The 144179-nt window shown below is 34.8% G+C and overlaps 2 long non-coding RNA genes and 1 pseudogene across 2 annotated transcripts; 1 reads left to right on the top strand and 2 right to left on the bottom strand.

Moving 5' to 3' along the window:
- Positions 1 to 17401: 17401 nt before the first annotated feature.
- Positions 17402 to 110021, bottom strand: LOC129923649 (dynein axonemal heavy chain 6-like; annotated as a pseudogene).
- On the bottom strand, positions 95003 to 95822 carry LOC129923659 (uncharacterized). The gene is made up of 2 exons (XR_008775657.1): positions 95627 to 95822; positions 95003 to 95036 (listed from the first exon to the last, which is right to left on the bottom strand). It is a non-coding gene; the product is annotated as an uncharacterized LOC129923659 (long non-coding RNA).
- Positions 110022 to 142507: 32486 nt separating the features above from the next.
- Positions 142508 to 143666, top strand: LOC129923653 (uncharacterized). Its single transcript, XR_008775646.1, has 4 exons — positions 142508 to 142932; positions 143029 to 143123; positions 143294 to 143435; positions 143530 to 143666. It is a non-coding gene; the product is annotated as an uncharacterized LOC129923653 (long non-coding RNA).
- Positions 143667 to 144179: the final 513 nt, after the last annotated feature.

Below are 144179 nucleotides of genomic sequence, written 5' to 3' on the forward strand. Positions count from 1 at the left end.
CAATCAATCTTCTGATCAACACAAACTCGACAGACCCAGATTAGACATATTATTGATCTAAATCAGACAATATAAATAATAATAACAATTGCTAGAGTTCTTAATGTCAAACGTGAAAAAGCTAATGAAAACATTGCTGCTTATGTAATGTGTCTAGAAGAAAGTGGACTCTTCTAATAAAAATAGTCAAAAAAGTTTGTGATACTCGCTATAGCTCTGCATCAGCAATCGTACACGAAATAAAACTAAATGAATCTGAACATTGACACAAAGAGATGCAGTGATAAAGGAACAGCAACATCAACAAAATACAGATGACATCATATGTAGCATCCTCTTGAGTGATAGTTAAAAAAAAAACAGATTAGATTTTGCTGTGTTATTAGAGATCACATTAATGTGAGACACTTGAGACTTATTTAAAGAGATAGGCAACTCATTTATTAAATGTTTTTGAGTTCAATTATTGTGCTTTGGAATATGTGCTTTGTAGCCTTGATATAGTTCTGTGTAATATGTAATATTCTGTTCTACAGAATCTAAAATATAGCCTAAAAATAGTGCTATAGTTTTTGATATATTATATTGAATTGAGTACTAGAAATACAGATGGATGCCTGCCTGTTCATATGGTAATCGATCAGGCTGACTGTGTATTTTACATGTTTCTGATATTCCTTCAGATTTGAATATTAAATGTATTTTATCCAACCCTGAGGATTGCAGGAGATGATGACAGGCTGAGTTTGAACCCAGGACCATTAAGACCAGCAACCAGGCAACCATCCTGTCATCTAGATGTTGTTCCAAGTTTTAACCAAGCTCATCCTCTGCCATCCAGCGAGAAGTTTGGGCTTGGTTGAAGAAATGGTTATTTCTGAAAGATGCGATAGGGTTAACTGTGTGTGATAACCTGACAAATGTGACCCAGGCCAGTAAAACAGTTCAGCGTACTGGGTTGGTGTACAAGGGACAGTACTGGTATGAATGTTACACATAAATATGACCCATGTGATTTTTTGGGGACCAAACTGTCAGTCTACCGTGAAGTCGGTCTAGGGACAGTGAATCCTTGAGTGAAGCAGTCACAAGTCCAGAATGAGATAGAGAGAGAGCTTAGTATGGCAATTTTGAGTTTATTAAGCATTTGTAGTCAGTGTATCCTATAGCCAATGGACCTCATTCACCAATCGTAAACAAACAACATTTAGTCACGTGATCTTATTGATAAAACTATGAAAAAAAACGTCACGTGACAACCATCATGAATTAAACATGAGATCGTAAATTATATAGAAGAGATAAGCATCACGTGGCTAAATGGTGTTTGTTTACGATTGGTGAATGAGGTCCATTGTGTAGTATTTGATGTTATTTGTTTGTTATTAAAGTACCACATTATTTTGGAACTCTTGTTGTCAAGTTCTTGAGTTAGATGTGTTCTGTTGAGCAGTGTTTACAGAAGGCCTGTTAGAGAGAATCAGAATTATTACAATATACAAAACCAAACAAATATTTTTTTTTTCCAATTAATATCGAGAGAGGATTCCCAGACAGAATAATTATTCTTTTGCCATTTCTTCACTAAACATTGTGTAGGTTGAAGCTATGTGTTCAAATTGATCCAAGTAATTTTCAAGAGTTTCCTCTTTGATGTTAAAGTTATGGAATTTGGAGATGTTTGTGGGTCGATATATTAGGGTTTACTTTGGTTGCTTCTACTTTTGCTAGTTCTATTCATTCCTCACTTTCTTTTTGTTTGAGTTCTAAGTCTTTTAATTCTTTTTGATGAGCTCGTTGAGCTGCTCTTTCTCTTATTCCCCAATATATGTTTCACGTTTATCCCTCTCTTTCTTTTCAGCTTTTTCTAATTCTAATTCAATAAATTGTGAGAAATTAGTGGAGGGATCCACAAAGGCTTCTATGGCACCTTACCTGAAAATAAAGGCAGCTATCCAGAGAGATGAAAGGGGCAGCCCTAACTACTTTGTCATATAAAAAACAAATACTGTTATGAAAGCTTCTACTCACAAGAAAACCTGGACAGATCTATAAGGAAAAAGGGCTCGGCCTGGAAAAGGACATGCAACATGCAAAGCCTTTATAGAGCAGGTGCGCTAGCCCAACTTACTGAAGTGTTAAAGAAATAAAGGATACCTCTTGAGGCCATACAGGAAACCAGGTGGAAAGACATTCTCAGAACTAAGGAGTATATACATACTATATTTTATAGTGGTGGAAGCATTAACTTAGGTACAGGTTTTGCTGTAAAAAGAAAATGGCAGATAATGTCATTGGATTTATACCTGTAAGTAATAGACTCTGCTCACTACGTTTGAGAGGAAAATTCTTCAACATATTATTCATCAATGTCCATACCCCTACTGAAGATGCAGATGGTAACACAAAAGAAGCCTTCTATGATGGACTGGAAAGAATTTATGATGAAGCACCAAAGCATGACATCAAAATAAATCCAAGGAGATTTTAATGCAAAAATTGGAAAAGAACCAGCATACAGACCAACAATTGGCAAAGAAAGCTTACATGAATAGTCCAACCAATAATGGCATAAGATTAGTGAATTTTGCATCAGGAAAAGGAATGTCTATCTGCAACACTAAATTTTAACATGAGAGTATTCACAAGGTAACCTGGATCTCACTCGATTTAACACCCAGAATCAAATAGATCATATACTCATAGATAAGAGACATGGATCAGATATACTAGATCAGAGGTGGGCAAATTACGGCCCACAGGCCACATGAGGCCCACCTAACTGTTTTATGCGACCCGCGCATACCTACAGAAATTAGGTGAGCTCATAGATTATACATATAAAGAATGCAAATATATAAAAAATAACTAATTTTAAATATCTATATAAATTATTGAAATTTCTGATTCTTATCAGTTACGATGAAGCGGTGAAAGAAATAGTCTCTACACATCATTCTAAAAAGCCTAAACTAAACGTAGCATAAATTCTTATTTGCAATATTTTAAAGATCCAGTTAAAGATTCAAACTCAGAGAAGTACTTGAAGATTTGGAAATAAAACATTCCAATGTTCGGTACCACAGTAGTGTCTGCTGGCTTAGCATGGACAAGATATTGAGAAGAATATAGGATTTCAAGGAAGAAATTGTTATGTTCCTTGAAGGACATTGACTATGACTTTGCTACTAATATTTCTAATGAAGAGTGGAAGACTCAAACTTTTTTTTTTCTTCGGAGGTAATGCACATGAAATGTATGTGAATGCTAAATCTTTTCAAACAAAACTTTCCCATTTTTCCAGGCAAGCAAGTGAAAACAGATTTTGACATTTTCCTTTGCTGAAAGGTAAAACTATTTCTAGTAAAACGGTTGAATTATTTAAATTCTTTGATTGTGGAATGGGCTGAATACTTTGAGGGGACAATGAAGTATATGAACTGTCACATTGGAGGACCAGATCCCTTAGAGAACCAACACTCATTGAAACATCAGAAATAATTAGGACCACGAAGAATCACAAAGCACCAGGAGAGGACCAAATTACAGCAGAACTAATTAAATATGGAGGAAAAGACTTAGATTCCCAAATACACAGACTAATATCCAGAATTTGGGAAGAAGAAGTAATACCAACAGAATGGGAAACAGCTCTTATAATCCCAATACACAAAAAAGGATCCAAGCTAAAGTGCTGCAATTACAGAGGAATCTCTCTACTAAATGTGACTTATAAGATCCTGTCTAGGCTTATAACTAAGAGGCTTGGAAAATACTCAGAAGAAATCTTAGGTGACTACTAATCTGATTTCAGATCAGATAGATCCACAACTGATCACATCTTCACACTAAGATTTATAATAGAAAAATGCCTTGAATACAGCATACCTATCCACCAACTCTATTTAGATTATAAAATGGCCTATGACAGTATCAAATGGAAATATCTATATGACACTCTACAAAATTTTTGAATACCTAACAAACTGACAAGACTTATACATATGACTTTAAATAACTCAAAAAGTAAAGTCATGATAGAAGGAGAACACTCACTGGAATTTAAAATTAAAAGAGGATTAAGACAAGGTGACTCACTTACTTGCATGCTTTTCAATTTGACACTGGAGAGTTATAAGAAATAAACACATAAACTTGAAAGGAAATATTACTAACTTTTTAAATACTTCAGGAGAGAAAATATGGTTCCACAACCAACAGGGACGATATATAGCTAACCTCTACAATACCTTGCTTATGCAGATGAATTGCCTTATTGGGTAAAGAAACCTCTGACATTGCTAGTTTTTTCACACAACTAGAAGCATCTCGACCAGCAGGACTTGAGGTCAATGACAGTAAACCCAAGTACATCGCAATGACAAGAAACAATCAAAAAGATAGGACCATATATTAAAATCATAAATCACAAATTTGAAAATGTCAAAGCATTCAAATATCTAGGAAGTACAATTGATTTAAAAAATGACCTACTAAACAGAAATAAAGGAAAGAAAAGCAGGAGGCAACAGGGCATTTTATAGCACCCACCATTTACTTAAGAACAAAACAATATGAAAAAACAAGAAAATAATATACAAAACCATAAGACCAGCTGCAGTGTATGCAAGTGAGACCTGAATGCTGACAAAGACAACCGAAAATATACTAAATACTTGGGAACGTAAAATTCTAAGGAAAATCTATGGTGCTATACAAGATGAAACAGGGTGGAGGACATGTACTAACCATGAGATATATCAATTGTATGAAGACCCACAGATAGTGACGGAGATAAAAGGCTAAGGAGAGATCTGAATGGAGGGATGTGTTGAAGCCAGCTAAAGCCCTCCATGGGTTGTAGTGCCATTGGGATGGATGGATGGACAGTGTTTCCTGCAAAATGACTGAAAAATAATGACATTAAAACAAAAAAAATATTTGCTCTATATCATCATTTTACGATGTCTTAAGTATTTCTTTCAAAATAACTATTTTGTATTAAATAGGTTAAATAAGATCTAGATGTAGTGATAAATCTCATCATCTTGACATCATATGTGATACATATACATGACTTGATCATCATATACATAAATCATACCGGAATGGACTGGATTTCTAGATGCACTAAGATTCTACATCATGCAACAATACAGGATTACAGGCAGCACTTTGGCTTTCTTACTGTCACTAATACCGTAGTCTAACTGTAATACTTGATCTAGATTCAGATCTAGACTCTAGTAGACTGTCACTTAGTTTACTCATAGTCATAGTCACCATATAGATCTAGATATCATAGTTTCGGTCAGACGTGAAGACCACCAGCAGGAGGACGGGGGATGGGAGTGGGCATGGTTCGATAAATTCAAACGACAGTCCAGTGCACAAACCGCACGACCAGGCAGCCATCCACAAATACTACATCTAGAGATATAAATATATATATAGAGAGAGATAGATCTAGAAACTAGAATCTATATATACTAATAATGTAATATAGATCTAATATAATTATATAGAGAGTAGTTTATTTAATCCGGACATTACATGAATTCGGACACTAGCTGTTTGTGTGGTCATTAAATCTTTATTTTGATATTTAATATGAAACTAGCATGTCCATTTCCAATGATTCTGACCCAATTTCCTTCCATTTAGTTGTCTTTTTATGTAAGAAAAAAGAATTTCAAATGTCTACATGAGGTTTTTGTTTTTCCCTATGTTACCCGGATGACTTTACCTCTTCCTAGGGTTAAGACTATATTTTTTGGTTTGCTAAGTCTATGCTAATGAGCCCGGCAATACTTATTCTGTTTTTTGGAGCTGTTTTATTTGATTCATAAGCCAAGTTGTTTGATTTTATACAACAAAAATAATAGGGTGTTGGAATTAAATTACGATTTTCTTTACCAAAATTTATTTCAGACAGCCAGTTTTGGACATCAATGTTAATGATCTTATATATTATATTTGTTTGTTTGTTTTTTTCATAGAGAATAAATGGGCAAATGTTTGTAGTGAGCTTGATACATTGAATGTAGTTAAATGCCTAGATCTAGACCTACTAGATAGATTTATGGAGAGAGTATATTGTTTGTTTTTTTCATAGAGAATAAATGGGCAAATGTTTGTAGTGAGCTTGGTACATTGAATGTAGTTAAATGCCTAGATCTAGACCTACTAGATAGATTTATAGAGAGAGAATATAGAGGATTCAGCTATTTTGGCAAGAATGGCTATCCTAACCTGTACTATACTACAAAAGATCATCTGTATTAGAAATTTATTAAATTAATTTAATAAACAAAAAACAAAAATTTAGTTAATGTTAATATAGAATTAAAATCAGAGTTTATTGATGCCTAAATATAGAGACTGTCTGAAATAAATTAAATGGTCTCCGGAATAAAATAATGTGGGTCAAATTTGTCTGCATTAAATATAATAACAAACATAGGTTAGGGGTACAAATATAAGTAGTCATCCTTATTCTCCTTAAACTTAAACTAAAGAAGATTTTGATACTTATTTCTTTTCTATGTCAAACCATTGTCAAATAACGCGCTGTCAAAGTCAAACAAAGTCAAATTTTGGCCTATAGGTGTCCAAATAGCATAAACTACTCTAGATCTAGTTTATAAAAGATCTATTATAATTTATTATTATTTATATAAAATATATTACTATAGATCTAGACAATCACAATAGTCATTATTATCATAATAATAATAATAATAATAATCTTTATTATCCATAAGGAAATTTGTCTTACAATTTGTGCATTACACAAAACAAAAAACATTATAACTATTAGAAACCAAAGTGTACATACACACCAGACTCACTCCTAATTTACATGTGACAAAGTTTATACCAGATTGTTCTTATTTAATGATTTGATTGCCAGGGGAACAAAAGAGTGTTTGTGTCTGTTTGTCTTTGCTATCGGTGTCTTGTATCTCTTTTGTGATGGTAAAATCACAAAATCCTGACACAAAGGGTGATTCTTTATTTCGAGGATCTTGTTAGCTTTTTTAGAGATGTTTGTCTCAAACAACTGCCCAAATGGGGTTTGTTTTTTGCCAATGATTTTGCCAGCAGCATTTAGGATTCTATAAAGTTTATTCCTATTTTTAATGCTCAGATTGCCATACCAGGCAGTGATATTGAAACTTAAAATATTGCAGATGTGAGCGTGATAAAACATAGCCAAGGCCTTTTCGCTAACATTAAACGAGGACACCTGACGCACCAGTAGTTAAACTGGGTGATTTTAATAAATGCACCTTGAAGGGTGACCTACCCACCTTCTATCAACACATTTCATGTCCGACAAGAGAGCACAGAACTCTGGACTTATGTTATTGTAACATCAAAGGAGCATTCACATCTCGTGAAAAGCCACCACTAGGATCATCGGACCACAAAACAATACAACTGCTGCCTATTTACCGTACAAAACTTAAAGAAGGAAAAATCATTCAAAAAAACGTACAAGAATGGAATCAAGACAATATTCTCAAACTACAGGGATGTCTAGACTGCACTGACTGGAATTTGTTTAAAGAGACCACTTCCAATCTGGAAGAATGGGTCGACACAGTGACAAATTACATCAAATTCTGCGAAAACATGTGTGTCAGCACTAAGAGCATCAAGATATACCCCAACAATAAACCATGGGACACTGCAAAAATAAAATGGGAAATAATAAAAAAGAAAAGAGCATTTATGAGTGGCGATGGACAGACAAGGAAAATTGCTCAACGAAATCTCAACGTCGTTCTTGAGGAAGGGAGGAGAAACTACCGCACCAAGCTGGAAGACTCAATTAATACAAGTGGCATGAGACAGGCGTGGGGCATCATGAGCAAAATGGCAGGAGCACAAGTCAAAATTAAAAATAATCTTGCTACAAGAGACGAAAAAACATTGGCCAACGAGTTAAATGATTTCTATTGTCGCTTCGACACGAAAGATTTTAATTATCTAAGACTCAAAGCCCTTGAGGATGTCAATGTTAACAACTATTTTGAATTATACTATGACTATCTCACACTATCTATCTATACTATTAGTCTGAGTATAGTCACTATAGACTAGTCACTAGACTATACTTAATTAAAATACTACTATTTTATACTATATTTTTTCATACTAAATAAAATTATAATATAGTTAATGGACCTTATTCACTAATTGTAAACAAACATTTAGCCATGTGATTATCTATATCCTCTATTACTATACAAAGTATGCCATCCGTAGTGGCTGTCACGTGATACATATTTTTTATTGTTTTATCAATATTACAATATTATGCCGTGGCTAAATGTGTTTATTTACGATTGGTGAATGAGGTCCATTAATATTATTTATACTATATTTTTATATTATATATATAGTACTTATAGAGTCTATACTTTATTACTTTATTAAATTATTATAGTATTAAATTATAGTTACACTACTAACTAGTTATAGATCTAGACAATGTAGTCATCTAGTCAGTAGATCTACTTATACACATTATAATAGTATTATACCATTTAGTCAGTTTAGTATAGATTTCTATAGATCTAGATCTAATCAATCTAATCTATCTCTAGAGATCTATATATTATTATATTTTAGATCTAGTCTATATTAACCCTTTCACCACTAAACAGTTGTCAGAAACTATCTATCACCGAAGACAGGCTTGGAGAAGGGATATATAACTATAACTCTGATGTATCAGAATTTTAAAAAATCAATTTTATGACTAATTTCACAGGAAAAAACTAATTAGATTAGATCTAATAAAACCTAACAAAAAAGTTAAAAACATTCTTTTTATAATAGAAAAAAATACAATAGACCTAGGGTTCACATTCAGCATCATTGAATGATTATAATGATATTATTATTAGATCTAATTATTATGATGATCATTCACTGGTGACTGATTCTTTCATCATATTTTAAGTCATAAATAGGCCTGCAGAGCTCAAAAACATTAAAATATCACGTCATATTTAGATCTAGATCTAGTTGCCTTCCAATCTCCCGTTTCACTTTCACTAGATCTAACATATTCAATACTGAATTCTAATCTAGCTGCCTAGCATCAATTTTTTTTATTCATTTTCACTACTAAAAAAAATCGTTCTGAACTCAAATTTGTCAAATGAGACAAATTCAACAAATTTATACAAATGGCTCTAGAAACTCTAGATTAGTCTAGATCTAGTCTAGACCCTGAGTAGTCCTAGCCTAGTCCTAAGTCAATACTTAGTAAAGTTAAAGTAGACTATAACACTATCTATTAGATCTAGATTCTCCTAGATCTAGATAATCTAGTAGTCGAGACCTAGAGTAGTTTATGCTATTCGGACACCTATAGGCCCAAATTTGAAAGTTTGACTTTGACAGCGCATTATTTTACAATGGTTTGACATAGAAAAGAAAATGACGTATCAAAATCTTCTTTAGTTAAAGGAGAATAAGGATGACTACTTATATTTGTTCCCCAAGCCTATATTTGTTATTATATTTAAGGTCAAAGAGGCTGTGTGTTTTCATTTAAATCGGACACATTTGACCCACATTATTTGATTCCGGACACCATAATTTATTTCGGACAGTCTCTATATTTAGGCATCAATAAACTCAGATTTTAATTCTATATTAACATTAACTAAATTTTAAGATCCCCAGGCATAGCCCCTCACATGAAATCATTACGATGTGTTCAAACTATGCATAAATACGAACACAAAAAATTAAAATATGAACACACTTATTCTACCAAAATTAGGTCACTGGAATAGTGATTTCTGCACCGACTTTTAGACTTATTTTATGTTTGTTTATTTTATGTGTGTTGAATGTTTGGGGTTTGCATGATTAGATGTGTGTTGAATGTTTGTGTTTTTTTTTTGTTTATTAATTTAATAAATTTCTAATACAGATGATCTTTTGTAGTATAGTAGGCCCCTATAGGTTACGATAGCCATTCTTGCCTAACTGAATCCTCTATATTCTCTCTATATAAATCTAGATCTATCTAGTAGGTCTAGATCTAAGCATTTATTTAACTTCATTCAATGTACCAAGCTCACTCCAAACATTTGCCCATTTATTCTCTATTGAAAAAAACAACAACAAACGAACAAATATAATATAAGATCATTTTTATTGATGTCCAAAACTGGCTGTCCGAAATAAATTTTGGTAAGAAAATCGTAATTTAATTCGGACACCGTATTAATTTTTTTTTTGGTATGGAATTAGAAAACTTGGCTTATGAATCAAATAAATTAGCTCCAAAAACAGAATAAATATTGCAAGGCTCATTAGTATAGACTTAGCCAATCAAAAAATATAGTCTTAACTCTAGGAAGAGGTAAAGTCATCCGGGTAACATAGGAAAAAACAACAACCTGACTAACAAATTTGAAATTCGTTTTTCTTACATAAAAAGACAGCTAAATCTCAAATGGAAGGAAATTGGGTCAGAATCATTGGAAAATGGACAAGCACATTATACAGCGCGCTAGTTTTATAATACATATTAAAATAATTATTTAATGACCACAAAAAACAGCGAATGTCCGAATTCATGTAATGTCCGAAATAAATAAACTACTATATAGATTCTAACTAAAACTAAAAGTAAAACTACTAAAACTAAAAAATTCAATTGAAATTCTAAATTAAGTAAATTACTTACCCCAATCATTGTTTATATCCATATAAACATTAATATTTCCATTAGAATCTTATTCTATTAAAGCCTACACATAAGCCTAAATATGTTCCATTTTAAAGGCTAGCAAAAAAAAATAATTTTCAAAAAATCTTAAAACTCCATGCTGTAGAGATATAGATCTAGATAAACATCTAAAAATAGCTTCACTATCGCTCTTCTAGGTCAGAGTTAGTAAAGGTATAAATTTTTATTTAAAAACTAGCAGTGCGTGCGTAAACGAAACAACCTAAAATCGGCGACTTTAGTCGGCGCCTTCGACATTGAGGTCACGCTCTAGTTGTCCAGAAGGGCGTCGGCGCCGTAGGCGCCATTATCCCATTGGTGGTTAAAAAGGCTTTTTTCTAACTACCAGGCCTGGAAGTGGGGCTCTTTACCCCTGTTCTGTCTGAGGGCTCCCAACGGTAGACGGCCATATCGATTGACTGGGCCAGACCGGACCGTGACGTGTAGGCTACACAGCGCACCGTTCCAGGGCCCCACTCGCTACAAGTGGCTGAGAGCAATGCTAACTGAGGGGAGCTTGTCTCATATTCCTATACTAATACTGTAACCGCCACTGTTCCGTACAAGGACCGCCACTCCAGCTAACGGGACACTGATGACGGCCCCCTTGTGGAACGGCTTGACGGACTTTTTGGACTGGGTTCCGGGCGTTTTTTCCATCCCAACCCCCGAGTGAGAGAAAAAAAACAAAACAAAAGCTCACCCAGGGAAGCCCGGCCGGGCCTGGTTCGCTACACGTAAGCTACTTAGACTATCTAGTTTCCACCACTAGACGTTTCCTCCGGAGGGCCACGCTGAGGCGACGTGTAGCTGGAATTTCCTCCGGCTAGTTGACTACCAGTAGCGGCGTATCCCGGCCACTCGTTGTCAAATGGTTAAATATTGACTCTATAACTTGCCATGTTTGTGTTTCAGACGTCAATAAGATAAACTTCTTGCAGAAGTAATCTTTTTTTGTAATTCGTATTTATAATTTTAAGTTCTCACTTTCTGGTCTTCGCTTTAAATGCTCTAAATTTTAAATTATCTCGAATTATGTAATTTGAGATCGATCTAAGTAAGAAGGAATACTAATAAAACAAATATTGATCAATAGTCTAGGCCAGGCCCTAGACTATGCTGACATAGTTTGAACGTAGAATTTGTGTACGCTATTAACTTACCCACATTTTAACATGTTCAGATGATTCGTTTAAAAATGATAGATAAATTTAGATACAGGAATTTAAGTTTGTAATGAACATATTGGTTTTCAGAATACGCACATAGATTACTTTGAGTGATCTTGCTCCTCGTCAGCAATGCAAATTACCTGGAACAAAAAGGTCTTTCAGAAGTACTGGATACACTATCTGGACAAGAATAGGAACATAAAAAAGGCAAAATATGAAAATACTTTTTAAAAAGCTTTTCTATGGTATGGGGAAGAACTCCACATTCGCAACTATAAATTTCAATATTGTAAAAGGAAATTTTCCCTTTCAGACCTTGCGATCTATGGGGCTGATGATGTTAAGGTCATCTGTTTCTATGGCCAACACTTAACGAGCAGGGTGTCATGAGGCCAGCACAATGACCAACCGCCTTTACTTTCCCAAATTAAGTCAGGTCACCATTAGATTTGGGTGGACCGAAATTCAACATCCCAGTCTTCACCAAGATTCGGACCCAGGACCCAAGGTTTGGAAGCCAAGCGCTTAGCCAATCAGCCACCACGCCCCAGTACAAATTTGTTAATTTTGTTGTTATTGATTCATGTATTTTCTTCGCCAAGGAATAATTGTGCAAAAGTTTCACTCAACTTGATCCAAGAATGAGAATGGGTGAAATGACATGTTCAAACTTTTTACAGACAAGAGTTGGTATACGCTTTGTAAAAAACAGGTCTATTGTGTAAGTGATGTGGGGTTTTTTTTAAAGTTTCGGACACTTCTTTTGAAATGAAGATCATTCATTCCAGGCCAAACCTCATGCGTGACGTCGGGGGGATGACGTCATTGACGACGAGCATTGAAGTGCATATCACTCGAACAGGCGGCCACCAGGGGCGTAGCTAGGAATTTTCCATCGTTGGGGGGCCCAGGGCTTGACCTCTTTTGAGGCCTCTGTATTTTGCGTAATATTTTTTTTATGTAAAAAACACACTAATTTGGGTGCTTTCTCAAATGGGGGGGGGGGGCCGTGGGGATTTTCAAATACTCCCCCCCCCCCATTTTTTTGTACAAAGCTTATATCAACTCTGTCTGTTTGGTCAAAAAGTTTTGTAGTTTTTTTGTTCAAAAAGTATTTTTTATGTGTTCTTGTTCATATATTAATTTTTAGGATGGGAATTTCAAGTCACTGTCCACTGAAGGAAAACCTAGATCAAAGTCAGCGCTATTGTGTCTCTAGTGCAGTGTTTCCCAAACACTTCGCACGTTCTGAGTATTTAGCGAAACTTTTCGCTTATTTGTTTTTCACTTGGTGGCCTTAATATGGATTGTGTGTGTGTGTATTTATATTGTTACGATCTTCTCTATCAGGCCTTCTGCAAACACTGCCAACAACACAACACATCTAAAACAACTTGACTACAAGAGCTTCAATAAACAAAGTGGCGGTTTAATGACAAATTACATCAACAACAGCCAATGAACACAATTGGCTACACTAACTGAAATGCTTTTCTTCACAACAGAACTGCCTAACTAATCCCTACAAGTGTCTCTAGCTCGTACAGCTACATCTTCGAGGACTCTCAAGGTACTGCACAGTTTTTCTCTTGCTGTCCTGGACTCAACTGTCCTTTCTTTACAGTTTAATAACACACTCTTACATAACACGCACAACAATAGGTTTCTTACCAAGGGAAAGAACTCTACATACAAACACATACACATCAACACAATGTCAACATCTCTAATTTTTTCTTTCTCTCTTTGTGTTTCTCTTCCTCTCTCTCGTCGTTTGGTTATGCTTTGATTCTAGTATCCTCTCTTTGTTTCTACAAAACTGTATTTAAAAAAAAAATGAAGATAGCATTAGGGGCACGAATATTTGTACCAGCTGTCTCTGCACCATTTGTCGTGGCGCCTTTATTGACCTCAACCTATCCCTTGGTTTGTTAGCCCGTTGGGGCACCACTCTCGATCGCTCAACCGTCTTCCTCCATCCCTGTCTATCCTTTCAGAGACAAGCCCCTCCCATTCTTTTATGTTTGTTTTCTAATCGCTTTCTCTGTCTGCCTCTTCTTTTTCCTGGTATTGTTCTCTGAATGAAGGACTTTGCAAGTACTGAGGACATAATTGTATTGCCATAATATTTTTTTTTTTACAGTGGTCAGCAGGCCTTCATTAACCTATTATAATGTCTTGAATTACTTTCCTTCGCTCTTGCGCACGCTCCATTGGCTTCCTGTGAAAGCGAGAATCGATTACAAGGTCGCCACACTTTGTCATCAGTGTATATATAACAATGAGATGCCCTTGTACCTTAGCGAACTGATTACTCCATATGTCCTCCAGAGAGCCCTGCGCTCAATAGACTCAACGCTTTTAGTGCCACGTTTCTCCCTCAAAAGCTACGGTCTGCGTGCTTTTTCAGTTCACGGCCTACATTTTGTTTGTTAACAGCGCTTTATAAATAAAATTATTATTATTATTTCCGACCCAGTGCAGTCTTGCCAATGTTGACATTATTTTGACGAGAAACTCGTGCGCTAATGGACACACGCGATGGCTGTGTAGAAGCACGGAGATACTTTTGGGCTGTATGACACGTTGCGGGTTTGACTGCAGACACTTGGTACTAGATTGACTAGATTGATATGACGTAATTATCTTCCTTTTTTGAAGTAACGTTTGTAATATGTAAGATAATTTTTATCGGCCCAATCAAATGAAAATTTTTTGTCTAGAACTGACCATCTCAAGTAACTACTGTAACAATAACAATATAGATGCACGATATAGATACACATACGAACAACATTCACACACGAAAAACACATACACACTCATAACCAGCGCTTTATAAATAGACTTCTATGAATTCTCGATGACAGAATGTTTATTTTAAATGAGGCCAAACATGGCGGGCTCCCTTTAATTATTGTTAACGAAAATCAAGTAAAAATAATTGGTATTTTGGTAATTTTCAGCTCTTATTATGAAAAGATGACCATTATTAAATGTATTTTTTACATATTAATTTTTTTTTTCAATGTTATCATTAAGTAAAATACGTACAAAACATGTTGAACTATTTGAAACATGTAAAAACTAAAAATCGATTTTTTTTCCCCAAAACTATCATTTTTGAGTGTTTCTCCTGCCCTTAAAGTGGCCAAGTAGACCCAGTTTTGCCACAAAAAAGCAGGTTCTCTGGGGTCTAAGTTCTTTTTTTTTTTTTTGCGTCGACTGCGCCTGTCTTATCTGATGAATTACAGACGTTACTTCAAAAGAAAATATAATTACGGCCTGTGAGAATACAGTTATGCTAGTTAATTAGTGATTTAGTATTTGCTAAGTCATAGCTTTTCCTGGCTGATTCAGACAACCCATTCCATGCTCTAGTAACACTATTGAAAAGGAGCACTAGTACACATTTGTCCTAGCATATGGAACAAGTAGTGTGCTTTACCCATCTGTCTTTCTGAGTATTTTATTCTGTTCTGTTTTCAGACAAGATAATTTTTATCGACCCAATCAAATGAAAATTGTTTGTCTAGAACTGACCACCTCAAGTAACTACTGTAACAATAACAATATAGATGCAAATACGAACAAGATTCACACACGGAACACATACATACTTACAACCAGCGCTCTATAAGTTAGACTTCTATGTACGTCTCGATGACGTCAGATGACCTTTCGTGTTCCTTTTTTTTTTTTTTACATTTTTATCATCACTGACATAGACTTTGCAGTGGAATAACATGATTGTAATAACCTTATTTAGAACACTATAATTTTTACATACGAATGACAAAACAGTTCATAACGATATAGTACACACACACACACACACGCTGACCTATTGTATGACTGTGCAGCTGGATGAGTCAACCTTGCCTGGTATTGGTAATGTAGCATTAATTTTTATTTTGGTCGCATGGGGCATATGGTCATTTTATTAGGATCAAGCTTCACTCCCCCCCCCCCCCCCTATATTATTTTCGAGCTCTGCCAAGCGCATTAAATTAGATCCATTGATTTCTATTTCCAATAGACTTTTAGGCTAAAATGTCTGTAAAAGCTAAGAAACTTTTAAAAGGTAGATTTAATTGAAAAAATTATTTTGGGTAAGGATGATATTGGTAACAGGATTTTCTATTGGCACCGATAAAGGCAAACAACTGAAGACAAGACCTCACTGAATGTAGCAGGCCTATATATAGCTGGATAGTCCATAAATTAATGAAATTAAATTAACCATTTAAAAAATGTTCCACTTAATAAACAAACATGCTCAAGCCAACATATGTGAAACACAAACATATATATGCAATAAATAATATATCACATTTATTATTGTGCATAGTGTGAGCTATGAAACTACGGATGGCTGCCTGGTCGTGGGATATTTTCTAGTGATATGTGGTCTCGAAAATCCCGGGTTCAAACCTTTCCTGGCATCCGTGGGAGTTTTGTTAATCCTCAATATAAAAATTAGGAAAGGTAAGATTTTTAACTGGAACCATGATACACCTTCTTTTATGCAAAGACCGGAGGCCAAGCCGGGACACTCCATATTTCTATTATATTTATAGTATACCAGCCTTTAAATACAATAAGTTATGAGTCATGAATGCATCAATTCAAGTCTCTATACAGTATCCTGTTCACCAAGGCTAACGAGCCCCATCTGCCTGAAGCTTACTAGTTTGTGCGGTCTATAATAATATTATCAGAGAGTCGACTTCTGTGTCATCTCCTTCAAGTTGAATATAAATAGATATAAATATTTATTTATTATACTTTAAATGACTCAAGTACAATAAATATTTATACTTTAAATGACCAGTACTCATTGCGCTATACATTTAGTATCACACCCATAATTCTTGCACAGTTGATTTTCTACAGTTGTGGGCATGGTATTATACCCCACTAAGAACCAAACCAACTTCCACCAAGAGCCACACATGAATTAGACTGGTTGTCAAAGGCTATTTGAGATGTATGCCATTAGGAAGCAGATATAGGTAGTGGATTGCTTATATCCATTACCACTTCCAACAATTACAACCTTGCGGACCTTGAGAATAATTTATTGCTTAACTATGCAATGTGATTCTAACTGAATGAGAGTGGATTTGAATGCCTGGATCATATAATTTCAACTGTATAGAAACATAGTCTCATATTATTTTCTTTCATGTGTCAAGAGAAGCTCAATGTATAAAAATTGTATTTTATTATGACTAAATAGAAATTTTTATAAAGTATTTTTTACTTCATTTTTATAGTGGTAAAAAATATAATTATCTTAAAGTAGTTAAAGACTTTATTTTAGTGATATGAACACAAGATGTTCTAGATAGTGATCAGAGAAGAAAGTTGCTCACTAACATATCTAACATTGTGTGAGCCTACAAACAAACAAACAGGAGAACAAACACAAAGTAATAACTAGAGAACCATTTGTAATGGACATTGTTTTTATTGTTAAATGCTTACAACTTATCTGTAAGCAAAATTAATCAGAAATTTGACATAAGAGTGCTGCACCTTTGGCTATCCAGTAATCTTGTGTGTTGCTTGAAGGAAGGTGGACAGTTACAACAAAGTTAGTAGAATGTCCTGCCAAAGAAACAAGGAAAGCAAAGTCAAAACAGTGGAGTACAAATATTTATAGATCATACTATACACCTAGGGTGCAGCAGCTAAAAAAAACTTTTATTTTTTAATTATCTCTAAAATGTGAATATAATAGACCAGGGCAGAGGCTCCTAACATCATTGCATAAAGAATGTTACTGCCTATTATTATAAAATTACATCTATAGGGTTATTAAATCAAAGCCTGAAGCTATGGTCTTGGTTAGGAGATCTTGTCAATCACAAAGAAGCCCCTCACCTGGCAGCTGCTAATTCCAAAGGAATGACAAAAACAAAAGGATATATAATATTATAATGACAGCTGTACCAAACTCTACAGGCCTTTCCACCTCATCCTGGATTGAACTGTTTCCTATTGCCTTCACAATGAATCGTGAGACACTCAATCATGAATCATCAAGATTGACACCTTTGTTCTTAATATAGGCTTCTCAAAGACCTTCTAGAACAGGGGTCTCAAACAGGTGGCCATGTGGCCCGCGGCCACGTCCGCGAATTAAAAAAAAAATTTGATAAAATTTACAATGACCACATATAAGCCGTGAAATGATTTACAACTGCACAAATCAGTAAATGAAGTGTCCGCCCACTGCAAGCGAAGATTCTGTGAAGACAAGCTTTGTTGTTAGCGAGATGATAGCAAATGCATCACGACCATTCACTGAAAGCCAGATTGTAAAAGAGTGTATGCTACAGGCGTGTGAAATTATCTGCCCCGAGAAAAAGAAACTCTTGGAAGGCATAAGTTTGTCTGCGAACACAGTTGCCAGCAGGATCACCGAGTCAGCGACAAATGTTCAACTGCAACTGATTGCCGCTGCAAAAGACTTTGTAGCATATTCCATTGCACTGGACGAGTCTACTGGTGTAACAGACACCGCATACTGTGCCGTATTCATTCGTGGGGTCGACGAAAACTTGAACATTGTTGAAGAGCTATTGGACTTACTAGTAATGAAAGGAACGACGACTGGACGCGACGTGTTTCAAGAACTGGAAGCTTGTATTGACAGGTGTGGGCTACCGTGGGAAAAAACTTTTTTCAGTGGCTACGGATGGTGCACCAGCAATGTGTTCAGAGAAGGTTATTGTTTCAGAGAAGGTTATTGTTGTTGGATTAATGGTAGAGAAACGGTATCAGCTCAGCTTGGCCGGACTTTTAGCAGCCATACACTGCATTCTGCACCAAGAAGCACTCTGTGGAAAAAGTCTACAAATGAAGAACGTGATGTATGTTGTCGTGAAGATGGTGAACTTCATACGTGCACGGGGTCTCAACCACAGACAGTTTGTGTCATTGCTAGCTGATTTAGAAACGGAATACGGAGAGTTGCTTTATCATACGGTCAGATGGTTGAGTCGTGGAAATGTGATTTTTTGAACTGAGACGGGAAATAGCATTGTTCATGGCAATGAAAGACGGAGACACACCTCAGTGCCCCAATGTTTTTGTCAGATCTTGCTTTTCTTACTGGCACAAAGCATCTGATTATCATGATGTTTGACCACATCAAATCATTCAGATACAAGCTGACTTTGTGGGCCACTCTTCTGGCAGATGGAAAACTGGCTCATTTCTCTTTTCAACAGAGCATTACGGTTGAACCACAGCGCCTGAAAGACTACGTAGACATCCTCTTCAGACTACTGGAAGATTTTGAACACCGCTTTCATCAATTCACAGTTTTTCCTTCTTGCCACTCCGTTCGCAGTTGAAATGAAAAACGTTCCAGAGGAAGTCCAGATGGAACTACTGGACCTGCAGTGTGACACTGTTCTGAAGCAAAAATACGCGTTGGCGTTCCAGATTTTCTACCAGTTTCTTCCCACAGAGAAGTTTCCAAACTTATTCTGCGCAGCTGCTAGAATTCTAGCGATGTTTGGGAGTACGTACGTTTGCGAACAGTTTTTCTCCAGAACGAAGATCAACAAAACAGCATTACGATCAAGACTGACTGATAAGCATCTGAGAGCAACCTTGCGGCTTGCCACTACACGCGACTTCAGGCCTAACGTCGTTGGTCTGGTCTCTGCCAAACGCTCTCAGCTGAGTGGACAGAAACATGAGTGACGAGCCATCTGCAGTAGTTTTTTTTTTTTTTTTTTTTTTTTTTTTTGGGGGGGGGGGGGGGGGGGGGGGGGGGAGGAACTACAGTTTCTGCTTTTTAATTAGTGACAGAGTCAACGTCAACTTATTTCAGCAAACTAAACTGCCTGTGCAAGTAATAAACTACACTAAATGTAATTAATAATTATAAAAACTTTATTTTAGCATTTAACTGCAGTGACAGTAGTGTTCGTAAAATTTAATGAAAAAACATTCTCTTTTTGTGGTGCGGCCCGCTGAATGGTTGTTACTTTCCACTGTGGCCCACATGCTGAAATGAGTTTGGGACCCCTGTTCTAGAAAGTGATTGATGATCATAAGACTATCATCATCAATTGCATATGTAGTATTCAGAATACAGATCATTCCTGAAGTGTCATCCCTCATCACAGTAGACCACTTACCTAGTTCTGGCCTGTGCTATCAGTGTCAGCTGATTGCACACACAATTACCCCAAAAGAATCAATAATAACAATATTCTAAAACACAAAAACACCCCTAGATGTCAGCCAATCCGTTTTGTATGCTGCAATGTTACACAAAAAAAACACTTTTTAAATCTACTTAATATTAAAAACCAATCTATTGAATGGTCAAAGGTAATCTTAGAAATGTCAATGTGAACACATTTCATCATTAACCCTAATAAATTATTGCCTATTTTAGCCTTCTATTATAATATATAAATATAACTTTATGCTTATTATTTAAAATCAGAAAAAAAAAGTTTAAAATAAAATTAATTATGATGAAATAAGAACATAAAAAAATAGACATTAAAAGCAAGCAATTAAAAAATAAATGCTCAAAGCAGGCACTGAAGCCTGATCATAATTTTAAATTCAGTAATTTCTACTACTAAATGGTTGATTTTTTTTTTAAGTTTCTTATTTTTAGCATTTTGTTAACATCATTTCTCAAAATAGTACATCTCTTGTTTCAGTCAACATATAGGAAAGAATAGGAAACATGTCTGGCTTTCTATAAAGTACAGTTGGTCCAATCCATACTACATCAAAGAAAGCTTCTAATCAAACTTAAACTTAAACAAACAAAGAAACCAGATAAGCCTACTATACCAGTATTGAAATACATAATCTGATTGGACAACCTGAAGTCATTTTCTGGGTAAACATGTCATCGGCCATTTTATAGAAGTAATGGCATATTGCTATTAGAAATACACTCAGCTCATAATCATAACATAGGAGGCACGGTGGATGACTGGGGTCCAGGGTTCGAAACCTGGTGAAGACAGATTTTAATTTTTTGGGATCTTCTGGTGCCTCTGAGTCCACCCAGCTCTAATGGGTACCTGACATTAGTTGGGGAAAAGTAAAGGCAGTTGGTTGTTGTGCTGGCCACATGACACCCATAGGCCACAGAAACAGATGACCTTTACATTATCTGACCACAAGGTCTGAAAGATGAACTTTACCTTACTTTATAATCATAACATATACACTTTTTCAGTTCCCTTGAATGTATCCCAAGCAGTGGCATCAAATAGATCTATACCTAACTATTGTCAGACAATCACAAAAACTATGTGCTGAGCTGAGATCTGGACATATATTAAAACTAAGCTGTAAAGAAAATGGACAGCTTCAGGAAACCAATCATGTTAAACCAATGGATGTACTAAAGCTAAAAAAAAAACAGAAAGCAAACAGGGACTTATCAAAAACCTCAAATACAATCTTTACACTGGAAAACCACTAGAAAGATCACATGCACTCTATATACTGTGACTAGCACAGCCAAAATGCAAACACCATTATTGATTTGATGAAACCAATGAATAAATCTGAGAGTTCCTGAAACACAAACAACATGACTAGAAGCCTTATAGTAATACTATGACATCTTATATCTCTCTGATGCAGGTCTATTCAACACACAGAGACTGAAGTAAAATAGGTCTGCATTAGAGATTTGCTATTGACTGATGCTTGCACCCTGAATGCCTCAAATGAAGCAGAACTTATCCTTGTACACATTTTGGCTTCACAAACACAGTAGGCATGGAACCAGAAATACTATGACAATAAACTGCCTGACGTCAGGTCATTGATCGATAGGTTGAGCAGTATGCACTTTGAATAGTCATCAACCTAGTCCCGATTTCAAAGCCTGCCAGCTGGCCGTCATGCAGGAGGAATGAGCTAAGGGGTAACAATCTCCATTTCTAAAGGAACACCCACAATGTATTAAAACAAAGAGTCAACATGCAATAATGTGTCCAGTTGGGGAGCACTGTAACAATATATGCTAATATAGATGATTAAACAAACTTGTGTTACACATGCTAGTGCAGCATTTGGTAGACTTCAAGAACAAGGAGGACCAAGGCGAGGACTCAGCATCAACAAAGCTGAAAGTCCACAGTTCTTCCCTCACTTTTATAAGCCATGGTCTCTATAGTCTTGACACATTCAATAGCTGAACTCTTTTTTGATCTGTGCCTCCTAAGAAAAATTTCACATGTAATAGTAAGATCCTTTACATCTCAAATCAACAGTGTCCATACTTTAAAAAAAAATGTCCAAACTCTGCTGGGCTGGGTATGTAGTAGGCATGACTTTAATCCATTTCCTAAATGAATTTTTGAATGAATAGCTGTGCAAATGAGGATGTTCTCAGCACAGAAATGATTGAGAAATTCAGGAATCCTCTTCTTATTCACAGAAAGACTAATTGTACTAGCTACAGAAACTATTGAACACAAAAATCTATCTTGATATTTAACCAATCTTGTTATGAACAGAAAAAAATGTTGTATATTGTTATGACATGATTAGGATTTAGTTATTTGTTTCGGGAATTAGGGGAAAGTTTTACTTAGTGACAAGTGACGTGACAGATCTTTAAAAAACAAGAACGCTCCAAGTGACGCTAAAAAGAAGATGCTTCGTGTAGAGCAGTAACATAGATATACGGATTTACGGACATAGCTGACATCGGACAATTCCCTTCTTGATTATTAAATATATTTGTAGAACAACATCAGCGTCGACTACATATTTTTATTGTTTCGGCCTTTCGCCGGTGTTACTGAAGTAGTTTGAGTTCAGTGTTACTTCCAGGCAGACGTAGATCTACACTAGTTATATTTCAAAGAATCAACACCGTGCGGAAGCCTTAACAATATCTATATACAGAGTAAATCAGTGAGAGATATACAAAGAAGAAACAAGTGAGAGCTAGATCTTAAAGTAAACAAGTTAGGTCTTGGAGAAAATAAACCTGTGAGAGCTGTAGCAAGACTTAACCAGACATGCCCATGAAAGCTATGGTAGGAGTTAACAAAAGATAGAAAGTGTTTTGTGAGAACATTGATCCCAGCTGTAAAGAAATTTGTTAACTTGTTACCTGTAGTGGAAAGTGTGCCAGCTCTTGCAGCTGTTTTGTAGAGTGGCGCTGGATAGAGAGATAAATCTGGTTCATAGTCTAGGCGAGGATCCATGTGCATTACAGGCAAACTGGATATCATTTAGAAACAAAGAATTAAATGACTCAATTTGTATAGAAATAATGAAAGCAGTCATTTCTTTTTTTCTGATTTGTTCCCCTCAATATGACTATCAAAACAGAAAGTTGTTTCTTTTTTTTATATTATGGTCAATTGATGGAGGTCATAAATAGTCCTACATGTTTCAAACTGCATAGTTCTTTTTACACTTTTATAAGGTTAGCTTGATACCAGTGTCTTATGAAGAAAAGCAGAGATCTGAACAACATTTTTTAGAACTATTCTACTTGGGTCTGTGTCGCTGGTTCAGATTTTCATCTTCCAGGGAATGCATTTCTAAATTACATTGTCCTATGTAGTTGAGTTAATTTTATTTTTTTTCTTCTTCAGGCTGAATTTTTTGTAGTGTGTATAAGAGTCATGTTCACATAAATTGTGACGAGACTAGGACACTCTTGGTTTCATTTCTGTCATCACTTTCTCTAAGTCTAACAATATTTGTTTGCATTATTTTGGATCTTCCATTTTGTCAGTCATTTTTTTTATAGTTGAAACATGTTTTTAAACTTGCTTTTTGAACTTCAACGAGCACTGAGAGATGACTTCACTTCAGTCAGTAGAAGACAAGACAAATTCTATTCAGTCAGTAGAAGACAGATGGCTTCTATTCAGTCAGTAGAAGTTAGATGGCTTCTATTCAGTCAGTAGAAGACAGATGACTTCTATTCAGTCAGTAAAAGTTAGATGGCTTCTATTCAGTCAGTAGAAGTTAGATGGCTTCTATTCAGTCAGTAGAAGACAGATGACTTCTATTCAGTCAGTAGAAGTAAGATGACTTCTATTCAGTTAATAGAAGACAGATGGCTTCTATTCAGTGAGTAGAAGTTATATGGCTTCTATTCAGTCAGTAGAAGTAAGATGACTTCAGTCAGTAGAAAACAGATGACTTTTATTCAGTCAGTAGAAGTTAGATGGCTTCTATTCAGTCAGTAGAAGTTAGATGGCTTGTATTCAGTCAGTAGAAGACAGATGACTTCTATTCAGTCAGTAGAAGACAGATGACTTCTATTCAGTCAGTAGAAGTTAGATGGCTTCTATTCAATCAGTAGAAGACAGATGGCTTCTATTCAGACAGTAGAAAGGAGGAAGGAGTTACAGTTAAATATTGAATACAATGAAAAAGTAGATATTAACTAAAATACATTTTGTTTGTTATATCCATTACAAGACACACACTGTAATACATGTTACAGGCTATTAGTTTGCCCCATGTTGTACTATCTAAGAGTATTTAAGTATTGGTTCATTTAGCTAGATGATATGTAGCTGAATGAAAGTTGTATACAATATTAATAAGATCGTGTTGCAAACATTAATGCCAATGTGGCCTTTTTTTATGAGCTCTTACTTTGCCTGCATCTGGCCTTTCAATTGGTCACCAACAGTCATGTGATCCCAGTCCCAGGCAAAACCATCCATATAGAGTCCATGTACAAGCACTCCATCATCAGGAACATCCAACTGAAAATAGATAGGATTGAAATATAAGTTTACTAGATATGCTGTGTTTTTTTTAAAATTAAACATGTTTGGGAAACATTTAAGTAAAGTAAAAATTTCCCCCTTTCCGACCATGTTTTCTACACTGGCAGATGATGTTAAGGTCATCTGTTTCTAAGCCAACGGTTAACGAGCAGGGTGTTATGTGGCCAGCACAACAACCAACGGCCTTTACTTTCCCCAGAGTTGGGTGTACCCAGGGGCGCCCTAAAAATCCTGAAATTCAAGATCCCAGCCTTCACTGACATTCGAACTCTGGCCCTCAGGTTCGGATGCCAAGCCCTTAACCATTTGACCACCTCACCCCCTGGGAAGCATTTAGGTTTCTCATTATGTTATGATAAAATTGAAATCTGACAGAGGACAAGGAGGAGAAAACCACAAAAGTTTAATTAAATTTCTCTAATTTTTTTTTAAAATTCCTATATTTCCATATCAAGTCTGATCATTTGTTAGTGTTTTTAATTTTGAAGTTCTATATTTTGATTTCGTAAACTGATTTAACCATTGATTTAAAAATAAATATTGATTTATTAGAGAAATAATTTGATTTTAACTAAGAGTTTACATTTTGATCCATAGGTATTGTTTCGCCCTTTTTAACTGTACGCAACTGCTCCATAACTAGTGCTTCTTCTCTAGAATATGGCAGGAGAATGAACTTGAATGAGAGATGATCAATAGGCTGGTTGTACTTTCTAGCAAAATTTTGAAGAGTTCCAGTCAAGAAACCTGTAAATAAATAGAAGATATAGTCTTTAATAAGTTTTGATTTTTTTTTTTACTGTTTTAAAAAAAAATGCTTGCCAACTAAGTGAGTGCAAGTGGAATCTTTTACACATTTTTCTTCCACTTCCCATTCTTAAACCAAATTGAAAATGAGCACATTTATTGATTGTTGATGACAACACATGAATCAATCACAAAATTAAGCAAATAGTTAATTACCAGACAGCAGGCTTATTGTGAACAAGACAGCAGTAGGTCTGTTACAAAGGCAGAAGGATACATAATTTGAGATCTGCAGGAAATCTACAGACGTAGACTACTGAAAGAGAACCTAAACGGATCACAGCAATGTCTACAACAATTTTGTCTGCATTGGATGTGGCAAAATATGTAGGTCACAGCTAGGACAGCCTAGCCAAGTGAAATGCTGCACTCCCCCTTGAGACTCAAATACAAGCCTTCTCATTATTAGTCCTAAATGTAATAAGCTAAGTGAGATAAGCCTTGTGTAGAGAATAAGGTGACACATTTTTTTTTAAGACTGTAAAACCTTCTATTTTTTTATCAGTACTTGATCAGCTCAGTGACTAGTACATTAGCCTTTCATCCTAGATACTTGAGACCTCCATTTCAAATACAGAATCAAGCAACTTTCTTACTTTTAAAAAAAAAAAAATTGGTTTTGAAAGGGCAGCACCAAAACTTTCTCCCAGATTCAACCCCTTCCCCAACAGAAACTTATTGGACCATAGTGCAATGAAGCATTAAAGTGGCAATAAACAAAAACAACTAATTAAAGTATTTCCAATTGCACAAGTTTATTATTATTAGTCTAGCTCTGTTAAAAATTAATTAGATTATTGATTCAAAATAAGTAATGCTATTTGTTTTTAGAAGTACTTTTTATATTTCACTTGTTCCTGACATGGTTTTGACACTTTAGCTTTAACAGCAATCACCTGCAGTTGCCTTAAATCAAGGTGATCATAAATGGGAAGATCAAAACTCATAGGGCAATAAAGTCATACCCAATCATGTTACGTTACAGCTTAAGAAACATAATACTCCGAAAAAACAGGTAGCACAGTAATTTATTTTCAAACACATTTTTATGATGTTTATAGGGCACATAAAACTTTGTGAAAAGATATTGTAAGTATCTGACATTTAGATCTACAACTTCCCAACAAAATTACAAATCTTGTGGAAAGAAGAAGCCAGACAACCAAAAAGACTTAGGAGGTCCATTATTGATCCAATTGTCAATAAAACAACACCTCATTATCAGGTCTTTAACCCAAGATGCTAAAGACTTTAACGAAGGATAAGCGTTTCTGGCCCATAATTCTGGGACCTGAAAATGTGTATCAAAATGTGTATCAAATATACTAAAGTGCTTCTTAACATATCGTTAAAACTATATGATTATTACTGTTACATAAAACACATTAGTGATTTGGAAAACTCTGGATTAGTTTAAACCATTAGTAAGCACAGTTGATTGAAGATATTCCATAATTTATTTTCATTGAAGTTCTAATAATTTATTTTCATTGAAGTTCTATTTTTCTTTTTTGTTATAATATGTGAGATGTGTGGCTGAGTAACAAGAATTCTGTGGCAACCCATCAAGAGGAAGGGGGGGGGGCTGAGTTTTATTCCAAACTTGACCAGACTTGTGTTTGCTGAGTGCCTGAAGGCAACCCATTGTCTCCCCCTGATCCACAAAAGGAATTGGACTATAATTCAAGAAGCTTGCTATAAAGCAAGAAACTTGTGCTTTACAAACAGAAAGAAATAACCCTAACCAAATTAAAAATCTATTGAAATTGAGTAAGTCATATAATTTACACAACAATGCTTTTGTTAGAAAAAACATATTGAATGGAAAGTTGATCCATACATGTGTCAGTTTGTATTTTAAAGCCTTGCCTTATCTGTCCTGGCCCCCTGACACAGTTAATCAATTATGTCAAACAAGAAACACCACTACAACAATTCATATATATTGACTTCATGAATGTTTAATCTTATGATACATTGAATGAAGAGTGAGGACTAGAAACTCAAAATACCTAAATAAATGAAAAGCTACCAGTGTCTTGGAATTCCCATATTGACATAATAAATCAAACAAAAGACTATAGTTTATCATAAATGTTTGCAAATCAGACAATAATATCACAACAAAATTCTATTTCACCTTAAACCACAATGCAAAATTGCATCTTAATTTGGGGGATCCTTCAACATGTGATAGATAAAGAATCTAAAAGATGTCATATAGAGCTATGAGGCATATCACAAATGGATACTTACATTAAACTAAATTAGCAACTTAGGATATCACTAAACATTTAGAGGAATTCCAAGACAAAACACTAGAAAAGAAACTACAGGTAGTAGTAATACCTAAAACACTAAATTGTAGCTTGCAAGTACAATAACATTACCTAATATAATAAATACTCAGAGACACAAGGCTAAAGACACATTTCTTATTCCATATGCTAGAACAAATTAATATAAATAATCTTTCTTTCCAAGAACAATTTGAGAATGAAAAGGAAGGAAGGAAAAGAAAAACAATGAGTTAAAAAAGAATTTTAAGCTCTTTTTCACATGAGGTATTTGAAGCTGCAAATACCTCGGAGCTATTGTCTCAGATGAGGGAACAAAACCCAAACTATTGGCCCGAATAGCACAGTCCACAGCAGCCCTTTCAAAACTTAAAATAATATGGAAAGATAAGGGCTTAGCCCTCGGCACCAAAATCAGACTGATGCGCTCTCTGGTCATGGCCACATTTTTATATGCTTGCGAGTCGTGGACGTTGAATGCAGAGCTTGAGAGGAGGATCCTAGCAATGGAATTGAGATGCTACAGAAAGATCCTAGGCATCACATTCAAAGACCGCATCACAAACCAAGAAATCAGAGACAGGGTTACAGTAGCGATTGGAGCCCATGACGACCTGCTAACTACTGTAAAAAGACGAAAGCTTAAAACCTTTGGCCACATTACAAGATCTACGGGACTCGCAAAGACCTTCCTTCAGGGAACAGTGCCAGGGAGAAGAAGAAGAGGCAGACAGAAAAAGCGATGGGAGGACAACATTAAAGAATGGACGGGCCTGCCATTGAGAGAGGTTCTAAACAAGACAAAAAAAGGGAGGAATGGAGAAAGACGGTCGACAAATCTTGCTTGGTGCCCCAACGGTCCAACAGACTAAGGGATAGGTAAAGGTAAAAGGTAAGGTTTCACATGAGCCAGTGGGTAACAGGATGAATTCAGGTTGGAATTATTATCTTCTTTTTGAACTAAATTTGTATAAGAGAAGCTGACATTAAGTTGAAGCTTCCAATAAAATGTGTGAAGTTTTTCAGGAAAAATAAAACTAAAATTTAACAGATAGATCTACGTTCATTCTAAATGTAAACAATAAATTACTTACATGGTTATTTAAAAAAGCATTGTATACATTCTCCAATTCCTCACTCATCACTACGAAACCTTTGATGGCTTTTTTCAGTTGTTCTAATGATGTCTAAAGGAGTAAAAATAAATTTGAAAAAACTTGACCAAATTATCTCTTAAAATGAAGCTCTGACTTACTATCATTTCACCATTATCACGAGAATTCCAACAGTTATTGCTGGGTATTTTCTATTCTGGTATCCATTGAATAACAGTTTTTTTGCTGTTGTTGTTGAGCTTTGTAAGTGCTGTTCTGAGGTTTTTAATACAAGAGGAATCAGAGTTTTGCAAGCTTTGGAGGGTTGTTTATGCATCAGTTAGAAAGACAATCTGACTGTGTGGGGAACTGTGTGGATGATTTGCTAGCATGGTAGCAGCTAGTGCTAGTGCTCCCCTTTCTGCTCTGTGACTGTCAGAGAGCTCTCCAGTGGCAATGGATTTTTCTAGTTTTCCTCCATCTGGCCATTCGATGAGTATTCCAGCTCCTCCATTTGTGGTGGCTTTATGGGATGAGCCGTCCCTGTAAACTCTGATCCACCGATTGCTAGGATAATTGGTTTGTAGAAAACAATTCACTATTTCCTTGAGCTCTGTTGGTCTGTAGTCAGATTTTCTTTTTATGTTTTCAATATGGTCCCTTATAGTAGGAAGAGGGCTTTCGTCCCAGGGTGGAGATTCATTATAGTGTATAGAGGATTCCAGAGTAATTTTTTCAAGTTGTTGAATGCATTGAAAGCCTAGAAAATTGAATGGAGCTACCAACTTGCTTTTACAAGAAACGGCCAGTTAAGAATTTTTGATTTCACTACATGAGATATTGAGGGCGCGGTGGCTGAGTGGTTAAGTGCTTGGCTTTGTGATTTTTAGGACGCCCCTGAGTCCACCAAATTCTAATTTTAATTTAATTCAAATTTTAATTCTAATCCAAATTCTGACTTTAGTTGGGGAAAGAAAAGGCGGTAGGTCATTGTGCTGGCCACATGATACCCTGCTCGTTAACCTTGGCCAGCAAAATAGATGACCTTGACATCATCTGCCATAAAGATTGCAAACTCTGAAAGGGGAACTTATTCTGTGTCAATATCATATCATAAGCAATCTTCTTGTAATTTGCCTCATGAACTATTCGTTAAATAAATCTAGACTTAAGATTTCGTTTACATTAAACCTTTTATAATAACAGTAAGGTCTTTGTATACAATAATATAAAACATTCTCATTAATTATTCTATATTTAAATCTTATTAACATGTACCTTGATTATTATAAGCAGTTTATTGAATCTTTCAGTTTCTTGCATCAATACTATGGTTAAAGAGTTTATGCGACCTTTGGCGTCAGGCTAGTGAATAAAGAAACAATATTTTATCTTATATAATACAGACATTACTTCAAAAAAGAAGATGATTACGTCCTACGCGTCATGCATTTAGTCATGCATATTAACCAATGACTTAAATTCTGCCAAGTCACTGGTTTTCCTGGCTAGCTCAGAATTTAGAATTCTAATCTTTTAAAATTATAATGGACAGAATGTTTTATTTCTATTAATGTGTTTTGATACAATTAAAATGGAAGGTTGATTACTTGAATAAAATCTGTACAACAAATGAAACTATTTGATTCTAATCAGTTCCTTAAAGCTTGAAGTCTTCTAGAAAGGTCATCTTCTTTGCTGGACTCTCCTGCAACTGAAGAGTGTATGGATGTGGAAGGGGCATGCAAGTCTTTCAATTGGTCCATAACTTCCAATCCATTTTCTTCTGCTACCTGCTGTATTAGAGCTTCCACCTGGTCTTGTGGCGTGGACAGTGTGGTAGCTGAACCCATTGCGTTCTCCAGAGTTGAGGTTCTGACATCCAAGTCTTCAAACTGCTTTTCAAATTTCTCCATCACCTGTTCAACCTTTTCTAGGTTCATGCTAGCCATTGCTTTGTCTAATGCTTTACACACTCCTGATATATCTTTGGTGATATTTTTCATTGCTAATCCAGTCTGCACTTTGGCTGACACAGCATCCACTCTAGCAGCGAACCTCAAGTAATTAAGCCCTTCATCAATTTGTCAATTACTACTAAGCGTATCTAATATTATTGAAAAAAACAACAACATGGTTTTTGATATTTTAAAAAATATTGTATGCACTATTATGTTGTTTTTCTTTAAATAAGAAGCTTTTAATAATGTAGTAGTTTCACATTCAGCATTCTATTATGTTAGGTATTATTGCATGCCAAGAGAGCATTCTATTATGTTAGGTATTATTGCATGCCAAGAGAGCATTCTATTATGTTAGGTATTATTGCATGCCAAGAGAGCATTCTGTTATGTTAGGTATTATTGCATGCTAAGAGAGCAATCTACTGTTAGGTATTATTGCATGCCAAGAGAGCAATCTACTGTTAGGTATTATTGCATGCTAAGAGAGCAATCTACTGTTAGGTATTATTGCATGCCAAGAGAGCAATCTATTATGTTAGGTATTATTGCATGCTAAGAGAGCAATCTACTGTTAGGTATTATTGCATGCTAAGAGAGCAATCTACTGTTAGGTATTATTGCATGCCAAGAGAGCAATCTATTATGTTAGGTATTGCATGATAAAAACTAAGACACTACTATATAAAGCTAGACACTAAAGCATCACAAGAACTAAAAGACTATCATGTAATACTAGGAACTATGGAATGATAGGATCACTAACAATATTAGAAACAGAAAGGCCTACTAAGAATTAAAAGGATGGCCCAATAAATGGGAATATGGAAATCCATTGCTGGTGGCCCATACTTAAATAGGGGTGATGGACTCTAAGTAAAGTAAGTACTAAGAATTAAAAACTACCATTTTTACTTGGAACTAATAATATTAGTACGTACTGTAAACATATTGGGATTCGCTCTTTCAATATCCAGTTTGTCAATCAATCGATCCAGGACAGCCTCAGCAAGTTCATAAGTAATATCATCATTAGACATCCCACCATCAGCTGCTACGATTCTCGGTTGAACATCAAGTATTGTAGCTAGATAAAAATTTGTTTTACTCCTTTAGTTCTGCATGAACAAAATTTTTGTTTTAAATTACAAACATCTCACCCTTTTTTTTTGTTGATTTATTTGAATAAGAAGAATCAATTGATTTATTAGTGCTGCTAACAAAACAGTAGGCTCAAGGTAATAGGTGAACAAAACAGATATATAAAGTAAGAGTTTCTAACTGGTTTGAATGTTCTTCTTGAACATAATCAAATGTGGTTCTCCTGAGATCAACAAAAAGAAAGTTCTAAACGACCCACAATCTGAATCTTTTTAGAGAGAAAAGTAGCAAAGGAGTCTGTCCATAGAGCATAAGACTCACTGATGGCTACAATGTTGTAAGCCATAATAAAGCAGTGTAAAAAAGATTATATGACAATTTATTATATGACAATGATTTATATTCTTAACTAAAGTATTTCAAAACAAAACCAGTGTAAGTGTATATAGCAGTAAATTGCGACTGTTACCAAAACAAACACAGACTTACCAAGTAAAGCATTGGTTTCATTCAACTGAAAGGCTATGTTTTTCTCATGGAGCCCAAAGATTTCTGGCTCATCTATAAGTGGTAGAGATTCAATGTAAGCCTTGACAGTAGCCAATGTCTTGACAAGAGGTGGATAGTAAATACCTTCAAAAATAGATTAAATTTAAACAATTACCTTCCATGGCCCATTGTATTTAATACAAAACAACATAACTTTTTTTTTCTCAAAGACATTATTTCTTATGAGGCTGATGACTTTTGGTAAGCAATTACTTTGCTATTAATTACTAATGAATACTACATTTTAAACAAAAGAATAATTCCCTCTCCCCCATACCTGAAATAAATCAAGGTTAAGGGCATGTATAAATCTAGTCAGAATATATAAAATTCTAGCTTGGTGATACAGATGCAGACATGGCAATATTTTAAAAAAGGGTAGCCTAGACTAGAATACTGGATCTAGATATTAATACAAGTAATAAAAGTTTCAAAGATGTAAAATGTTCTTGAAAAAGTTTATGTATTTATTGAACTCTTTGACCTCCAGACAAAATTTAATTGTAAGAAATTTATATTTTGAAAAATTATAATGGTCAAACAAGTTTCAAGTGCGGCCAATTAGCTAGTTATTCTTTTCCCAAAGTTATACTTAAACTGTTAAATTTGTTAGAGCTATTTTTGAGATCTGTGTCCATCCAAGTTTTTTTTTTTTTTTTTTTAACCCTTTTGCCAGCTGATAAGAGGAATAGTAAAATAAACAATGTATCACGAGCTAAAAAGTTCCTCACCCTGACAGACTAAAACAGTCTTAATCAAATCTACTTTCACTATGTTAAATCTTTGCTCAAGTTGCATAGGATTCTGAAGTCAGATTAGAATGGATTTATTCTAATTTGTTATATCAATTTTGATTAGGCTCATACTTCAATTCTGTAACTGGTTATAATTTATGTATGTTTTTTTGTTTGCCTATTTTGAAAAGGAATTTTGCTTTGATCACTTCATGCAACTATTTTAAAGTGCATGTTACACCCCTCTCTATGACATGCATCTTAATAGCAATACAAACTTTTTGATCAGTTGTCAATGCTTTTAAACCCTGCAGCTTCTCTACAATCAATAGAGATCTAAATAATGTTGATGTGCCATAAGCTATTGACTATACCAGCATCTTAATCTTTTACAAATTATTAGTAGAACATTATACAAACTTACTGATGAGAAATCAATTTTGAATATTTGTATTTTACATCAAAATATGTTGATAAGTGTTAAGGACAATGTGTGTATGTGTGTGTGTACTGAATGAAGTAATACTTGTACGAAGACGAAGATGCTACTTTCAAAGGTTAGATCACAGATATGGTGTATAAAAAGAAAAAAAGGAAACATACTCAATTTATTTTAGTTCTAGCTTGAAACCTGCTAATAAACATCAACATCTGCCGCAAATAAATAGGACTTCCCTTATAATGTACTTTATATTGAACATACATTACAATTACCTGATTCTGAGTATTTATATTTTGGTTTTAAGGTTTCAGGTCTGAAAAAAAACTTTAAAATTGTCCTTAGACATCTTTGATCTTGGGCATCTGTGACTCGACCACCATAGGTAATCTGTGGTGATAAAAGAAGTTTTTAATCATTCAACTAATTGTGTATTATACTGTACAAAAAAATAATCATTCATAAATGTTAACCTAAAATTTGAAAATTAACGAATATAGATTAATGTATGAAGTCTTTTATGGATGTATGTAGTTTGAAAATTGTGGTGGTATTTTATTTTAAAATGCACAATTGCATTTTAAGAAATGCGATAATAATTCAATGTGAGCCATCTGTGGTCTGATGACAAAATGATACTTTTCTCTCTTGACTCAATTTAGCCCACTTCTGTTACTCCTTTAATCCAGCTTGGTCTCAAAGCCTGATATTGCATGTCTAGCTGCTGAGCAAAATCCATATAGAATATATGATATAATGTGCACTGTTTTGTCATTTTCGCTCCACATGAAGTGGGTATACATGTCTGGTCAATTCCAATTACAAAATTATTAATTAAGTTGTCTCAAACTATTACAATAATTTCCTTTAAAATTTTTCTTTTTAATTACACGTTTATAACAAAGTCATGAAAAGTCAAGAGATAAATATTTTTGGCTTAGTGTTTTAGAAAGAAACTAAAATATTTATATCTCATGCGCAAATGACAATACACACAATACTCTACCTCTCCTGTTATATAGATCAGTGTCTCCCAAGGGATGTAACCATCTTTACAAAACATTTCCATGTTGAGCAATGCACACTCTCTATCACTATCACTAAAAGCGTACTAAAATAAAAATAGATATGACTTATTTATAAGAAAAACTGTATACATACATTTTTTTTTCTAAAAAGATAATATTTTGAAATGAATTACTTTAGGAAAGTGAAGAAATGATCATCCAGAGAGGACTAGTGACATTCAGAAACCCTATATAAAGAAAGAGAGAGAGTTGCAGAGTCAAGACAGTCTAGCACAGTGGAGTCCAGTACAAGATCAGAACAGTACAACAGTTATTCAATTAGAAATTTTGTGTTGCCAATAGTACACTATTTGGCATGTAATACATCAGACTCAATAAAGTACACTATTTGGCATGTAATACATCAGACTCAATAAAGTACACTATTTGGCATGTAATACATCAGACTTAATAAAGTACACTATTTGGCATGTAATACATCAGACTTAATAAAGTACACTATTTGGCATGTAATACATCAGACTTAATAAAGTACACTATTTGGCATGTAATACATCAGACTCAATAAAGTACACTATTTGGCATGTAATACATCAGACTCAATAAAGTACACTATTTGGCATGTAATACATTAGACTCAATAAAGTATCACCCTATTTGGAATCTGAGTTGCCACATTCTCGCAATTGGTGGTAGCTGTTTTGATTTCAATCAAGAAACAAAGGAGAGAGACACAACAATATCATTATTGTTAACTGTGTTAGGTTCATTATGATTTATTAGTTGTTTAATTAACAGGTCCATATTGCTGCATGTTTTGATGCTGAACATTTTCTTTTTTAAAAAATAAAAGAAATATTTATACTTTATATGTGTGTTTATTATATTTGTGTGTGTGTTGAGCATTATCTTTTTTTTTTTTTTTTTTAATATTCATGAGCCACCAATTCATTTTAGAGCTTGCATTGCCAGGACGGTCTGCACTGAACAAAAACACATTTTTTCTTCCCTAATTGCATTTTCTATTTTAAATTGAACAAATCTAGTCTACAATATATCACAGTAGCTGCTCTCATAATACAGCCTCTCATTACTTTCAAACATTGATTATCTCTTTATCTCTTTTTTTTCTACACAGCACAGAGAATACATTTTTCTAATACATAACTTCCTTTACCAGTTGATTAATGTCTGTCAGGAGTCTTTTTTCCAAATAAGATTTAATAACAATATTATATAAGTAATCATCCAGCTTCAATTACTTCTGACTCTATACTGGTATAGTCTTTCACAATTGTTATAAGGAAAGGTCAAAAAAATTATTTTCAATATACCAGGTAGATGAATTTTCTCGAAAAAAAAAAGGTTGTTAGACAATAATAAATGTTTAACAAAATTTTTTCCTAGTAACCTAGAGAAAAGTTTTTAGTTTTGAATATCCAGCACTAAATGAAAGTTAATATCTTAACACAGTCAGATGCCACATGCCTAATTAGCATTAATTAAGGCCAACTCTCGTCAATTTATTATTTTATATCAGCTTCATGTCATAATTAATTTAATGGGACAAGCCTTAATAAACAAGTTGATTCATTTGGAAAAAAAAACAAACATTAATTTCTAATAATAGCAAACATTAAAAACAATAATAATAATAATAGCAAACATTAAGTTCTAATAATAGCAATAGAAACACAGAAAAAAAAAAAAAAGAAACCCTTATTCTCTACCCCAAAATTCTTAAGCTTTTTCTTTAGGGCCTCACTGGTTTTGTTTTCCAGCTATTTTTTAACATAAATAACTTATTTTTTTAAATAACTTCATGACACATGTGGCTGAGATTGCTTTTCTATTTCTTTTCATTGTTCATATTGTAAGGTTTTCTTTGCTGGTAGTGGTAATGGCAATAAGCACTATACTACTACAGCATTCATTTTCATGACTGACGGATTATATATATATATATATATTACTATGAATAAAGAGAGGACAAAAGCAATTAAGAAAACTACATGACAAATGTAGAGAGTATAGATTCCCTACTCATCATGAACTGCCAGGTTTCTTTTATTCACTTAGTTTGCAATCTTAGGTACCTAACCCTGATTAAGTGTTGCCTGAAAAAGTATTTTGAGCACTAGTGCTAGCTCGTGGCTTAGTTCTTTAAATGAAGCTAATATCAGTTTTCTTTGCCTCAACTCTTTTCTTCTGACCCACACATAAGTCAGCTCTGCAAAGATCTCTATCTGCAGCTGTGCAGATTAGGCCAGATCTGACCATCTTTGACAACAGAGTCAACAAAAAAAAGTTAGCTGTGATATTCATACTCTCCTGCCTTGACTACTGCAATCCCGTGCTAGCAGGTAGGTATACAGGACAACAACATCATTCAGCTAGAGCAGGGGTTCTCAACCTGTGGGTCACGACCCCCCTTGGGGGTCGATAGACAATTTGCCAGGGGTCGCCTAAGACCATCGAAAATATAGATTGTTTTTTTCTATTCTTCTATTGCTGTGTGTGTGTGTGTTAGGGGGGGTCGCGTTAGAGTGGGGGATTCTAAAAGGGGTCGCCGACCTTAAAAGGTTGAGAACCGCTGAGCTAGAGCAAATTCAGAACAATGCTGCATGAATGGTCCTATGAAAAACAAGAAGTGATTCTGCTACTGCTCTCTTGTGTACACTCCATTGAATGCAAGAATTGACTACAAAACTAAGAATGTCCTTTTACTTTAGTGAACTGATCACTCCATATGTTAGAGAGAGAGCCCTGCAGTCCATGGACTCAATGTGACATGTTTCTCACTAAAAAGTTACAGTTTGTGGGCCTTTTCAGTGCTTGTCTAAAGGTTTCGAACTCACTCCCCATTGATCTCAGACAAACAGCTTGCTTCACTACTACATTCAAGAAGAACATTAAGACCTATCTGTTCAAAACTTATTTTTTAGATTAATGGGTCATTTTAACACTTGAGTTTATGTCTGTTATGTAATAGCTTTAATAGTATCTAAAAAACAAAAAAAATTGAATGGGTCCTTACACTAATAGATAATATTCGAGTTCTTAACATTACTCTTACTGTAATATTATGGTTCTACACTCTAACTGTAATATCCCAGTTCTACAGTCTTAACATGACTCTTACTGTAATATTCCAGCCTAATGGTCCAAATTTTTTCCTCTCAAGAATAACAGCATGAAAAAAACAAATGCCAAAAATGATCTTCCTCCAGTCCATTCCCAGAGCTGTTATAAAAAACAATAACACAAGTTAAGTCAGTCATTATTATTACTAATCTTTAAAATGTCTTTTTTTTGTAATTTTTAAATTAAAAAATCAATCAACCTACACTATAATAACAAATATAACAAATATGGAAAAGCTCCAGACCTTTGTTAACAGATGCCTACGCCGCATATTAGGAATTATGTGGCCAGAAAAGATAACTACTATCGATTTGTGGGCGAGAACTAGACAAAAGCCCATAGCCCAAGACATCACAAAACGAAAATGGAGCTGGATAGGACACATCCTGTGAAAACCAGCTACCAATGTTGCAAGGCAGGCACTTGACTGGAACCCACAAGGAAAGAGGAAAGTGGGCAGACCCAAGCAAACCTGGAAGAGGTCAGTCATCAGTGAAGCTGAGGGTACTGGAATGACATGGCAGCAGATTAAGAAAGCTGCTCAGAATCGAGTTCAGTGGAGAGGTGTGGCTGCGGCCCTATGCTCCCCTGGGAGTGCACAGGATTAAACCAACACTATAATAATCCATACACAATACATAGTGTAAATAACATTATTACTATTAACACAGAGGACTACATTATCATCTCTCAATACTATCATAGTGTTGGAATTTATTGTTAATTATTAAACAATTTTCTAACAAAAACAAAAAAGTCTTACGGTGGTCTTCAAAAAATGAAGTTGACATATCTATGAATGCCCTTCTTAGATTGGCTCTAATGCCCTTAGGTGGCTCATTAGTGACTTTGACACTATTCTGAAGAACACTGACAGGGAAATGTTTGGCAGGCATTGAAGACAGATAGAGTCTAAAGTTGCTGTGTAAAAGTGAACTGGTCTCCTGGATATTTTTAATAATGTCTTCAATGGCATTCATCCATGAAGCAGCTAAATGGCAATTCTAAAAAGAATTTAATAAGTTAAATTTAAACTAAATGTTTTGGTTTAAATAACTTTTTAACGCAAAAAATGTTAAGTCTTTTAAAAATAATACAATCAAATTTTTAATTAATATATTTATAAATCTGGGAAAAAAAAATCTATGTTTATTCAAAAATAATAAACATTGATTTCTGTTTAGTCAATGGCTAGGAGAGATTATAATATAACAGTTACCTATATACTTTTTGAAAATGACAATTGGAAAGGTCTTAAAAAAAAAAAAAAAAAGCTAGCTTCTGTTCCTTACCTGTAAAAAAACCCATTCACCAAATTTGGTTGCATTCTTGATCATTTTATCTGCCACTGGACCTTGACCTTGGCCAAGTGAAATTGATTTTACACTATAAGTGAATAGTTAAAATAAAGAATCAAACCTAAAAATTACTTTCTAAATGTGATAAGGATTTAATAAAAACAACTACAATGTAATTAAGCAATAACTAATCATACATAAATAAAATTTAGCAAATGTCATGTCTTTCGTTAGCTCTAATAATAACATAATAATTAAATTTCCCTCAGGAGAAATTCAGAGAGAGAGACAGACCCGTTTACATCGTTTTCGTTGATCTTACTAAAGCCTTTGATATGGTCAGCAGAAGTGGCCTTTTCAAACTCCTAAGGAAAATAGTTTGCCCTCCCAAACTACTGAAGTTCATTGAGTGCTTTCATGAGGAAATGAAATGTACTGTCAAATTTAATGGAGCCCAATCAGCACCTTTTGAGGTTAGCAGTGGTGTCAAGCAGGGATGTGTGCTCGCACCTACTCTGTTTGGCATATTCTTCTGTCTACTGCATCAAGCGTACAACGACATCAAGGAAGGTGTGTTTCTCCATACAAGATCCTCTGGAAAACTATTTAATGTATCAAGGCTGTGGGCAAAAACCAAGGTTAGGAAGCTACTTATCAGGGAACTCCTGTATGTTGATGATGCAGCTATTGTTGCTGATTCTGATATTCAGCTTCAATTCCTAGTTGACAAACTATCTGCTGCTAGCCAGAAGTTATGCTTAAACATTAGTCAAAGCAAGACTAAGATACTAGTCCAGAACACAAATACTGCACCTCAAGTAAACATTAATGGCCAACCACTAGAAATTGTGGATCACTTTTGCTATCTCTGCTCCATCATATCCAACAATACTCTACTGGATAAAGACATTAACAACAGGATAGCCAAAGCAATGGCCACCATGTCACAGTTGCAGAAAAGAGTGTGGGACAACATATTGCTGACTAACAATACTAAAGCCCTAGTCTACCGGACCTGTGTGTTGAGCACCTTGCTATACGGAAATGAAACTTGGTCAACTTACTCATGGCAGAAAAAAAGCTGAATGTCTTCCACTTCCGATGCCTAAGGCGGATCTTTAAAATAAGGTATCAAGATAAGATAACCAATAAGGAAGTGCTACAAAGAGCAGGATGCCAGGACATGCACTCTGTTATCAGCAGCAGATGCCTTGGCTGGCTTGGCCACATTCGTAGAATGCCAGTAGATCGACTTCCACAAGATATTCTATATGGTGATCTAATAGAAGGCAGGAGAGCCGCTGGTCACCCAGTTTTACGTTATATAGATGTATGCAAACGTGACATGAAGCTCTTCAAAATCGACACAAGCAGCTGGGAAAAAGTAGCACTGGATAGATCTACAAGAAGAGAGAGCATAAAGGAAGGGTCTTGGATTGCAGATGCCATACACTACAGAAGCAGAAAGAAGGGTGATAATGCAATGGCACCTGGTGATCACATATGCCCAACCTGCAATCACAGCTGTGTATCAAGGATTGGCCTCTTTAGTCACACAAGATGTTGCAAAGGGAAAAGATCGCCTCTACTGACGTAAAATGCCACAGAAATTTCCCTCAGCCAGCTTGCTCCAAATTAAAAGTTATACAAAGAAGAATTTATTAAATATATAATTAAACTGTATAAAGATAAAACAAATAAAAAATTGATAGGTTTCAAATAAGTAACACTTCTATCCTTCTGATGGTATTTTATCGTATCATCAGAGGGATAACATACCATCAGAACTTATAAAATACAATGGCTCAAATATAACAAAATTTTTAGGACTATCTGCCAGAAAATATGGGATTAAAAAAAACATTGCCACAAGAATAGAACCAAATTTTTTTTTTATTCCACTGCTCCAGAAAGAAAACTTGAGACAATAAAAAAAACAAACAAACTATAGAACGATAAAGTCTAATAGTTATCCAAGCAAAATAATGCTAAAAATAATTTCAACAGACTCAAAAGTTGAGGAGGTCCTTTGCAAAGGTAGAAGCATTCTTGAACATATATTTAACATTAGACTGTTAAAGGAGAAAATGTCTTAAACAGCTAAATAAACTGGTACACGACTTCACAGATTTCAAAAAAAACGTTTGACTGGTTTTGGCATCATGGTATGTGGCAAGGGATGAGGGAGATCAGCTTGGATAAAAACATTATCAATAATATCAAAGCCCTATACCCTAAGGTAAACAGCTCAATACTTCTGAACAACAAAGTTGGAGAAAGTTTTAGGACATCCATTGGAGTGAATTAAGGATGCATTATCTCTCCAGCTCTTATTAACATATTTCTGAAGCATATTATGATGGAAACTCAAGAAGGATTTACTCCTACTTGACCATATGGGCAGCCTTTGTCCATCTCAGGTTTGAAGACGATATAGACCTCATTGGGGAAATTTCAGACCAGGTACAAGATATTATGGTATTTATGGTAGAAAACTAATTTAATGAATATATTTATTGAAAAAATGTCTGTGTTTACTTTTCATGAACTCCCATATCTTTAGCAAAACGTAGAAATGATGTCATTGGATCTGATCCTGGAGAAAGAACGAAGACCAGTGGAGTAGTCTTAGACATACTTTCATAGAGTTCTGGCAATGTGACAGGAGGACTTTCAACAAATTGTTTCCCTAAACATTCAGAAACAAACTCTGTCACTGCAAATGTTGTCTAGGATAAAAACAGAATTGACATAATATAAAAGTTAACAATAAATCCAAAAAGGATATAATTAATTTTTTTTCACATAAAACCCAAGAAAAATATCTTTGTTGAAAAAAATTTACACACAGTGCTTTATAGTTAGAAGATTATTTTGATCCTAACTGCTACTTTTTTCTATCATTTTCAATGGATCAACAATCTCAATAGCCCCAAGATATCTATTAGCATTGAAGGATAACCCTGGTATCAATTTAGATTAATCTAGATCTAGATCTATTCCATTAGTCTTTCTACCTCAACATTAAGTTAATTCATGTTACAGAGAATATCAACTCCTTTCAAACATTTGAACATTGTGAGTGTAAGCATTGTTTTTAATTCATCATATTGTAAAAAGCCAGAATGAGCCTTTAACTGGGAAGGAGTTTGGTTAGCAGGCCATAGATCTAGATTATCCATTTGACTGCCCTAACCCAGGGATCTAAGATGTGATGTGATTTTACAGAGAACCTGTGCCGCAGAACATAGATCTAATATTTAAACTATGACCAAGGTAAGAAAACTTAAGGCTATGGCGCAAGATCCTTTGATCCCATTTGCCAGTTTCACCGTTAGAATAGTAGGTCTATGTACTGGTTTGTAAGACGTGAGTATGATGCTCTTTCATTTGGGCACACAACAAAACTTTTTATGAAAACTCACCCTTTCCTCACGGAAAACTTTAACAAACATTAATTTTTGAAAAGCTGTCAGGCGATCATTCCAATTTCCATTAACTCTATCTGGAAGAGGCAGATCACCATCGTTATATTCAGGGGGATCCAAGACAGCGTAGAGATAGCGCTCCGGAGGAGGATTGGCTCGAACCTAAAGTTTTTGATATAAAAAAAATCATGCTTTCTCAGTTATAATCTATACAATTTTAAAACGCAGAAACTTTCACAAGCTTCTTGCATTCATAACATTGTAAAACCTAGACCTAAAGGCCCAAGTCAAGCTGAATATAAAATACATCCTTGTTAATAAAATGAGCCTTTTTAAAATTCTGTTAACAGTTATTGTAAAGAAAAACACTTTTTTCTCTTGCCTCCTGTTAGGAACATAATAGTACAATAGAGTCAAAATACACTGAATGACTACACAACACACATCTCTAGTATTTGCTGAACACATTCTTATGGATAGTTACAAGCACACGTTTACATAACAACAACAACTGATACATTAAATCATTTTCATAACCTTCACCCCAGACCCCCTTCGGTTCAAATTGTGCCTAGGATTTACAAGGAAAGAACTAAACTAATCATACACCAAAATAATTGTTATCTTGTTCATTTTCTTTATTTCCAACAGTTATTGTATAAACTTTATGTCCATTGCTTACATATATTGATAAATCATTATGTAAAATGGGAATACCCACTAGAGAAAGTGAAATAAAAAACTTTATTTTTGTCACAAGGCACTATTGTTTTGTTATTGTCACAAGCACTACAATTTTTGTGTGAAAGATGCCAAGTCACTTAATTGTTCCTAGTTGGAGGCTCAAATTTACACTCTTGAATTTAAAGGTTTATGTCTGCATCTTCTGCCTGTTGTTCCTTATGTCTGTATCTTCAAGGTGTTTTTCTTATGTCTGCATTTTCTGCTAATTGTTTCTTGTCTTAATCTTCATGCTTGTTTCTTTTGTCTGCAAGCTTGCTGGTTGTTTGTTAAGTCTGAATTTTTTTTTTTTAATCTGCATCTTCTGCTTTTGTTTTTTTTTTTATGTTTGCACTTTTGCGGTTGTTTTTTCATCAGGTAACTGGCTTAATCAATAAAATGCATTTCGACCTCATGAATATTATCATCATAAGGTTCAACAAAAGCTGTTGCATTTTTGGTGCAAAGATAGCAACTATCTGCTCTTTATTTTACGATCTTCATTTGGTCCATGTGTTCAGCTTTTTAAGATAGCAATAGAGCTTCGTGAGTGATTTTGTAGTCAGGAAATCCTGATATGAAGCCAAGAACTGACCAACCCAATAAATGTGACTGGACTCGCCATCTGAGTCTAATTCAGTAACACGTGAACTAAAATACAGAGAGCTGTACACAGTATACATTAATGATTTCAACGACAGATTTTTATTATAGGTTCATCCAAATGTGTTCAGACTAATGTGAATTCTTTATGACCATAAGAAATATAGGGGGCTTATTTTGATTGTTCATCGCTTTATGTGTATTGGCTCACCAGGCTACATACTATTACAGAAAATGTGTTTGGCTAGCATTACAGAGTAAACAGAAGGGGTAGCAAGAGTCTCTTGGGCACAGTTATAAAACAATGAATCTAGAATGACAAAACTAAATTTAGTCATCCTGTAAGGAGGCCCCATCAGTTTCTTTATCAAATTGCAATATACTGCAGACAATTTAAAAATTATAATCACAGAATTAATGGGAAATAAAATAATGTAAGAATTCAAAACATCAAAACACATTCTTTTTTTTTAAGAGCTGTTGTGGGCCCCTATTGGTAATGAGCCTGGGCTCACGGAACCCATTTGTGCCATGGTTACTATGCCACAAACTGTAAAATATTTTGTATAATTTAAAATCACAATAAAACAATTTAATATAAGACAAGTGATTAAGGCATATTTCTCATTCCAAATGCTAGGACAAATTCTTAAAAGTGCTATTTATTTCCTATGCCTGAAATGGGATGCCTGAATCAGCCAGAAAAACAATGCCTTTGCAGAGTTAAGTCTCTCATTATTATGTACAAATAGATTAAAGAGACAGATTTCAAAGAATGAAACGATCTTTTTTGAAGATGTCCTAATTATTAAGATATGTAGCCTTCAGTTTGATTGAGACTGATTGTTTTAATATTTTTTTATATGGGTAATGCATTTTGTTATCATTATCATTACCTCAGGGCCTTCATCCAGTCTTATCCATACAGGTGTTTTATCCAAATCATAATGGATGTAACGGAAGTCTTCAAATGTGTCACTCATCTCGCAGGCCATTTTCCAAACATTTAATGGAAGCCACGTTGTGTTTTCTGGTTTGTGGACATTTTGCTGTAGAAAATGTAATGGCTTTTAATTACAATAAAAGAAAAAAAGTTTTTAGTTTGATAGAAGTTGTGTGTTCTATAATTGTTTAACCTTCCTCTTTCAATGAGATTCTAAATAATCCATAAATATGTCAAGTTGTCAGTGGTGACAAAGTGTGTTGATTCTCAATGGTTATATAAATTTAAACTCTCAAATCTAATTGATTTGAATAAGCTACAATCTTTAAGATGTACAGAAAATTCTGTGGCATTCAGCATTTTACATCTCTTGAAATTTACAATCTTCCCTTTTTAACTTCTCTTCTGCATAAAGAGGCTAATCATTGATACACAGCCACGGTCACAGAAAATCACTATTCCATACAAGTGTACTATTATTTAAAACTTTTTATTCCTAATGTATATAATAAAATGATAACATATTTATATATCTCAAGGATCTCTAGAAAGTCATTTCATTTCTGTGAAGGCATTTCCTAAAATAAATGAAGTTGAAATAAGAGAAGAAGAGAAATATTAATCAAAATGTCTAGTACCTTCTCTATACCTCCAATAGGTCCACGGAGAAAAAAATTCCACTCCAAGGGAGTTATTTCCCCTTCAGTTTTCATAATCTCTGAGCAAAGCAAAAATGAAAATACAAGCTTGTGTTTTTCAAAGAGACCTCTGAAAGAAAATCAAAGCAACCACTATAGGAATATCTCATTTCACATGTCACATTAATCTGTAAGTAAGATCAAAGTTAATTTAGTTAATGAATTCTTTAAAATTTACAATATAAATAATGGGTACTTGACATTAGCTAAGAAAAGGCTAGCTTCATAACACCCTTGTTAACCATCAGTAATAGAAACAGATGACCTTTGCATCATCTGCATCTGAAGGATGTGAAAGGGGACCAAGCATACTACAAAATAAAGCATGACCCACAAAACAAGACATACTAGAGGCACTATGAGATATATTTGATTATTTTATGGCCTCCTTCAGTCATGAAACAACTATTGGTCTCATGTAATTGAGATGAATACATAGGCTATGATTGGAACCATGTCACACATGCAGCAGTACCAGCTGATCTCTCCAAATGAAGGTTAATGCCAATAAAGTTAAGGAGTACATTTCATGGGCATCCCAGACTCTGCCAGGGTGTAGCACTGTAAGCTGCCCCAAGGGTCACTGGCTCTTGATTTGTCTTCAGGGTTGACTCCTGAAAAGTTTCCCCATGTTTGGATATAGCTGCAAATGAGTAGAGATTTGAATTAGAGTTTTCCTTCTCCTAGGTGGGTAGCCAGCAAGCTAAGGAGCCCCTTCCTGCCTGAAGATTACTTGTGAAAGCACCAGTGCTCTTCTTTACAGAGAACAGTTCAAGCCGGATCCAATATCTGAGTTGGACTAGTTGTCAGAGGGCTAGTTGAGACGCATGCCTTTGGAAGCATTTTTATAGGCAGTGGAGTGCTTTTTTTGCATTACACCAATTCCAGTAATGTCAATATTACTGAAACCATGAGACACAATGCAGGTAACAATACAAGAATTACCTAGAAACATTCTTGTAAATACATACTGTAGTCTCTTCTAAGCAAATGTCCAGTCGTGTTTGAAGGTCATCGGACTTCTCACTGGTTGAGATTGTATTGTTAAATAGCTGAATAAAATTTTAAAATAATAAAATGGTTAAGATGTTTCTGACTAAATCCTAAGCATTTGAAACATTGGAAAAATAAAGGCTAAAATTCAAATTAAACTCAGACATGATTGTCTAACTTTGGACTGGACCAATTTTCCTTTCAGACAATCAGATGATGGGGAGGGAGATTTTTTTTTTTTTATTTTATGAGTAATGTGGGTGTAGGGGAGACAACTACTCTATTCTAGCATCATTTCATTTTTCAAATTTGTTTCAGATTTTCTAAAAAATACACCAAACTAATTTCTACTTCATACTCATACAGATGGCTCCTCTGTCCTTTTGACTACTGCCTAGTCCTGTTTTCGAACCCTACCAATTTATTACAGAGGCACAGATGACAAAAATGTTGACACCTTGTAATTCATTCTTTTAATCACAAAGAAACAATATGGATTTTACAGAAGAATCCCATCTAGCCTTGTCAAGAACCATAGCTGCAGTGCTAAAATTTGTTGCAGGTTGGCGTCATTATCATCTTATATACCGTCATTGTCATCTAATATACCATCTAGCAAAGCATTCATGGATAATATATAAGATATTTATTATAATCGGTTTACAGGGGTAATGTTTAAAGTGGTTCTGCCCATCAGCAACACAATACACAAAGAAGCTAAACATTTTAAAATGAATTTTCTAAATTAGTTAATAATGACACAGTATTTCAAACTTTAACTGTAAATAATGGATATTTTGGATAAGACATATACTGATTGTCAAAGAATATGAGAAAAAAACACATGTGCTTATACATGAGTAAATTATCTGTTTTTATTGTTATGACTATCTATCTGGCTGCCTGGAAACACTGGACTCAGATTGCCGGGTACTTTATCAACTCTAATAAACTATGTCAAATACTGTACAGTTGGAAGTTTGAAAGACCGCACAAGCACTTCACTGTAGAGAACCTTACAAAAAGGTACTGCTCTACTTAATTGAATCATACTAGACTATCTGTTTTGTCCAGAACTGAACTAAACTTGGACTCTACCAGACTATCTTGACTCTGCCACCTCTTCTCTTTATAAAGGTCCCCTGAAGGCCTACTAGGAAATGACAGAATGTCCCCAGACCTTTTTTAGACAAATCACATGACCACACCACAACCTATTTTCAAGTAGAGTGTTCCTGAAGGGCCGTCCCTCGTCCCTGTTCACTGCTAGCAGTCAGCTGGCTTATGTCACCTGTGTGAGCTTGTCATATGCACATCTAACCTTTACCCATATCAATAAGTTCATTTATAACAATATCCTTTTTAAATACTTGCAAAATGTATATGAAGTAAATATGGGTAAAGTTAAAAAATTTATATTTATACATGGGCCCACTGCAATTTGAAAGAGATCAACTTTGGGTACTAAGATCAATACTTATTGATTTAAGAATGTAAAGTACACATACTAATGTGATGATTTTATGGCTTATCTATTCCTTTACCTGTTTAAAATACTTGAGAGAGAATTGATACATGGGATCTACTTCCCCCATGTCAGACACCACAAAGTACATAACAGAACCCCTCTCAGCAACACAGCGATATTTCTCCCGGGCTACACTGATCTTTTCTTCTGTTGTCTCGGATTCAGCAAGTCTTTGTTTGATAACTGCTGAGGTGACCTGTCAAGAAACCATTCAATATTTTTCTTTAAGTTGATCAGAATTAAAAACTAGTTAATACATGTCTGCTATACATTTTACATCTGAACTTATTTCAACAAGTGTATCTACACTGTTACTTGATGTTTTTACTTTAAATTGGCAACTAAAACCAATTTTTTCCCAATAGCAGTAAAATTTATTGGTAGACACCCTCATGATATAATTTTCTGGTAACATTGTTAGACCCATTTTAATCTTAGAATTTTGTTTAACTTTATGAACATTGTTTTTTCTTGAACCAAGTCTAATAAAACATAATGGTATTTTTTCTGTTTGATTTCTAGTCTTCTACATCTTTGTTTTCTAAATCACATTATAATTATATGATCATTATTACATATTAAACTCTGCTAGCGGAATTATAAAAAAAATTATTTTAGTGCTGTGTTACTTCTGCCGAGAGATATAAGGAATGAGAGATCCTCAAGATGTGCTTGGGACATTTGATTGATGCTTTAATGGTCATAAACACCCACATTACCAATGGAAACAAGTGAAACTCACACATGTGAAACTCTCACATTTCAAGGCCTATGTGATACTTGCCTTAGAATCATTCAATGTATTGATAAGTTCTTCATTGTCCAATATATTTCCTTCTGATTCAAAAAGTAACTTAAGAATTTTATCTTCAATAGATTTCAGCTGGTTCTTATCAGCATTGATTCTCATGATGAGTTCATTTCTTTGTTCTTCCAAGTCTGGTCTCTCTAAACTGACAACATCACTGCAACCAAAAGAAAAAAAAAACAACAACCTTTTCATGTCTGACCTTTTAAATGTAACTAGTTGAAATTTTTACTGTTTCTAGTTGAAAATTAGTCTATTTAAAAACAGATTGTATAAAAAAATTTCTATTTCTATTTTCATAATCAAAACAATAAAACAACATTTACATAAATGTAGGTTTTATTTTGGTAATAAAAATTGTAATGTATTTAGTTTAACTAATCTTATTTTTTTAAAAATCTTTTTAACAATTCGACTGGTTAATTTAGTCTTGAAAGAATGCTTTGGATATTAAGCCAGAGCTAAAATAAAATGCATGTAACTAAAAAAAAAACAGATGAAAAAGAAATTTTCAACCTAAGAAGTTGATCTTCAAGGCCTTTCTTGGTGACTGTGAAATTGATAACTGTTACTTTGATGCAGACTTCTGGCAAGTAATGTGGATTAGACAGTTTGGTGGTCATATAGAAACGGAAGTTTCGATAATAGTCTATATCGCTATCTCCCAAGCGAATCAACACACGCCCACCCTGAAAAAAGACAACAAAAAAAAAAAGATTAAAAAGTAATTTTTATTTAATCAGAATGTTGGCCTAAAACTCTACACATTGGGTATCACTTTGAAAATTTAGTTTTTAACTGCAAGTTATATCCTTCCAATCCCTTTTAAGCTCATTCATGACAAATTCAATTATAATTTCACTTATGCTGATTTTATTTATAATAATTTTATTAATTACTAGTTGATTCATCATGATTCTATTTATGGTCATTTCATTTATTATAATATTATTCATGCTAAGATTTTTCCTTATCGTTTCATTGACGGCAGCCAGGTAGTGTGATATGCTGACTGGACTGTTGTTCGATGGTCTCAATAGTACCAGATTCATAACCTACAGTTCAGCGAGAGGTTTGGTTAGGATGAAATTACCATCAAATCTGAAGGAACATGTGAAATATTTTACATGTGAATAGACTTCATTACTTTTAGAAATATTACAAGATAAAATAACTTTTGTTTTAATTTTAAAGATTACATCCAAAACGCTGTTCATTGAATACTTCCTGTAAACATGAGACACGAGCTAAGTAAAAGTAAAGTTCCCCTTTCAGACCTTGCTATCTATGGGGCCGATGATGTTAAGGTCATCTGTTTCTATGGCCAACAGTTAACAAGCAGGGTGTTATGTGGCCAGAACAACGACCAACCGCCTTTACATTCCACAACTAAAGTCAGGTACCCATTAGAGTTGGGTGGACTCAGGGGCAAATGAACTCCATCTTATATTTCCTATAAATCTATTGTGAGCCTAAACATAAAACTTAGTTCATTCCCTTAGAAAAGGAAAGAAAAATTATCATAAATCAGCCCATAACATAGTTATAATGAGAATGATGTTCGAGAATGTTTAAAATATCATTATCAAGATTTCAATCTACAAAGGAATATGGTAGGCAGACAAGATAAGGTAAGATGATCTGTTCTCTGCTATATTATAACAAGTAGGCTCTGACCAGAAAATAATTTTCTAATTGGACATACGTTATGACTACATATACTCTATTCAATTAAAACCAGGAACATTCCAAGAAAACCACTAAGGAGACCAGATACAACACTATGAAATTCATTGAAAGCATTGGCAAATGGGGAGGGGGGAGGCATTCCATAAAATCATCCTTAACCTTTTATGTATTATCATTTTAGCCTCGCATTTTTTCATTCACAGTTACCTACAACACTATACTATTTATTTGTGTACAAAATATATTTTGATAACTTCAGCAACCAATACAGGTGTTCTAAAAGATTACAGTAACATTTTTTTCCTCTCTGTTCAACAATACATTTGCATCTGAACACTCTGCATTAACACAGTCCTGTGCATCTCTTTGAGAATTCTGGGATTAAAACAAGCAATAGCTTTACTTCACATATACCTAATTAGGCACCCCAAAAAAGTGAAAATTTTTGGATCTACTCTTATAAAGAAACATGTTAAGTCCTTAGAAATGAAGCATTTTCATAGTGTCAAATTTGATAAAAGTGACCTTACTTATGAATATATAACTGAAAAAGTCAATAAGGTTACATAAAAGGTTCAATTACCTAAAGGAGTTTAAAGATTGATATGTTACTTGTAATGTAAAGCACTTTAGTTATAGATGAAGAAATGAATTGAATGTTGCACTGACCAAACCCTCAAAACATATTGGAGTCCAAGGGTAGATTACGTAAAGTTGTAACAAGTCAGGAGACATAACTCCATCATTAAACCTTTTTGCTTTTACAAACACAGCTTTTACACACACAGAGAAAATTTTGGTATACAGTAAAGTATTTAAATGTTTAGTTGTAATAGAAAAATGTTACCTGTATAAATGTTTGTTTTAACAAGACAGGTTCTAGTGCTGGATCCAAAGCTTCACCAACATCCTCCATCAAAACAGGTAAACCTGCTCTTATGCAAGCTTCCAGTGTTCTCAGAAAGTTGGAATTTGATAATTTAATAATTTTAAGCTTATTTAGAGCCTCTCTATTTCTGATCCATCTGTTGGCCTGAAAGAAGTGTCAACAATAAAACTCAGCTTTAATCAATACCAGTACATACTAGAAACATTATTTGTTTACTTAGAAACTTTACCTGTTCTTGTGGGTCAATCATCAAAGGCCACCTGCGACCTTTAGTTACAAGAACAGCGTTTTCAATTGACACAGCATCTCTTGGCAGACCATCAGCATTCCATTGTCGAATTTCATATATATCTGCCAAGACTGACACAAGCGTCATATTTTCTGTTGCAGGTATTTGAAGCTCAATCAATCGTTTAGTCCAACCTGTAGAAAAGTTTTTGTATCCAAATTATTAAATACATTCAAATGTCTTATAATGAATCTAAGTATTCATGCTAGATACATCAGAGTATTTCAGTCATGTCAATTGGTCGTTGCGGTAATATTTAGGTTATGTTATGCTACTTTCTTAAAAATGTTCTTTCTTAATATAAATATATATCATTCATATATATATATTAATATAAATATTTCTAAAAGTTTTTAACAAAAAATTAAATGTGAGAAATACAAGATACAGTTAAGTTAATAATAGTAAAGTTCCCCTTTCAGACCTTGTGGTCTATAGGGCAGATTATGTAAAGGTCATCTGATTCTGTGGCCTATGGTTAACGAGGGTGTCATGTAGCCAGCTCAACGACCAACCGCCTTTACTTTTCCCCAACTAATGTCAGGTACCCATTAGAGCTGGGTGGACTCAGAGGCGCCCAAGGATCCTGAAATTAAATATCCCAGTCTTCACTAGGATTCAAACCCCGGACACCGGTTTGGAAGTCAAGCGCTTTACCGCTCAGCCACCGCACCTCCTAAGTTAATAATAATTGATGTAAAATATTTTGTTTCTAACTACTAATTCATATATCTGAGAGTAAAGCATAACTAAATAATGAAAAATCAAGCTAGACCTAATAATATTTTCAAGAGTTATGAGAACAAGAAGTTTGTATAATTTGATGTTTGGCCAGGAAGGTATACAGTCTCAAATGATCAATTCAAAAGCAGAAAGCAGGAGGTTTGGACTAGAAAGTAGATTATCCTTATCTTTGAAGGAACATCCGTAACATGTAAAACATTTTATAAACATTTTTTAGAAACAGCCTTCAGCATTTTCAAAACCTAATTCATTTTGTACTATTCATATTTTCTTATTGAGTATGATTAGTTGACATGTATCAAGATTAATGGGCGATTAGGAAAACTTACAACTGAAATGAATCAAAAGCTGCTACAAAGGTCTAAAAAATGTATTTATGTATCCAACACAAGACTTAAGCTAGTCAAAAAACAATCAGTTAATATGGTATAAGCAGACATTGCATTAATAAAGGTTTCGTTTTTTAAGTTTTGGACATTCATTCAGAAATTAAGATTATCATGTACCAATCTAAACTTCTTGAGAACCAAAGCAGACAGCAGTGGGAAGGGTTCAAACTGATGACAGTTCTAAAGGCATACCACACGACCAGTTTGCTCTCTTAATGGTACTAGTTTTCAAGGGTGTCTGTATCTAAACATTTTAAAAGTACATTGTTTTTGATGTTTAGACTTACCTTCTACAAGTTTTTGCCTGTAAGTAGAAGTAAAGGCTCCATAGTAAGCTACACAAGCTGCTGCTATAAAAACATCTCCTACTAAATTTTTCAACTGTACATCAAAGTTGGCAACACTTTCCTCCCAGCGAACCTATAAGAAACATGATGTAGAAAGGGAATAAATACAATGGCCTCCTTCAGTTGCAAAATAACTATGGAAATGAGAAATGAGATGAATGCCTGGGCATTAGTTATGGTTGGAACAATGTAACCCAAACAGCTATTTTCCAATTTCTCTGCACAGCTGATGAATCCAAAGGAACAGCAACTGCTGATACAGAATGTGAAATGTGGTGGCGCAGGCTCTGCAAACTGCCTTGTCTGCTCCTTATTTTTCCTCAAGATAGACTCCCAAAGCCTTTCACATATTTGGTTATAGCCGCAAGGCAGCAGAGGTTTGAATTCAGTTTTCCTTCTCCTAGGTGGGTAGTCAACCAAGGCTAATGAGCCCCTCCTGCCTGAAGCTTACTGGTTTAGGCACTGGTTACACATTTTCCCCAGTTAGTGATAACAATTCTCCCATATCTAACATCTAACGGGTAGAAGCTGTTTGTCAGAGGCTATCTGAAAGCCATTGAAAGTATTTTTTAGGTAGTGGAGTGCTTATATCCATTACCACTTTTAACAACCTTGCAGAACAGAGAATAAATATTTCAAGGAGTAGAGAATAAATATTTCAAGGAGTAGAGAATAAATATTTCAAGGAGCAGAGAATAAATATTTCAAGGAGCAGAGAATAAATATTTCAAGGAGCAGAGAATAAATATTTCAAGGAGTAGAGAATAAATATTTCAAGGAGCAGAGAATAAATATTTCAAGGAGCAGAGAATAAATATTTCAAGGAGCAGAGAATAAATATTTAAAGGAGCAGAGAATAAATATTTCAAGGAGCAGAGAATAAATATTTCAAGGAGCAGAGAATAAATATTTCAAGGAGTAGAGAATAAATATTTCAAGGAGCAGAGAATAAATATTTCAAGGAGCAGAGAATAAATATTTCAAGGAGCAGAGAATAAATATTTCAAGGAGCAGAGAATAAATATTTCAAGGAGCAGAGAATAAATATTTCAAGGAGCAGAGAATAAATAGTTCAATGATAAAGATGAGAAATAAATGAGTTTTTAGTAATGTCCCATTTCTTATTTCAACATGAAATCATGAGATTGAGATGTTGTTTTGGGATTCAAAGATAGTTGAGCTACTGAAATTATATTTTTTAAAGTAGAAATATGAAAAAAAATCACACCAAGAAAGTGACAAAATCATTGTAGTCTCACAATTCTTTCCAAGATTGTGTGTCATGCATGTCTCATCTCCAATATGGAAATATGGTTTTAGTGAATGAATGCACATATTTTCAAATCGTTAATTTATTCCTCAAGGTGATATTTTTGTTTGATCATTTCAATTTATCTTTGATATTATAAAAACTACGCCCAGTAGGCCAAGTCTGACTAAGAATCATATTTTAATGTTATAATAGTTCTCATAGATTTTAAAATAACCTACTTGTTCATCAGCTAAGGCTGTTGTCAGTTTGGAAGAGCGTTTCAATCTGGCGGCAGTCACAGCCATGTTTCTTTCCAAACTTTTTTTTCAGCCATACTCTTGTCAAAGACAGCCTGAAGATTTTTAATTTGTTTCTCCACTTCAGCCAGTTGGTCTTGTTTAGCTTTGAGGACACTTAAAACCTCATTGAGAACGTCTTGAGCCTCAGCCAGTCTGACAAGGAAGAGATAATACATCTTGTAATAATAATATACCAACTATACATATACTTCTGTAATAAAACTATATATATCCCATGTTCAAAGTGACATCATTATGATTTAGTACAAAGTTTACTAAGTAATGACCACTAAAGTTATATTAAAATAAGTCTAAGAAAACAAATATAATTGAATATTTTTTTACTTATACCTAGAATGATTTAAAAAATAGCAACGCTTTGACTGCTAATTATTTAATGCTTTGACTGCTAATTATTTAATGCTTTGTCAGCTAATTATTTAATCCTTTGACTTCCAATTACTTACGCTTGTTTCTTTGGCTCAACTTGTTTAGCTACAGCAGAGTAAACATCAATTGCTCGAACCCATAGGACTAAAGTTTTACAAGCCTAGACGAAGAAAATATTTATCAAACAACATTCCATCATTACTCGGTGGTCATAAGAATCTTCAAAACATTATATCACAAATATTTTCAGATAAGTAGTTAATGATTTAAGATTTACATTCACTATGAAACTTTTCCATAAACAATGTAATTACAAAATATAATGTCTACTAAATTAAAAAAACAATAATGCATCTATAGACATTTTTTTTCACACCAAATACAGAAATTGTTTTTCAGCTTAGAAGATTGCTGGTTGGCAAATAAAAAAGAAGAAAAAAAACAAACAAAACAACATTCAATGAAAAAAGGAGTTGTTTTGACATACTGTGGGCTTAACTTATCAGACAGATCATTTTATTAGTACAACATTTGTGGGTGAATGTTAGACTGTGTTACTCTTCAAGTCTCTGATCCAAATAAAAGAAATGATTTCACATTCACATTTTGTTGTGTTTTTTTTTAACACCAGATCTTCTGTAGAATATTAAACACATGACTAGCCTAGTTGATCTAATTTTAAACATCTATGTTAATCATCTCCTCTTTGCTTATGATGCTTTCAATATAGACAGTATCATCTCTTTCTACTAGGTTTTCTCCTTGAAGTTGTAGTTGTGCTTCTATGATTTTTAAATCAGTTTTCTCCACTTCTATAATGATCTTGTTTCATTTTAAATGAGCATGTTGTAGTTTTTGGAGGCAGATATCCTCTGTGAAATCTAGATCCTCCATTTTTTGTTTGTCCATTGAATGCATGTGTTGCCAGCTTTTTACTTTTTCATTATTCAGTCTAATCATCATCATCAAACTCCATTAGAGTGAGGGCTTGAGAGGCTCAAATCCTCTCTTGCAAAAGCCCTGGCCAGAAACCCTGCTGTCTTGCGTAGTGCATAAATGTCACCATACAGGTTGAGAATTTTGGGTTTCCCAGACCTGTCGAGACGGAGATCAGCAAATCTGGGGCAGTCAAACAGAATATGAGGCAGGGTTTCCTCTTCTTCCCCGCAGCGGGGGCACAGTGAATCAAAATTTGGCCATAGCCGCGAGAAATATGAGCCAACAGGACAGTGGCCTGTCCTGCACTGTGCTATAATAGCTTGCTCAGGCCTGGACAGCCTCCACCATGGGGAAGTGCGGTCAGGGCGCCTCATGCGCTCCCAGACTCCACAGGCTTTTTGGGACTCAGTCTAATGAGTTTTTAGAAATAATTTAATGATTCCTCTGACTAATAAGTTACCTTTGAAACTTTGGCTACAACGTCAGGTACAAAACTTGGCATGGATGTATATTTCCTGACTTTAGCCAGCTTGGCAGCTGGGACATTTTCTTTGTCATATTCATAAATTTTTTTTAAGAAGTTTGTGTCTGCCAGCATGGCTTTACAACTCGCCCAGTCTGTCCTGAAAGACATTATTGCATATGCAATCAACATTTTAGTGCAATGAATTACTGAAGGTCACGGTCATTAGACGTTCACCAAGTATAAAACATTAATGTTTCGTTTGTTTATTCCACTTACTTGTTGCCTAAGAGTATGGCAACAGCTTCTAGAACTGTCTGAACAAGTTCTGGAGGTTTGGTAAATACTCGTATCTCAGCAATGTCATTTTTGTCTAGTGCTAACAAAGCCTGAAAGCGCAGAGTCATAACAGATCATTGTCATTCTTATTATAAAAACTAAAACAAATAAATTCCACTTATCTTACTCATGGTTAACCAGTAACACAGACTAAAAACGCAAAATACTTAGGTGTTATGATAAATGAAAAACTGCCATGGAATCCCCATATTGATTAAACTATCAAAAAAAATCAAACAAAGCATTAAGCATAACTAAAATGTTTGTTAAGCTCATAATAGAATATGCATCCTCTGTTTGGGACCCCTCAACTCAAGAAAACATTAAGAAACTGGAACAAACGCAAAATAGAGCAGTGAGATTTATAACAAACAAATATTCACATTTGACTAGAGTAACACCTTTAGTAAAATCACTAAATTTAGAAAGCCTTCAGGATAGAAGATTCAAAAGTAAGGAATCAATTATACATAAAACATTGAACCAGAATCTTCAAATACAAAAACAAAACCTAATAAAATACTCAGAAAGACACAAAGGCATATTCCTCGTTCCATATGCTATGACAAATTTGTACAAATGCTCTTTCTTCCCCAGTGCTATTAGAGCTTGGAATGGGTTGCCTGATCTAGCCAGGAAAATCAGTGACTTAGCAGAATTTAGGTCATAGGTTAATACTCATGACTAAATGCATGACGCGTAGGATGTAGTCATCTTCTTACAAGACTGTCAATTATTTTCTTATAGAATGTCACAATTTAATTGAACTGAACAACCTAGAATAACTAACACTCTGTAAGGCAGTGTGGAACAACTAGGAAGAACAGCATGCCACTGCAGAGAGCCTACAGCTAAGCTGAGTAGATGAAGAAGATGAGAAACTGTGGTAGAGCTCATGAGTTTCATCAAATGAATGTATTGTTTCCCCAGCATTAAACTCTTCAGTGCTTTCCAGCAATCAACTCTTCTAGGGGGATCAGTTATCAATACTTCATATGCATAGTGGTTAGGTGTAGATCTTTTCTGCGAGTTTCATTAGTTCACATATATATAGTTTTTTAAAGTTTAAATTTAACTTAACATTAGGTGTTTAAAATTTTAATGAAGTGGTTAATATGAAATTTAAAATTAGCAAATTTATTTTATGTGTTTAAAATTTGAAAAAAAAACAGCATAAAACAAGACAAATCTCAGAGACTTATAGCAAAGGCAAAAGTCAAATATGATTAAATCAGAGATCTGCTATTCACATATGGCTGCACCTTACATGCCTCAAATATAGTGGGTCTTCAAAAGAGCTTGACCCTCTTCACTAAGGCAAAAACTTTGGCTTCAATATCAATGCAGCAAAGACAAAAGTTCTGTACCAACCTCCTCCCAATAAAATTGCCAAGAAACAAGACATTTTTAAAGATGGCCAGAAACTAGTAAATGTAAAAATGTTTGTCTATTTGGTAACTAAATGCCAACCTATATGCTGAGGTAGACTTCCATGTTGCATGCCACAGTGCCTCAGACTTTAAAAACAAGTATGGTCAAGAAGACTAAGCACTTGTACAAAAATTAAAAATTGACAATACTGTAGTCCTTCTATGCTTCAGATTCCTGGACCTTATGTTCCAGTCACATCAAAAAGCTGAACTCCTCCCATTTCTGATGCCTAAGAACCTTACCAGGTAAAAATGTTTGACAACATATGAGATTTTAAGATCTTACAGCTGTCACATTCATGCCACAGCAAAAAGATCAGAACTATGATGGGATGAACATGTAGTTCTTTTGCCTGAGAATTGCCTCCCCAAATGACATTTTATGTGGAGCTGTGAGCTGGAAAGTGCTCCCAAGTGATATATAGGCAACTCTCAAGAGATCCCACAAAGAAAATGAAATTGACATTCATGACTGTGAAATGCTATTTATTATTACACCTCATGGCATGAAGTCGAGTATGGCAGTATTATGAGATTGAAGACAAGGAGATTATGGTCATCAGTAAAGAACATTCTTAAAAAAATTTTTTTTATCAAAGTGGGCAACTCTCAAGATACCCAACCTTTTCATGCCATGTGTGCAGCCAGTTTTTCAAAATGAAGATAATCTTCCCTAGCAGTCTTTGAGTTAAAAGAAAATGAGATCATGTTTCAATGACAGAGAAGGAACTACTACCTTGTCATGTAATGACACTTTGTGAATGACAGAAGATTAAAAAGTAAAGTAATAATAATACATTCTTTCAAGGAAAACCAAGAAAATAATATACAAAACCATAATAAGACCAGCAGCAATGCATGGAAGTGAGACCTGGACACAGACTAAGAAATCTGAAAATTTAATTAATACTTGGGAAAGAAAAATTCTTAGGAAAATCTATGGTGCCATACAGGATGAAACAGGGTGGAGGACACGCACTAACCATGAGATATATCAACTGTATGAGGACCCACCAATAGTGACCAAAATAAAAAAGAACAGACTACGTTGGGCAGGTCACCTTGAAAGAATGTCAGATAACAGAGGAGAGAAAATTGTATACAGACAAAAAACAAAAGGCAGGCAACCCAAAGGCAGACCCCGAATGCGATGGATTGATGATGTGGAAGCAGATCTGCAACAGATTGGGGTTAGAGCGTGGAGACGAAAGGCCCAGGAGTGATCTGAATGGAAGGATGTATTGAAGCAGGCCAGAGCCCTCCATGGGCTGTAGCGCCACTGGGATGGGATGGAATAATAATACATAAAACACTCAACCATAAATTATAAATACAAAAGCACAACCTAATGAAATACTCCAAAAGACACAAAAATAAAATAACAAGTAACATTTCTTATTCCATCTGGTAGGACAATTGGTACAAATGTTTCTTCCCTATTGCTATTGCAGCAATGTTGCCTGAATCATCCAGGACAATCAAGACTTAGGTGAGTTTAAGTCTGTTATTAACTTACATGACTAGATTAACAAATGGATATGCTTAATCTATAACTCTCTTCTGTTTAGAAAGAGTGTCTGTAATTTATAAAAAATGTTTTACTTTCTCTGCAACTTCCAGCGCAGGTAGCGCCTCGTTCAAGTCTCGCTGAGCATCATCTGCTATAGCCTGAGTTTCTTCAGCAGTTGTTTTCGCTTTGGCTTCATCGATAGCCACCTGTTTCTGAACTTGATTGATAAATTGAAAGAAAATGTTACCCATACATATTAAATATTTCATATTGATTAGAGGTTTGAAACAATCCACAGCAGCAATTTCTGAGCCTAATCAGAACAAAGTAATAGATAGATCAAAAGCAGCCTAGAATCTCATTAGTGCATTGAAATACTGATGGAGGTCTTATGTTCTTAAATGTTGACTGGTTTCTACATCAGATATTAACTTTAATAATCACTCAACTTTTAATTGTTATTATCAGTGAATTTTATTACACTGCAATTGTTCAGGGAACAATACCAGGAAAAAGAAGAAAAGGCAAAGAAAGTGAATGGAAGACAACATCAAAGAGTGGACAAGCCCGTCACTGGAAGAGATTTTACTTAAGGCAAAAGACAAAGGAAAATGGTCTACAGATCATGTGTAGTGTCCCAACAGTTGAACAGGCTAAGGGATAAGTGAAGGTGATGTTTTCATGGTCTAGAGGTGCTGACTTTTCAGGTATTTGAAACTAGAACAGTAATTTCAATAGCCCTTGAATTTCAATATAATATACAAAAAAGCAGAGATTTGTTTTCTTCTTATTTCCTACAAATCAAACATTAAATAGTCCCAAACAAAGTCATAGGGCTTCAGACCTCAACTATAATTTATCTACATAATAGTGTCACCCCTTTTATATCTATTGATTGAATCAGGTACATTTGCATTTTGTTTTGTTAGGTACTATTCAGCCATTGCTTGTCCTTTTTTTTAAAAATACTAATTGCCGAAACAGCCCTTAGTTCATCAAATCTTAAAATGTATCATTAAAAAGTACAATTAGTAAACAATAACCTATGTACAATTTTATTTTCTTAGCCACCACATTTAAAAAGGAACATCAATACTATATTACTACTAAAAATCAGTAAGTTTAAAGTACAAATTATATTTTGACATGATTGTTTCTTTAAAGTAAACTTTATTAACATTCTGACTTCTTTAGTCAAGTTTTGTAATCCTATTTCAAATATAGTGATAATATAAAGTTCATTTCTGTCTCTCTTTGAACATATATACATATATTTTTTTTTCTAAAGCTAAATAAGAGTTTGACAACAATCATCCTATACTTTCTTAATAATTACCAATACTACCATACCCCTGATGATCAGCAGGATGGCTGCCTGGTCGTGCGGTTTGCGCGCTGGACTGTCGTTCGGATTTATCGACGGTCGAGGGTTCAAACCCTGCCCGCTCCCATCCCCCGTCGTCCTGCGGGAGGTTTGGACTAGGAAGTAAACTATCTTCAACTCTGAAGGAACATCTGAAACATGTAAAACATTTTACAAACATTTATTAAAATTCCATCATTCAATGAAACTTGAACTCATACAACATTACTTGTCCCTACTTTAAAAATTAAATAGTAAAGATAATTGAATGATGAATGCACAAAAATAATGCATTCTGTTATAAATAGAAACGTCCTATTTCCAAATGTCGACTTACAACATTAGCTTTCTCTTGATCTATTTTAAGTCTTTCCATCAATGCAGCAGTGTCAGCAGACTTCTGTTTAAGTTCAGGCTCTAAGGCAACAAGTTCTTTCTTCATATTGTCAACCAAATCATTGGTCGAAAACAGCTTGGAAAGTCCATTAGCTACCCTCTCACGAGCAGTCTTAATATTACTACAAGAAATATATGCAACAGAAGCGTATTAAATAAACCAACATGAGTAAAGCTATTAACATTTTCTACAGCCTAAACTAATATGTTAGTATTCTTTTGTTGATCCTGATTTGTGCTTGCATTATAAGATGTCTGAGTAACAAATATATTACTCTTTTTATGACTAAAGATAATCCTAGCTTTAAAATATGACTATAAAACTAATTGATGTCTGTGGACACTTATAATGATACCATTTGAAGTATCACTTTTTAATACAACTGCACTATAATAATAGTAAGGCTTTTTCTTTGAGTCCAAAGATTAATGAGGAGTTCACAATTTTACATGGCTACACAGTCCCAGCTGTGACCTGCAATTGCACTATAGAATAGTAGCACAAAAAATGACTTAATTAGGATAAGCATTAAGAATTAGCCACCAGCAATATATATCAGTGCATACAGAACCAAGGAGATGAACCATTTAGTGACAGTCAAGCAAAAGAACATTACTTTAAGGATAAAAAAATAGAGAAAGATTAAAGGGCTGAGAAGAGTCTCTCTGAAAAGGAAAGATTTGTGCAATGGTCGAAAAGGAAGAGCAAGATTTAGTACAATCCAAGATAAATTTGTTTTTTTTTTACATTAATAACATCCAAAAATGTGAAATAAGTCTGGCTTTATTTAATAAAAAAATATTTATAAGGAAGAACTGACATTTTTATTTTTAAATATTAGAGCAATAGAAGGTCGTTTCTATTCTAGGATTTAATAGGAAGTGCAATTTACGATCACTTCTTTCAAATTATATTTATTTAGAAGAAATGAGTGTACCTTGTTTTCTCCTGTACCATGGTAATGTACAGGTCGATCAGCTCAAGGTAGGAGGTGGGTGTGGTGTAGTAACGACGCTTTAGCTCAGTGAAGAATCTCTCAGACATTTCTGTAACACTCATATGAATTTCTACACACATTTTAGATACATTGTCCTGTAAATGAAATACTCAAACTATTACACAATTTGTGGGACATGATGGTCTGTTTGTTTTACATGTTTCGGATGTTCCTTCAGAGTTGAAGATAGTTTACTTCCTAGTCCAAACCTCCCGCAGGACGACGGGGGATGGGAGTGGGCAGGATTTGAACCCTCGACAAATCCGAACGACAGTCCAGCGCAAACCGCACGACCAGGCAGCCATCCAAGTCAAGTGGTAAAGCACTTGGCTTTGAACTGATGAGAGGGATTCAAGTTTGAAAATCAGTTCAGACTTGGAGTTTTAATTTTGAGATTTTTTGGAGGTCCCTGAGAGCACCCAACCCTAATGGGTAGCTGATATATGATTTTTTTGGAGGCCCCTGAGTGCACCCAACTCTAATGGGTACCTGATATATGATTTTTGGAGGCCCCTGAGTGCACCCAACTCTAATGGGTACCTGATATATGATTTTTTTGGAGGCCCCTGAGTGCACCAAACTCTAATGGGTACCTGATATATGATTTTTTTGGAGGCCCCTGAGTGCACCCAATTCTAATGGGTACCTGATATATGATTTTTGGATGCCCCTGAGTGCACCCTACTCTAATGGGTACCTGATATATGATTTTTTGGAGGCCCCTGAGTGCACCCAACTCTAATGGGTACCTGATATATGATTTTTGGAGGCCCTGAGTGCACCCAACTCTAATGGGTACCTGATATATGATAGGTAAAGAAAAGGCAGTTGGCATTGTGCTGGCCACGTGACACCCTAGTTAACCTTTGGTTATAGAAACAAATAAGCTTTGTTTGTTTAACATGTTTCAGATGTTACTTCAGAATAGAATATCCTTATTTCCTAGCCCCCACCTCCTTCAGGTTGACAGGGGAAGCCAGTGGGCAGAGTTTGAACCCAGGACCATCAAGATGACAGTCTGTCTGGAGTGAATACTACTTGACCAGGCAACACAAGTTTTATTCATCTGACTCCATAGATCACAAGTTCAGAAAGAGGAACCTCTATATAATATGTGTTTAGGGCAATAAAATAGCAATGTCAAACCTATGTAATCAAGCCCTTTTGATAAAACACTAATGTAAAATGAATAAGAACTTTCTTGTTGTAAGAACTTTCTTGATGTAATCGTTCAGATGCTACAGTTAATTGTAACTTGTTGACAAAATACTTTGCTACAAAATATTCACATTTGTTTTGCTCTAAATTAAACATTTCTTGTATGTCTATATGTGTTTGCATTAAGTGTCAATAGTAATATTTAAAAAAAAATTAAAACAAGAACAGTTGTAACTATTGAGTTTTGATTTGTTTACTTAAATAGTAAACATTAATTGTTTGAAGATTAGTTTGCTTCATATTTTTTAAGTGGTACTTTCTAGAAAAATGCAAGTCAAGTCTTTCAATTGAAATCTTGAGTGGATGTTAATGATCATAGATATTTGAGAATCACATTTTCTTTCTAATGCTCAATAAAAGAATAATTTAGTGTAAGACTTACTTTGATTTCATCTGAACATCCTAAAGATACGGTTTTGAAGAAAGACTGTGCCACTCCTAAAAGAGCTTCTTTCGGCCATTCAATGAACCAGTCTATGGTGCAACAGTTGACCAAAGATGGAAACATCCGGCATCGTGATCGAAAGGCAGAGCCCACCGGAGACATGCACAATACTATGTGCAGATTATTTCTGGAAAAAATACAGACCGATAAAGTGCCATTAAATTTAAAGGGATGCTTTACAGAAAATAATATTTTAAAAATTTATTATGTCTGGATTAAAATATTACGACAGTACAGAGTCTTAAAGAATTTATTTCTCTGAAAAGTTTTCTTCATAACCATCGAAATAATTTTTCTATCTTATCAGTCTACAGATATTCCTTGTTAATCTAGTTATGCACATTAATTTTAGACTTTAACACTTTTGTAATCTTAGCTTTTGTTTTCTTTTTAAGAATGCCCAAATGAAGATCTAAGGGGTAACAGTGTGACTCTATCACAACATGATGTCTATACTCTTAATCCACTTTAATTGCTCTCAACGAATCTGCGACTAATAGTTCATTCTTGAGTGCCTTCTAATAATCTTGTCTTACTTTTTTTTTTATTTTGTAAAATAATGTTTTACATGTTTTGGATGTTCCTTCAGAGTTGAAGATAGTTTACTTCCTAGTCCAAACCTCCCGCAGGATGACGGGGGATGGGAGCGGGCAGGGTTTGAACCCTCGACCGTTGATAAATCCGAACGACAGTCCAGCGCGCAAACCACACGACCAGGCAGCCATCCTAACTTTTAACTTTTACTGTGACTGTTCATTCGTCAAATATATATTTACCTATGCATGCACAAGTTGTTAACTTGTATCACATATAAAGATTATATTTTCAAACTTGGAAATCCAAAACAGGATTACAATTTACAATGGTAACCAAGCCCCATGATGACACTGTTAAAAAACACAAGTTAAGACTGTACAGTGAGATTCTCAGGGCTCGCAAGAACTTGTCTGCAGGTAACAGTACCAGGGAAATAAAGAAGGTGGTGTAAATGGAAAGGATAGGGAGAACAACATTAAGGAATGGATGGGGCTGTCTACGGAAGAAACTCTAATCCTGATAGAGAGAAATGGAGAAAAACTGTCAACAGATATTTATGGTGCCCCAACAGTCAGACAGACTGAATGACAGGGTAAGGTGAAGATGACCATATGTATGTAGTGCTACACACCAGTCAAGTGACAAGCACATTTCTGTCAACATATGTTTATGGTGCCCCAACAGTCAGACAGACTAAATGACAGGGTAAGGTGAAGATGACCATATGTATGTAGTGCTACACACCAGTCAAGTGACAAGCACAATTCTCTGAACATGTGTTTATGGTGCCCCAACAGTCCGACATGACTAAATGACAGGGTAAGGTGAAGATGACCATATGTATGTAGTGCTAGACACCAGTCAAGTGACAAGCACAATTCTGTCAACATATGTTTATGGTGCCCCAACAGTCAGACAGACTAAATGACAGGGTAAGGTGAAGATGACCATATGTATGTAATGCTACACACCAGTCAAGTGACAAGCACAATTCTCTGAACATGATGTTTATGGTGCCCCAACAGTCAGACAGACTAAATGACAGGGTAAGGTGAAGATGACCATATGTATGTAATGCTACACACCAGTCAAGTGACACAATTCAAGCACAATTCTCTGAACATGATGACAATGAATTAATGACTTTCTATGAACAGGTGCTAGATATCCTACACCCACACATTCAAATGAACAAGGCAGTTTCCAAAGGTAAAGGATTGAACAATTTTTGGTTTCATTAGCCATGATATGTTGGATATTTATCTGACAAAAGCTACATGTACCTGACAGTGAATACAATAAGCCAAATGAACCTGTTATAGGGGGACATTGAGAAGTCAAATGAACGTGAAAAATGGATAAAGAAAGTCGAATGAAAAGGTACAAGTTCAAAGTTCAAACATACCTGACACACTGGATACAGTTAGGTCTAGAGTCATTTATACATGAAATATAGTAAGGTCAAAAGTGCCTGACGGTTAAAACAATAATGTCAACTGTACCTGACACAATGGATACAATAGTCATAAATTGCATCTCTATTTCCTTCAGGAATTCCTGCCTCTTTAGCACCTGGTCTGCAGCCTATTATCAACCTCTCATACTCGTCAGGTTCAAACAAGTTTGGAACTTCTCCAGAGTTCAGCATGTTGTTAATATCTTCTAGAAATTCTTCTACCACAATCTGTAAGATGACAAAACTCACATATTTTTTTCTGTCTTTATGTTGTAGTATAGCTAGCACATTAAAAAACTAGTGCGCAGTAGTGCACGTGTATGATTATTGATGTTTATGGTCAATTATATTGAAATTAGTGCAAGGGAAACATTGATGACAAGGCATTTGACCACCATCTTTTGTAAGACAAGTTTTGTGGATGTTATTTTGTTGTGGTCATATTTAGAGGGGATCATTGTGACCTACTTGTAAAGGAATGTTATCTAAACAAATTAAGTGGACACCCATAAAGGCAAGACACAGATAGTCAAAGGTAATTGTACTGAGAAAGGCTTCAAGATAATGGATTGCTTTGTTTTGGAAAAAATTCCAAGAGGATGGGAGAAGGGTTGCATTGCAAGAAAAAACAATTTCTAAAACTAGTTAAAATGTAGATTCTATTGTTGCTAATTGAAAAAAAAAAAGTGCATAAACACTAAATATTTTAATAAGACATAATAATATGGACTAATTAATTAAAATAAGTACTATATGCATAGTTCTATACAGGATTTTACAAATCAAGTTTTCATATAGATCTAATGATTTTAAGAATGTTTGTTATCTTTAATGATCTCAGTATACTAGTATAGGCATAAAATGAATATTTGTGTATGCAATATACAATTTTTAGGTTATTTAAATATCAAATATTTATGACTATGAAACTGATCAAATAGACAGTTTACACCAATCTACTTTTATCTACAGTAGATCCAATGGCTTTTTAACCTGTCTTGACTTATCATCAAAATGAAGAAACTGCATATCCTGATCAGGGACTGCTGTTCACGACAATAAGGTGCACACCTACCATTTGCAAGAAAGATCACAAAAACTAGTAAATGCTCTGGTTGTTGCATGTCAAGGGTTCAGACTTACAATAAGTCTCACCAAGACTCAAGTCTTGCACAAGAAAAAGCTTCTGCAGCAGTGGCAAGACTCTCTAATTATGTCTGGGAAAATACCAAACTGACCACAGCGACCAAAAAAAGCTGCATAGTGTGAACTCTTCTTAATGGTAGTGAGAGCTGGTCAACATGCATACATCACGAGGATAGATTAAACAGTTTACCCTTGCACTGCCTGTGACACATAATGTCCTTTTCCTGCAGGGTTTGTGTCTCCCATCAGGAAGTTTTGAAACTAGCCAATACACACAATATCTATAATATTATGTCACAGAAAAAGACTAAGTTGGCTTGGACATGTCACTTGCATGCCAAATGGAAGTTTCCTAAGCCCAACCTCTATGCCAAGATTATGGAGTCTCACCCAAAGGATGCCCAAGACTAACCAAGCAAGATTTGATGATCACAGGCTTCAATGAAAGTATGTGGGAGAAGAATCACCCAAGATTGGACATACTGGTACAAACATCACCCAAGATTGGACAGGGTGAAGGTAGACTGTGCATACTGGTACAAACATCACCCAAGATTGGATAACATGAAGATAGACTGTGCATACTGGTACAAACATCACCCAAGATTGGACAGCGTGAAGGTAGACTGTGCATACTGGTACAAACATCACCCAAGATTGGTCAGCATAAAGATAGACTGTGCATACTGGTACAAACCTCATTGAGAACAAAAGGAATGAAGCAGCTAGAGACAAAAAGATGATAAAGAAAGCTGTCCTGTCACATAGCCCTATAACAGGTGCATTCATATACACTAACTGTGGCAAACTTTGACACTCAAGAATTGGCTTGTTTAATAACACCAGATTCTGCCCAGTCTCAAGAAGAAACTAAAACCGATGACGCATCCAGGCTTATCCATTGTCTTTCAAATAGAAGGAGCCATATAGTATAGTACCAGTATTAGATTTTTCAAATATCAATATGTATCACATTAATTTGACAATCACACATGATCACACAGATATTCACATACATACATATGTATCTCTCTCTCTCTCTCTATATATATATATATAAACTCTTTTGCCAACCTGTGTATCAGTAAATAAAAAAATTGTGGGTTTATTTTGAATGCCTGCTGTATCATACAATTTTTTCAGGTCATCGTGGAATGAAGAATAGTCATAGCCTCGAAAGAGCTCAATCTGGAAGCAGCGATAGTTACACATGTGGGCAGACAATCTGCACATAAAAAAATAATAATCACATACTTAGGTGTGTTTTTATCTACTAGTATCTATAAATGTTCTTTTAAAACTGTAAAAAAATGATTACTTTAACTGAACAATGTGGTAAAAATATTATACATATTTATATATGGAACCTTGTTAATGACTGTTTTCCTGTTCCTCCCACTCCAACTAATAAAGCATTGCCTCTTTCTTGTTGAATCATCCTGACTAGTCGAGTAATATGTTCCATTGCATCCATAAAGAACACAAGACGCATTTCTTTAGGTGATGTAAGGTTAAGGTCATCTAGATACTGTCTCAAACAGATGGAATTTCTACATAAGTAAGTATTAAAAGCTTTGTAGAGTTCTATATAAGATGTATTTTAATTTAGATGATTAAATAAAATATAGAGGTTAGACTATGAAGTGCTTGATGATAACTTTTGAGATGGTTAAAAACATTATACCTATGTAACTATTTGAAGTATAAAACTAAGTTTCCAAATGTCTAGAACTTTATTGTTCTATTTTGTTATTTTCATATGAAATTTTCATTACAAAATATAAATTTTAGAAATCATTAAATAGCAGTTTGTTACCTCCCCTAAAACATGTTGAAGTTTGTTCATGTCAGATACAGACATGCCTACCCTCCAAGACCCAGAATGTGGAACACTCAGGTTGAAAATGTGGAATTTTGGGCCCCAATGTGGAACATAAACATGTTTATGTTTGTCAGCCATACTGTATGCAATATAAATAAAACTTCAATTATATTACTTTAACAACAATACTAGTTTGCTTCTTATAAATTAGATGTAAATAGTATTTATATAATTAAAAGTAAGAAAACCTTTAATTCATAATTATGTCCTTTGTATTGAAATCAATAGTTCTAACTCCTATAACTATATGATGAATTCTAAAAAAAATTTATTCTAATGACCAAGACTCAAATGTTACTATTTTTTATTTGTTACTACTAGATCTACATCTAAATCTAATGACTAGATCTAGATTATTCTAGATCTACTTGATTATCTATCCTTTCTAGGGCTCTACTCTAGTCACTCTAGATGTCTCTAGTTGTAGATCTAAAATAATTTAAGAGTCAACTAGTCTAGGCCTACATCTAATAAGTCCTTTAAGTCTAAGAACACAGATTATAATAATTATATTATAGATCTAGATCTAAATATTTATGTCTAGATCTATGGACTTATTGAGAACTAAATTGATTACATAATGATACTTAAAAATCTAGAGATCTATCACCTTCTAAGTCTATTCTATTTAGTATTTCTAGATAGATCTAGAATCTAGATTTAGTATCAAGTATCATCTAGTTATCTAGTATTATGATTATCTAGTGCTAGATCTAGAAACTAATTTAGACTATGGAATATATATATATAGAAATATGGTAGAGAATAGATCTAGACTCTAGACTCTAGACCTAGTGACAATCTAGTCTAGCTAGACTAAGACTAGTACTACTAGATCTACTACTTACTTACTAGTAGTACTAGTAGACTAGACTAGTACTAGTAGTAAAAAGTAGTAGTAAGTAGTCTAGTAGACTAGTCTAGAGTGACTAGAGTTAGAGCCATTGTGATTGTCTGATTTGTCATTGTCGGGAAAAGAAAGGGATTTGAATGGAACATTTGGGCAATTTGGCTTATTAATTACTTATTAGTACTTGCGGTCCGCACTTACTAGATTCTAAGAATTCCTCTAGTATCTAGATTCTATACCTAGACCTATGTCTAGATTCTAGATCTAATATCTTCGTAAATTACGGGGTCTGGAAGGAGATGAAAAGTAAACAATAAACACAGACCTATATATATTTTATTTTGCATTCAGTATTTTTATTTCGCACTATTAATAAATAATGAAAAATCGGCGATTTTTTTTTGTGTGTGTGTGTGTGTGTCTGAATTCAGACTTGGCGGAACAAAAAATCGTGAATGTGGAACGGCGGAACATGTGAGCTTTTTTGATGCTTTTGCGGGACGGTCCCGCAGTAGGCATGTCTGCAGATATCTCCTCATAAAATTTCTCTTCTGGTGGGCATCCCATCTTCATGAAATTACCAAACAGTAAAGGATCTTTGATAAATGAATGCGGATCAAAGTTCTGAAAATAATTAAAAGAATTCTTTACTGGCATTGATTTTTGATGAGGGTGAGATGTTTGGAGTTAATTTTAAAAATGAAAAAAAATTGACATTTGTATTTTAGATAGGATGGCCAAGTGATAAAATGATGGTCAAATAAATAGGGTAGTAAAATCTTGACAATCTCAGTTCAGGTCAGGAGAATGAATGAGATTTAGGCTGGTTTGTAGCTTCATTATTCATGCTTATGATAGTGCGCTATGGCCCAATCTCTTTATTTGTGCTATCTGGGAGAAAATTTCTGTGCTGCCTTCAGGAACCCAGAAAACACAACTCAGCTCTTAGTCGGGAATTTGAGCCCCTTTGATGGATAGCACAGCAGTTTAAGCTTTTCCGCCACTCTTCACAGATCCTCCCCCCCCCCCCCCCCCCCACCCTTTTAAATGAAATATAGATTCCATTGCACTGAGCTAACTAAAAACTATTAAACATGTATGTTATGGAGTGTATGCTCATGTTTGTATTGACAGAGAACTGTTGCTGCTAAAGTCAGATTTCTAAAGATGAGTTGAGAAAAGAAGCTTAGCAGCTGATGAAAGAAGTAGGAGATGAGAGACAGAATGTGTGTTGGTTGTAGGTGTTGAAACATTTTCAGAATTTATTCAGAGTTTTGTATCAAGTAAGCTAAATGCTTACTAGAACTACAACACAATGACAAGCTCATCAACAATGGAATAAACTTCTATACAAACATTCATCAATCTGACTGAATTTCACATTGTAATATGAATAGGAACAAGACAGTTTGCACTTCTTACACCAATTTAAGAGCATTGACCTAAATGTTCACATTTTAAAGAGTTATTAATAAAGATTAATTTGCCTCTATTGATGCTATTACTTCTATTGATGATTGTATTTATTTCAAATTAACATTACTGATTAGATAGGAAACAATAATTAAATAAATTAAAAATAATGATAACAGTAATTTAAACATAACCTCATTGAATGTTTTGTACACAATTTCTGCCATAAGTTTGTGGAAGAAAAGCTTGTCTTCATTGTTAATCAGTCGATCATGGAACACTCTTTGAGTCTCGTGAATAAATAGACGAACAATTTGAATTTTTTTCACGGAAGATTCCTGCATCAGCCTGCAATATACCTACAAAACAATAAAATGTCATTACAAATTTGAAAATACTAACAGAAAATGAAATTGAAATTCTAGCAATAAAATTACAAGGAAATGGTTTGTTATAAAAAAAAAAAAGAGTAAAAGTGAAAGAAGAAATAGAATTTTTTCTATAATTTCATGCTATGAAAATATCAATCTAAAAATACTATTAAAAAAAATAATTTCAGAAAGTCTAAACCATTGTTGTGAGACTTTGTAGTCTATTTAAAAAACATTTGTTTAATTAACTCCCTGCTTTTGTTACTGTAAATTAATGTAGCTCTAGTTAAAAAATCTGTGCTTTTATTGTGGAACTATGTAAAGTTGTTTGATATGAAATTGAATTTATCAACTTCTTCATTGAAGAGCTGTTTCTCAATAATGTTAGTTTACTTTTATTTGTAATCAGAACTAGTCTGCATTCTAGGCCTTATGGGCACTCTCGAGCTTTGAGGTGATAATAATTTTCAAACAACAATTCTTTCACTTAGACATTCTAAAGCTTTGTATTCTTTTCATAGTTTCTGATTCATAGTACTAGTTGAACAATATTTTCAGTGGTATTTTAAAGCTATATTCATATCATCTTGCAATTAATTATAATTATATCAACAGTAATTATTATAATATGGGATATTGAAAAGGTGCAAATTTCATAAAATTTGGTTGTTTAAATGCTTAGTAGCAGACAATTTATAAAGTAGAATGCTGACCTTGGACTACTTTAGACACGTCTCTCAGATTGAAAACGTAGTGAGATTTGGCAGGCGTAGGAAGTAAGTCTGAGCTCATTCTAAAATAGAGATCAACAGCTGAGTTAACTATTGGTTCAGCTAATGTACGGGCATTGCGAGAGAAGTCTAGTAAAAACCCATTGATGATTGCCTGGAAGTAAAAGTGAAGTCAAACATAATAGGCCCAATAACCTAAACTATGTTTTTATTATTAAGTAAATACTTTGTTCAATGACTGAAAGAGGCCAACAAAGTCTTTACCAAATGTATTTTAATTTACTAGTCAAAAAAGTTATATTTTATCTAATTATCTTTTTTTTTTCCACAAATAGTTGAAAACATTTTATATTTCAATAAATTGTAATTTATTTCAATGTGTGTTACAGGACAGACATTCTATCTGAATTGAAGATTAGAACATCCTAGTCCAGACCTGACAGGAGTGACCAACATGACAACATTCACAAATACTAAATGACCAGGCAGTTTACCCTGACATTTGAGAATGCAGTCAATACAATTTACAATCACTATTTTTTAACTGAAAATATATATTACACTCAATATTAATATTTTAAGTATAAAATATCAATACCATTAAAAATTAAATTATAACATGTTTAAGTGAGGCCCTTGTTAAAATGGTTGCCTGATGATACGGTAGGAGCTCTGGACTATTGCCTGAATGGTTCCTAGTTCAAACACAGTCACCATCCTCCACTACCTGAGGGAGGTTTGGGCTACAATGTAATAATCTTTTAATTTTGAAGGAACATCGAAAACACATAAAAAGCAAAAACAAATATTGTACTAAAGAAAAGTATCCATAAAAAAAACAACTTACTAAAAACATCTGTTTTAGGCTCATTTCAGTTGGGACATGGAAAAATGTCGAAATAACCTTGGTGACACAGGATTTCTACCGCCACCAGGAGGCGAACAGGCAGCAGCAAGGGTTACATCCTGTAACAGAAAAAATTGTTTGAGTCAGTGCACAAAGCTGTGTAGCAGTGCATCAGCTTTTTTTCTTTTAAAATGGACTAAAAGAGAATTTGAAAGATTATTTCATGGAATCTTGAACACAGGATTAAATATGTCCACTTTGCTGATTGTCAGTAATGGTTTCTCTGGTTTGATGATAGATTATTTTGTGAAAGCCTATATATCTCCACACCTGTACCTTCTTGGCAGCACTAAATTCTCTATATAATTCTGATAATATAACTTCTGGTAGCCCAACTTTCACTTCAGAATAGATTCAGAAACAGGACTATCATTTCAAACCAAATTTCTTAAGTGAAATAAACACTCAAAATATCTTTAAGAATGTTAAATATTAAAAGTGCTACTTGAAACTCTTTGCTGAGTGAAAATATTTGAATTAAATTGATCATCTGAACTTCTGTGTTGCAAAGCCCATTTATTCTCTTATCAAAATCTATCCCATCATTTAATGACATTAACACACACACATATATACTTTTTTTTGGGGTAAGTTTCTACAAGGCTGGAGGAGTAAAGATAATAAAGACACTTTTTAAGATTTGCAACAGGATCTGGCAGTCAAGAGACTGGCCCAAGCCCTGGTTTCAATCACTCATCATCACCCTGCTAAAAAAAGGCTATTTGCAACTCTGTCAAAACTACCATGCCTCATAAGCCATCCCAGCAAAGTCCTGTTAAAAATTATATTATACCATCTAAAACCAATAGATGACAAAAATTTTAGTAGGACAAGCAGGTTTTAGACAAGGTCACAGCACAACAGAAAAAAAATCCTAAGCTTCAGGATACTCTGTCAAGTCTTAATAGATTTTAAGAAGGCTTTCAACATCAAAGGTTACAAAGGTACTGTAAGCATTAAAGGAAGAAAAATTACTAACTTGTGCTTTGCTGAATACATAGACTGAATATCAGGCACTAGCTTACTAGTTGCTCAAAGACAAGACTTCCACAGCATAGGGTATGCAAATCAATGTTGAAAAAACACTAATTATGACTCTAATAGCCAAACAGACATTAGTATTGGAGGCTTAAAGAAAGTTGACAAGTGTCAGTAAATTTAAATACCTAAGAGCTATTGTTTCAGATAAAGAAACCAAAACTGAACTACTGGCCAGTTCACAGGAGCACTTGGCTAACTCATAGCAATTTAGAAAGACAAAGGTATAGCCCTCCACACTTAAATCAGACTTTGGTCATGGCCACATTCTTATATGCTTGAACTGCAGAACTATAGAGGAGGATCCTGGCCATAGATATATGCTACAGAATGATCCTAATTATCACATACAAAGACTGAAACATAAACAAAAGATTAGATACTGGATCACAATGACAATTGGCCCAGAGATGACCTGCTAACCACTGTCAATAACAGAAAACTAAAACTTTATGACCATATTCGTTTATGACCACAAGGTCTTCAGGGCTCGCAAAAAACTTTCTGCAGGGAACAGAACCAGGAAATAGAAGAGGCAGCACAGAAAGAGATAGGAAGACAACATAAAAGAATGGATGACTAGTCATTGAAAGAGATTCCATTAAAGGCAAAAAAAAAAAAAACAGAGAGGAATGGACAAAGACAGTCGACAGATCATGCGTGGTGTCCCAACAGTTAAACAGGCTAAGGGATAGGTGAATTCTTTAAATGATATTTGCAATGACAAAATTGAATACTTTTACATTTATGCCTCAGACATGCCTACCCCCAAGACCCAGAATGTGGAACATTCAGGTTGAAAATGTGGAATTTTGGGCCCCAATGTGGAACATATATATATGCATTTACGTTTGTCAGCCATACTGTACACAATAAATAAAACTTCAATTATATTACTTTAATAACAATACTAGTTTGCTACTTATACATTAGGTGTAAATAGTATTTATATAATTAAAAGTAAGAAAACCTTTAATTCATAATTATGTCCTTTGTTTGAAATCAATAGTTATAACTCCTATAATTATATGATGAATTCTAAAAAAAAAAAATGTATTCTAATGACCAAGACTCAAATGTTACTATCTATTGTTTATTTGTTACTACTAGATCTAGATCTACATCTAAATCTAATGACTAGATCTAGATTATTCTAGATCTACTTGATTATCTATCCTTTCTAGGGCTCTACTCTAGTCACTCCAGATGTCTCTAGTTGTAGATCTAAAATAATTTAAGAGTCTACTAGTCTAGGCCTACATCTAATAAGTCCTCTAAGTCTAAGAACACAGATTATAATAATTATATTATAGATCTAGATCTAAATATTTATGTCTAGATCTATGGACTTATTGAGAACTAAATTGATTACATAATGATACTTAAAAATCTAGAGATCTATCACCTTCTAAGTCTATTTAGTATTTCTAGATAGATCTAGATTTAGTATCATCTAGTTATCTAGTATTATGATTATCTAGTGCTAGACCTAGAAACTAATTTAGACTATGGAATATAGATTAAGTAGATATATAGCCTTATTTAGGCCTTAGCCTTACACTTTACAGTGTCTAAGTTAATTAATTACATTTAGGTCTAGACTCTAGAATAAATTAAAGTAATTAAAGTATTTAAAAAATAATCCTTTTTCTTAGATTACTTAGAAACCTAAGAAACCAGTTGTCTGAGTTGAGTTAGTGTTAGAATACTAGAATAGATCTAGACTCTAGACCTAGTGACAACCTAGTCTAGCTAGACTAAGACTAGTACTACTAGATCTACTACTTACTCGAATGGAACATTTGGGCAATTGGGCTTATTAGTACTTGCGGTCCGCACTTACTAGATTCTAAGAATACATCTAGTATATAGATTCTATACCTAGACTACTAGATCTATGTCTAGATTCTAGATCTATGTCTAGAATCTAGAACTAGCTCAACCATATCCAATATATTCGTAAATTACGGGTCTGGAAGGAGATGAAAAGTAAACAATAAACACAGGCCTATATATATTTTATTTTGCATTCAGTATTTTCATTTCGCACTATTAATAAATAATGAAAAATCGGCGATTTTTTTTTAATTTTTTTTTTGTGTCGGAATACAGACTTGGCGGAACAAAAAATCGTGAATGTGGAACGGCGGAACATGTGAGCTTTTTTGATGCTTTTGCGGGACGGTCCCGCATAATGCGGGACTGTAGGCATTAATTTATTAATTGCCTATTTAAAACAACTTTATAGTCTCTTCACAGCTTGTCAGTCCAAGGTGGAATTAGTTTTAATGATTTCAAAATTGCAGTCAAAGAGGGTTTCCAGTATGAGCCATTCTGAATCTTTTAAAATTATTTAACATTTTATATCATGGCAAGCCAGTATATTAAGAATGCTACCCTGTAAATATATAAAGGGTAAAAAAAAGTGGTCCACATTGCAAGACTCTCCTCATTGTTCTTTGGCTGTTGTTATCATGCCAGGTACATCAGTTTACAAGAATCGATTACAAGGTCGCCACACTTTGTCATCAGTGTATATATAACAATGAGATGCCCCTGTACCTTAGAGAACTGATTACTCCATATGTCCCCCAGAGAGCCCTGCGCTCAATGGACTCAACGCTTTTAATGGTGCCACGTTTCTCCCTCAAAAGCTACGGTCTGCAGGCTTTTTCAGTGCACGGACCAAAGGTTTGGAACACACTCCCCATTGATCTCAGACAGACAACATGCTATACCACTTTTAAGAAGAATATTAAGACCTACTTGTTTAAAACTTTTTTAGATTAGTTTTTGATTTCTATTGTCGTGTTTGTGTTTGTAATGTTATTACAGCGCCTTGAGCCTACATTTTGTTTGTTAACAGCGCTTTATAAATAAAACTATTATTATTATCAGTTTAATCAAAAATCTTCAACTCATACACATGCACTCAAACAGTAAACATTTTGTTATCCTTTATGAAAAAAAAACGTTTGCAATTATTTTTAGCACCTGAATCTCTTTCCAGGTCATTGTTTCTCTGTCATATAAACCATCAAAGTCTAGATACTGTCGTAAAAGTTCAATAGGTGGCTGAGAGCCGTACGTGTCCAGTTTGGGCATATTGAGATCGTCAATAAATATGACCACTCGTTTACCTTGAGGTGCACCTGTACACAGAGAAAAGCATGACAGAAGGACATTGGTATGAATAATGAACATTGATAAAAGTTTTGAGCAGGAATTAAGATGTAATTATACCAGTACTTTTCAAGAGTTGTATGTTACTACTATGGTCTTGTATGTCAGCCATTAAGGATAGGATGGCTGCCTGGCCATGCGGTTTGCGCACTGGACTGTCATTCAGATTTATCGATGGTCCAGGGTTCAAACCCTGCCCGCTCCCATCCCTGTCATCCTGCAGGAGATTTGGACTAGGAAGTAATTATCTTCAACTCTGAAAGAACATTTTACAAATATGTAGGTAAAGGCGGGGCTTTAAGTCAAAAGGGCAGGTCGTCACAAATACTCAAAAAACATAAACTGATGCGCTAGCGAAAATGTAAGACTACAGTTGAGATGCTTATAGAAACATGTATAAATGATGGTCAATTATAGCCCCTGCCACTTCTTTGTTCCCCACCTACATCTATTGGACTGTATTGTTTTTTTAATTGTTCTAAAAGTGGAGTTCAATTTTCTGAAATTTTGTAATTAAACATTAATACTACTGAAACATTAGGTCAGTTTTAGACTATAATGTCACCATGCATTAGTTAAACATTGAAATTGTTCTTATTCTTAATTTCAATCAATCAAAAAGTTGGTAAATTTAATGTATTAAAAATTGCTCTAGGACATGTTGACCCCCAATCATGATGAAGCATGTGGAAAATATTAAAAGTACAATTAGGCTACAAGCAGATACCATGTCATTATGTCATTATTCTGAACTACCTCACAGCACAATGTTGTGTACAAAACAAAACTACAGTTGATGTGTGGAAAGCAAACAAGAACAAAGAAATGCAGGTTAAATTAAGACCTGACAAGTTTTCTTGAAAGAACTTGAAAAAAAACATTTAATGGTGCAACTGATCACTGCTTCAGAAACATTTCATGAGTTTACTAGGTAGACCTGAGAGAATCAGGAAAAAAATAACTAAAAATACACAAAGCATAGACTAAAAATCAGCTTGCTGAGTTAATTGGGTCAGGGCATTATAAAAAGAAATGCCAAAGCTGAAAGGGAAAAAAAATTGTTGTAGCTGCTATTGGAACATTCCAAAACAGGATATAAAAACCACTCTTTCACCACCAGCAGGTATATTGAAAGGACAAAGTCTATTTTTCATACTGCTTTTAGCCACAACCATGATCCAATTATGGTGATTTGTGTGTGGGTGATTTGTTACCCCAAGCCATGTAACTTTAAAAAAAAAAGAAAAAAAAAAAAGAAATGTAGCCTATTTTGTTTGTTCTACTAATTGTTTGAATGCATTTGTTGCAATGTGTGAAGTGTGTTACTTATACATAGATGTAACCCATCCAGACATCATTTGTTAAACAGATGTAACCCATCCAGACATCATTTGTTAAACAGATGTAACCCATCCAGACAATCATTTGGGGCAGGGAACCACTCTAGATCCTTAAAGCATAGCTGGCAAAGCATATCAAGTGAACATAACTTTTTTTTATATGTGTTTCAAACATTGAAGATGTTATAGAACTATATGTGTGTTAGTCATTAAAGACATATATGTTAGTTTTTAAAAGATTTTTGTTGGTCATTAGAGAAGTGCATATTAGCAGTTGAACACAAAATGTTTGTGCCCCTGTCGATTCTTTTTGCACATAAGATCAAAACAGTAGCCTATATAGCCTGCAAACCTTACTCAATTGGTAGGGTTTTGAAAATATAGAAAACTATTTTATTTTAAGTAATCAATTTTTAGCATAAAATGATATTTAATTTTAGAATTACTGAAATTAATTTTAGTACTAAAAATATCTTGAGAGAGTAAATAAAGAAATTAAATAGTCAGGATATTAACCAAAAAGACATAAAAAAAAACAAAAAAAAAACTACTGAGATCCGACATTTAGTTTAAAACATAGACTGTATATGAAGTTAAAATGTTACAGTTATAGACAAAAAATAATTTACCAATAACATTTTTCTTTCGGTTCTCCAACTTCCCTTCAATAATTTCCTGAGTTCTTCCGCTGCTGGTTTGTGCAGAAAAGTTAATGTAAACTGGTACGTAGTTCATTCTCTCAGAGATGCGATAAAGTAAATCTCTTACTATCACAGACTAGAACAGGTTGGAGGAGACAATATATTCATTCTTTCAGATATGCAGTCAATTATTTCAATTACACAAACATTAACCAATCAAGAAATATTCAGAAGTTGCAACAAATTTTTTTAGTTATAGTTTAAACAAAAACATTAAATCAACATCTTATAATCATATCTTTAATGAAGGTAAATTGGTAAACTAATTTCATACTACCTTGCCCACGCCTGTCCCTCCTGTAAAGAGCACTGGTTTTTGAACAGAAAGTAACCTCTCTAGGAAGTAGCCATAACGTGCTGTGTCCACAGTGGGCACCATCATTTTAAAAAATGAAATGGATTTGTCAAATCGAAAGGATGAGACAAGACGTTCCCACAGATCCATTCTCTTTGAATCCACCTCCAATGTAATAGCTCCATAAAGGATATGTTCCTGGCAGCTGAAAGGTTATATTAATAATAGAGAAACACTCCATCTTGCAAATAAATTCAATGCACATAACTTCAGTATTGTTTTTAAGGACAACATAACATCAAATTTAAACAGAACATGTCAATAGTACTTCAGCAGTGCATCTAGAATGCACTACATCTAGACTTCTTTCCAGCTACTAGATTACTCACTGAAGTAAGCTATAAGCAAGCACCAGTATTCAAAATGCACTCAAGACTCACGTCTCTGTATCCAATCACAAAAACTATTTTTTATGCTTATAAAGAAGACTCCTAGGTGTATGTTTTGTTAATTGTTTCCTACTATCACTACCAATGTAGTCTTTTACTAGATGGGTCTAGTTTTTAATAAAGTCAATAGGTTTAGTGAGTAGAAGAAATATACCCAGTTCTTTAAGGTCCAAATTTGTTGTTATATTATCCAACAATGAAATCAACTCTGAGCCCGTTCAGCAATTGAGGTTACCCCCAAGAGCCCAAAGGTAACAAAACACAAAGATCTGGCACAGAAATCGAAACATCTTGGAGGATTCTAGTGACCAGTCAAATTGACCAAGCTTGTATAAGAAAATGGCTTCAAGCAACTTACAAAATGAGTTTATTTTGCTGATATCTACCTGGAAAATAAGATTACAGATCTAAATGTTGAGAATTCTTAAGTCTACATTGAAACTAATTTGTTCTTACTGGTATGGATATAGTTCTTTAAGATACTTTGTATTTAATGCAACATCATTTTTAAAAAGCACTGGAATCTTTCTTGGCACCCTGATGGGTCAACCTTAGCTAATAGCATCTGCATGCTTCTATCATTACATTATTCACTACCTTCCATCTCTATCCATTTAACAGTGTAATGATATAATCTTGAAATTCAAAAAGGTGAATACACATTATCATATACACTGCACAACATTTTTTTTGGTTAAATAATTAGAGTTTAAAAAAAATTTTTTTGGATTTTCAATATGAATAAATGTGTTGCCAATTATGTCTTAGTAACTCCTTAAGCATAGCATCTATTACAATGTATTACAATCTATTACAATGTATTACAATGGACACTTTGACTCCCCCCCCCTAAAAAATAGAAATGTTATGTTTATGTTAGGGCAAAAATTTTGAACAAATTGCTACTTTTTCACATTTCTAGGACAATTCACACATAAAGGGGTTGACCAAACTTAGTGTATAGGTTCCCTTTTTTTTTGTTTTAACATTTAAATGTCATAATTGCATCAACATACAAAAATTACATTTCAAAATAAGACAAATCAACACACATTATCAGAAATGTGAATCACATAATTTAAATGTAACTAATTTTGATATAAGTGCATGAAAAAATAAGTCTTATATTGGTGGCCACTGTTTGTATTGAAATATGTATAAATGAAATAAGATGGGTATATATGACTTTCAGTTTGTATGAGTTTAAATAAGTTTTAGTTTATATCACTTAAAAAAAGGTAGGCTAAATATGACTAAGTGTAATTTTAACAAATGATTATTTTCAGTACGTAATATGAACTAATAATAGACTTGGTCTCTTAATAGAATGATCACACAAAATTAAAATAATGTCGACCCTGGGAAGGTACTGGGCTTTATCCGGGAAGTGGGGCTATCTACGAAGATCTGATTTATGAATTTGTGAACATGCACTATTTACATTAGATTTTTACCAAATATTTAAATTTTTACTACCTTTACTATTTTAACTGTGAATAGACCTTGATTTTAATGATATGACTGTATAGAATCTGGCCCTTGTTGTTTAGAGAGAGAGGGATCCTTAAGGGACTGCAGGCACGACATGGCCTAAATTGTGCCGATGTGCCTCAAATAAAAAATCAAACCAAATCAAATCAAAATACTGACCTGATTCATTGTCTGAGTACATTTTTTGGAGACAAATCTTAGACCATCTTCAACATAGATTTCAAAGAGTTTGAGAAGATAGGCAGGAGCCTCCGGGGACATATTTTTACCCCATTTATCAAGCCATGTTTTCACAAATGGTAACCACTTCAGTTCATCTGGGTCAACGTAAACCATTCCACACCTTCAAATGTGACAATCATCATGAAAATATATTAAAATCAAATTAAGATCAAGTTTTAAAACTAAGCAACTGAATTTAGACAAATTTAATTTGTGTAGCGAAACTTTGGTTATTAGATTCATGATTGATAGAAATATACAATGATAACATATTTGTAACAATTGGATGCTGAGCCAGACTGTCAAAGTAAAAGTAAAAGTCTTTCCTGGCATTACTATACAAAAATATCCTATTCAATTACAAATCTATATCTTAAACTAAAAATGAAGAAATGGAATCAGTAGCAAGCACCTGCTGACTGTCGCGGGTGAAGCTACGGCTAGATCCTGCACCTCAAAGATCATGTGGATGTAAGGTGTAAATTTGATTCTCTCACTATTGGCTAAGCATAACATTTTGTTGTCGTCTAACACTGTGTTCATGTTCTCTATCCATAATGCATCCACAGGGCCGTCACATACTATCCACTGATGATCTTTGGTTGTGTCCTATACAGTTCAAAATAATGCCAAATGTATTCACGGGCTAGTCACAATAATATACATTTACACTTCATACTCATGTGAATAATGTAACCTACTATTACACTTATCGTTAAGTAAACAATATATTCTAACACTTATCTTAACGCAATATTTTCCTGCACATTTTCAAACTAAATCTAACTGCTAAACTCTTACGTTGACACAAAACCTGACAGTCAGTCCCATCAGCCCATCTTTCCACTCAAGCGTTTGTTTGTCTACACCTCCATATAATTCATTCATAGTAATAGATTTTGGATTCATAACATACACATGAACTGGTTGATAGAATTCATTCTGTACACCTTGATTGTACAAACTGGTCAAGGCTTTTTCTAGAATCTAATGAAACAAGTCATCAAAACTTTAGAACATTTTTTTGCTTAAATAGATAGGGTTATTATATATTTAGTACCATGAAAATGAAGAAGAGACAGACAGAGAAATCGATGGGAGGACAACATAAAGAATGGACGGGCCTGCCATTGAAAGAGGTTCTAACTAAGGCAAAAGTCCAAGAGGAATGGAGAAAGACAGTCGATGAATCTTGCCATGGTGCCCCAATGGTCCAACAGACTAAGGGATAGGTAAAGGTAAATTGATTTAGAATTAAAATACATATTATACCTATTCTAATGTTATGTCTTTTCCAATGTAATATCAGATCTGATGCTTAATCTAATGCCTTAATAAGGTTGAAGCACAAACACTACACAATACACATTCACCAAACTTTAGGCATTGGCAGTTAATCTTTTCATTCACAATAACTGAATATTTTTTTTTTTTAAATTGTGTAAAAAAATATTATGAACAGAATGAAAAGTGTTTAGGTTACAAGCTAAATAGTTAGGAAGGAACTGCACCAAATAACTAGCAATGAGTCTGACTACCCTACAAAACATCAGGGGTAGGTAACAAAGAGCTCAGATCATTTAAACAACTGCACAACAAAGCCTGCCAGGTGTCAAAATTTGTATTGATTCTTTTTACTTTCCAAATAACTGTCTTTTATTTTCTATTTTCATTTTAATGATGCTGTTAGAATATTTTCAAAGAAAATTTGACAACAGTTAATAATTGTTTATTTTGGTTGAGTAAAAAATTTCAGATAACCCTTTAGCAGCTGTATGCATTGTAAGACATAATTGCCTTAAAATATCAATGATTCTTAACCTACACCTAGATCATGAAAAAATTCAGAAAATTCAGAATCTGTCCAAAATAGCTAAAACAACACGTGTATTTTTTACATCTAACAGTCCATCTTTAAATGTTCTAAGTGTAAAAGATAGTCTTTAATATATTTTAACTCTTTCTCTCCTACTGACGATATCAGCGTTGATTCCACCAGAATGTGGTAAATAATTATGGAGAGAAAGAGTTAAATTTGTTCAAATTGTTATACATAATTCCAAGGGAGGAGCCTATTTTATTTCTGGTCTTTGTCTCACTGGTGCCACAGAGAAAGTTGATATTGAATGTGTTTAATTATTGATTGTTATTAACTTTCAATGTATACACCTAAGAAACAAGGTCATTGTACAACAAAAGGACATAATGTGGATAGATGACTATATATTTTTTTTTAAATACTAGCTTAGTAGATCATGTACTTTTGATGGATTCCTTATTAGCATCATTAAACTCTGCTTTTAGGCCCTGTTTCAAACTTTTCAAATGCAAGAACATAAAGTCATTCATTTAAAAACAAATGCAATCTTTCATTTGTAGAAAATATGCTTGAATGTGATGACTGAGAATTGTGTGAGTCACAGAGTGAATGAAAACTTACAAGTTTAATATTTACGTACCTAGATTTGATTTGATTTGGATTTTAGGCACATCAGCACAATTTAGGCCATGTCGTGCCTGCAGTCCCTTAAGGACTACTCTCTCTCTACATAACAGGGGCTAAATTCTATACAGTTAAATCATTAAAATCAAGGTCTATTCACAGTTAAAATAGTAAAGGTAGTAAAAATTTAATAATTTGGTAAAAATCTAATGTAAATAGTACATGTTCACAGATTCATAAATCAGATCTTTGTAGACAACCCCACTTCCCGGATAAAGCCCAGTACCTTCCCAGGGTCGACATTGTCGAATAGTGTTTTTAAGTTAAGGGCTCTAAAACACTACAATTAGAATGGCTACAAATGTAATACACTACCCTGTAAATTGTGGTTTTTCCACCCCCAGTTGGTCCAACTGACATAACACCATGTCTGACAATCATAGTCTCCAAGAACTGTATCACTTTCACAACTTGTGTGTCCACCACTTGGAGCTTCATTTCTAGTTGGATGTTCATGATCTCATCTTTCAGCTGGCCATAATCATGTTCTGGTATGTTAACACCAGGAAAAAGGTCTGAAAGTATGGCCTGCAAAACATTATAAACCACTCAGTGAACAAGTTTCATAACTATTTCTTAATACTTTTTTTTTATTCCACCCAAAAATATAATTTTTTAAAAATTTAGATTTATCTATAAGAAATATTCTGGTTAATGCTTGGGATAAAACCATAACAAAAACTTTCCACAAATGAATTGATAATTCATAGATAACAATATGTTTGTCTAAAAATTAATTAAAAGCTCAAGCTCCATGTAAGTAAATACACATTATTAACATGCAATATGAGTGATTATTTAGATTATGGCACAATAATAATTTACAGTTTTTACTATTGTATGGTTCAGTAAACTTATAATCAGAAGTAGGGCCTACATGAATAGATGTAGTGGTTTATTAATCAACAGAGTGATTTATCACTTCATCAAATGGTTCACATTTTTATTACAGGGCTGAACACTGTGGTTTTTACTTCATCTTTCTATTGTTTTGACATTTGTTAGAAGAGTTTAAGACTAAGCTGTTAGTTCTTCTTCTTCTTCATCGTTCTCATTGTTATGTTGGAGTGTTCATATGACTAGACCAATACATGAGATGAACTGCGCAGTGGTTTCCAAATCAGGGAGCTCTCCATATAGTTTTCTTTCTATTGGGGTGATTTGGGGCCAATGTCTTATACGGGCCTCTTGGTAGAGAGAGCAGTTTTGGAGGACGTGGTCGGCATTTTCTGGTGATACTCCACATGGGCAGATTTCACTGGTTCCAATTTTGAGCTTCTGGAACATGTGTTGTCGCATTCTGTTGTGTCCGGTCCTGAGTCAAAAGATTAGGCGTTGGTCTTGTCGGGATAGCTTATAGTAAGCGTCATCTTTCTTGTGATTTGGATGGGAGCTCGTCCATTTCTCATTTATTTTATCTACAATTAATTTCTTCATTTCTTCTGGATAGAGTGCAGAGTTTACTTGTGAGTTTGTTCTCCCACTCTTGGCGAGTGTGTCAGCCTTCTCATTTCCTGCTAGCTGTTAGTCTTTTATAACAGTTCAAAGCATAAACAAATAATAGTAATACTTATACTAATAATAATAATAAATGAAAAAGTAAAAACCGAGTTACTTGAAACAGTTTAGCATCATTGAACAAAAACTTTGGAAGATTGCTATCACGAAGCGCTCGAATCAGAACTACATCTTCCGGTTTGTCAGGATTCTGTCTTTTTAAACTGCCAGCCATAACCAGGACAGATTTAACAGCTCGCATACCTAAAACAAAAATGTGTACATTATCATAAATTTGCTTTTTACCTAAATGAAACATATAAGCACATTTTATTTGAGTGTGTACATGTCTTTAGCTTTAGGATATAATTATTCAGGAGTGTCTACTATTTTCTAGGACATTATTATTTATGAGTGTGTACTTTTTTTCTAGGAAATACTTATTTAAGAATGTGGGAAGCGTGGTCGAGAGGCCAAGTGCGCTTGAACTTGGCTTGGCTTGGCTACCTAGAAGGGGGCTCGAGGTTCGACACCCGACTCGGGCAGAGTTGTGTTTACTGAGCGCCTAAAGGCAGCACGGAAAACCAACTCCTAGATACCCCTCCCCCCCACCGGTCCACAAATGAGATTGGACCAAAAGCGCTCTGAGCATGCTATAAGCATGAAAGTAGCGCTATATAAAAGCTATAATAATAATAATAATGTGTCAAGGTTATTACCAAAGTCATAATGATCTTGTTGCGAGAGTTGTTCACTACACAGTTTGTACATTTGAACCATTTTCTTGGCTAATGTTCTGGAGGACTCAAATCCTTCTGAGTACAAGATAACTTCAGCAATCAGACCTAAAACAAAAGAAGCAATAAAATATGGCCAGATTTTTCAACTGGAAATAATTTATCTACAAGGAGTCACTTTGTACCGGAGTGACAATAAACTACATATAAACTTCATCTGTAAGTTTATTATATATCATTTTTATCAACACTGATGGCCTTAATGGAAAAAGCTTCATTGGTCTTACAGCAGAAAATGTATCAATACTGAAATGAGATGAAAAGAATTAGCCCAAGTTGAATAGAGAGACAATATAGCATATCTAGCATAAGATCCAAGCCATCTCAAATGACAGAGGCTGAGAAAGAAATTGCATGTGATACCAGAGATAAAAGTAATAAAACATTCAAAAGGATCACTCAACTTTAAACTGGTTCATAGGTTTAGGTTCTATTTTTGTTGTCTTATAAATTAAATACATAAATAAATCTCTGTAGGAGTCAAACTTTGGCCCGAACCATGCAAAGTACAAGACAATACAAGACAATGGCCTGCTCTGCACAATGAACAGTTTGTTCAAGCCTCCATGACAGGCATCACATGTACTTGCAGATTTGGGCCTTTTGGGATTTTTCTAAACACTTAGCCATTGTTGTACTTGTGGCTTTTGAATACTACTAAGGAAAAGACCTTCTAGATGTTTCATCCTCTTACCATAATCTGGTACCATCATTGATATAGGTCTAAACAAAGGATTCAGGATTCATAGTGATGAAGGCTGCACATGTATGAACCATGAACCAGTTTGATCTCACGCCCTTCAAACATGAACCTATTGAGCTATAAAGGGAGACAACATAGAAAACTTTGTTCTTACCAGTCTAGTAATCTAAAGAGAGAGACAATTTTTTAAATTGTTTTTAACACCAATCAGGTTAACCAATTTCATTACCGAATCCCTTTGACCGTAACCTACATGGAAACATACATGCACTTACCAAGCTTCTATCTAGGGGTTTTAAAAGTTAAAATAAACGCACCCACCTCTCAAACCATCACTAAAACAGAGGTAATGATAATGAATAGTCAACATTAAATTGGAAATAATGATTATGACGATCTCAGGAATATATTAATATATGGTGTGGTGTAAAAAAAAATATATATATGAAAGTTGAATATCAGAATCAGCCACAATAGCTGCATCATCAGCATACAGGAGTTCATGGTTGACAAACTATCTGCTGCTTGCCAGAAGTTCGGCTTAAACATCAGTCAAAGCAAGACTAAGATACTTGTCCAAAACACAAACACTGCACCTCAAGTAAGCATTAATGGCCAACCACTAGAAGTTGTTGATCACTTTTGTTACCTTGGCTCCATCATATCCAACAACACTCTACTGGATAAAGACATAAACAACAGGATAGCCAAGGCAATGGCCACCATGTCACGGTTGCAGAAAAGAGTCTGGGACAACATATTGCTGACTAGCAGTACCAAAGCCCTAGTCTACCGGACCTGTGTGTTGAGCACCTTGCTGTACGGAAGTGAAACATGGTCAACCTATTCATGGCAGGAAAAAAAGCTGAATGTCTTCCGCCTCCGATGCCTAAGGCGGATCTTTAAAATAAGGTGGCAAGATAAGATAACCAATGAGGAAGTGCTACATAGAGCAGGATGCCAGGACATCCGCTCTGTTATCAGCAGCAGACGCCTTGGCTGGCTTGGCCACGTTCGTAGAATGCCAGTAGGTTGACTTCCACAGGACATCCTGTATGGCGATCTAATAGAAGGCAGGAGAGCCGCTGGTCGCCCACTTTTACGTTATACGGATGTATGCAAACGCGACATGAAGCTCTTCAAAATCGACACTGGCAACTGGGAAGAGGTGGCACTGGACAGATCCACATGGAGAGAGAGCATAAAGGAAGGGTCACAGATTGCAGATGTCATACACAACAGAAGCAGAAAGAAGGGTGAAAATGCAACGGCGCCTGGTGATTATATATGCCCAACCTGCGATCGCAGCTGTGTATCAAGGATTGGCCTCTTTAGTCACACAAGAAGTTGCAAAGGGAAAAGATCGTCTCTCGAGACGTAAAATGCCACAGATATATGAAAGTTTTAAATTGCAACATTAGAAAATACAAGAAACTGCTTGACACATAGAATTTGGAAAAATAAGTAAAACAAAAACACTGCCCATGATGAAATATTGGTGTGTTATTCTGATGAAATATTGGTGTGTTCATTTGATGAAATATCGGTGTGTTATTCTGATGAAATATTGGTGTGTTATTCTGATGAAATATCGGTGTGTTATTCTGATGAAATATTGGTGTGTTATTCTGATGAAATATTGGTGTGTTATTCTGATGAAATATTGGTGTGTTCATTTGATGAAATATTGGTGTGTTATTCTGATGAAATATTGGTGTGTTCATTTGATGAAATATCGGTGTGTTATTCTGATGAAATATTGGTGTGTTATTCTGATGAAATATCGGTGTGTTATTCTGATGAAATATTGGTGTGTTATTCTGATGAAATATTGGTGTGTTATTCTGATGAAATATTGGTGTGTTCATTTGATGAAATATTGGTGTGTTATTCTGATGAAATATTGGTGTGTTATTCTGATGAAATATTGGTGTGTTCATTTGATGAAATATCGGTGTGTTATTCTGATGAAATATTGGTGTGTTATTCTGATGAAATATTGGTGTGTTCATTTGATGAAATATTGGTGTGTTATTCTGATGAAATATTGGTGTGTTCATCTAATGAAATATTGGTGTGTTATTCTGATGAAATATTGGTGTGTTCATTTGATGAAATATTGGTGTGTTATTCTAATGAAATATTGGTGTGTTATTCTGATGAAATATTGGTGTGTTCATCTAATGAAATATTGGTGTGTTCATTTGATGAAATATTGGTGTGTTATTCTGATGAAATATTGGTGTGTTATTCTGATGAAATATTGGTGTGTTATTCTGATGAAATATTGGTGTGTTCATTTGATGAAATATTGGTGTGTTATTCTGATGAAATATTGGTGTGTTCATTTGATGAAATATCGGTGTGTTATTCTGATGAAATATTGGTGTGTTATTCTGATGAAATATCGGTGTGTTATTCTGATGAAATATTGGTGTGTTATTCTGATGAAATATTGGTGTGTTATTCTGATGAAATATTGGTGTGTTCATTTGATGAAATATTGGTGTGTTATTCTGATGAAATATTGGTGTGTTATTCTGATGAAATATTGGTGTGTTCATTTGATGAAATATCGGTGTGTTATTCTGATGAAATATTGGTGTGTTATTCTGATGAAATATTGGTGTGTTCATTTGATGAAATATTGGTGTGTTATTCTGATGAAATATTGGTGTGTTCATCTAATGAAATATTGGTGTGTTATTCTGATGAAATATTGGTGTGTTCATTTGATGAAATATTGGTGTGTTATTCTAATGAAATATTGGTGTGTTATTCTGATGAAATATTGGTGTGTTCATCTAATGAAATATTGGTGTGTTCATTTGATGAAATATTGGTGTGTTATTCTGATGAAATATTGGTGTGTTATTCTGATGAAATATTGGTGTGTTCATCTAATGAAATATTGGTGTGTTATTCTGATGAAATATTGGTGTGTTATTCTGATAAACTCTTTGAAAGATTGATTTTGTTTCGCTTTTTAAACCAGAGTTGCTGATTTATTCACATTTACATACACACTTGTATCTACTGATTATAATATGGAAAGTTTGCAGTAGAATTTAGTATAAAAATTCCAATCCCATTATTCAAAATCTACAACTTAGAGAAGTCTATAGACTTGTGAGGAGCAGAATAAGTTGAATAAGATTATAGGAATGAGGTACATTTTCTCACACTGATCTTTGTATTTTATAATGAAGGACTTATTGGAGTTTATATGGTGTCTTTATTTACAGTGCCTTGTACAACTGAAGTTATTTATTTCTTAGTCTGCAACACTTTTCATAAATAATAATGCCAAAAAAATAAGCCTAACGATGTATGCCACTTTTTCAAGAGAACAATGTTTTAGTCTGATTAATTACATTGATTGTTTAACTCCCTTTCCATATAATATTTAAAAAAAAACACTCTTCTTTTAGCAGGCAATAATGGAGATTAATAAAGGACTAGATTGAAACACTAGAGACAAGCATGTAGGCCTTGAAATTCATGTCAAAAAAAACAAACAAAACATGTAGTCCTTGAGTTTTACGCCAAAAACAAACAACAAAAAAACATGTATGTCTTGAGTTTCATGCCGAAGTATAATCTAATAAAGGTAAACTTTCAACTGGGTCGTTAGACCTAATAAAAACACAAGAAATCTTCATTCAGAAACCTAGAACCCAAGTATTTACTTTCATGCACAATGTTCAATATGAAAATATTATTTTCTCATTAGATTCTTTTGCAAATAATTATTTTTGTTTTTATAACAGTTTATCCTATATTATGATAACCATATTAAAGTAATTACATTTTGATAAAAGTCACTTTATCTTGATTAGTCATTATTTTATTTATTTTCAGGCTACACTTTTTAATCGACACTTTCATTGGTGGTAAGACATGCTTCATATTTGCTGCTTTAGCTTCATGCCTATGTTACTTTTGAATCCTGCCTTAGCTACTTTTGAATCCTACCTTAGCTACTTTGGCATTTCTGATAGTAATAAGTTGTTGAGCAATAACAGATAAAACTTCAATATTGATTCGGTTGAACTCATCAAAACAGCACCAGGCCCCTGACTGTGCTAGTCCAGAGAAGAATCCTCCCATCATCTGGAAGAATACAATGGAAATTGAAACTATCAGTTATGTTAAAATAACATAAAATTTTAACATCTAATAATTGCTCAATAAAAATGTAATTAACATTAATATAGCTGAAGGAGTCAAACCATAGAATAATTATTATCATCACTGATAGACCTCTGTCCTAAGATGACTATGGCTATCACATAGAGCCTTCCTTGTTGGGGCTATAGAGCCCTATTTTTGATAGGCATTTTCCCATTCATTCTGGTAGTTCCAGTCTTTTCCATTTAGCTTGGTTGGTCAGCTGAGATAATTGCAACATCATTGCTGCTACATGGCTGTTTATAGAGTGTCTCTCTACCACTTCTCTACACATGGTGAAGTCTAGATCTATGTCCATGTCTTCCCAAGCATTTAAATGCTCTTCTATTCATATGATTCGATGCATTCTGAAAGCTTCATTTGTAAATGATGATCACACATTTATCATCAAGATAGTAAAGCAACTATTTTCTATTTAAAAATATTGATCACCACAAAGGTTGTTTTTTTTTTCCTTTTGATCACATCCACTTGGCAGAGGTGGGGGCTTGTTTCACATACATTGACCATGTTTTGTACTCAGAATGCATGTATTGTAGACTTGCATCTTTTTGGGGTGAGTTTTAGTTTTATCAGACTTGTGAGCCTAGTCTAATGAAAATGGAAGCAGCCTTCCCTTCCAATAGCATATTATGGATTACATGAAGTTTAGAACACTAGAGCATCGCCAATAAAAACACACACAAAAAAAAAAAAAAAAAAAAATATAAATCAAGAGAGGATTAATTTATTTCTGGTATAGAATCTTAAAACATATTGTGTTAATATAATTATCTAAGTCACTGAGCCTTGTGGAGTCTTATGTCATTCAGTTCTGTAGTGTTTATGTCACCCAGTCTCATCAGTCACAACATGTCTATATGTAAGCCATTAGCCATGGTGTTTTTCAATGAAAGTAAGCCTCTCTATACCATTTAGCTATGGTTTGTCTGCCCCTCAGCCATGGTGTCTCTTTTAAGTCAATGAACAATTTGAACTAAATATTCAATTTTCACTAATTCAAATAAAGTCTTTATAAAAGAAACATAATTATATTTAAGGTCCTAATCACCTTATAATCCAAGCTGTCTGAACAATTAAACACTACACACCATATAGCCAAAGCTTTAGCCAAATCTTTAGTTGTTTCAGTCTTTCCAGTACCAGCTGGACCTGCAGGTGCTCCACCTAGATCAAGTTGTAGGGCTCCCATAAGGCAGAGATAGCATCTGTCCTATGAATGAGCAATGTGGCATGTATAGAAAACTAAAGATAAAGATGGTTGCTGTTTTAATGCATAAACCAGAAAGATGAAACTTATCCTTCTAGGAGGAAGAAAGAATTTTGTCAATGTCTCTATGATTGTGCTTTGATTGTGCTTATAACTATTTGTCAAAAAGTAACATCTGGCATCACTTACAGACTTTGAGCTCCCATTCTACTAGATTACTAACGAATAAGGTACTAATATGTTCATCATAAAATCTTCAGGCTAGTACTGAGAATTTACAATTAAAAAGTAGGGATCTACACAAAAGTGGTAGCTGTATTTTTTAAAACTAAAAGCATTGCTATTAAGTTTATTTAAAACTAAAGAATTTATTAGCAATTAATTCTGTTGTGTTCAGTAAATTTGTTAAACGTGTTTGCCCAGTTAATAATCATTGATGAAATGGATATGTCAACTTAGTTATTCAATTATTTTATCCTTTTAATTCAATAGAAATATCCACTTGAATCCTCAAATAGTCAGCTAGGCATGTTCTGAAAATTAGTCAGGTCATGTCATATTATTCAAATGTTTTATCCTGACATTAATTCAAATGTTTTATCCTATCAATTGATCAAACAAATATGCCTGTCACTTGGAAAAATATAAATAGTCCAACGATTTGATTTGATTTTTGATTTGAGGCACATCGGCACAATTTAGGCCATGTCGTGCCTGCAGTCCCTTAAGGACTACTTTCTCTCTAAACAACAAGGGCCAGATTCTATACAGTCATATCATTAAAATCAAGGTCTATTCACAGTTAAAATAGTAAAGGTAGTAAAAATTTAAATATTTGGTAAAAATCTAATGTAAACAGTGCATGTTCATAAATCAGATCTTTGTAGATAGCCCCACTTCCCGAATAAAGCCATATCAATAAACTTACAGTCAGAGGTGTAATCACTAATCTAGGACAGGCTCCAAGGTACTCATAGCCATAGGTGTAGACAGCTATTGACATGCAGACAACACAGTTGTCCACTTCCATATTCCAATAATATCTGAGTTGTTTTTGCCAGTCAAAACTTAAAAGTTCTGATACCTGTTAACACAAATGGAATAAGACGAAGACTGAATTCGCAAAGACTTAGTAGATCAAAAGAAATGCCACACCAAAAAAACTTGGCTAAAGAGATTTTAAAACTGCCAGCAGCTACAACTTACAACTAGACATATTTATAAGATATATCTCCTGTAGGTTGTAAATGTTTCCAATGCACAAGCAATGTTTCTATTCACATGCAGAGAGAAAAATATTTTCGTTTTTTGTTCCTAGCATTATACTGAACCCAGAAAGATTTTTTATTTACATTCAGATGATAATGACATGGACCTAAAATGACTAAAATGAGTCCTATAGTTATACCATAACCAAAACTATTCTTTCTTTTTAAAAACAATTTTTTTTCCCCAAAACACAGTTTGTAAAAGAGAAAGAATGAAACTGTAACTTATGATTTTTCTTTTCTATCTTTTTAGAAAGAAGATCTTGTATTTATTTAAATGATGTTGTTTTTTTTTACTATTAAGTCATGAGAGCTGGCAATCAAATCATTAAATAAGAACAATCTGGTATAAACTTTGTCACATGTAAATTTTGAGTGAGTCTGGTGTGAATGTACATTTTGGTTTCTTATAGTTATAATGTTTTTTGTTTGGTGTGATGCACAAATTGTAAGACAAATTTCCATACGTATAATAAAGATTATTATTATTATTATTATATGTGGTGGGTTTGGCACAGAAGACAACTAAATGATGAAGGCAACTCGTAGGACGATTCGAAACTGTTTATTATATACTAAAGACCTGCCAAAGGCAAACATAAAACATAATAACAAATGAGCATTAACTAAAAATAATGAATAAGCCTAAATGGTTAGACCAAGTTGTACACACAACATCAAAGTCTAAATACTAAATCTTAACAAAAAACGAAAAGAAAATCATATAGTGTAAACCAACCATCTCTTATACAAACACAAGAGAGATATGGAACACCCGAAACATAATAAAAATAAAAGACAATGTAGTTCTCTAAAAATAAATCAACTAGTTGTTCTACATAAAACTAACATACATTGTTTGAAGAGTTTCGCGCTTTACTTTTCTTACAAAAAACTACAACAATTAAATAGAACAAATCTATACACTCACAAATACAATGTTTCTTAAAAGCTAGTATGTAAACACTTGTTGTAAAAATACATTTACAAGATCAACAGTTAACATTCTATATAGAATACTACAGGTACGCATTTCAATAAATGAATTCATCTACATGCTGGCTTCTAAAAATAAGAATAGTCCAACATGAACAAAAACCGCGGTAGTGATATTCTATATAAACTACTAATTAAAATTACAATCTACAATATGAATAAGTAAAATGTGATTACCTGCAGCCATACGTGAACACATGGTGTAGAACCAAGCACAAAAGGGAGTGGAGACAACTTAGGTCCAGTAACATACGGACATTACAGCGATAAGAGATGCCGGTCGAATGGACAGTGCCCACGTTGGTCTGCCTTGTCATGCGCGGACACAAGGTGTCATCTAGGGTGAAGGGTCACGTGGATATCGGGGTGGCCGGTGTTTTTCTAAAAAGATATCCACTCCACTACATATAATTAACCACATTTGGGACATTCATGATTTTGTCATTTTTACAATGGATTACCATTTCAAAATTCCATTTGACTGATTCCATTTGACTGATTAAATTTGTAAAGCTTTGATTTATTCACAGGCATACTATTTTTAACAAGATTTTAAAGCTTTTGGTAATCTCAGGGCTGCATGTAAAGCAGCCCATTAATGCACATTTCACCAGTCATCTTTTAAGAATTGTTCTTGGTCTTTGTTGAATGAAGCAATATGCATTTATGAATGATGTCAAACAATGTGATTAAGCCATCAAATGGAATTTAATTATATTAGGAAGATTAAAAAGTTTACTGTCTAAAATGTCTGACCTGTTTTTTCACCATTTCTGAAACTATGTCCCGTGCATGAACATTGATTGTAATAAGAGCGCAGAGTGTAGCTCGTGCCAGTTTAGGAAGTTCTCCTCTCACTGCCCCAGCTAGAAGATTTAACTCCTGTTGATAGATTGATAGAAAGTCACTTTGAAATTACTGATATATTTTAAGTGCTGATACATAATGGTAGAAAAGATAAGTTTTGTGAAATATAAAATCAAATAACAATTTTTTACTGTAAAGCTTCTTTGTTCAAAGTCCCTCATTCCCCTGATAACTGTTCGAGAGTCTCTAAGAATAGCTGTGACATCACGGGTCCACATCATTTGACATATAGTTAGAACAACCTAAATACAAATTTGATATTCAATTAAGAGCAATACTAAAATGGGTTAGCTCTGTTATATACAAAAGTCTGAGGTCAATATGAGATTAATTATCTTACTTGTCTTTGTTCTTTTCTTGACAGTCTTATAACTTAGCCCAGTCGCCTAATAGCTTGTCCTAATAACTTATAACTTAGCACAGTCACCTAATAGCTCGTCCTAATAACTTATAACTTAGCCCAGTCATCTAATAGCTTGTCCTAATAACTTATAACTTAGCTCAGTCACCTAATAGCTTGAAACATTTATTCTGCTTTTCTATAATTTGAATTGCTAGTACCTATATTCTTCTACTTGTTTATAATTTCACAAATTAAATTTGTTCTAACAGTCGATTATTTGTCCAAATAGTTAATTATGTGTCTTTGTACTCTATTATTTAATGTACCAACATCTAGTGTCCTATTAATTTATAATTAGCCCTCCTAGTTTATAATTTGTCCTTTACGTCAAAGATTTTTCTGAGAATCAATACTTTTTGTTATTGCTTTCATGTTCATTGCATGCTCAATGTACTATGGTCCAATCTCTTTTGTGGACCAGTGGAGAGGGGGGGCATAGAAACAAGTCTCCCTCCTGCTTTTATGCACTCAGCAAACACAGCTCTGCTTAAGTCCAGATTCAAACTTGAGTCCCCATTGATTGGTGGCCAAGCCATAGCTCAGTGGTTTTGGCCTCTCAGCCAAACATCACACCAATTTTGTCCAACTGCTTTTGATTTGTTTTAAATGTATCAGACATTTCTTCCAAAATGAAGATTATTAGTTAAAGCCTAAACTTAAATTCCTGCAGCATGGCAGAGACAGAACAAAGGTGTCTTTAATGGTAGTGTAACTAACTGTCAAGTTAAAAAATGTTGAACTTCTCTTGATAAACTAGACAAAGCTGTGAAACCTAAAAAATATCTTATTTTATAGCATAGATTAAAAAAAGGGCATTCTGTTATATAGACATAATAAAAAAAATTGTTTTCAAAAGAATAGTAATAGTACCCATCATTTCTGCATTCAAACTAATTGAATGGAGAAATTCTAATACTTTTCTCAAGCTAACACCAAATAAAATGACATACAAAAGTTATTTACTTACTTGTGAAGCATTAGACATAATCCAAGAAAGAAATGACATTGTCTCATAGTCTTTGATTGACTTTTTGCACAATCGTCGTATGCTGGCAAACATGGCTTCTTCCACTTTTCCAAGCCAATCTTCGACATTACCTCTTGCCTTCAAGCCCTATAAAAAAAAATGAATTGTGGGTAAAAAAAAAAGATTTGTTCCATAATGTAGACTATTTCCATAATTTGGGGTAAACATTTCTTCTTTTCGTTAGACTCTGCTTTGTTGAGTCATTGACAAAGTTTGATTTTGAAGCCACAACCTCAATTTATTCTCATTGTTATTGTCCCTAATACCAATATTAGTAGGCTTATAGTTGCATTTAGTAGAAAGAAAATATAATGTTTAAGGTCACAATCACATTATATTTTACAATGACAAAACATAACTCTCAATTTTTTGTTAAGTAGTTCTTTACAGAGTCCATAATAAAATGTATTTAATGGCAATGTCTTTGATTCTGAAGATTCAGGGTGAACACAGTGGTTCTCATGACTTTGCAAACCCAATATTGACCTGCATATTTTGCCAAATCTAATGCAGACAAAGCCTGGGTTTATTTAAGTTTTCTTTTTGTCTTCTGCACCTGTCTTTGGCCACATTATTAAATATAAAGCTAATCAGTTTCTGTAACAGATCTATGTTTTAATAAAAAGTATGTGTAATTCCTAAGCCATAAAATCCTAAACAAAAAAAAAAAAAGAAACTACTTACTTTGCCCAATCCAATTTTCTCTCCTTCTGGTGATATCATGCTTAATATGTCATTTGTAAATTGAATCTCTTCCTCTGTAGTTAAAAAATAAATTTAATAAATTACTTGTATTTTTTCAAGTTTTGAGTTAGAACATATGAAGACACTATTAAGCTACTATAAATATACCAGGTGGAAGTCCCTCAACCACAGCAAACTCTAGTCTGTGTATAGCATCAAAACATTTACGTAAATGTGGTTGCACAGCCAATGGGTTTCGAGTCTGTGCAAGTATCTCAAGTAGTTCATCATTGGAGAGAAAGTAGAACCTTAGAAGAGACAGAAATTTATGCCGTCTACAAATATTATATGGACAAAAATACAATCTAATCTCTTCTAAAAAAAACAGTAGCTCACTTTCTTAGCTATTACATCTATAGGTAACTCAAAGCTCCCAAAGGTGTTGTTTTTTTAATATTCTGCATTTTCTAAATTTTGTTTTAAATGAGAAAATTGGACCAAAAAATTATTTAAATTATAAAACAAAGGAAGCATTCTATTTGGGAAAAAAGATTCAAAATTTAAATTGCTTGTGAATACTCTAAAATAAATCTTAAGCTAAGTAATTGTTTTTTTGAAGAAAATTTCTTGACATAAAGAAGAGACATTTCTTTAAATAAAGATTTTAGTGTACAGTTTGTACCTATGTGTTAACTTAATCATTCATGTTAGCGTTAGGTTATGTTAATTAGAGCATTAACCAAGTCATTGATTCTATTAGTGCATGTAATCTAACCTAAAGCTTAACAATAATTTCTGTCTATAGCTAAGCTTAAATCTTGCCTTGGAAATGTAACACGCTTTGTTTCCAGGTAGGCTTCAAGACATTTCAGAATTGTATCCAATAATTCATTGTTATATTCAAATGTTTCCCAGAGACCTGTAAAGATGTCATTACTTTTAATGCAGAAATGTTTCATTTAAATATTTGTTAATGTTTTGTTCAAATACTTCCTAAAGTTACTGAAATAGAAAAAAAAAAAAATGTAATGACATTTTGACACCTTCAATAGAATCAGACAACAGATTTCTCAAACCCTGTTCCTACATTTTGATACTTGCTCTACAATTTAAATGGTTGCACTACAATAATGAACTTGAAGATTAAGAGCCATAATCATAATCAGTAATATATATATATACAATGTAAATATTACCATAGCTTTGATTATATCAATGAAATAAATATTTATTATGTAGGGCTAAGAAGTAAAAATTGAACTGAAAACAAACCTGGCTGTGTTCCATTACGTATAGCTAGAGGAGTTTTCTTTACTCTCCTCATAATTTCCTTGTAAGATCTGTCAACTTCAACAAACAGTTTGGCCTCCACTGGAAGCTGCCTCTGAATATCAGGGGCACTAAAAATTGATTCTAAATATAGCCATGTCCTCTGACAGTTGATCCATGATTCCTGGAAAATAAATCTATTTCATAATGAGATGGCACAATTAAAGACAGGGGAAAGAAACTGCAATCCATGGAACAAGGATCTAGGATAGTAGTATAATGAATTGGGATAAAATGGGGTAGCAAAAAGTTTGATAGAATAAAAGACAGTTTAAATGGATTTAAACTGTAATGGAGGTCTGTGGCATTTTACGTCTCGAGAAACGATCTTTTCCATTCGCATCTTCTTGTGTGACTAAAGAGGCCAATCCTTGACTTTTTTCAAAGACATTACTGTCAGAGATGGAGTGACCTCTCCATTGCTGGGGGGAAGCCTGGGCGGTAAATTTGCGAGTGCTGGGCTGCCCACACGTTAGCACACGCCTCTCTAACGGAGGTAAGAGGTGTTGAAATAGACGAAAAGCAATTGAAAAAAAATAGGACCTTAATATTTTAAAGAAAATAAACAGGATATAAATTGTATGTAAGAAGGTATAAAAATAACAATAACATAGTTAGAAAGCAATTCAAAAAAAAGAAAAAGAGGACGGGATTGAAGAGTTATATCAGTGTTTCCCAAATGTGTTCTACGAGGTCTGAATAGGTGTTCCATGAACTACTGGAATAATTAACTAGTAGGCCTAACTCTAACCTCTCTTAAAAAATAAGCAAAGTGTTCCTCTAAATACTCAGAATGTAAAAGTGTCCATTTATGAAAAAGTTTGGAAAACATTGAGTTAGATTAACAGAAGTGTACACATTGATCTTTCAGATCTTGCAATCTATAGAGCAGATGATATAAAGTTCATCAGTTTCTCTGTTCAGTACTTAATGAGGGTGTCATGTCACCAGCACAACAAACAACTCTCTTTACATTTCTCAACGAATGAGTTAGAGTTAGGTGGACTCTGGTGCATCATACATAATTCAAATTCCCAGTCTTCACCAAGATTTGAACCAGAGACCTCTTGGTTTAGAAGCCAAGTGTTTCACCAATCAGCCACCATGGCCTCTGAATATCAACTGGAAAACCAAAAATATACAGAGGCAACAAACATGGTTAATACAGGGCAGGAAACTTAATAAAATATATATTTAACATTTGATGGAGGAACCCTTGGGAGAAACAACAAAGTGAAAGACTTTCTAAACTTTTAATACTTCATTATGAATAATAATAATAATAATCTTTATTATCCGTAAGGAAATTTGTCTTACAATTTGTGCATTACACCAAACAAAAAACATTATAACTATAAGAAACCAAAGTGTGCATTCTAAACTTCTAACTACTTACCAAAGTCTTATTAAATAAACTGAGACTAGCTGCCCATTCTTCCACTTTGGTTTTAATGGGACCTACATGTCTTGATGACTGAATGGTCTGGATGTTAATGTTACTATCATCTAACAGTTGTTGAATCTCATCTGTGCTCCCAATTATATAGACATCTTTCTGATCTTTGTAAGGCAGTACAGGGAACTCCACATGCTTCCAGGCATCCACCACCTGAACAAGATATTGAGACATAAGTTTCCTATTGTTTTAAGTGGAATTTACCAAAACAATGAATTACTAATTGTAAATTTATCTTTTTCAATGTATTATTCTACATGTCGTCGGGTATGTCTACTTAAATTAGCACAACACAACATGTATTAAAATTCACTGATTCAAGTCGACTTAACAGATATACATTTATTAAAATAAAACAACAGTTCATAATATACTGGAAATTTCAGCCATCAAGAAATCACATGTAATATTTCACATAAACTGATAATGTAGTCCAAGAGAATTCCTCAAATACTTATAACATCTATCTTCTACTATGTCCATGGCGTCTACTGATTTCTGACCATGTGGTCAACTCTCAGAACGAGACTTATTACCCACCATTCAACTGTGGACCCTTGTTTCCCACGTGAAAAATAATAAACACTATAAATCATTGTATTCCGTGATTCCTGACTAGTGCATGTCACGATAGCTATAAAACAATAATGTGACACTAATCAATACCATAGTCACTAACTTTAACATAGAGTGTGCTTGCTAAAGTAAGGTCTCCAAAAGGTGTATATGAAGTCACCAAAGTTGGTTTTTAAAAAAGGCAATAAGGGTGGTTAAAATAAGGTTGTCAAAGGTGCTTTAAAAATAGTATCATGATGCATTCATTAGCCTACTATAAGAATTATGAAGTAGTCAACAATCATGATTAGAATTTGGACTAAATGTAAAACACTTAAAAATCTAAGATAATTTTCATCTTAATAATGAATTGTCTAAATAAAAATGACCAAAAATGGTAGATCTATAATACTAGTGTTAAATTACTTTTTTAAGAATGGCTTCCAGAGCTGCCTGTGAGGACGCCATGCCAGCTATCTCCATCATTTCTTCAGACTTGTCAAATGCATCAATCTCAATCAACAGGCCAAGTGTTAGAGGCTCATCTTTGATAAATTTATAATTCAATGCTTCCTGGATCAAGTCCCAGTGCCTTTTTTTAAGATGTGGGTTTCTCATGTCAGTTATTACCTGAAGCTGTGAGTACATGCAATAACAAAAAGTTTTTTAAGATGTGGGTTTCTCATGTCAGTTAATACCTGAAGCTGTGAGTACATGCAATAACAAAAGTTTTTTAAGATGTGGGTTTCTCATGTCAGTTATTACCTGAAGCTGTGAGTACATGCAATAGCAAAAGTTTTTGCTTGACCATTTGTCAAAAGTAAAAATAAAATGAATTCAAGAATTGTACAATTTACCAGCAATCTAGTTAACACACCACTTTTATAATGAGAAGAAAAAAAAACTTTAAATTTTAATTGTGCTGTTCAAATTTTGGAAGTCTTATCAAAAAGAAATGTGCATTTAAATTTCATTGAACTTTATTGTTTTGTACCTTACACTAGCCTGCAATCACTCTCTGATTCTATATGTTATTTCAACTTCCGCCCTTTCTTAATATTAAACTATTCACATTTAGTCAACTGTTGTACTTTATATTTTCAATGTTTAATTTTAATAGACCAATTAAATAACTCAAATATGTGTGAAATTTATAAGACTGCTTGAATGTGTCCTACAACTTCCTAAATGTAGGTCTACATGACTAGATTGACACATGGGTATTGGTCTACATGACTAGATTGACACATGGGCATTGGTCTACATGACTAGATTGACACATGGGTATTGGTCTACATGACTAGATTGACACATGGGTATTGGTCTACATGACTAGATTGACACATGGGCATTGGTCTACATGACTAGATTGACACATGGGTATTGGTCTACATGACTAGATTGACACATGGGTATTGGTCTACATGACTAGATTGACACATGGGTATTGGTCAGATTTGGTCTACATGACTAGATTGACACATGGGTATTGGTCTACATGACTAGATTGACACATGGGTATTGGTCTACATGACTAGATTGACACATGGGTATTGGTCTACATGACTAGATTGACACATGGGTATTGGTCTACATGACTAGATTGATACATGTGTATGGGTAGAATGTAATTATTTAATTATGTCTGCAATAGATATTAAGACGCTTCCTCCTGCACCTCTCTTTTCCCGAATTGTGTAAGTATTCTGAACTATTTACGAACTTCATATGGCATTACTGAAATTTTTTTCTAGTAGAAGAATGCCCCCCAGATATGGCAGGCTAAAGGAAAATCAAATACCAAGGGGAGATCAAAACCAGCATCAACCTTAAACAAGGGATGAGTGGATTAGTCATGTAATACTTTCCATTGTCTGGAGAAAGCCTAAAAAAATAATTGGTTTTGGGAGAAGAGATGGGTGCCACCAAGGCCTACCAAACCCAATAACATGCCATGACAATGAAACCATTGAAAATCTCAAGCTGTCAACAATAACCTTACTTCGTACTGAAATGCTACTGAGACACACTCTAAAACAATTTATATTGTGATAACAACAAAGGAAACATCCAAAAGTATACCCGAAATCTAGTGTAACAGAGCTAAAAACTTCACATCTAAATGTATCATGACAAAAATATTTTATGTGTTAATTAAAAAATCTAAATGAAGCAAACCTAATTGAGGAATTACGCCTCTAATAAACAGAAAACAAACACCTACTCTCTGTTTCATAACTTCAACTTTCTTCTTCAACATGCTGACCACATCATTGGGTGGTAGACCTTTCTCTAGCATCTGAACCGTCTTCAGGTATTTCATAGTGGTGGAGGTCACCTCCTCTGGTTCCAAGTTCATGAATGGAACCTGGTAGCACACACAACCAAAGAAATAATTCATACACAATTCTAAAAGTGTTTTATTGTTTTATTGCAAATATATATTTTTTTATGTTTAAAATCTTATAAACTACAGCAATACTTGCAATATGCATGTCTAATATAATGATTTCAATAAATGCAAGCACTTGGTGCTAAACCTAGATATATATATATATATATATATATATATATATATATATATATATATATATATATATATATATATAATGTCACTAAAAATTAATGTAAGAAATATAAGGGCTTACAATTATTATTATTAAAATAAACAAGGGAAACATAGGGGCAGGGCACCTAACAGTAAAGCGCTTAGATTCTTAACAGTCATATGCAGACATTCATTTTATAGATTACCCTTTTCACAATAAGATGAACATGCTTATAGAAAACCCTATTAGATCAATACTAGGGTTTCCTATATGTAGCAGTAAATCTTTTTATTTAACAATACAATGGTTTTGTTTTTACACAGCTTTCCTAATTTTCAGTTTAAACAGAATTATCTTTACAAAGACATCTGATAAATGAAAGACACTGCCGTGACCTTCTTATTAGAACCAAAAAGAAAATGCATCTACCACTCGTTAATATCTATCCTTATGACTTTGAATAGATGAACAGCTGCTCCACATGTTATCAATGAACTTAAAATGTTTTCTAAAGTCTGGTCAAAAGTCAGTTTACTGTGTAGGCGTATGTGCATGTTATAGGGAAGATATATATATATATATATATATATATATATATATATATATATATATAGAGAGAGAGAGAGAGAGAGAGAGAGAGAGAGAGAGAGTGAGAGAGATTTAAATATGACCAGCAGATAAACCTGGAGCTTTGATAGGCGTGTAGCTGAAATAGTGTTGTATTAGGTAGATAGGCCTGGAGCCAAATTATTATATAAATAAGCCCATGAAAAGTGCTGTATTAGTTAAACAGGCCTGGAGTGAAAATAAAGCTGTATTAATTAAATAACACTAATACAGTTAGATTGGCCACAATTCGAGCCATGATAGGGCTGTATTAGATGTGCCTGGAGTTATGATAGGGCTGTATTAGATGTGCCTGGAGTTATGATAGGGCTGTATTAGATGTGCCTGGAGTTATGATAGGGCTGTATAAAACTATATAAAAGTTTGATAGGCCAGGAGCCATGAAAGGGCTCTAGTTTATTAGTTAGATTGGCTTGTAGTAGATATAGTATTAGTACTAGTTGTACTACATCTAAAGTTCTATTCTAGGTTATTATATAGATCATATGATTAGTCATTAGATTGACTGCATCAAAATGTTACAATTAGTGTTGGGTCAGTAACAACGAAATTCATTGAAATGTATTTCTATAATCTAGACTAATAAATAGTAATTACCAATACTAACTAATAGAGTAATAGATCTAGTCTAGGCTAGGTCATCGGCCAATCGACTGGCTAGACCAGAGACTAGATCTAGATTCTAGAGTAGTAACTTTTAACTTCTAGATCTAGTTTCTAGAGTCACTACTGACACTAGACAAGATCAGATAAGATTAGTCTGATTAGATCATTAGACTAGTCCTCTAGTGCTCTAGTCAAGATCTAGATTACTAGATCTAATCTAGATCTAGAGTAGTCTAGACTATTAATTATAGTCAGAGTATTCTAGAGTAAACTGAGAGTCTAGAGTAAGTGACCTAGACCTACTACTTACTACTAGATCTAGTAGAGTCTCAGTCTAGAGTCTAGACGCAGAGCTGGCAGAGACTAAAATCTAGGCTTTTCATAATTATGATACTAATGATAGATCTAGTCTTGTGAGGGCGTAATTTTTTTACTAAGACTTTCTGTGTTGTTTTTATAAATATTTCTATCGCCACTCACATTCATTGATAACGTAGCTAGCTAGCCTAGAGCTGCACACTTGTTGAACATGTGTAGCAGACCATGCTTGTTTATATTACGATCTGTGACATAGATTCTATAAATAGATCTAGATATATATATAGAGAGATTAGACTTCAAGGAAGAATAAATACGGCCAGATTGTGATGCAGGCCAAATATTATTTATTACAAAATTAAAAATAAAATCGAGTATCACATAAGTAAAGGTTTTGTTTTTGTTCTAGACCTAGCGCGGCTAGTCGCTAGATCTACATCTATTAAAATGATCAAATACTGAATGAGAGAACATTATCATGGCAACTTTTAAAAACAAGGTTACAAAGACAGTTTGTGTGGAAACACAAAATCGACACCCGAAGTGGTCCACCCAGGCAGGTAAAAAGGCAGGTTTCAATATTTTCAGAAAGAACATCAGAATGAAATTCTATCAAAGACAAATGACAAAGAAAAATGGAGAAAGAAGGTTGACAGATCTTGTGTGGTGCCCCAGCGGTCCAGCAGACCAATGGATAGGTGAAAGTGGATGTGAAGTTAGCTGTGAACTGATAATGAATATCTAATTGCTCTTAGACATATCAGTATTTTTCTTAGACATGTCACGTGGAAGTGGTTCAGTTTCTTATTAGCATGTTTTCTGTACACTGTCCACGTTTCTGAGGCATAGAGCAATGTAGTGAGGATGATAGCTCCATAGATCCCTAGCTTTGTATTTGTTGTGATACCTCGTCTGTTTTAGACCGTCTGGCCTTGGCGATGCGCAGGTCGATTTCATTATCGCAAAATACTGAATGTCAAATGGAAAAACAAAATACCAGATACTGACTGAAGTCCTTCGAAGAGCGGCTCACCAAAGCATCCACACAATCCTGATGCAGTCCCAGCTGGGTTGGTCAGGACACGTCTGCCGAATGGAAGACCGCCGCATCCCTAAACGACTACTGTATGGCCAATTAAGGGAAGGAAAGCGCTCCCAAGTACAGGGACACCATCAAAACTTCTCTGAAGGCGTTCAGCATAGACCCATTCACATGGGAGATAGAGGCACTGTGGCAGGCACATGACAGAGCATCAAGGCGTCGCGCTATGAAAACTGGAGCACAGGTTGCTGAGGAAAAGAGAACAACGCTGGTAGAAGAAAAACGCCAGAGAAGAAAAGCAAGGCCAATGACACTAGCTCCAGCTGGAATAACCTGCCCAGTGTACAGCCGAACATTCCAGGCCCACATAGGTCTCACCAGCCACATGAGGAGGCACAAAACCCCAGTGCAAAGCCCTCAGCCATATATATAATTGTTTTGTAAAGGGTCAATCTCTTATTCTTAAAAAAAAAAATTTCCTTAAAAAAAATTATCCTTTAGTTGGAGTGTCTAATAGCTGTTAAGCAGCGCTACAGTTCACGCGATAATATGAAAAACTATTTATTAATTGTTGTTTTAAATTATGCCCAACTTATAGATTTTTTCTCTTTAAAAAAAAAGTAAACTTTGTTTTTCTAAATGTAGTAAATAGTATAACAGAACTTACTTAACTTAGCAATACAAATATAAAAAAAAATTGACAAGAAATCTAATACTGTTTGTGGTAATGTGTTACAAATATGTTAAATAGTCATTTTCCCCTAATAGTAAATAGTTGTAAAAGTGGTGCATTTTTATGAAATAACTGGTTGCATAAGTGATTTTAAAAAATTAGATTTTTCGCTTTCAGAAAAGAAAAAAGTAGCCGTTGCACCAGAACTTTGAATGGTCTAAAATATTATGATGTTGGATTTTCACTATCTTTTCTAGATCTAAACGTGACGGACATTCCACACAAAACTAATAGCGTCTTTTCCCCTTTCGGGGACCGCTAAAAATGAGCAAAGTCAAAGTGTATCAGCTGCAGACAATGACACATACTTTAGCGTGTTTTACATAGCCTGAAATAGCACAATTAGCATATAGATCGATATATAATAGATCTACATCTAGTTTAGCGCTACGGCTCTCAAAAACTTTATGTTGCGTTGCGAAACTTTTTGTTTCATTTTCTTCTCCGGTTAATCTTTTAAGAAGTAGATCTATTTTTTTTTTTTAGCTCATATGCATAAGTTATTTTTTAACAATGACCAATACTAAACACTCGTCCCAGCATCTAGCGGGTAAAAACTCGAGAACATGAGATATTCAAAGTGCAGACGATGTGGGAAAAGAGGCTTGACCTTAAAGAAAATTTAAAATAACGCATTTAACAGACAAGAATTGTTATGATTAGATTAGAGACAAACTAGCAGACAAGTCTTAGGTAAATGTCAACTATTGCTCTCTTGTATCAATTCATCCATCCCAGTGGCATTACAGCTCATGGACGGCCCTGACCTTCTCTAGCACATCTTTCCAATGTGATCTATCTTGGGGCTCAGACTCTTAGCGCTGTTGTAGCTCTGCCTCTACATCATGTGGGATGCGTGGTTGAGAGGCTAAGTACGCTTGAACTTGGCTACCTGTGAAGGGGGCTCGAGGTTCGACACTTGACTCGAGCAGAGTTGTGTTTACTGAGCGCCTAACGGCAGCACTGAAAACCTTCTACAGATGCCCCCTCTCCCCACTGGTCCACAAATGGGATTGGACCATAGCGTATATAAGCATGCTATAAGCATGAAAGTAGCGCTTTATAAAAGCTATAATAATAATAATATAATCATTTTTCAAATTTAGAGCAGCATTAATTAACTGCCTGGTTGGAATAGCTGACTAATAGTCGTATGATAAGCGCTTCGGAAAGTCATCACTATAGATCCGAGTTATAGGCCTAACCCTGGTTGCTGCCATACCATTACAGGTTGGCCTATCTTTATAATAAAACAAAACTTGTGAACATCAAAACGGGTATTTATCTTCTACAAATATTTAATTTTCTGACCTCTGTCCATCTTTGTACGATGTTGTCCCATTGATCGATACATGTCCACATCACGTCTCTCATTTTAAGTTCGGTTTGGACTTCATGTAGATAGTCCAGTTTAATTACTTCCACCTAAACCGCAAATGATCTGTTTAGTTATGTGGGTTAATGAAATAAATGGAGAGACTACGCCTGATGACTGCACTAATTTAACGCCCAATGCCTGGACTGCAAACGAACAACGAATGACAGGACAAACAAATTATATAGTAATGGAGAGAAAAAAATTGTTGGCCATCACAAGTTAGGCCATGTCGTGCCATCATGATCAATGAAGTTTTAGCAGACGATTGTTAAGTTTTTGCGTGCAAGCGAAGAGGTGGGATGGAAATTAAAAAAAATGAAGAGCAAAATTGACAAAACAAACAAAAAAAAAAAGGAACATTGGATGTTGCCATTCCCAAAAGACGCATTTGATTGTGCAATGGTGTCATGACCTAGTTCTTGAGGGGAGGGTGCACACTAGAAATCTGATATCCACGCATCTCTTGTTACGACCATCATGAACTACTTTACAAATGACCTACTTTGCACTCAGACGAACCTTCAACTCCTTTTGACGATCTTTTAATGCCTTAGACTTTTGTTGCACAGATTCCATTTGCTCTAAGAGGTCATTCAAATATTGCCGGACATCTTCCCGATCTGCTTTAGGATCTAGGAGTATTGGATTCTGTTGGGGGGAAAGCATTCATTTGTTTGCATTCAGATTCATAACAATTACACTAGAAAATGGGCGAACCAAGTAAAGTAAAAGTTCCCAAGTATAAAAACACATCCATATATTAATCAACAACAAAAATAAACACAATAAACAATGCACATATACGGAAAGTAAACAAGGTATTTCAAATGTCCAACCTGCATTTTCTCAAACACATTCTTTGCTTCTGACAAATAAGTCTGGCCATCTTTCTCTGCACACTTGTTGAACTTCACAAGAATGGCATCTCTCTCAGACAATGCTCGGTCAATCAAATTTTTAGAGTTATAGATGATAGGCTCCATGGTCTGGGAACAAAACAAGAATGTCTTAACCTTGCATATAATATTTCATATGCGGTATTCAAGTTATCGAAACAATTATTACCATTATTTTCCCATTAATTTCCATACACAGTTTTATTTCCTTCTATTCCGCGATTACCTCTTTTTTTTTTTACACACGAACATAGGAAAAAATGACAGAGATAGACGGACTAATGTTCATAATGACTTCATACATTTATTTTTCCATGACAGACTGCCACTGGCTATGGTCTAATACAGTGATGCTCAACCGAATTCGACCTGCGGGCCATTTTAACTTTCGACACGCGTGTCGCGGGCCACATCAATAAAAGGTAAAATAATGAAATCCAAATTCTCCAAAAACTATTTGAAAATATTGGATCTAGTATTAATTAATGGGATATTTAAAGTCATCATTTTTTACGCGTCTAAAAATGGGATCATTTCTCTACTTAAAATGTGAGCGACATTGTAGCTACCTTTACCACCAACTTATTTTCTTGTCTCTTTTTGGTTAATATTCCCATCGACCCTCCAATCTCTAGGCGTAGTTTGACCAATCTTTTATACGCGGCTCAAACCAAAAAGGCCTTCATATTTGTTTTATAATGCCGATGTATATGTTCTTGTTTTTGAAACAGCCAGACTTTCTTTAAAAAACAAATATGCTGGCTAATTATCATGTTCCACAAAAAAAGATCCATTCACGTTTCTCGGTAGATTCCCATTTCATAAACTCATAAACGCACAATCGTTAAAGGTCATGGTACCAATCCTTCAGAGAAAAAGTGGAGGCCCTAACAGTTTTGAAGGGGTGAGGATTTGATTTTCTACTTTTGTGCCGACGTTTCGGCGGGCGGATGAAACTACGTCGCGGACCGGTTCTGGCCCGCGGGCCGTACTTTGGGCATCACTGGTCTAATACATACTGTATTTTCCCTTCTGCAACCGTAGCAAGTGGACAGACAATATACAGCAATATGCAATATATGCTATTATTCGTCAAACGTCTTAAAACGCAATTCTCCTAATAACCAAATTTTGCGACCCATTAATAGTCGTCACGGGTCAGCTGACTCCTGACCAGGCGCCTTCGACAGTCACGGAGGTCACGCCTGACTCCCCCCCCCCCCGCCCCCCGAAAAAAAAAAAAGAAAAAATCAAACTACTGTTTAAAAATATATGTAGGCTAACTTCAATTTTAATGTGTTTTATTTTAGAATAATCACTAAAAAGACAGTCTGATTAATATCAGAAAACAGAGTACTATATTTAAAAATCTCAAATGCATACATATACTATCCTACTTGTATACATAATACATTGTCTTATACGCTGAGTGATAAAGGGGAGGCTCTACATAATAACCTCATTATTTCAGATTGTGTAAGGAATTTTGTGCGGCCCGCGCCTTGAGATTCTAACATTTTGTGTAGCTCGCCAAGTCAATAAGCTTAGAGACCTGCTTTCAACTAAAAAATATTATACAAATGATTTGATAGGCCCCTATCATTCATTTTCTTGCTGTTTTTTTTTTCTTGTATCTTTTTTTCCCAATAACATATTAATACAGTACTCTAAACATTATAGCCTCCTTCAGTCGCAAAGTGACTGTGGATCATCTGTCAGAAATAATAAAATGAAAGCCTGGGCATTGGCTATACTCGGAGCGATGTCGCCCACATATAAGCCCCCCCCCCCCCCTCTCCACGTAGCTGACGTGTCTAATAACATCAAGTGCCGATACAATATGGGATAAGGGGCGTCGCACATTCTGCCAGAATGTTGAACTGTATGCTGCATGCTGCCTAAGGGTAATCAGCTCCTATTTTTTTTTAGGGTTGACTCACAAATCCTTTCCCATGTTTGGATATAGCCGCAAAGGTTCAATTTTCTTTTACCTAGCCAGACAAGGCTAACGAACTCCTCCTACCGATTCTGTAAAGTTGTTATGACCGGAAGTGGCAAGGATATAAGCTCTCCAATGCACATTGGCGGATTTCAGAGATGGCAGGCGGGGCTACTGACCCGGGGACTCCGCAAGAGCAAAAGGGACCCCCACAATAGAGATTCAAACATATCAATTTCGACGGGTCAGAAACTTTAAGTTGTTAACATTTCTTTCATATTTTTTGTTCGCATTAGTACGACTATAGGCCTACTTTAAATCTTACGGTTGGCAATTCTGACGTGGTTAAGAAGTGTCCGCTTGTAGCGTGTTCGTAATATAAAAATGCAGCTCCGTATTTACAGCAGTGCGTCAACCCAGGGCCTTACCCTCCATAAACTCAAAAATATTTTATTTTTTTTACGAATATTTGTATATTTATTTTTTTAAAGAAGGAAAATGGCAAAAAATGTGCTAGTTCTCTATTTCTTTCATGTAAAAAATGGCATGCTTTTAGATATAAACATTATTATTTGTACTAAGTATTTTTTTAAAAAAGCTTTTGAAAAAGTGTAGGAGCACAACAGGTGCCTAAACTCTCAGTAGACGACTTTTTCATTTTATCCTCATTCTCATTATTTAACGAACATCATTTTCTAAATACTTGCATTACAACAATACTTCCATTACATAAGTACTTCCATTACATAAGTACTTCCATTACATAAGTACTTCCATTACATAAGTACTTCCATTACATAAGTACTTCCATTAAATAAGTACTTCCATCACATAAGTACTTCCATTACATAAGTACTTCCATTACATAAGTACTTCCATTACATAATTACGTCAATGACATCACTACTCCTATTACATCACTACCTCCATTACATAACTACTTCCATTACATAAGTACTGCCATTACATAAGTACTCCCATTACATAAGTACTTCCATTACATAATTACACCCATTACATAATTACGTCACTGACATCACTACTCCTATTACATCACTACCTCCATTACATAACTACTTCCATTACATAACTACTATTATTGTAAAACTACATCCATTACATCATCATTTTTATTACATCACTACATTCATTACATGACTACTTCCATTACATTGCTAATTCCATTACATCACTACATTAATTACATGACTACTTCCATTACATTATTAATTCCATTACATCACTACATTTATTACATAACTACTTCTATTACATTGCTAATTCCATTACATCACTACATTAATTACATGACTACTTCCATTACATTGCTAATTCCATTATATCACTACATTAATTACATGACTACTTCCATTACATTGCTAATTCCATTACATCACTACATTAATTACATGACTACTTCCATTACATTGCTAATTCCATTACATCACTACGTTAATTACATAACTACTTCCATTACATTATTAATTCCATTACATCACTACATTCATAACATAACTACTTCCATTACATTGCTAATTCCATTTCGTCACTACATTAATTACATGACTACTTCCATTACATTGCTAATTCCATTACATCACAGATACTTTTGTTATATCGTGTATTTCCTGACTTTTCCGTTGAAAGCCTTACATATTTATTCTGTAGGTCTACCCCTCCCCCTTCCCCTACTCACCCTGTATCATCTTAGAACTTGAATAGATTCTAGTTCTTCTTTTTGGCATAGTTTTCTGTTTTAAATGGCCTACCATAGCTTGGCTAAATCTGCACCCGTCACCGAATTAATGTGTAGTTCCACCTCCTTCGCCTCCCGTCCCATATACAGCTGTTTACAATTATTCGGTATTCGCGATAAGTTTACATTGTTTGAATAATTAGTTTCTTTTCCTCTTCTACTAGTAATGAATCTCCCCCTCCCCTCCCAATTTCACACGATTCACAAAAAGTGAAATTGTCATCTAGAACCAAATTACAATCTAGGCGAGACATAGCAACACACAATATGAGAATAATGATGTCAAAAATGTAATAGTTATATATTAAAATATCAATAGGCCCTATAAAATTCTATAGTAGGATTTAGCTTCTGAAAAAAGGCAGAAACAACTTTATGAATACACCGAAGTTTTCTTTTGTATTTTGTTTTTTACTGATTAAGAATTAGATTTTAATTTTTTTTTATAAATCTTAGTCTGTGTAATTTAAAATGCTCACACACCAGCAGATAATGAAAGCATCACCTAATTTTTGGTATACAAAATTGAAAAAAAAAAATTATATCTTCACAGAGATGCCTACAAGTATCTTGCGTATTTTTGTACGCAAATGGACACGCGAGTACGGTTTAACATCTGAAAAGGAAATACGCATTCCTCCCGCGAAAGCAAAAAAAAAAAAGTTTTAAAAATTTTTATAAAAATTTAAAAAAAAAATTAATACAAAAAAACAACAACAACAACAACAAACTAACAAAAACAAAAAGAACAAAACCAAAAACAAAAAGTTGTTTCAATCATATAGAACTATATAGATCAGTGCATCCATGCCGGAAATGGATTATCCTTACCACGATATTTAACTTTTTCTTTTGTTGCGCTGATGCGCGAAGATTTCAACTACTGAACTAGACATCTAGACTAATTATTACTAATTAGACCTAGAATATCTAGATCTTGCTGATGCCAACAAAGTGGAGTACCTTTCAATGTGTCAGCTTATTCCTAGACTTGTTATCTAATGGTATGTACTAGTACTACATCTAGACTTAATTAGTTAATTAATTTTTATCTAGACTCTAGTCTATAACTATATTTTATTTATTATTGACTACATCACTACATCTATTATAATCTATACTTATTATACTAGATCTACCTAGATCTAGTAACTATACTGTTACTATACTATTATTATTATATCTAGATCTAGATCTATACTTTTATATAGATCTAGATTAGATTTGATTAGATCTAGTCTAGTCTAGTCTCTCTGTCTCTAGTCCTAGTAAGAAGTAATTGCTACTAATTAGTAGTAATACTACTAATAGTAGTATTTACTAGTATATACTAGGCTATTTTTTCTTATAGCCATAGATTATGATAGATAGGTCTACTACTACTACTATACTAACTACTAGAATTACTAGATCTACTACTAGAACTAGAGAGTCTATATTTGGTATTAATATTTATATATATATATTATATAGATCTAATCTAGAAAAGTAGAACCAGTTACCACTACCAGTATCCTGAGTCCTGAGTATCATGAGTATGACTATGCCGTATGAGTATAGATTTATATATTATATGAATCTAACTCCAACCTCACAAAGAATATCTTATTATCTAGATTGAAATTTTGAATCTAGAATCTAGATCTATTTATTAAATTCTTTTAGTTTTAGTATTACTACAAGCAGTACTTCTTCTTCTTCTAGCCAGCTTTATTGCTGCTGAGCTGTGAGCTCTTTTGCAGACTGTGCCAAGGAAAAAAAGTGTGCTGTTTTCTTCAGCTGTTCAGCACTGCCCTACAGGGTGTTGGTTATGTTGGGCTGTAGTGGAAGTAGGGTCTGCCTAAGGTGGATTAGGGAGGGGCATTCAAAGAGGATATGGTTTACAGTTTCAAAGGGGTGGGCGCAATGTCTGCAAAGGGGTAGTTGTGTGGAGTTTATTTTGTTCAGGTGGTAATTTAATAGTGGTGTGTGTCCTGTTCTTAGTTGGAAGATTGTAGATTGTTCTTTGCGGGGGAGGAAGTTAATACTGTCCAGTTTGTTAGGCGTAGTCATTTCTCTGTACATGGCTCTGCCTGTGTTTCCTGATGCCCATTGGTTGAGCCACTCCTCTTTGTGATTGTTGACTAACATTGACCTTAGGGTTTAGGGTGAGGTAGTTAACAGGTCTATCTGGTTGTTCCATAGATGAACCTGCCTTTGATAGCTTATCTGCCTTTTCATTTCCCATGATGCTAATGTGTCCAGGGATCCACTGTAGTGTAATATTGATATTTAATTTTGATATCATCTGGTGGATTATCACAATGAGTGTTGTCAACTCTCTTGGGCTGTTTGAGGTGCTGCTGTTAAGCGCTTGCAGAGTAGATTGGGAGTCTGTAAAGACAACAATATCTGATGGTGGTTGCACTCCTTCATATAATTTGTTTTCCACTGTCTGAAGTGCTATGGTAATTGCCTCAATTTCGGCTTGGAAGTTTGAGCAGTAATCACCACAGGGTGCGCTTATCTCAAAGTGTTTATTTTTAGGGAAGACCAGGAAGGCACCAAGACCAGCATTGATGGTAGCTTTGAAAGCCGATCCGTCTGTATAAATATGGATAGCTGTTTTTTGATAGCTTTCGATTGTTTCAAGCGTGCCTACTTTGAGCTCCAGTGGATTTGATTCTTTTGTTAAGGTGTTATTTAGTAAATGTGTTTTGATGGTTGGTTGTTTGTAGTTTAGTCCGGGTGTAATGTTTGAAAACTTGGCAATTTTTTCTCTGTTATTGGGTAGGTGGTGTTTTAGGGCTAGTTCGTCAGTAAGTTGGATCAGAGACCTTTGCTTTTTTTTGGTTGTTTTTCCTATTTCTCTGTGTTAGTAATTTATTTGGATGATCGTCCTCCAACCTTCTGTATCTCTCAATAGCTTCTAATGCTGCTCTGTTGCGCCTTAACTTAAGAGGTTCAATATTGGAGTCTATTTCACAGGCTGCTGTGGGAGTAGTTCTCATACCTCCACTAATTAACCGCAAGGCTTGGTTTTGGATTGTATCTAATGATGATTGATAGGTTTTGTTGGCAGCTACTTGTATGGAGAGACAGTTATCCATTACAGATCTGACATATCCAGTGTATAACTGTCTTAAGGTTTTCTTTTCAGTTCCCCAGGATGTTCCTGCTAGGTGTTTTATTATGTTTAATCTTTGTGATGCCTTTTCTTTTAAATCTGCCATAAAGTGTTTTAGAGACAGTCTTTGGTCTAGTTTTACACCAAGATATGTTGGATTTTCTTCTTTATTTATTGGCTGAGAGTCTATTTTTAGGATGTAGTTTCTTTTTGCTGTTTTGTTGCTGTGGCTAAAGATTTTCTTTGTTTATTTCCATTTTCCATAATTTTGAATATGTGGAGATAGTTGTGAGGGCTCTATTTAGTTTGGATCTAGTCAGCACTGGATATTTCTCTGTAGTCCAAATTAAAAGGTTGTCTGCATAAAGTGCCTTATTGACCGAAATGAGGTCCGGGAGGTCATTCATGAAGATTAGAAAGAGAGTGCAGCTAAGGGCTGAACCTTGTGGTAGTCCTTCTTCCAAACTTTTTTTGCTAGAGATGGCACCTTCGAATCGGGTTTGGATGGTTCTGTTTTTTAAGAATGCCCTGATCCAGCTGTACATTTTTCCATGGATGCCCATTTTTTTCATCTTCAAAAATAGACCTTTTCTCCACACTCTATCATAGGCTTGCTGCAAATCTATAAATACTGCTGTAGTGTGCTTGTTTTCATGAAACCCTTCTACTGTGTCCTGGATAAAACGAAAGAGGTGGTCTTCTGTTCTACTTGCTTTCCTGAAGCCAGCTTGTGCATTGTGGAGTGAGCAAGTACTTTCTAGCCACCAATAAAGTCGGTTATTGATCATTTTTTCTGCCATTTTGCCAATGTTGGATGTTAGAGATATTGGTCTATAACTTTTTGGGTCTCCAGGTGGTTTATTTTTCTTTAAAATGGGTATTATGTTTGCGGTTCTCCATTCCTGTGGTATGTCTCCAGTTTTCCATGTATGGTTGATATAGTTAAGTATACAGTTTTGGGCCTGTGGTCCTAGTCCCTGAATCATTTCATTTGTTATTTTATCGGGTCCAGGGGATTTTCTTGACTTGAGGCTTTTTAGGGCAGTATTGAGCTCATGTAGAGTGAAGGGAGTGTCAAAGATCTGACAGTTGACTGTTGGAGCTTTTTCTTCTTTCTTTAAGATATTACTGAAGGCCTGGTCCAGTTGTTTTCTTGGCTTTGACTTGTTAATGCTGGCAAAATATTTATTGAAGGTTTCAGCCTTTTTAAGGTTTTCTGTTATTATGTCGTCAGTGCCTTTTATAGGTTGGGGGTTTGTTATTTGTTTCTTTCCTGCTAGCCGGTGCAGAAGGGTCCAGGCCTTTCGACCATCCTTGTTTAGATCTAGTTGTTCGCATGTTGTGGTCCACTTTTTCTTTTTTTTTCTGTTTTAATTTTGTATCTTATAAGCCCTGTCAATTTGTTGTACGTTGTCTTGTTCTCTCTAGTAGGATTTTTTTTCTATAGACTTCCTGGCCATTGTTTCTTTCTTTTACTAATTTATCTAATTCAGGTGTCCATAAAGGTTTGTATTTCTTAACTTGGCCTCGGGGGATGTATTTTTTTGCTGCTTGTAAGATGTTGGAGACTATAGTTGTGTAGGTTGAATTGACGTCTGTCTCAATTATACTTGATAGTCTTGTGTCTGTTTCTTGTGAAAAAGCTACAAGTAGTACAAGTAAGTACTAAGAGTCTAAGTATTAGTATTTTATTTATCGACCTAAAAAAAAGGCTAAATTTAACTGACTAGGTACATTGTAGCTTTAAAAATTGGGCAAATATAGGTCTAGTGACTAGTCTAGTAGTAGATCTAGAATTCTAGATTCTAGTATTTCACATTCAGGACATTAGCTTACAATTCCATAGAATTATTAAAATAGCTATAAATTAAATAGCCTATGGCATAGGCCCTATGCACACTAAAACCAACAAACCATTGATGAATCTGCCCCAGCCTCCAGTTCAGTCACCAGTGGGCTCCGATGGGGACGCTATCTGCATATCAGCCGTACTAAGAGTTTTAGTGAATTGCCACTAGATAAAAAGTATGTTCTACTTTGAATGACAGCATTTTCAGATGAGGTTATGAAACCAAGTCTGCTTCACGAACATATAGCAATATAAAAAATAATTTTTAAAAGAATATTCATGAACAATTATAAAGATCTACTATTAAAACAACATTAAAAACATAAAACGGAAAAGCTGGATATGTTTTGGTAGCCTCTTAGAAAAATGCATAGCTTTTTTAAAAGTCTTATGATACTGTTTGAAAATTGATTAAAACAACAATTTTTTTTTTAAAACATATGTTATACATTCTGTTAGTGATGAAATATTTTAAAATTGTCTAGTTATGTAGCTTATAAATGACCACATATAGGAAACCATCAGTGGTTGAACGCAACAATGACTTCATAGTAATATAGAATAAAGAACAGACCTATTCACACTATTCACCTAGTAAGTTATGATACACAAAAAAGTTAAGCCTGCAATGTCATTTCTATTTGAATCTAATTAAATAAAATTGTAAATAATGCCATGCCAAAAATAATCTCATCTTTCAACAGTTTTGTGAAACAAATGATAAAAAAAGAGATTAGACTTAAAACTTAAGTTCGCTGGGATGTTAACATAGAAGGCACACACGTGGTGTAGCTATGGTGGGGGGGAAGAGGGGGAACAATTTGAAAATCCCCTGGGCCCCCACTTTGTGGGGCCCCAAATGAGTGTCTTTTTAATTAAATAAATTAAATATTACGCAAAATGCAGGGGCCCCCAAAGAGTTCAAGCCCTCCTGGCCCCCAAATGATGGAAAATTCCTAGCTTCACCCCTGGAGGCACAACTGAGATGTGGCTGCATTTAAATGTTTCAGTAAAGTTCCAAAACTGTGGTCAAAAATGGAGTTATGTTTTAGCTTTTTTATCAACATACATGGTTAACCAAGATTTAGTGGGTGACAAACTTAATGAATAAGCAAAGTAATAGACTGGATGTAGCGACTAGAGGAGACCTTTAACTTGCTTTGGCTAATTTAAAGCTTGAAATTTCTAATATTGTCAGACTGCAGGAGGCACAAGTTTCCCATTAGCTTAATTTCTTTTTGTAGTGAATTCAGCAATAATAATGTTTATATTAAAAAAGAATAAAACTAAATTTACAATTAAACTAAAAACAGTAGGCCCAAATATTTAAAAGGGGGTTATTCTTAAGGATTTGAAAGAAAGTCATGACAGTGAGATTAACTTTTGTGCGTAATCACAGCAAATTATTTGACATCATTTTTGTATAATAATAATAATGGCTGCTTTCGCCTTCAATTCCGAAGATTACGGGTGAGAGCAGTGTTTCACATAATTACGCAGACCCAGTTGAGACCTGCATATTTTCCAGAATTTTGTGCAGACAAAGCCATTGTCTGCTGGCGGTCTATTCTAGTTTTCTTTCCGTCTTTTGCACCTGTCTTCAATAATGGCTTTTCTTTGAGCCTCAATTTTTGTGTGATAGCTCTTCAACTGTCTCTTTCAGAGGACATCTGCTACCAGGTATTTTTCCTCTATGCCAGTGAGGGCAACAAAGAAGATCACCTTTGGCATGCGGTCATCTCTCATCAGCATAAAAATTAATATAAAAATGACATTTTGTTCAAATTTGCCTTCTTAACCTTTTTTATAAGTGTTTTTCTTTGAGAGTGGGCGCTGGCAGATTTTTTTGAAAGAAAAAAAAGGGGGGAGGTAGGCCAAGAAAGGTTGAAGACCACTGCTCTAGATTTAGATATGATTTTTGTAAGCTATTATAATACAGCAGATGAAAGTGAGTAGGGCAGAGGTTTAAATGGACAAAATGGTGGTTAATCTCTCTCTCCCTTAGCATGACAAAGGGAATCAAACTGATGTGCCCTGATTAAAAAATTACAGAAAGTAGGAAGATCTAAAGCTACAGTTATAGTCACTAGTATCTTAACTATGTTCCATTACTTATGAAAGCCTGAATTCAAAAAATAACATCAGGAATATTCAAGGCTTACTTTGATTACAAAAGAAAAGCCTTTGCTTATGCAGAAAAAAGCATTAACTTTTTTATCCCATGTGCTGTTCTTCAACACATCTGTTTGTTTTCAAGCATAAGAACCTAGAATAAATAGCCTTATCTTACAACAGCTAGGGAGCTTATATAATTCAGCAGACTCTGTATTAGAAACAAGTTCAATGACTAGTTAGGATTGTATGTCTTTTAAAACAAATCTTTATTTTTATTGGTGATAGTAAAGCATGCCAAAGCTTTCATTGTTGAGTCTGCAAATAATGGTTTCAAAATGAAAATTTGAATACTTTAAAAATGTGAAAAAAATGTCCAGTGTCTGCAACTCTATAGCTTGCAAAGAAATCTCTCATAAACAAAACTAGATGTCACTAGATCCAGACAAACAAACCATTGCATATGGTTTAAGTCTAAATTCACTTCTAGCAGAAAGTCATATCCTTTTAAATTAATTTTCTGTTGGTGCCATTACGGAATCAGGAATAAAACACTAGAAGCACCATGATCATAACATCATTGCCAAATGTAAAGAACTGATTCATATTCTAGACAAGTCTATGAACTACGACAAAGACTAAAAGTGTGAATATTTTGAAAACTTTACAGCATGTCTTATAGAACTCTTATACTGTGTGTTATTTTTTTTTTTTTTTTTTGGATTGCTGCATGCCTGTATTAGTGTATCTTACGAGATTGAATGATTTTAGTCTTTCCTGAGTATATTTCTTTATATTTAGAAAAATACACAATTGCCCCTCAAAATACACATTTCCAGGTCTGGGAATACACATTTCCATTTTGGCATGTAGGCATCTCTTGAGTCTTTATAATTCGTCCTATTGCGACGGCCTAGTTCTATTGGGAGATGGTATTACTACTTCTAATCTTTAAAATGAGTAAAGCATCTTTAAATGGTATTTTATTTCTCAAGGGTGGCCAGTCTTCAGAGACGACTTTAGCATTGGATGAGGCCCTGATCGGGTGTCTTTAGGGGCACGAATATTTGTTTGATGAGCTGAAGATGACGAAAGATTCTCTTTGTGGCGGGGCTCCGATCTCTCTCTCTCTATATATATATTTATCTCTTTCCCTCTCTATCTTTCTCTTTCTATGTCTATTTTTTCTTTCCCTCTCTTGTTAGCTTAAAATAATGATACACTCATTAGCCTAATATAACACTAAAGAACACAGCACGCTAGATACACGAGACTCTTTCATAACACACTCTCTTACATTTACGTTTACAGCATTATTGCTCGTACCCACTGAAGCTTCTATATGTAATGTGTTTATGTTGTCCACTTGTCTTTGTGAGAGATAAACAATTAGATAGAGCCATCGTTTGTCTAATACAGTGATGCCCAACCTAATTTGACCCGCGGGCCATTATATTTTACAACACTCATCTCGCGGGCCACATGAACGAAAAGTTATAAAATGAAATGAAATTGTTCTGAAACATTTTTTTGGTAGAAACCCAAGGATTTGATACTTAATTAACGGTTTATTTGACAATTATATATATTTTTTACGCGTTAGACAATATCTTCATTTCTCAACTTAAATGTGAGCAACATCGACTCCAATAGCTAAGCATAGTTTAACAATCTTTTATTCGCGACTCAAACCAAGAATGCCACCATATTTATTTTATAATGCCGTTTTTAACAGTCACACTTTCTATATAAAATAAATATGTTGGCTTATTATCATGTTCAACAACAAAAAAAGTAAAGATCTGCTAACTTTTCCTGGTAGATTCTACATTCAGAGTCCCATTTCATAAACACACAAATGTTAAAGATCGTGATACCAATCCATCAGAGAAAAAGTGAGGGCCCAAACGAAGTTAAAGGTACATTTTTTTCAACCTTTTTTTTTTTATTGGAACGTAGATTTCTACACATATTGCCGACGTTTCGGCGGGCCGGATGGAACCACGTCGCGGGCCGGATCTGGCCCGCGGGCCGTAGTTTGGGCATCACTGGTCTAATACATGCCTAACGGCTGTCTGTGTCGGCTCTATCGAAGTTGTTAGTGAACGGATGCTGCGAGGGTGGGGCAGAGGATAGCTGGGCTTGTGACCTTTGACCACTGGGGTGGTAATTTGTATACGAGCGAAATGACTCTGGATCAGAAGAATGATTTTTTGGACATTCCGATGGTCTAGAGGCTAGTTTCGCTTGGTGCGTTATCGCTAGGCGCGTTATCGCTAGGCGGTGGTGTCGATTCCAGTGTCACAGGTTCGAGCCTCGGTCGGCGCATGCCCTTATTTTCGTAGCATTTTAGTTCACTACTTTCTCTCTTACAAACTTGGTCCCTGGTGCTGTTATTCATTTATGTTTAATATATGTATACACAGTATGAACTTTCTTACCAAGGGGAACAACTACATACAAACACATACACATAAATAAAATGTCAACATGTCTATTTTTTCTCTCTCTTTCTTTCTCTCTGTCTCTCGTTGTCTCTGCCTCTCTCGTCTGGTATGCTTTGAGTCTAGTATCCTCATTTGGTTTCTAATAAAATTTATTTTAAAAAAATGAGGACAGCATTACTACAATAACGCATTGGACGGGGCGCTGGGCGAGTATCATCGGGGCTCCAATCTCTCTCTCTTTTTCTCTTTCCCTCTTATGTTAGCTTAAATAATAATAATAAGGCTTGTCTTCGAGTCCCAAGATTAACGAGGAATGCAATACTTCTCGTGGATACGCAGTCCCATCTGTGACCTACATATTTTGCCACTTCATTGTCCGCCGGTAGTCGATATTAGATTTTCTGTATGCGACGCTGGGTACATCAAACTCTTTCATAACACACAACACACAATAGGAGCTTTCTTGCCAAGGGGAATAACTCTATATACAAACACATTCACATAAGCACAATGTCAACATCTCTATATTTTTCTTTCTCTTATTCTCTCTGTCTCTCTCGTCGTTTAGTATGCAATTATTCTTGTATCCTCCTTTGGTTCCTACAAAAATTTGTTTAAAAAAAATTAAAATAGCATCACTACAATAACAAATAATCAGAGACTGTCTCATCACTGGACCTGGCCCTGGGCGAGTGTCATTAGGGACACGAATATTTGTACGATGGGCTGAAGGTGACAAAAGATTCTCTTTGAGGCGGGGCTTCAATCTTTCATTCTCTTTTTTTTTCTTTCTGGTTTTCTATTTCCCTCTCGGTTAAGCGAATTTAGGAAATTTAGGCACCCGGATAATTAGGCACTTTTTTGACAAGACGGAAAATTAGGCACTGGAAAATAGGCACTCTTTAATTAGCGACCTTAATTTTGAAAATAATATTGAAATTTTAACGTATATTTCATCCTTAGACCATGGGCTATCGGTGACGTTATAAAAAAAATAGCATCTATAACGATTCTTACTGATATAAAAGAAAAGCTGACAAAACGGGGGAAAATGACAATCACGAGAATGTGTGAAAAAAATGACTCCGGATGAAGAGCCATTATAAAATGATGATTCTCCTCTCATTTCTTCACCTCCTTAGCCCTCCCCCCTCCACGCACTCCCACTAAAAGGAGAGGATTTGTCGCGAGTAGAATGTTGAGCTAGGTCGTGAAAATGACGCAATGAGTCTCAAGGCTACACACTGGAGTTAAGGGCAGGGAACAGCATTGTATACCAAGGTGTTAAAATTAGAGTGGGAATGGGGAGGAAGGTTTTATGCGCGTTACTTATAGGAATTAAAATATACTGATCAACTTAAGTAGTATTCATATTTTATAAACAGTCTTAATCTCCATTATCAACACTCCTTCTTTCTATTTTTAATGGGTTGCCCTTTACGAAGATCTATTGTGTGAGTGTATAGTTGTGTTACCTCCTTCAAATATTATTTGTGGTAATTAATTTTTATTGAATATATATGTAAATTTATGTAATATAATATTTAAATAAAAGGTATATGGTTGGAAATTGCAAAACGGCTAGAAATCACGATCAAATATGTTTCGAAAAGACAGATGAGTTAAACATTTCTATGTCATGTTTTTTTAATGGAATATTGGTCTCTTGTAGATACTTAGTCTGCTTATAGCAGATTGTTGATGTTCCAATTTAACCACGCCTTCTCTATCATAAACCAAATTTAATATATGGCCTATTTACTACAATTCCCACATTCCTTTTGTGTTCAGTACCACGTACAATTTTTTGAATGAAAAATAAAAAAGTCAAACAAGGTTTCATACACACATTATTAAACAAACACTTACACACACACACATATATATGATTAAAACAACAACAAAACACTCGTTTCCCTTTCAACACTGCCCAATGAAATTTAACTATCTGCATTTCCTTTATATTATTATTTGTATTACTGTTATTAACACTATGATGGTTAAAACTGAAATTCGTCTACCAAAGTTTTTGAAAGCTCTGCAAAGCCTATAAAATTGAACTCCCCAAACGTCCATTTGTACTCTATGCTGATCTACTTTCCTTACACCGCCAGTGTGTAGCCTTGAGACTCATTACGTAATTTTCACGGCCACGTTCAACATCTACCCACGACTAATCCTCTCCTTTTAGTGGAAGTGCGTGGAAAAAGGGGGGGGGGCTAAAGGACATTACGCGCGTTACTTCGAGGTTTAAACAAGACCAATCGTTGTTATCGTTATAACAATAGGCAATATGTCTCGGTTTTTATGTTAATAAACTAATACAAGTATTTAGTTTATATACAATATACAATAGTAATCCAAATATCTATAGTTCTCTCTTTTTATATTAATTAAAAATGAACAATTCTACTTGGAAGAGGTAGTTCCGAATTCCCCCCGAGTCACGTGGTTGTGTGTATACAACGCGCACCGTGCTTAGTTTTAGTTAGTTTGTAGTGGGACTCTGAAGCGTTTTAAGTCAATATTTAGTGGTTTCAATTTACTCATTAGCGCTAAACTATAATTTGTTAATAACAGGAGAATCTAGAGATACATTTTTTAAATAGTTTCAACTAAAACAAATAGTTACGTTGGCCTATAATCTGCCATACTGAGATCCAGATTACTTGATCTACAATGAATGACTACACTTACAGTTCTTAGCATTCGGGTAACCAGTCATAGAAAAAAAAAGTAACACTTTCATCCCCCCCCCCTTTCTCCTCTGCCCAAAAGTAAACAAGCTTGAACTTGAGTACAACACTAAAAGTTGGACAGCAGACCAATGTGTATTGGTCAGATAGCTCTAGGGCTAGTATGTAGTCGATATGTCGACTAGTTGTTATAAAAGATAAAAAGACTGCCATGAGTTTTCCTTGTGCGTAATAGGCTTGAGTTGTTTAGCGAAACAAATAACACATCTGATAGTCAAGGATAAATCTAGATCTACTCTTACAGTTACACAGGTCAAATGTGTCTTACCCCGCCCTTTCATTGTTGTCGACGCATTTTTGAAACTTTAATGTAACATTTTGTGAATTTCTTAAAAATGCTAGAACTTTTAATAACATAATAATGCATCATGTATCCAACACAAAAAACAATTCTTAATGTTATCGATGTGCATAATGTATTAACGATTGGCGGACTATGAAATACATATAACGTTAAAAAATAGCTGAAGTTTATGAAAATAACAATGTTTCAACTAATATGCATATTATCCCATATATAGGCATATAAATAAATAAATAAATAAAAAATTAATAAAAAAAATATACATGTATGTATGTGTGTGTGTGCGTGTGTGTGTGTGTGTTTTGTGTAGTTTATACCAAGCCTTTTTTTAATCTTACAAGAACGTTTGTAAAAACATCTTTTTCTGTATGTATCATCGGCAATGTGTTGACGCTTGCTGTGGACTATAAAGGAAATATCATTGAATGATTGATAATTTAAACCAGGGGTGGGCAACATTTTTCTACCGAGGGCCGCATTAAAAACAATTGGGGACTGGCGGGCCGCATAATTTTTTTTATACTCTCAATTGAGGAATTACAAAAAAAGTTAGCAATATCTTGAACTAATTTTATGAATAGTTTTTTAAATTTTGGTATTGTCCTTTTACATCACAACATTTCACCACAAATGTACAATTGTACTTAATATGAAGCATTTAACTGTTTACATCCGTGCATCTGTAACTGTAGAACTAGCCTACTAGTTTTTTTATTCTTGCGACTGCTGTCAAATTACAGTCAGTGAGCATCGGCCTGTTATAACACTTGATATTTTTGAAACAAACGAAATAAAGCGTATTCACAGATAAGTCAGGTTCAGAATAATGTGAAAGCTTCGCAGCAAAGTTTTCATAAGTATAGGAATACAGCTTCTGGCAGTCATGAAACTTCTGTGGAAGAACTCACTGGAATTACTCTTTCATGTCATATTTTGCTTTGAGGTATGTCATCTGGCGCTAAATCAGCTTCTGCATTAAATGGTGAGCTGATGGTATAAAAACTAGTTCCAATTCTTAAAATTTATTTTTAAATTCCACAATAAAGGAATCCAAATAAGTCTTGTACTTTCAACCATTTCAGTAGAAATAGTTTCACCTTTCAGCTAAGTAAAATGATAAGACCCGATTTCACTCGCCGCCTCAAGAAGTGGAATAACTTTGTTTGAAAAAATTTAAGATGCAGATACATTTCATTTGCAAACAAAACATTGCAATGTCTCCAATGATAAGTATGAAGTTTGTCTTCAACTTTTCATTAGAAATATTAGTAACAGTCAATGTCCTTCAATGAACCTAACTATTTCTTCCTTGAGGTTCCATATTCTTCTAGTCCAGCGGATGTAACCGAACATCGGAATGTTTTGTTTCCAAATCGTCAAGTACTTCCCTTGGCAAAGTGACAACAGTAAAATATTCAATTTATTTATAACCTATTGTTCTTCAACAATAACATTGAGGACAAGTTTCGCTATTTCTTCTCTAAATAATAAAACAGTAGTTAGTGCAAGGCCCTCACCAATTGGGGACCCTAAGCTGTTTGTCTGTGCCTAAGGCTGGCCTTGTGCCAATAATAAGATCATTGAGAAATCAATTCCAACAATATATTTGATATTCAATGCTTTATTTAATTAAAAAGCCTGTTTTTCTTAGTCAAAGCACGAGCTCCGTTAGTTGTTACACTTGCCATCTTGTACAAGCCGACCCAACACTTTCAACACAGTTTTTGATAGAATTGAATAAATACTGGCCCGTGTTTGTCTTTGACTGAATGCTTCGAAATATTGCCATTTTAAATAATCTTCGCTTACTTTAAACTTTTTAGAATGACGTTTAAAGACAATGTTTATTTTGCCCCTTCGTGATAAGTGATAAGAATCAAAAGTTTCAATAATTTCTAGATCTATAGATATTTACAATTATTTATTTAAATATTTTTTGCATTTTTATATGTGTAATGTGTGGAAACATCTGATCGAATTAGGCGTCGGCGGACCGCATAAAACACTTCGGCGGGCCGTAATTTGCTCACCCCTGATTTAAACCCATCCTTAAACAGTTCTTGGCCCTTTATGAAAACATTTGTAAAGTTATTTGAAAATTCAGGGAGTTCGTTGATGTACTCTATATATTTTAAAATGTTTGTAAGTGTAAAATTTCGTAAAAATAGAGGAGCAACAGCAATGGAATTATAAGAAGACAAGGCCATTCTCCTCTTTGTTGTCCAACAATCACGTGACTTTGGTTAAAGTAGGTCAGAAATAAGGAACTACCTCATTCAGCGGTAGAGTTCTTACTATGAGTATTACCTTGAGTTCTTAAAAAAAATAACCAATGAATCAGGCTCCCTTACACAGGCGACTATCTCACAAGAAATAAAGGTTTATGTGCCGATCATCAACATCCACATTTTTACCGCCCCCTCCCCGTTTCAAAAGTACGAGCCCCCCTATTCTCTATCTCTTCCCCCCTTTCTAGCTCATTCCTTCGCTCTATCTCTTTTCTCTCTCTCTCTATTTCTCTCATTTTTCCTCTCTTTGACCCACTCTCTCCCCCTCCCTCTTTCTTTCTCTATTTCTCTCTCTCTCGTTGTAGTCTTGACCTGGTATGCTTTTCGCGCCATTGGTCACGTGAGCCATTTGTCGATAAACTCTTTGTCCAGTGAACTAATTATTGTTTTCAAAGAATTGTCATTGAATCTTCTTCAGAGTTAACATACGTTTTATATTTGACGGACATTCATGGGAGCTCCAGTTGCACACGTTCACAGACCACGGGGACCGCCACTCCAGCCACGGGTCTCTGATGACGGCCCCATTTGTGGAACGGCGTGTCGGACTTTTTGGACTGGGACTGGGGTGTACCTTTCATTCTCCACATGAAGAGTAAAAAAAAAAAACATAAACAAAACACATAACAAAAACAAAACAAAAAACGGACAGAAGCGAGGCTCACTACCCGCTGTTCGCCTATCTGCTTCCACTAACATTTCTACCGAGGCGCCACCTTAAAGGTCAGGGAGATCTGGAATTAACTCGGTGTCATTGAACTAGCTGTCTGTGCACCATTTGTCGTGGCGCCTTTATTGACCTCAACCTATCCCTTGGTTTGTTAGCCCGTTGGGGCACCACTAATGATCGGTCAACCGTCTTCCTCCTTCCCTCTCTGTCCTTTGCTTTGTATAAAATCTCTTCCAAAGACAGGCACGTCCATTCTTTTTGTTGTTTTCTAATCGCTTTCTCTGTCTGCCATATTTATTTTTTTTTACAGTGGTAGCAGGCCTTCATTAACCTATTATAATGTCTTGAATTAATTTCCTTATTTCCGACCCAGTGCAGTCTTGCCAATGTTGACACTATTTTGACGAGAAACTCGTGCGCTAATGGACACACGCGATGGCTGTGTTGAAGCACGGAGATAGTTTTGAGCTGTATGACAATTTGCGGGGTTGACTGCAGACGCTTGGTACTAGATTGACACGTGATATGACGTAATTATTTTCCTTTTTTGAGGAACGTTTGTTAATATGTAAGATAACTTTATTGATCCAATCGAATGGAAATTCAGTTTGACTTTAATTGACACTCTCAGCGCAACTCCTGTACAATAACAATATAGATGCACGATATAGATGCACACACGAACAACATTCACACACGAAAAACACATACACACTCATAACCAGCGCTTTATAAATAGACTTCTATGAATTCTCGATGACGGAATGTTTTGTTTTATGTTGGTCATCCAGGCCAAGTCCAGGGTCTATTATTACTGAATGTTTTAATTTTCTTCTTTGATATAATTATAGTTTCCACAGAACTGGATGTACGAATTAACAGTTGTGGTAAGTTCATCTGTCTGGGCAGTTGTTTACAAACATGTCCCAATCTGTTTGCTCCAGGCAACTTTGTGGCTGTAAAACAGCGTCGTCAGACCATGACTGGATGGACTGTACTTCGGGTTTTGTTGTTTTTAAAACCGATTCGTACACGTGTGTAAGTGTGGTCCGACTCTCCGAGGGGAAATAACGATCGAGATGTGTAGGCCATTTTTATGTTGCTATAACACATGTCCAAGGTTTTATCGTGCCTTGTGGGACAATTAACATATTGACTATGTGTTGGCAAGTGTTGAGCTAACGAAAGATGATCGAAATCTCCCATAACTAGTCGGACAGCATCAGAACTTTTTGTCCCAATTATATGTACAAACGACACTAGCTCCAGCTGGAATAACCTGCTCAGTGTGCGGCCGAACATTCCGGGCTCACATAGGTCTCACCAGCCACATGAGGAGGCATAAAACCCCAGTGCAAAGCCCTCAGCCCCCTGGATGACAAAGTGGTCATCATCGAACCACGATGGACGAACAACTAACTAACTAACAATGTTAAGTACCGGGTATATGTTTTGCTGCTTTCTCTGTGTTGGCTGTGGGTTTTATATACTCAAGTATGACGTAAAATTGTGTAAACTCTCTCGGCAGGTAGTATAGCCTGAGACTGTTTCATAGTAGTTCAATATCGGTCGTGTACACTTTAGTTTTGATTGAGATATTGAGATATAAGATAATATAAGGTTGCGCAACAAGATCCACTTTATTTAGAATCTTATAATGGCAAGCTAGGAAGGTTGATTTATGTGTTAAGTTATGGACCTTGTTGATGTCCAAGGGCTGAGCCGAAGGCTCTTCGAGCTCTAAGTTTGAAAAAAAACCTTTTTGGACGCCCAAACAGTAAAAAAAAAAAAAAAACCGGTGAGAACACAGTTCTGTTTGAGAGAGACCCGAGTCAATGCCTATGTAAAGCATTGCTGTTTCCAATGCCTTTGGCCCCCGACGCATGCTTGGCTGCACATGGCCGAAGGCCGATGACACCGGGAGCCTTCGCCATTTTCCTTCGTTATACCAAGCTAACCGTGGGGGACTCGCCATTTATGTAACGGTCCCTTTGATGCATGGATGTGTGACAGGTTTGTGGGGACTTATTTTAAAAACCCCGCCTGTTCAAGAGGTGGACTCTCGTCTACCCGTGGGCATCCCCACAGGAGTTATGTTTCGCCATTCATTTAGCCTAGCTACCCCCTCAAGTAGCCGTTTCCACCCAGGTGCCACGATGAGGCAGAACAGCGTACCCGGGAAATTATGGACCTAGATTTAGTCTAGAATCTAGACTTGAAAAAAGGTGTGGGGATATTATAGATCTAATTGTTATAACAATAAGCTACATATTAGAAATTTAGTTTTCGTTTTTTCAACACCGGGAAATATAGATCTATTTAAAATATGACATTTTTTACAATTTATTGTAGTAGCGGTATCGTAATATTATTGGGTTGGAAAGATTCCATGTCTCTTGCAAAGCAACGCCAAGTATGCAACGACATCTATAACCATTAATAACCTTGACCTTGTGCTAGTACACGTAGGGAAAAGAATAAGGCCACCAGACGTCTGCACACCCACGCAGACAACTCTTGCTACCTGTCATGTCCAAGTGTCAAGTTTTAGTGTCGTCGCTAGGGGTGGGGGAGTTAGAATATCCAATCAGAGGCAAGATAACAAGTTTATAATAAATGTCTTTAAAAACATAAATAAAAAAAATCGGCTCATAATTTATGGCTGTGTACCAATCAATGATTGTAAATAGCCTACTAGGTAATGTACCAATCAATATCTTTCTTATCTTATCTAATACAGTCGTTGCTTCAAAAAAGAGGATGATTACACAATTGTAGGTAATCAGTAGTGTAGCAATGAATCAGTGTTGGTAATTAACAATATACCAGTCAGTGATTGTAGGTAAAAGATTATTTGATTTGGAATAGTTTATTTTGATTTGATTTGGAATAGTTTATTTTGGGAAAGGGGGCGATATGGTATGACCATTTAAGCCATTACTTTTCTTTTGACGGTACGCACCGCTACGGCGTACCGGCACCTTTTTCAATGTGGGCAAAAAATTGCGCTTTTCTTGTATTTTAACGTTTATTATTAATTTATAAATAGTTAAAAGTAAGGCAATCCATCACTGAGTGCCGGCATCTAGTTTCTTTTTACAAAAATAAAAAGCACTGGGTAAGACCATTAACTTATTGGCACGAGTCGCCGTGGTCAATATTAAATCACGATGTTTTGCACTGAGCCAACTTCTGCACTGATCGCGAAGGACCCGCTCGGGAAAGACCGTGACCTCCGTGTCATATCACGTTGGCTGTGGAAAGACAGCCTTATGAACTCTCCGTGACCTACGCCTTCTTCGATGTAGCGCAACCAGAAAAAAAAATCTCAAGCATAGAAGATTACTTCATAGACGGTTGTGATGGTAGACTGGCAGACGTCTGTAGCGCGGGAAGACCTGTAACACTAAGACGGAACTGTTCGATGGGTCAACCGAACTGGACACTTCGTAACAGTATAAATGTCAGTTGGTCGACACAGGGGAACGTGGGTGGGTGCACTATGAGCTACAACCCCAGCTCCATTTTGTTTTATCCACTCTAAAAACTCCAAAAGGGGGGGGGGGATAAATACCTGTGTGGTGAAGCATGTGACGAAACGCGTCCCTTCTCAATACAGAACTGACCAGTGCGGAACTAACCCCCCCCACCACCTCTTAACCACTAGTTAGCATTGTATAGCCCCTTTTTCACTAAACTGACCAGGGTAGAACACAAACAATCTATTACATCAAGGTTAGATCCAACCCCCAAATCATAGGCCATAAACACACATCCCAAGTTACACCCAGACGCCGAAACAAACGTACGCAGCCGTTCAGTTCAGAAACATTAAAATTGAAAGTTACGCCCCAAACGCCGAAACAAAAGCACGCAACCGTAAAGTCCAGGGACATTAAAATTTGGTGTCCACGTACATCCCTTTGAGTCGACACTCCTAACGCCCAGGGCTATTCAAATCGTTTCCGTCCGCTGTACCGTCGAGCGATGGTCCAGCCTGATAATTATGGTATGGTTCCGCTTTCATCCTCCTTCGTCCCCCCCCCCCCCCGGGTCGCGGGTTAAAGAAGTCAGGTGAATGAGCCCCAAATGAAAAGATTGGTCCAATTTAACAATTCTAAACTCAAAAGACTCGCTGGCCATTGGATCATCACTACTCTTAACATACCGCTCGGGAACCTATAAAAGCCGGAGACGAAAGTTTCAGGTTAATGCCATTCTAGATCAGAATCACTGAGAAGTCAGAAGACTCTCAAGTCAACGATTCATTTGGGAACTTGTGTAAGGCAAAGCGGGTGAGTTGGAAAAACTTTTATCATTAATATTTAGTGTGTCTTCGCCTGTAACATTTAAGTTCATGTATCATTACCATGTTAATACTTGTTTGCTTCCAAATATTATATTTGTAAATCTCTATGAATATGTGCTCCTTAACAACTCGTCAATGTTGACTGTATTCCCAACGGTGGACATCCACCTTACAATTTAGTTAATCCTAATTTTTATTTATGCATTTGTTATTTATTCATATCCATATTCATCTGGACCTACTCGCGTCTAGATCATTTTCTTACCTGTGCATATGTACCTGTATATGTGCACATATATATACATTATGATTATGCTTGTTTTGGTTATGCACATACTGTGCTGTTACCATGCATCCTTAGGCCCGAGAATCAGTCTCGCGTGTCTACCCCACTATTTTCAGCTTGTCGACCTGCATGGTTATGTGCCCTTTTGCACCCCCCCCCCTCACTTCTTCTTGTCACGGTCCTCTGGTCACGAGTGACCGCGGACTTGTTTACCTGTGGGTCAATGAGGTCACAGGGGCTACAACCCTGTAATATGGTCCCCTTGTTTCCCTCCTCATTTATGCCCCTGCCTTGTACATTTATATTTGTATTTGTATTATTATTATTGTATTATTTGTACAGCAATTATTACTAGACCTAGTAAAATGTTGTTGACAAGTATCTTGGTTAGCCTGAGGGAGACGCTCCTATCAAGGATGCGCCCCTCGCCAACCAGCCCGTATGGTTTAATAATTCAGGCTCCTCTCATGTCTCATTTCATAGCCTCCTACACCAGGGCTGGCGTGTTTTGTTGCCTGAAGGTAGACCTCAGCAGCTCTCCACACATTCCCGTTGAGGGTGAGTCACTCATCACCCTCGAACCGAACCGAAGGCATTCCAGGCTGACGTCCCAGGACCGGTCTGCAACTACCACAGGAGTAAGCCCACCGCGTGGCATCCTCATATTCATCACACTAGTGCCCGCCTACCTACAGGGCACCAGCAACTGGCTACAACACAACGGGAGAACCTTGCATAACAGATAAGTGAGAGACAGCCGAATAAGCAAACCATACACGAATCTTTATGAGCAATATCCCAGTGATGATATTATCTTAAACGCTATCGTAAAATCCTAAATCCTCCTGTACATCCCCCCCCTCACTCACTGATTGTATTTCCTCTTAATTAATCTTTATTAAACATTTGTTCTTTTACGAAATCATTAAGCTTTGCGTTTTGCTTGTGCCTGTCTATGTGCCTATATAACACCAACAAAATATTTACCACGTTGTGGCTCTAAGACTTTACCCCTAGGAGTCGCAGGCCATCGTCCCCATCGGGAAGTGCAAACGAACCGATAGGCGGACTTATTCCACCACAAAGCACTTGGCTTCCTATGGTTCTCAGCAAGAATTTCTGAAGACTGGTATTTTTAATTTCGTGATAATTATGACGCCTGTGTCTACACAACTCTAATGGGTACCTAGCATTAATGGGGCGGGGTAAAGGAGGTTGGTCGTTGTGCTGGCCACATGGCTTTTTAAACAGACAGGGCCGGATTAAAATGCGTCCAGGCCCCGGGGCAGGATTTTGTCCCATACACTTTTTCGAAAAGCTTTAAAAAGACTTATATGATTATTATGAATAACAATACCGGTACTTAAATCCGGAGCTACATTTACATATTATTATTATTATTATTAATGACTCATGAGCATGCAACAAGCGGGCACTTGTTAATCACGACAATGTTGCCAACCGACGTAAGATTGTGGTGGCAAAAATACAAATAGAATGTTTGACCAAAAAAAAAAGTTCAGACCCGTCATAATTCGGTAATAATTTTCTTTTTTTTTTTTTTATAGAGGCTGTAGCCCGGCATGATCTCACTTAAATCCGGCCCTGAAAACAATGGCCTTTACATCATCTGACCTACAAATGGTGAGGTCTGAAAGGATACTTTTTATAATACCGGTACTAAAAACAAGGGAGAGAAAGCATGTTTGCTTTCATTGAGTAGTTCCACAAATTCAGTTTTAAAAAAAAGTCTAATTATGCTTCCTAACGACTTTCTACATGTTTTACTTTTGTTCATTTCCCCATTATTATAACATGTAGTTGATACAAGTTTAGACCTGACCCTGAATTCTGAGATCCAGCTAGGCGCTCACAATCTCGGGGACTTTAAACCAGTCGTGCAGACCGACCTCCGTCTCTATTTCGTAGGTGTTGACTCGCACCCTCTTTTTTTCCAACACATACAAATGAAGAGATGGGGCGAGAATGGATAAGTAGGCCTATTGCAACAGTGGGCATCTGTTCATTAACAGCACATCAATCTCTGGTCAGGTGTGTTGTGGGGTCACGGAGGTCACGGTTGTGGCAGCGAGCAGTGAGAAAAGGTTACATCATACGAGATCACCAGCTGCTTGCTTCATAGTAACTTTATACATACTCATCTCTTTGCCTTTGATTGTGTGACTAAAGATGAATGCCCCATTTAACGTGGCAAAGCAGACCCAGTTGCGACCTGCATATTTTGCCACAACTTATGCATAAAAAGCAGGTTCTCTGGGGTCTAAGTTCTTTTTTTTTTTTTTTTCGTCGACTGCGCCTGTCTTATCTGATGAATTACAGACGTTACTTCAAAGGAAAATTGCGGCCTATGAGAATCCAGTTATCTAGTTAATTAGTGATTTAGTATTTTCCAAGTCATTGCTTTTCCTGGCTGATTCAGACAACCCATTCCATGCTCTAATAGCACCATTGAAGAAGGAGCACTTGTACACATTTGTCCTAGCACGTGGAACAAGTAATGTGCTTTACCCTGCTGTCTTTCTGAGTATTTTATTTTGTTTTCAGAAAACTTTAAGACTAGATAATTTTTATTGATCCAATCAAATGGAAATTGTTTGTCTAGAACTGTCTTTGTCTTTGACCACCTCATTAACTACTGTAACAATAACAATATAGATGCAAATGCGAACACCATTCACACACGGAACACATACACCCTAACAACCAGCGCTTTAGAAGTTAGACTTCTATAGACTTCACAACCAGCGTTTTATAAATTAGACTTCTATTGACTTCACAACCAGCGTTTTAAAAGTTAGACTTGTATGGACTTCTCGATGAAGACAGATGACCTTTCGTGTTTGTAAATTATGGTACAGCTAGTGTCATGTAGTATTGCTACTTTACTTTGTAACCTTCTGAGTGATTTTGATCATTGTGCTACTCTAATCAAATGTATTCTTTTCTGGCAGTTGTTTTTCTCTGTCATCTCGATCAAAATAACGCCTCATTTGATCTTTATAGCGCATGGGGGAGGGGGTGGGTCTCTGTTACGCCATCCTTCATTACGCTTAATTTAAAGATTGCATTTGGCATGCAATCATTCCAATACACAATACTCATATATAATAGAATAATTTTGGGATTAATTTCCAATTGAATGAATAATACGTGAGGTAGATTTAGCAAATTTTATAACTAAGTGCTTAAAAAAAATAATTCCATTAGGAAAATAAGAGTTTAGATTTCAACAGTAGAAAGGTGGAAGAAATTGGTGTTAATATAAAGGCCTATAGGTCTGTGATTTGTCTCAATTTTGAAAGAAAAAAATATATCACGAGATTTTTTAATTAGGAATCACTAAGTGCGCAAACAATTCCCGAAATTCGTAAAGTAGGCCTACTTGAATTTTATCTAGTGATCTTTATCTTCGCACATTTTAAGAATTTTTAATTGAAGTAGAGCGAGAGAGAGTGTGTGTGTATCTATGATGCAGATATTCTGCTCTATGACAAAGTTCGTTGGTTATAGAGAGAAACATTTTAAGCTTCAATTTTTACCGATTAAAAAAAAACATCTTATTATTCACTATTCACTGTGCAGAGATAACGAACGATCTGTAGACGACAGCTCTTTTATTTTTATTACGAACATGTAATGCTAATTTAAAAAAGATCAACAACGTCATAAACATAGTCAATATTTGATGGAATGGTTATTAATTATTTACGATGGGGGATTATTTACGAGGATGGTCGTGCGGTATGCGCGCTGGACTGTCGTTCGCGATGGTCCCGGGTTCAAACCCAGCCCGCTCCCCTCTCCCGTCGTCCTGAGGACGGTTTGGACTAGGAAGTAAATTATCTTCAACTCTGAATGAACATCCGAAACATGTAAAACATTTTACAAACAAACATAATAATTTAGTGAAAAAAAAGGACATGTTATTACGCAATCCTTTGTGTAATTTAACCATCGAATTTGTCGGCACATCTGGGAAGCGTGGTCGAGCGTGACCTCCGTGACCTATGTCGAAGGCGCCGGGTCGAGAGACTAAGAACGCTTGAACTTAACTTTGCTTGGCTACCTATAAAATGGGCTCGAGGTTCGACACCCGACTCGAGCAGTTAACAAACAAAAAATGTAGGCTCAAGGCCACTACAAACATTAACAGGAGAGCTAAAATGACACAAACTAATCTAAATAAAAAGTTTTAAACAGATATGTCTTATTAATGTTCTTCTTGAATTTAGTGTAGCATGTCTGTCTGAGATCAATGGGGAGTGAGTTCCAAACCTTTGGTCCGTGCACAGAAATTGCCCGCAGACCGTAGCTTGTGAGGAAGTTATAGTTCTAACATGTGTTGCCTATAGGTAAATCCGGCCCTGGTATAATACTAAGTTTAATTTGATGTAGGCCCGCCAACCTAAGACAAAGGTAACGGTAGTCGCGAGTATTGTATTTTAAATCCTAATTATTTCAAATAAAAGTGTCTCCAGGGCTACTAACTCTGATCAAACTTCAATTTTGTATTGTTTATATTGCTCTCTTTTGGATGACGAGTTTGCCGACCACTGGTTAGTATATTGTGTGTATGTGTATTGAGGGGTCACGGGTCAGAGTAATTTAAGCGATCTATTGTGTCATAGCAACTAAACGTCGAAGTGTGGGTCTATCTAGTTCCGGATGTAACAAATGCACATGTCTCGGATAAACTGGCCAATCCCAATCTATTAGACCTAATCTCGGTCAAGTTTTGACACAGAAGCCTATTGGTCACATGCGGTCGAAGTGAATAGAGCTCAGTGTGTTGCCAGCATTCAAATGAAATGGGACGCTCCTATGAGGCTAATCCTATCTATTGCCTATCTCGTTATGTCCCTTGTGTCTAATCTTCGGTTCCAGGTATGTTTGCAGTGTCTTCTAGATCTAATTTAAATTTAGTAATGCCATCTTATTATCTAGTCAATATTTACTTGCTTTGGCAACTAACTCTTTATCAACTTTATGGTAATTCTGTCAAAGATTAAATAACTTTTATAACATGATTAATTTATGTCTAGATTCTAGAGATGTATAGGCTATAGACTATAATATGGATTATAGATATAGACTATTCACTCTTATAGGGAATATAGGCCTTTTAGATAAAGTAAATTTGCTTACGTCACGATAACGATAACCGGCTCATCTGTATCTAGATCTAGAGACTCTTAGTATCTAGAAGTCTAGATAGATCTAGCTCTAATCTAGATTGAGATTCTAGTGGTCTATAAGCCTAGATCTACATATTTATTACTATATATTTCTAGGCTAAAGATCTATATATATAGTATATTATATATATGGAGGCGCAGCGGCTGAGCCGTAAAGCGCTTGCCTTCTGAACCTGGGGTCCCGGGTTTGAATCCCGGTGAAGGCTGGGATTTTTATATCGGGATCCTTGGGCACCTCTGAGTCCACCCAGCTCTAATGGGTACCTGACATTAGTTGGGAAAAGTAAAGGCGGTTGGTTGTTGTGCTGGCCACATGACACCCTCGTTAACCGTAGGCCACAGAATCAGATGACCTTTACATCTTCTGCCCTATAGACCACAAGGTCTAAAAGGGGAACTTTACTTTATATATATATATATATATATATATATATATATATATATATATATATATATATATATATATATATATATATATATATATATATATATATATATATATATATAGAGAGAGAGAGAGAGAGAGAGAGAGAGAATTCTAGATCTAGTAAACATCTAACTACTGTTGTGTTATTGTTACCTGCATCAAGTGTATCCTAGGCCTAGTCTTACTTTGTACTTATCATATTTGTGAAAAGAAAATGCTGCCTTAATAACATAACTAGTTACTTAGTTTAGATTTTAGGTCTTAAGTTGTTCATTTGTGTCGAAATATGCATTGACGACTTGGTCTGCATAGCCATGTGAAATACTGCAGGCCTACTCATCCATAATCTTTGTATTAAAGATGGTGTTACTCATCCATAATCTTTGTATTAAAGATGGTGTCACTCATCCATAATTTTTGTATTAAAGATGGTGTCACTCATCCATAATAATCTTTGTTTTAAAGATGGTGTCACTCATCCATAATCTTTGTATTAAAGATGGTGTTATTCATCCATAATCTTTGTATTAAAGACTGTCTGCTTATCCATAACCTTCACAGTCCTTTGTATTAAAGATGGTGCCTTATTATGCTAGAAATATAACTTAGATCTAGTGGGAAGCGTGGTCGAGAGACTAAGTGTGCTTGACCTTGTCTTGTCTTGGCTACTTAGAAGGGGGCTCGAAGTTCGACACCCGACTCGGGCAGAGTTGCGCTTACTGAGCGCCTAAAGGCAGCACGGAAAACCAATTCCTAGATACCCCCCCCCCCCCCCACTGGTCAACAAATAAGATTGGACCAAAGCACTCTGAGCATGCTATATGCATGAAAGTAGCGCTATATAAAAGCTATAATAATAGTGTTTAAAAAATTTAGCAACCAATTATATTTTAAACAGGAGTGTTGTAATGAATAGTTTTTAACTTTTCTTTTCAGATCAAAACACAGATCTCTTCTTTGTAATATAAAAAGTGAACATCATACAGATTGCTAGAAATTATTGCCTCTGAGAAGCAGACAGTAAATAAAAACGCTACAAAAATTGGTGTATCAAGGATGCCGGCATTCTTTAAGGCAAGTAGTCATTGACAAAGGTAGAATTTAACAATTTTGAATTTAATGTCATTGTCATAAAATTTTCCTAATAAGCAAGGGCAAGCTATTAAACCACTGATTTAGCAAAGCAAATATCTGTAAGTTTCATTCTTTTTTTGTGTGTTGCTTTATCTTTGTGTTATTGCATGCAAATTGAGCATGTTTTTAATTGAAGTTATTTAAAGAATAATTATGTTAATTAATAACTCATTAAGCTTCATATAGTTTTTATAGATCTATTTTTAATAGTTAAGTTGAAATTTTATCTTCAAAAAAACTTAACAACTCTGATTTCATAGTCCAATGTTTTATATATTCATTATCATAATTAAATTTGTGAACATTTTCAGATCAATGTCTAGTTATCAGATGATTATAACCATCACTTGTGAGGAACTGGTCAGAAGTTAAAACATGTGTAAAGTGTTATGCTACAAAGTGTTATTTAAGGCAAGTAATCCATTCATTGTGATTTAGGCATTTTTCATTTAAATTCATTGTTTCATTTGAAGTATGCTAATTAGGAACAGGAAAGCTGTGGAACTACTGATCTAGCAAGTTGTTTTTTTTTTGTATTTTTTTTTTTAATGTTTCAGTTATGTTCTTTTTTTTTTTTTTTTTTGCATGCAATTTGAGAATATATTTTTAATGTTTATATAACATTTAAAGAATAATTTTCTGATTTTATAAAACATTTTGTAATTAAAAATATATGCATAACAATGGTTGAATTTCATAATGCTTGATGTGCATCTCGAAATAATGAATTCAAACTTTTTTTTGTTAGCAGCCAAAGTTTCAACACAAGCTTCATATCACATTAAAAATGTTCAGAACGAGATATTAAGGTGTACAGCCTTGTGAGCGAAGTGAAGGACAGTTGACAGATTGTGTGTGGTGCCCCAGCAGTTCAACAAAGGAACAGGTGAGGGTGTAGTGAAGATAAGATGATCAAGTTTTTTTTTTTTCCAAAGACATTGCTTCAAATGCTATAATTTATGTAATTTAGACTTAAGTTTCTTTTGATGCTTGCTTAATAAAGAATAGGCAGGCAGTTGGTATATATAGATATTGAGCAGCACAGTAAGTATAGTTTTTTTGACTTTGTACTGCATGCTAATTAAACTTGTTTTTAATATTAACATAACACTTTGTATATTTTTCTGTTATCTTAGTTTTTGGAAACTAGTTTTAAATATATGCATATTAGAAAAGCCTGATTATGATTGATGTATTATTTATGAGATAGGTAAACTCAGGTTTAGCCTTACTAACTTGGTAATAAAGTCAATATCTTCAAAATAAACTCTTTCTCTTTGCAGTCATAACATCCATATTCTCATATTTTATAACATTTTCAGTTCCAAATGCAGTTTACAGCCAAGTGATCTAGAAATGGGATCTAGATTATGAGAACTATGACTAAGAGACATCTGAGAAATAAAAAGCACCTATAATCAGAATTGTAGCAAGCTTGTACCATATTTCTCTTTTTAAGGCAAGTGGTTCTTTCCAATGTTACATTTAACTACTTTAATTTAATTCATTTCTTTTTATGTATGTTAAATAAGAACCAGTTTCTTACTACAGACCTATCAAAGCAAGTATATTTTTTTTTCTATGTATTTGTATATTTTAATTGCATTTTTCTTTTTTTTTTCTTTTTTTTATTGCATGCTAATTGAAAATGTTTTAAATATTTTCCTAACAATTTAAGAATATTTGTTTTCTGTTATCTCTTAGCCTTATGGTAATTAGTTTCAAATGTATACAAAACAACTTTAATAAATTTTCTTCACTTTAACATTTAAAGAGCTAGATCCAATTGGGGATTATCTCATTATGAAGCTTAGCCAAAATCCCAGTATCTTCACTAAGACTTTTGAATAGCAATTTTCTATTAGATGCCATTTATTTGTTTAAATGCTCAGCTACTTGATATCTGGTTGAATTCAAATGATAATAATTGCATCTTAATGTGTAATTATACAATTATTTATTTACCTTGTAGTTGTTTTTTTAATCAGTTCAAGATGTTGAGTATTGATTACTAATCAACTACTAGCCTGGAAGATAAAAGCCAAAGCTGTAAACAGACAGGTCAGGTAAATATATGAATGAAGAAATTGAAACTAGAAGTAAACATCATGGGAAGTCTAATTATAGGGCAAGTATTTTTCCTTCATATCTTATTTAACATAGTCAAACCATGCAATACTTATAGGCTTAACTATTGTTTTCATAGAAACAATGTTATTTTAAATATCATGAGATAGTGTATTTAAGAGATATTGTAGTTCAAGTTTCCATATTTAATCAGCTTAACAAGTGCACATTCTCTGCTGCCAACAGTACCAATTTGTCATCCAAGCAACAAATATTCCTTGGTAATCTGCTATCAGATGACAGTTATCTCTTTGGCATTTTTATGAATTAAAGCTTTCAAAGCCAAAGTAAGACTTAAGTTTTTCTTTTCTTTAACTCTAAAATAATTTATCATTGCATGTTAAAAATAACTTGTTATACATTTTTCTGTGTTTTTGGTCAAGCTTCAGATTTGCTTAGCATATTCCTGTACTACATATCAACAAATGTTTGATGGTTTGTCTGGTTCATCTCTTAACACTATGAAGATGGCTACACTGTGAGTACAAAGTTTTAATTTCATTCAAATCACATTTTACAAAAAAGATAATGGAAATTAAATTAAATATATTATTTTACTATTATTATATAACAATGTTATTTTAATATCATGAGATAGTGTATTTTAAGAGAGATTCTAATTCAGTATATGATGTTTCCATATTTCAGAATCTTAACAAGCAAACATTCTGTTGCCAACAGTACCAATTTGTCATCCTATCCAAGCAACTACTATTCCTTGGTAATCTGCTATCAGATGATTACAGTTTTCTCTTTGGCATTTGTATGAATTAAAGCTTTCAAAGCCAAAGTAAGACATTTTTTTTCTTCAACAGTTAATTCTGAAACAATTTATTCAAATTTTTTAAACATTATTCTGAACTATTTTCTGTGTTTTGGTCAAGCCTTAGATTTGGTTAGCATAACCCTGAACTGCATATCAACAAATGTCTAATGGTCTGTCTGGTTCATTTCTCAAGACTATGAAGATGGCTACACAGTGAGTACAAAGTTTTATTTTCATTCACCAAACAAATTTTACAAAAGCAGAAAATATTAAAAGCTATAGGTATTTATTTTGTTAGATAACTATCTTTGTTATTTGATGCATTACTTAGCCTTGGACAATGCATCATCATAACTAATATAATATTAAAAGGCATTTATTAATTTACCACATTTAGGTCAATCAAATAAGATTATGTATAAAAACATAAAATGTTAGTTTTAGAGTACTAGTTTTAGAGTACTCGTTTCAGACCAAGTGATCATGGGTCAGATAGTGTCAAGCTCAACTGTTTCTATGGCCATTGGTTAACCATGGGTTGTTTGACCAGCAAATTTTCAAACATTGCTCTAGTTTTAGGTTTATAAGCTACATGTTTTCTTCTAAAGTTAACAAATTAGGACCAAAATGTGAACTTTTAATTAGGTGGTGTAGTTGCAACCACACAAGAGCTGCTTCACATTTACTGTTTGAATGGTGCATACATTTTTATAATAACTTACCTTCTGATTTGTAAGGTTGATATTTTATTAATATATATATATATAT

The sequence above is a fragment of the Biomphalaria glabrata genome, chromosome 17 (assembly GCF_947242115.1).
Source record: "Biomphalaria glabrata chromosome 17, xgBioGlab47.1, whole genome shotgun sequence".
Lineage (NCBI taxonomy): Eukaryota > Metazoa > Mollusca > Gastropoda > Planorbidae > Biomphalaria > Biomphalaria glabrata.